The 121896-nt window shown below is 37.3% G+C and overlaps 1 protein-coding gene across 2 annotated transcripts; it reads right to left on the bottom strand.

The window, feature by feature from the left end:
• Window positions 1-2396: 2396 nt before the first annotated feature.
• LRPPRC (leucine rich pentatricopeptide repeat containing) lies at window positions 2397-90192 on the bottom strand. 2 transcript variants are annotated; one of them, XM_071577388.1, is made up of 38 exons: window positions 89999-90192; window positions 80066-80268; window positions 77812-77934; window positions 77020-77141; window positions 76871-76929; window positions 76056-76142; window positions 75464-75590; window positions 74288-74432; window positions 73407-73549; window positions 73024-73129; window positions 72836-72943; window positions 66934-67052; window positions 66229-66322; window positions 62631-62700; window positions 59075-59102; window positions 56771-56828; window positions 55565-55671; window positions 55276-55353; window positions 54898-54951; window positions 54073-54186; window positions 52760-52890; window positions 51412-51497; window positions 49604-49808; window positions 41607-41731; window positions 40925-41031; window positions 29070-29138; window positions 28710-28800; window positions 25973-26115; window positions 25774-25861; window positions 21751-21874; window positions 18020-18108; window positions 14774-14978; window positions 12406-12545; window positions 12128-12243; window positions 9224-9298; window positions 7451-7535; window positions 4117-4259; window positions 2397-2895 (listed from the first exon to the last, which is right to left on the bottom strand). In XM_071577388.1, exons 1-38 carry the CDS (start codon window positions 90175-90177, stop codon window positions 2839-2841), a joined length of 4203 nt encoding a protein of 1400 aa, XP_071433489.1. In that variant the 5' UTR covers window positions 90178-90192; the 3' UTR covers window positions 2397-2838. The 2 variants fall into 2 exon arrangements, with proteins under 2 accessions (XP_071433489.1, XP_071433499.1); XM_071577398.1 differs by having other exon boundaries at window positions 80066-80265.
• Window positions 90193-121896: the final 31704 nt, after the last annotated feature.

Here is a 121896-nt window from a genome sequence, read left to right as displayed (position 1 = left end):
TGACAAGTTCACAGGAGTGCCATTCTGCATTTTGTCATCTTACAGGTTTATCTCTTTGAATATGAAGAAATAATGAAACCGCCTACTTATTTGGTGAAGAAATGCCAACCCTCGAAGCTGCACTTTTCTTCATGCTTGAAATGGCTGAGTCTCAGCACACCAATGCACAGGAAATATTATCATTTCAAGCGTATTCATGAAGAGTCGGTACAAATGCCGATTCTGCAAAACCTTCCTGGTATAACCTTGTTTGAGACTGAGATGATTGTGTCCCTGAATGGCACAAATCCCTCACTGGCCCACATTTTAAAGACAGGAGAGAGTGCACTCCTCTGCATAATCATCCCTTAACTGTACATGAAACATTTACTCGAACAGGAAATCAGAAGTATTATCACACAACAGCAGCCCATCCTTGGAATAATCTCTGTCTTCCCATCTATGCCACAGGGCTTCATGGGTCCAGGCAATTCCAACTTGATCCCAAATGACCAGCTTGTCCTTTTGCCCATTGCCCTGTCATTGCTGCCATGAAACCCTGGTTCTGTTTGGTCTCATGCTCCTGCAGTGCCTCACTGACATTTAACCAGCTCAGCAGATAGCACATTCAGCTCATAACTTTCCATGAGGACACTCAAAAGCCAATTTTGGAGCTGAAAACAATTCCATTTATATTCTTCAGTTACAGGCTGTCAATTTACTTGCTATCAAATTTACTTTCTACTTCCACAACTTCAATGATTAAATTACAGGGCATGATTCTGGTGGAATTCAAGTGAAACCAGCCAGAAAAAATACACAGAGGTGCCAACTCACACCCATGCTGCACAGTCAGACCCCACCATGGGCAGCAGCAACACACAGCCACGCATCTGGCTTCAGCCTTGTGTGCTGCTGTTCTGTCTCAGAGGGCAGCAGCCAGCAAACCTGACCTGTCGGTGTCACAGCACAGACCACTGACGGGTGCTGTGCCTGATCCACAGCCACATGAGATTCCACCTCCTTGTCAAAAAGGGAGTTAAGATCCACAGATCTGCTGTTCGCTTCCTCTGTGATGACCTGGTGTTTGCTCCAAGTACTATTTCTCTTCCTCATCCCTTGTGCTAGCTCAGCTCCAGCAGCACACATGCCCATCCCTTGTTACTCTCAGCTGTGACTCCACTTACAGGAACACGGCTGCCGCTGTGAAACAGAGAGATTCACAAGATGACCTCTAAAAACAAGAGCTGTGGCACTAGAGAAAGGGTTGCCAACTAGTTGACACAGTCTTCAATTATGCTGCTATTACACTGAAACACATGTAATGTAGCTGCAGCTTTAGAAAAAAGAACCATCTCCATTTGTGAAATGAAATAAACTGAGTCCTCCCTAGGCTTGCTTTCACATAGGGCACACAACCATTAGACTATGAATGAAATTTCAAATGTTAATGCTTATCTTGACAACCCAGGAACAAAGGGTGCCAGACGGTTAGAGCCACGTAGCTGCCGTATGTTGTTGAGTTCTGTTTCTGAAGTGATGAAGGTCACTGTAAAACCACACCACCAATGGAGAAGGCACTGCCAGCATACATCCAGGTTGCCTGGAAAACAATCTACCACTCTCCCCACCCCTGATTACTGAAGCCTCATTTTACAAGTACAGCAGGATTTCTTCCTTGTGTGTTTTTTAATACAATAGTTCATTAAATTGTAAATTTCACTTTAAAAAAATTTGGTCCCGAATTCTTTTTAACTTTGACACATTCAGATTACTGTATGTGCCTTGCAAAATGTTGTCAAAACCTTGTGTGCACTCAAGAAGTTTTAATTACCACTATTTTGCCTATATGGGAAAACATAGGAAAGATAAGGTTAAGGTAAGGTTGAAAAGTAGAGAGCAATAAATAAAGTTATGAAATGCATAGAAAGAAGCTTTCATTTAATTAAAACCTGTTTGAAGTACTGCACAGGCAACGTGTTCCATTTGTTACACCAATGTGTAGCTATCAGAGTTTCCATCATTGTTAACAGAGATAATGGATGTATTTTCTATCTATTCTTTCATTTTTGTAATTTATATGTGTCTTGTTTTCATGGTCACACAACTCCGGACTGTAAAACATCACATCAGAGTTTGGTCCCACATTCCTACAAATGAAGTGTGCCCACCAATCTCCCAGCAAATAAAAACTGCTATCCCTGCAATAAGGGGCACTGCTTTGTTTAAAGGGCATGTTTTCAGGGATATACAGTTCCTGTATCCATAAAATTAACTGGACTACCAGTTACGAGAATGAATTGAAGATACTGTAAAATGACAACACACAAGGTAGTGCAAAAGGTTGAAATATTTTGTCTTAACAGGTAGTATCAAACATGCTAGGAGATACTTAACACAAGAAAGTACAATTAGGAGAAAACTTAAAAAATGTGTTTATTTTCTGTGTAGATACAGCTGGATCCTGAAGATGACGTTCCTTCCCCTTACATTTTCACCCCAAAGTACATTGACCAGGCAAAGAACAGCAAAGGACAGGACAGTCTGCTTCAGTTACAGTCACATACCACTCTGGCAACCTCCTGGATATACACAAATTTGGCGAATCAACACCAGCAAAATGACAGCAGAAGTTATAGTAGATCATACACCAAAACAGAAATACCTTAGAAGGCTGCATCTTGATATTTCATTAGCAATTTTAACAGCATTTCTATTAATGAATGTTCCTATCAATTGCAGAAAGTGCTGTTAGCCACAGATTTAAATTAAAAATTACACATAGCATGCTTTTTAATTTTTTTATTGAATGTAATATTTAAACAATTTCATAAACAACTAAATCACAAAACCGTCTGTTCATGATGCTTCCAATCTTCTATTCCTCCATTTTTCCACATAAAACCTGAATGTCTCCTATAAATAGAGTGGAATAAACAAGTTCAACATTGTTTCAACTGAAAAGTTCCTAATCCTGAACAAAGTCTTATGTCCTGACAAAATCTATTATTCTCTGTCATGCAAAACTAGATCTGTATTGAAGTCTGTATAATTAAGAGAAATACTAGAGAGAGTGAATAAAAGGAAAGGGAAAACCTTGCCAAAAATGCATAATGAAGCTTCTCTTACTAAATGCAATAATATAATCAATTTCATTTTTAAAATGAAAATACTTCTTAACTGCAATCTGCAATTGTGTCAAAAAAATTGAGATGCTTTTAAAGATCAAGCTGCATTAGAGAAAAATTGAGCAGGGAATCAGAAAATGAATCATCTCATTGACTTGGAAAAAACACTCTTATTTTCACTAGATACATGTAAGACATTCTAGGTTTTAAATTTACATTCCAAATAAAAATTCAGATTCTAAATTATGTCAAAGCTGCAGAAGAAAATCACATTTATCATGAAGCAATATGGAGAAACAGCATATAATCATATCTTTACAGAACTCCAGAAAAACATTTATATTAGAATAAAAAAAGTGGCAAGAAAATAATTAAAAGTTTGCTTAGAGAGGGAAAATAGAGTAAGCCTTTAAAATCTGCTTTACAAAAACAGTACTAATAGACTTTTAGTCAAAGGAACACTGACAATTATTTGCAGTCTTTACAGATTTAGCATCATGCCACTTGTCACTCTCCAAGTGACACAGACTTGCACAGTTGCACACATATATTGACAAGGCAGCTAGAAGTAAAGCTGCAACAGAAAAATAATTCCTACAGTTCTAAAATCCCGCTCTACTAGTGCAGTAACTTGTACTAGACACAAAGCAGGTAATTAATGAAAACTAAAAGCCATTAATTGCTAATGAAATACACATTCCATAAGCCTTTTCAAGTTCAATTGCTTAGATAAATGCCCTAAGGAAATTTGATAATGGTGTACCTGTAGATGAGTGCCTGATAAGAATGAGGTATTTAAATATTGTAAGCCCCAAGAGGTTTTATTTCCTGAAGTCAAATCCAATGCAAGGTTCCTATAGCTCCTACAACACTCAGAACTTCAGACATTACCTTCTTTGATGAGTCTCTGCAGAGATCTAGTCCCTATTTCATTATTCATGCAATTTGTTTTACTAACACTGAACATACACAACTCTGCAGATCTATTTCTTAATTAGGAAATACTCACAGGGGGTTCAGTGAAAGGGACGGGCTCTCCCACATTCTTCAGAAAAACTGCTAAAGACTTCAGAGACAGCTCATGCAGCTGTACATTCTTCGCTTTTGTTTTCTCATACACAGCCTTTACAGAAGCAACATCCCCATCCAGCTCTGAGGAAAGAAATAAAACCCCCAAAATCCCAGTGGTTACTTGTTTCTCTTCTCACCTGTTTGCATGATGTCATGCAATTCTAATACTTGCCAAAACACATTCCAAATATTTTAACATACAATATTCCAAATAGTCTGGACATTCTTCATACCCTACTAACAATTTACATCAGACAACAGAATACACAGCCATTCCACCTGAGGCTGGACAACCAATTCCTTCAAGCATTTGCTGGAACCACGATGGATTAGGACTTGCACAGTGAAAACACACGAATGATAAAAAATGAAAACAAACGCTAAACTATAAGCCACCCAAATTAAGCCTGAGAGAACTCTAAAACAGAATGTAATTCCTTTAAGTAACGGCAGAGTATTATTACAGTTACAGGTGGTCACTACATCAAAACTAGAACCTAAAGGAACAAACAAAAAAGTTATATGATAACTTTAGAACCCAAATTAAAAACCACTTCATCCTATTGAGCAGGAAAAAAGTTTTGCCAACCCACTAACTCATTACAAACCTTAAATACTTAGGTAACCCATAACATTTTTCTGCATATTCCATGGAAGGCACCATCCCCTACAACAGGTTCTAACTAATCCCTTCTTCATTCATTTAAAGCACTATTCACTGCTAGCTGGAGAGGAGTGTATTCTTCCTTCCTCTAAAGTGGGAGAGGGAAGAACTCCTCCTACCACATTGACTCATGCTTAGCCATCGACTTCTCTGCTGCTCAGATATTTGCTTGAGAAGCATCAGGATGAAATTGAAGTGACCCCTGACAGTTTTACTGCTGTCCTCGGGGTCCTAGAAACAGTACAACTGTTCCCAGCACCTTGTGAACAACAAGACAGCCATCATGTCCAGTTGATTTCCTTCTGTTGCTTGGGAAAATGGAAACATCTGCAGCATGGGAGCTGCCTTGGGTTTTTACTTGTTCACATTTGGAAACACCATCTTTGCAACCACAGGGGCTATAAATAAAAACAATGGTTCATAAAGAGGAAAAAAAAGCTGTAATTATGCAGAAATGGATAGCTCATGTCCCTTTCTTGTGAGAAAAATCTTCCCACTCACATCTGGCAAGTGGCTGAGCTCCTTTGTGAATGTGGGAGGCTCCCGCAAAAAACTGCAGGAAATGACGGCTTAATGAAAGTGTAATAGAAATAGTTCACTTTCTACTTCTTTAAAATAGATTTATGGTATGGGCAACACCAACAAAAAGAGCTAACACTTAGATTGTGTTTAATGGACCACACAAATGTGATTTTATGTATTTCTTTTTACTAGAAGGTTACAAAGCAAAGGAAAGCTAGCCCTGGCAGTGGATCACATCACAAGACAAGGAAAGGAGTAAACATCCTTTATTTCTTCTGTCATAGATGTCTGATAGATGATCAGACTTCTTTCAGCTGTGATCTGTACTCTATCTCTGCTAAACACACAAACAATTATAATTTTATTTGACCATTTATTTTGATAGCTAGCAACAGTAACCAGCTGTGGTGACAGTACTCTGTTATGTTTGATTCCGCTTTCTAACTCAAAATAACAAAGGCCTGAAAGGAGAATCATTTTTTCTCTTGAAAATTATGATAATACAAGGTTAGACTTGGCCCAAAATAAGAAATCATGTTTGAAAGCTTACTAATTTTAAAATGAAAATAAATACAAAAATCTTGTATTTAAAAGATTTTATTTCTGCTCCTCATGGCTAAAACACAATCTAAGCACAGCCTTCAAGTTTTCAATTGTGCTAAATATTTTGCTGATGATCACTTCAATAGTAAAATGACCAATATCTCATGCAGCTGAGATGCTTGCATAGCTGGGAACAGCTTTTAAAACTCTTCATGCTGCTACTGAATGTCTCCTCTAGAACTTGCTATGAGCCTGCTACATCTCTGCTTAAAGAGAGCACAGCAATCATCTGTTCACATACAGTGTGGTTTCACATGTTGAATACACTCTAACGACTTGTTTTAGGTAAAATAGAGCAAGAGATTGATTCTCTCTAATCTCTTTATGTAACTGCTGTACTTTAACATAGTTGTGAAGAACACTGAAAAACTTCATCAGTTCACTGACAGAAATTTTACTGAGGTAAAAGCTACAAATGGCTAATGATGGTGTAAAAGCAGCAAGTACAGTATTGGTGATAAAAGGGCAATTTTTGTTTTATAAAAGCATGTAACTTACCCTGCTCTGAAAAAAGCTACAGGGTTAAACGATTTTGGTAGTGATTGCCGTTTGGAATGTTTGTAAGCAAGCAAATTTTGTAAGTTTGTTACCACTTCACAGGAACTTGTACTACTTGATTCACACACAGTAAGTATGTATTGCTTTAGCACCATATGTGGGATTTAAGTTTGAAGAATTTTACCTAATTATTCCTGTTTATCTCCTCTCTGATAGACTGGAACTCAAGGTCTTCTGTCACTGTATTTTTTTGCTTGTAAAACACGTGTGAAAAGTTATTTACTCCCTTTAATAAAACTGGAGGATAATATCAAAATAGCAAAGGACTACACAGCACAGGGATACAAGCTTCCAAATGAGTGTTGCCATAGGGGCTGTATGTCCTGGTTTTTCAAGAGCGAGTCTTGCAAATAAAATTAAAGAACTTCGTTTTTTAGAAGTGCTCATCTCTGCCTTCAACTCTAAAGAGATGTGATGAGCACTTCAACTATTTACGTAAATTCAAATTAAGGCATCTGGAATATTTACTTTCGATAAATTACAATATGTGTAAAGAACCTACACTGAGAACATTAAGATCCTTTCATGTTAATGATGGATCACTTACAGTTTTAGAACACACACACATAAAAGGAAGCAATGTATTTACTACATGTTTTTGGGTAAAGAAGCTAGGCTCATTTTAAAAGCCATTCACTTCTACAGTACTCTTCTCCATGGGTTAGGATGGATTCCCTTTTATTCCACGAAGCTTCTACATGTCAGTTGGTTGCTCTCCCATCCTAACAGCTGGGATAGCACACAGACACAGATCCAACAGACTTACACAACAAAAACCTCAGACAACCCCTACACCTCTTTATGACTCAAACTGTAAAGCAAGTGACACAGTGTAGACCCTATTCCCCTTTCTAGGGTTTTCCATGACCTTTCTGAATGACTCAAGAGTTCTCACTAAAAAGGCATCCTAAGGAGAGTGAATTACCATAACATCTCAAGAGGTAGCGGTATGCCACTTCTGTGTCGAGGTGCTCAGGAATCAGTTCCAGAAGCCTCTCGATCATCTTGGCCTGGAAAATTTAATGCAGACAAAAAGAGCATTAACATGAAATCTTAAAAAACAAAACAGAATCACCAAAGTCAGAATAACAATTTCACATCTTTTAAGTGAAATGATGAGAGAGATGCTGAGGTTTTAACTTGATTTATATTCGTACAATGTTCTGATAACAAGGAAGGGACTGTGCAACTAAAAGGAGACATAATAATTTCCATTCCAAAATTCTGCTTGCAGATACAAAATAGGAAAAGAAATCAAGCACAAACTAATATAATATGGGACTAAAATACATACTCAAGAAGCCTAAACATTACTGTCTCTTTTTTTTTCAAGTAAGCAATTAACATATTAATGAGAGTATGTCAGGATTTCAACCAATTTAAGAAAACCGCAAAACACTCAGCAGCCTTCATTGACCTAGAGGTCAATGGGAGCTATGATCAATGCTTAAAAAGCATCAGATCACTAACTAATGTGCTTAAATTTGGAACCTCCCTCCCTCAACCTCTGATTCCAGTTTCAAAAACTCTCAGGTCTTGAATTAAAAGCAGTTTATTGAAATTATTAAAATCTTTATCATATGCCACTAACTTCAATATATTACTAAAATTTCAGCTTGACGAACTAGAAAAAGTCAAGCTTTTTAGTTCCTTCTGTAGACACCAAGTGATACCGTTCATCATAATCATATTTATCATTATCATGATCGTATTTATCATCCTCATTTCCACAGAAGAACTTTTAACCTCTGAGTACCTAATGGCAATTTCCACAAAACATAAATGTGAAATTCGCCCATTTGAAAAATATTTATTCAAGTTTGTGTGTTAGCTGCCTCCCAGTGCTGCTCATCTATGAAAGAAAAATCAGTGTGGTTTTGCATGCATGTATGTTCTCTGTTGGTTTTTTTGTGTGTGTTTTTTGTTTGCTTGTTTGTTTTTATTATTGTTGTTCAATGTTGGATTTGGGGGGTGCTTTGGAGTTTTTTTGTGGGTGGTCGTGGGGATTTTTTCTTTGTTTTTTATAGGGTTTGTCTGGTTTCTTTTGGGGGGGGGCGGGGCAGGGAGTGGGCTGGATTTGTCTTTTTTTCAGATTTTTTTGGGGTTTTTTTGTTTGTTTTTTTTTTGTTTGTTTTTTTGTGGGGGACATTTCAAGAGGGAGGAATAGGAGTAGAGCTAGCACATAAATGAGAGCATTTCAAATTACAAGGAATGAGCACAAAGCCAGGAATCTAAACAGATGCTCAAACCAGGTACCTGTCCAAACCACCATAACAAGTGATACGAAATGTGTCTTTTAACGCAAACATAAAGGCATTTTATCATTAGAGAGAGGCTGAGGTTTTAACTTGCATTTGTATTCATACAATGTAGCCAACAAAATAAGTACTTTAAGGTTGTGATACTGAACTGGATAATGCGAAACATTTAAAGCACAACCTTTGAAGGATATACAGTGTAACATCAAAAAAGTAAGACATTACTGAAACAACAATATGAAGTACACCCTCCCTTCCATCAAGCTCCATAATGTAAACTGGTCCTTTAAGTGTAACCAGCTCCGCAAATTAACCTTCCCACTCCCTGAGAAACCTGATAAAGGTGTCAGCTGTGAAGTTCAAGATCCAAAACACATGAACAAAGGTTGATAAAATTATATTCTACTACATATAAACTGATATACATGAGAAGTATGTACCTGTCCGGGTTTAGTTGCCGCTCTAGCCATAAAACTCCCTAAAGTTCTCTTCTCCCGAGCTATTGCATCACACCTCTGAAGAAAAAGACATTATTGACGTAGCAGACATGAGCATGTTAGTGATAAACAAAATGACCAAGGTGAAAATTTCCAATTACAGATGCTTGCAATAACACCTTAATATATTACCTATTTACAAGGCAAATAACTGACTATTAGTTTAAAAAAGAAAACCAAAAAAAACAAACCACAAACCAAGTTCTTTCCACACACTTCTTTGGCAAACATTTTAAAAATGGTAGGTATAAAGTTTGTTTAAAACAGTAAGGGAAAGAATTAAAAGAACACTTCAATATACCACAAAAATGAGATTTAGGACTGCAAAAGAATGAAAAAGAGAAACACTATTCCTCTCCAATTATACTGCCAAGCATTCACAAGTGAGCTAGGGATCATAAGGTTAATTATACATTTAATAAGGTGTCAGGGAGATAACTGCTCGTTTCTTTATAAAAATTAAAATGTACAAAGCAAGTTCTCTTTAAAGTATAATTACCTACACTTATGCATACAAAGGACTGATTTCAATCTCTCTTATTTTATAAAAGGCTTTAACTGCGATAGACAGTGTTTGAGAGAGAGAGAAGTTGAACTTAGAAAAGTTTGAGACAGACCAGATAAAATTCAAAAAATCTATCTTACTACAGAAACAACGTCAAAATAAAATATTCAAGACAATATTTAGTATATGTTCCTCAAAGATATCAGTCTTAAAACTCTGACAATGCACAGTGCTTTTATTTTTTTTTTAACCAGATGCAATATATCTGTACCAAAATGCACAGGGGAAAAAGAGAATATTGTACATATAAAAATACATATATCATGATTTTCCCATAATCAATTAGTGTTGTAGATGTATGCGAACAGGAAACTTTGAGTTATGTAATTATAAATGTTCTGTATGTGCTTCGACAAGGTCTTCAAGGTCCAGGTGAGAAGGTGTGAAGCCTCATGCCACCAGGCAAACAAAAATTGTAGCCCTTAGTGTTCTGACAAAAAATGCTTTGTGATGCTAAACAGAGGGAGAAACTTGCAACATTTTGATACCAATGCTACCCATTCTCATCTGCTGCCAGTAGGAGCTCTTAGAGGAGAGAGACAGTTTTGTTGGAAAAATGTTTTTTTCCTTTTCATGCTGAAATATCAAACCACTTTTGACTTCCAGCAGTACAAAAGACACTGCTACTGTTTCACAAACTTCTTTAAGTAGGTTCTTAAATGACGTTTCAAAGCAAGGAGTCTCCATGTACATACTAATATTTCAGATTATTACAAGCAAAGTAATTAATTTAGCTTGTGGTTTACTTTTCAAAAAAATAACAACGGAGATGATTATTCCTACCCTCTAGTTAGCTATTAGTAGAATACTTGATCTATATAGCAGGCAGACATGTTTAATACAGTTCAAAGTTTTTCCTGCACCATATAAAACTCTAATTTTCTCACATACACAGAAGTTCCAACTTAAGCTTATCTGTGAATATCCATTAAGCATGAAGCATTCTTATCATGAAGAAATTCTCCCCCAAGATACAGAGCATACAATGTTATTTCATGTGCTGCAGCCATGAGTTTAATTCCAACATTGGATGCTGTAGTAAGTTTTAGGAATATATGAATGGATATTATTCCAAGTTTCAAAACATTTTAAGAGCATGCAAATTTTACTTTAAAATGCAAAAACCCTTTCCTTCACAAAAACAAGAATCTGTAACCAATTTTCATTCACTCATTTAATTTCATTCATTTCAATCAAAGAACAATCAAAAAATCAGGAAGAGTAAAATAACTTGGGAATTTTTTTGCACTTTGATGTTCTCAACTGTACAGCAAGAGGGTTTTATAGCAAAATTGTAGACTGTCCTTTTAATTTAACACTCAGATGACCAGCTAGGCAAAGCAATTTACCAAGTAAGGGAACATACAAATAATACAAGCTCATGCTGTAGCAGAAGTAACTGAACACATTTGGTGGTACTCATTCTGCTCAAAAAATGGCCTTGGAATATCATAAAATACCTGATGGATGAATCAGAGCATTTTCTTCAACAGTTTAGAACACTTAGGAACTGGTAAATGAGTAGCATGAACCACCAGGAGATGAGAAGAGGCCTCAGTTTGAGGCAGGAGGCTGCACACATATTGGCATGGCTGCTGGACTGTCCCCTGCCTGGCTGAGCCTCCCTGACAGTGCCCGCTGGCAGCAGCACCTCCCAGCACCCACAGCCCATCCCACCTCTGCCTGGCTTTGCCTTCAGCTCTGCACAAATGGCATGAACACAGCTGTCCCAAGTCCTAACTCACCTGAGCATGTGACCCAGAGAACAACACTTGGTTTTTAATACATCTGTGAGACTCAAATGAATGGAAAACAAACTGAACTCTGAATAGAGTATATACAGTATTATAGCAGCAAAGTGCAGTAAGGTCCATGAAAAGCAAACAATGCCTGCTTCTGTTTCAAAAACCATAGTTTTATGATACAATGTTTACAGCACTTCAAAAAAATCCAGTGAGAGCTGCAAGGAAATGGTTTGCAAGAAAAAACTGATGTCTAGCAGATAACTTACAGAAGAGAATTTGCAATATACAAATACTTTATTTTATTCAGGTTACTGGAAGACAAAAAAACCCCTTTGACTCTGACACCCACTACCACCATCAGTACTGGAGTCACTACTGATAGTAGCTCACGGTTTGGAGTAGTCCAAACTGCTACACACGCTGTAATTCAAATGCATATGAGTACCAGCCTATGCTACACAACAACTCTTTCTGACAATTTCTCAGTTAACCTCTGAAGAGCTCTAAGCATTTCTGTACCTCTTGTTATGTCATTACCTGTATCAACGATCTGGCATCATCCACTCTGTCTGCACTGACATACTGAAGGAAAAGATCTGTGACAGGTCTGTAAATTCCAAACTGACTGGCCAGTCGTTCTGCCATTACACCAACTGCAAAATGATGGGGACATAAGGAAAATGTTTGATTGAAAAGCCACTTTTGTAAACTTCACAGTCATGATTTATGCTGACTGAGCAGGTTTTACATGTAATAGCTCTTTCATAACACCTCTGTCTACTCAGAATATTTAAATATCATTGCAAGTAACTTACATTTTTTCAAAGCTGGTTCTAATCCTTCCTCTGACACTTTTCTTAACAAATAGGAAATATTTCTGACAGCTTGATCAGGATTCTGTGCACCAGAGATAAGCAGAGGCTCAAGGTATTCCACAGCAGCATCAAGGTCATTGCTAGGAAAAGAGATTGAACTGGCTCAGTTTCTGAAATCAAGATTTCTAAACCTAAAGAATCAATTACGTTAACATTTTTGTTTTCTACATTTCTACATTTTGTTTTCTACATTCCTACATATACATTTCCCAGGAATAGTTGATGACAAAATATTAACGAAAAAATATTACTTCATTCAGATATTGTAAAAGCTAAACCAATTATGACTGAATGAAAAAATCAAGCCATACATAAAAATTTAATGGCCTTTGACCAGGACAAAGCTTAAGTATTTTGGACACATTTTTTTCCTCATTAAGAAGGAAGAGTTTGGCTTGCTGCTTTAGGAAAATGTGTCCTGCAAATCTAGAAGGCAAAATCCAAACATTAACAGAGGGTACCTGAATAATTAACACACGCAACATAAGTATTTTTTAATGCTATTCAATTAATTATTTACTTGATTTTTCCCATGCCTGCTTTTTTGGATGCAAAAGACAATACTAAATGTCATTTGGTCATTACAGTCATCTAAATGCTTTTAATTTTAAGGCTTAAGTACAGCAAATGCTAATAAAATCATTCACCAATGTGTAACCTCTACTTCCAGCATTCTACACAATTCAAATGACAACATCACTTATCAGTCCACTCTAAAAACTAATTTAATTGAAAAAGAAATCTGAGCAAAACAAATGCTTTCAGGCAAAGCAGAAATGCAGGACATTTGAAAGCTATGAAAAATGGTTTTAAAATTGTACCAGAAACATGAATCTACCAATAGATAAACATGTACTAAAAATATCTGTAAGAACCTGTTTTCCAGAGTTCTCAAGGAATAGACTGCAAGGTATTCAAGAATATACAGGGTGTGTATTATTTATGCTGCTAGTTAGTTTTCAGTATGGGAAAAACCTGATGCTGTTTAAATAACCTCTGCCTGAATACATTCATACATACATTTATTTATTTATTTATACATACATACATACATGCATACATACATACTTGTCACCAATCTACATCTTAGGAACTGCACCTGACTTTGCAACACTTTTATGACATAGAAATATGCAGCTTATAAGACAAACATTGCAGCATCTCTCCTATCCGAAGTGTTTAATTTACATCCATGTGTTAGAACTGTGTGTCAAGGACCACTCAGATCTAAAAATTTATAGGAATCAGCCCTTTATACACAGATTGCTTTTCCAGTGGTTGGAATATATTAAGCCCACTACTGGAACAGGCCTGCATGGCTCTCCTTCAGTTTAAGTCCTCTTGCTGTTCCAAACACTCCAGTGACTACTCTCTCTGTCCTGGCATTCCTGAGGCAATTGGGCATCTGTTATGTATTACAGAGTTCTAGGGCATTCCTGCAGAGTCACACTCAGGGGGTCTACCTCATGAAACTGGTTTGAAATAAAATAATAGAATATGTGGGACTCCTCAAGACTGATTCCTGCAAAGTATATCTGAGAAATTGATATTGTGGTCTTTGTCCTACAGGTGCTTCACCCTTGCAGTTTTCCACAAAGGATAAACTGGGAGAGTACCAATGTACCAACTAAACCAGAAAAGCCAGGCAGAGCACAATACTGAATTCAACAGCTGAGTCACAGGACACTCAAAGTGTGGGGATAATTATCATAATTGAAACTGTGGCCTAAAGCAGTATAGGAGCCAATTTTTTAAAAATCTTACCAAAAAAATATAAAAATAAAAAAAAATCCTGCTCCCACAGATATATGTCTGCCTTTCACATTTTGAAGGTAAACAGAAGAGTATTTTGTCATTTCAACTACTGGAAAAGGTAGTAGTAGGTTTTTGTTTCCAATCAAGTATTGTACGTGTTATCTGTGTGTGCTAAGTAAGTTTCAAGATTTTTAAAGTTTATACTGATGAAATTTTTTTATATTCAGATTACTTTATTCAGGGCTATTGATCTAACACCAAGGAAACACTTTACAGGTACATCAGAACGAAGGTATCAAAGCTAAATTACAGCACCAGAGAAGACCTTAGACTCTCCCAAATGCTTCATAATTATCCTCATATTCCATTAAATTATTTCCAACCCTAATTGTGTTTGGGAAACAGTATCAGAACTGAACCGCACACTCAACTTGACCAGAATTTTAACATCTAGGACACTGTAAGAATGGAAACAGAATAAAATGGATAATGCAAAAGATTTCCCACCACTCTGTTGAAAAGAATTACATACCCTAGTCCTAGAAATACTTACGTTTTCACATGAGCCAATGCAACAGCATTGGCCATTAGTGAGGGAGACAGATCAATTGATTTTGTGACATCTTCCAGCATGTTTTTAAGTGCTTGCAGGTTCTTTAGATCTCCTTTTTCTGCCACAGCCTGAATGAGAGCAGTAGCTGCTGGTCTAGAAGGCAGCATGCCACTATCAAGCACTCCTTTTAAAACAGCCATGGCATCTAAAAATGGTGAAGAAATAAGGAAAGCAGAGATCAGATTTTAGTGCAGAAAGCAACCATGCTGCTGGTATCATTAATCCTACCCTTTTAAAAACATGTACACAAAATATTCTTTGGGTGAACTTCAGCCCTGAAATCACTATATAGTGAATTCTAATGTGAATATACACACATACAAATAAAAACTGAACAATATCTTAGGTTAAAGTGCTGCAATATCTCATCAATAAAAAGTTGAAATAGTTTAAAAATGTAGTTCATTGTTGAAACTGCTGAAGTATAGTATTGAGATTTGTCTTTTTCAGTGTGCACCAAAACTTTTGTTTCTCAAAATTTATTTACAGTATGGCACACAAGCCTCCATACAAAAACAGAAACACAGAACTTAACAATTACCTCAAAAAATCCAAAAATCATAGCAATTACCTATGTTAAAAACACAATCTCCTGTCCATCTGCCACAAATTCTCCAAACCCAGAGCAGATGAAGTCACTCTCATTTTTCTAAGCAGAATTTTTGTCAGTTTATGTTAGACAGGAGCAAACACATAAAGACATGCCCCTCTGGTAAAAATCTCTTACTCCTTACCAGCACAGGCAGAATTAGTCACAGATGATAATTATAATACCAAGGGATAACACTTCTAACATAATATACACCCACATAAACTCCACAGCATTAACATTCCAATTCAATATGCAGGTACTGCAGAAACCAAGTATTACCTTTTACAAGACAATAAGAAAAAACATCCTGCATGCCTAGCCTTCCTTTACAGGAAATTTTCATTCTGCCACCCTCATTTTTTTAGGGAAAAAAAGCAGCAATATGTCAGGGGTAAGATTCACAACATTTAAAAAGAAATCTTAGAACACACACCAAGTTCAAATTGTCTCCTGACTGTAAGTGTGGACCTCCCTCTAGCAGGGAGCACAACCAGCCTTCTCAAGAACAGGGACAGAGCAAGATTTCAGAGCTGCACATGTGCAGGGCTACTGCCAGAAATGATGTACCAGTGCATACTGACTAGTTCTGCAGATAACCAACTATATGCTTCTGAAAACCAACCATTCATCTTTCAAAATGCTTTCTCCTATAAACTCTGCAAATTTCCTGCTGTGAATCTCAAGTTCTGACTCTTTAAAGAAACCTGATTCTTACCAAGTTCTTGCTAGAAGATATGTACAGGTTTTACTTAGACACCTATATAAAAACTTTTAACTATACCACATTATGCAGCAAATAACATGGAGAACTATATGAGGAAGCAGGTTTTACACAAGTGAAAGCCATCACAGAAAGGAGGTCAAATGGAGTTCACCAACAAAAGTCGACCAAAATACTGTGTCCAAAAATGTCTTGGGCAATCCATGAGCGTTAGAAAATGACCAGTATGGTTGAAATATTTAAGAGGCTGCATTTTAAATGCTTCATTTTGAAAAAGAGAAGCAGTCTCTTTCAAATTAAAATAGAAACAAGGATCAAGTCTGACTATTCAATGAAATTACCAGAGTAAAGTTTGCACAAAGGAAAATAAAATTTTGCCAAGTGCTGTAATTCCACAGACTTCTTGAGAAAGTTCATATTGTGCAGAACCAAAGATTTTTAGAGCATAGCAAGAAAGAGGGTTGGTGTGGCAGAGGATTTAGTATGCTAGTTAAAAAAACCTTTTAGTGCAACAAACTAGCAGAACATAGAAACACCAGTGATGTTCTGAAGAAGGGAAGCATTGTGGTGTGCAGTAGTAAGGAAAAATCGGCAAAACTTTATGGAATATTGGAGAAGAAAAAGAAGAAAATTTATTAGAATAAAATCAGACAAGAAAGTCAGGGGAAGGCCTTGAAAGCTGAAAAAAAGATCTGTCCACAGGGAGAGAAGCAATTGCATTCACCATAAACACTACAGCTGATGACACCTGGCAATGACAGAAAACTGAAGACTGAATGAGGAAGGCATTTGAAAGAAGACAAGTTTATCAGCTACAGAAAAAGAAGAGTGCAAGTGAGAAGATGTGACTCAATGTTTGCATTGAGTGTTTTAATGTAGCTGATGTTACATGGGTAAGGGCTACCACAGCTACACAAAACAGAATGAAATAAAATCTAATGATGGTAGTGGATTTTCTGGGATTCCTCGTAAAACTCAAATAATGTATTTCATTCATACATAGCTGCTTTAACTCTTAAAGGTACTAACAAAACTATGTATATCAACACTTGACTTCGAACTGCATGGGGATAAAGACATTGCCCTCCATGTAAATCTATGTGGATGGAGAGTTTTCCTCTCTCACAAGGGTTCTACAGCACAACTAAACAAGTAAAATGTAACAGTGGGGAGCTGAACTGTAGGCTGCAAAGCAACTAGTGCCAAGAACTAAACCAAAACAACTGTAAACTTTATCCACCATCTTGCTGGGTACTCTGATGTACTCTTCAGCCACCATTCTTTTTCCTATCATCATTGTTACATTAAAAAGAAAACCAAACCGAATATTTTGTGGCTGTTGGTATTGAGAACTATTAAAAAGTATTTGATTAAGTTTTTAAATCAATATTATAATCATTTAGTGCACAATCATGCACATTTAACAGTCAATTTAACTCATCTGGTATCTCACACAACCAACACAATATGCAAGAAACAACTGCTGGGAATTGTTTCAGATGCTCTAAAGTATGTTAATTTCCAAAGCAAAATGACTTGTGCTGTGAATTTTAACGCACTTGAAAGCCTGTACTTTCTCTCGTTCTGGAGCACAAATTTTGCATGTCTGAAGAGCTGTGATTCATCTTAAGAAAACCCATCTTGTGTTAAATGGAATGGAAACTGGACTAAGTGGTCAAATGACAAGTACATTCATATTCAAGCTGTATTATAAATGCATGTACAGTAATTTACGTCTCTCAGCTACCACAAAAGGCTCTTGATAAGCAGGTAATTTGCTAAATGGACTCCTTTATCCAAGTATTCGAAGGGCGTTACAAGAAAAATCTGCAGAGGCATTAATGTGACGTAAAGGTCAAGCATTGTGACATACCTTTCAAATAATCCCGCCTAACTTGCGATATGATGAGGAGGCTGCTGGCAGCACTGTTCAGTGTGAAGCCCTTGATGTGGGTCTCAGCACTAAAAGAAGCAGACATTTAGAAAGGAATTACTGACATGCTTCTGATACGATAATAAATGGTTGAGCACCAAGGTGAAATTATAAAAACTACTGTTCGTATGTTAAAAATATTGCTGCAAAATATCGACCTGGAGACAGCTTTTGTGTTATCCTGTCAATGGTTATAGAAGGATAATTTTTTTTTGCATTCTGACAGATGACAAAGTTGGAAGTGAGCAACAAAAGAAACAAAGTACAAGATTTTTTTTAAACAATCGGTTCAGATTCTTGAATGCTGACATATTAGATGACTAAAATAACTGCATGCCCTGCATTGTTCTGTTATACCCTAAGCTGGATACTTTTTTCTTCTTTTTTCAATAGTCACCATAATTATAAAATATAAAACTATTCTTTCGGCAATAAAAATGAAACATTTATTTTCAGCACTGTATATTTTAAACATAAACTAAAGCATATTATGAACTAACACCATATCATTTGGTTGATTAATTTTCAAATTTCTGTCATCTAGATGTATACAGGTTTTAAAGTGAACATACTACATTTGCTGCCTTAGCCACGTTAAAATTGTATTTCGCTCATCAATTCTTTATCTCCCGTAATACAAAACTTCACATATGTAAAAAACAAAGACAGTCTTTACTTTAATGACCTTGCTAAAGCTTTTCTAACACTGGAAATTAGTCCAGAGAGACTAACCAGCAATCACGTTGGTCTTACACTACAAAATGTTCCTGTTCCTAAATGACACATGGTCAAGACCCGTTTTTAATATATAAGGATAACTTTACAAATGTTCATTTCTAGATTACAAAATCCCTATAGAGCAAAGGGGGGCAGTGCCATTTACCATATCAGCAATCAAGATAAACCTCACTGATCATCTTGTGGCAAACAACTGAGCAGCCTACCTACTTGAACTTAGGGGCTGAGCGGATTGGGAGGTAAGCAGGGTCATTGCTAAATTGTTCTCCTCAATCCCAAGAAAATCCTTCACATTGCACACAATATGACTATCCTCTCAGTCACTTTCAGCCTCCCAGGCTCACAAATGCAGTCACTGGACTCGGGATTTTCTTACTCTCCCAACCAATCCCCTTAATCCCTGCCTAAGCACCCACTGCTCAGTTCCGCCTTTTTTTTTTCCTTTTGTCCCATCTGTCAAAGCCCTTAAGTCAACAATTCATGCATGAGACTGTAAATTACATATAACAAAGGATTTACTTTCTCCAATCTTCCAATCTTCAGTGTGATTAAATAGATGTTAGCTACTATTACAGAACTAATCCATCATTCCAATACTCCTAAATTTCTATTTAAAACTTCTTGGACTACATGCAGCAAATATTACTCAAAACAGTTCTAGACTGTGAAAGCAACTACACTTGAGTTGACCAACAGATCAGCAAGCTCCAGGGTTGTTTAGTGTTTGTTTTTTTGTTTACGTCTTCTCTCACATCATTTTCTCATGGAAATTTCTCAGTTCTGATAACAGGAAGAAGGTTTTAAAATGATTGTATTTTTTAATTAAAAATAAAAAATTGGCTTTTTGTTGCTCATGCTAATGCTCACAGTAAGACTCTGCAAATATTATTCACATTTCAAATCTGGCTTCAAACAGTAAAAAGAGTAATACGTTCCCTTATATAAATGAAGGTAGCTTTCCTGTATTTTATGAAAGTATCAGGAGCTGCACAGGTTTCAGGACACTGCACACATTAAGGCTTTGTAAGAGTAACTCTTTGTAATATGAGGTTGGAAAAACTATGAAGCGCACAGAAATGTGTGCAAAACAGAGATTTGCTATTCCCCACCCATAGGCACACACACAATCACTTTCTCCATTTCAGTGAGTAATTCAAAACTCGCAGACTTTTGAAAATATTTGATATAAGCGTGGTTTTGTTACCAGAAAAGACACAGATACACCACAAACACTGCCAATACGAAGCATTTTCTATCTTGATGCAACACTGAGCTGTTACAGGCTTCTTGGAATGTCCTCATTTGGCATTTCTATGCTATAGGGTGGAGTATGAGAGTTCTGAAAAGCACAGGGGCTATGATGATGGCTGGCTTTGACCAGTTACAAAGAACAGAACCTCTTATAAAATCCTATTTACTTTACTCCTAAATATCTCAAGGTTCAGAGGCTTAATCCTTTAAAACCCATCTCCAACATTTAGTCTTTCAAATTATTTTTTTTCATGCATTTTGAAATTATGTACTACAACACTTAGCTAAGGTGGGAATTCTGAATCACTGAAATATGACAAGCAAGAAACCACCTTCTTTCTGCTCTTCCAATGTGCAAATTGCTGTTGGTAACATGCACTATTTTATGCATCTTCCTTACAAGTGCGTTTGAGGTGTAGAGTAGCAAAGCAGTCAATCCCTGTACAAATCTTGAGTAGAATGTTTCAAACTTCTTCCCTGAAGAACCTTTCAATACGTCTTTAGATACTTGAGTATTTTCTGTGAAACAAACTACCTAAATTTTATCAACATTCTTTGTACTCCTAAAACATCTCCTCTCCATCTTCTATTTGTAAAGATTTATCAGTTGTCTCCATTACAGGGAGCTTAATTTGATAAGCTGTTTTAGTTTTCCCTTGATACAAGCCATATATTCAGCAAGCATGAACATTCCTTATCATAAAGCCCAGTTACTGTGACCTACTTGAAAAAATATTATTTGCTCTTCTGAATGCAGAACTCAAACACATTTTCCATGAAAGACATTTCCCCAGTCTAAACACTTTTAAAGAAAATATGAAATTATTAAATATCATCTTACACTACTCTGTTCCCAGATATCAAAAACTATGCTGACTCTAAAAATTATTAGGTTTTTTTATAGTGCTCTATGCATCAGATAAGTTACCTACAGGAACTTTGAAATTCACTGTATTCAGTCAGTGAGCACACGTGATGACAACTAGTTCTGTTTTAGCTGAAGAAAGACTTAAAATCCTTACATTTTTATTCTTTTTAACTCTACACTCACAAAGTCACAACACTTGTAATTTAAAGCCTGTAACCTGACCAGAACACACATTACAGACAATAATTAAAGCAAGTGGTGGTACCATACAACTCACTAAAGGTTAATTCAATTCCGTTGATTCTAATAGTACGTGACAGCAGGTTGGATTTATTTCAGAAGTGTAAGAGTTGGATCTAAGGTTTATGGTCATCTCCTAGCCACTGGCATCACAGTCAAATGTACCATTTTGCATTTGGCAGGCAGCCAGTTGCCAGAGAGTGTGGGCAGGGTAAGACAGGCATCGAGGGGAAGGCTCACGGGCAGCAGAGTGAAGGAATCTTGTCTGTTTGGATACTGCTCTAAAGAGGAAAAGGCAGACTGCCAGCAGGGTAGACTTCCAGCTCTGATGCCAAGTGCATTTGTTCACATTGTTAGCTGAAATGAGTTATTAGCAATACACACTGTCACTCTAATACCTTTTAAAAATATGGTACATCGCCCTATGAAACACTGGTGTATTTCTAACCACAGCTCCTAATCACTACTCATGGTTTTCCCATTAGAAGATAAGGACTTGCCTGAAAATGATCCAGAAATTATTTAACCGCCCTCTCTGAACCAATAAAAACCCCCAAAGAAAGAAAAGCCTTACATGCGTTTCACTTCCATGGCCTCGTCAAGAAAATTCTCCGCTAACAATGCTTTTATAAGGGCATCATAAGAATAAGCATGAAACTCCTCCTTCTCTTGCATTTTCATGAAAACATTGTAGGCCTCTAAAGAAGAAAAAGAAAGCCAAAAAGAAACGTCATACTGAAATAATGTTGATCACAGAGAGAAATCACCTATTCATTGCAAAAGGTCCATCTTAATTCTATTTATCCTTTGCTTATATCTTTAAGCCCAAAGCTGCTGATGACAGCTGGTTCAAAACTGCTTGTATGCAAACAATGGACACATATTTCCACAGAAGAAAAAGTTTGCTACTGCTCTTTCTTTATATGTGGCTGTTGCTTAAGTATCAACATAGCTGGTTAGAAGGGGAAGCCTTGGGATTTTTAAAGCAACACCTAATTCTGGGGTATATAGTTACACCATCTGGTGCACGATCACAACAGCATTTAACAAATAATATAGGAGGCGACTCCAATATGGGGAGATCAAATTATTTGGCTACGACAAGATTTATACAAAACATACAATTTACAAATATACAGATATTTAACAAGTAAACTACACTGCATTTGTTTGACTGATTAACAGTTTTATTTCATGCATTCACAATAACTGTCAGTGTATGAAAAGATGTTACCAAAAAGGGGGAAAAATGATAAGCACACTTTTCAGTCATTTATTTTTCTGAAACAAGATTATGCAGCTATAAACATGCAGCTAAATCTGCCTGCCATCCACGCTGTAATATACACTAGAAAGCTGTGTTAAGAACCATAAATGAGCTTTTACATCTGAACTGTGATTGCATGTTTCATTTAATGATTCATAAAACAATCCATTTGCTAATTCAAATCACAGCCACAATAACCTTTACTACTTATCAGAAATAGCTGGACTATCACTACAAATTTCATAGCTATGCATGAAGTTTTTTCTTATAATTTGAAAGTAAAGATGAAGACAACTCATTTGAATCTTACTGTAACAAGAAGCATAACACTAATTGCACTTATTCCACTGTTGTGAATTTTAACCAAAACTGTTGGTATGCCTTTTGGTTTGAATTTTAAACTCCTTCAATCAAAGAGCATACATAAAAAACTCCTGAAATGTAAGCACGGAAATTACTATACATAAAATTTATTATTTATATCACACAAACTATAATACCAAGTCAATAATTAGAATAAACACGGCCATTCGTTATCTACTCGGATGCTTGGAACTACATTAAAAACATATACATTAAAAATGTAAGGATAAGAATATTACAGTAAAATTAGATTCACTGCTGTGTACGTGAGTTTCCTGTACACAAGAGAGACGTAAGAGTATGACTTATAAGAATATTGACATTACAATAGTGATTGCACTGTTGACCAAAAGACCAGTGAAATAACAACAGGATCACACAGGAAAGGTCTTTAAATCCTTCACCACTTTTACTTATAGGTCTGAACTTAAGCTTGGCCTGCAGCAATGCGCTGAACTTTCTTGCCTGTTCAGATGCTGTTCATGTTTAAATTCAGAAGGAAAAACATTTTTCCTTCCACTGTTCTGAAATCTGAGGTACCAGTAGACTAGCAATCACATTCAACAACAACAATAAACCTTTGACTACTATAATCTGCGACAAATGCAACTAATAATGCACAAAAATGTAGCTGACTGGTGATAGGTTTGTTCTTTCTGCTCATAAATGCCTGCTTGAATTCTATTTTTTAAGGCCAAAAACTCCTCATGTTTAGAGACTCCTACAAAAGCTCTGCTGTCTTCAGACTGAATTAGGATTTCACCCTGTGTTTAAATACGGCTTTCCATCGGTTCAGTACAGAAATGGACCTTGCCATTAGTGGACATGATGCCAAGCATATGTTACCATCAATTATCACAGCCCATAAAATGTAAGATCTCTTACCACAAGGAAAGATATTTTTTCTTTTTTTGGTAATGACTAGTTCAATGAAGAATTTAAAATCTTTGTATTGTTATTTTTTCCTGTTCTAGGATGTTATGCTTGTGTATGTCAGTCCTAACCTCAGAATGATTACACCACTCAGATTGTTTTCTTGAATTTATTTTGCATCAGTCCAAGTAGCATGTTTGAAGTATACCTAAATGAGTCTTGAACTGAGACATATGCCTGATCAGGTATTACCAGCTTATTACTTCTTCAGATGGCATCTAAAATTACTAACATATATTAGCATTCAAAATTCAAATTTCTTGGGTTTAAAATCACATTGTGTTATACTAGCTATTTCAAGTAGAAAGATTTGTTAGGAAAAATGACAACTTGCCAAGAAACTCTCAGCTCTCAAGACAGTCAAATCTGTTTCAGCAATTGTGACTGTTTGGGGTATGTGTTACATGATCCCCTGGAGTCAAGTTCTCACACTGAGGAATCAAGATAAAAATGAAAATATGACTTTGCATAAATCAAGAACTCCAGAGAACAGATTATCAAAACATGTGTCAGAGTTGGTAAGTTCATGAAATAGTTGCATAACTAGATTGAGTTAATCTTTTTCCCATCAAAAAGCTGCTGTATTACATTCACACCAAAATTACATGATACTGTTATATAAAAAAAGCGCAACAGCTTAGTCTTTTCAGGTTTTTTTTAAGACCAAAAGAATGGTTCATCAATAAGAGAAGAGCTGTTTTCCTACATTGTCTTTTTTCCCCCCTTCATTCCCAACAGCTCTAGACCACCTCCTCTCAAATACCACATCTTCAAATAAAAAAATAGGCAGGAGTGGTTAACCGATAAATTCAGTATCCAAGGTCTGTATTTCATATACCGGTTATATTTTGTATTTTTGTTTTAAATGAGTCTCCCTGCAAAGTCCAAGGCATACTTAGTTTCTACCTGTTCTCCACTTGATCACTTATGATACCAAAGGCACAGGATGCTTTTCTAGTGATAATGTTATAAAGGGCATTCCATTAATTTTGTCTGATTTTCAGTGAAAACATTTCTGCATTTACTTACGAGTCCCAGAAGTTACCAGCACGAAGGATTTCCTGAAACCTTAACTTTATGTCTGCCAAAACACTCATGATTCTTAACATGATATGGCACTTGCTATATACAGAATGTCCAGGCTCAACTTCAGACTCCTAATCTAAATAGACTGAACATTTAGATTGAGTAACTCTATGGAGTCATTTCACTCAATATATAAGTTAAATGTGACTGATTAGTTCTTCTTTTAAAAACTCAAAGCTTAAAAATCTGTGTGTCTAACCAGTAAAATATACTGATTACACTCAGAGAAGAAAATTACTATGTGTCTTTTCCTCAGTCAGCAAAATTAATTCTTTAAACCTACTGAATTTTATTTTCTAAACCACTTTCAAGTGAGGTACCTAGTTATTATAATATAGATGAACAAAATAAGGATTTTCAGAATACTCAAATGCTTTGCTCCTTAGCAAGACTGATTTGGAGCCAGGCTTTTCTGGGTAGTGCTGAGCAATAGGACAAGAGGCAATGGGCAGAAACTGGTGCACAGGAAGTTCCACATGAACATGAGGAAGAACTTCTTTGCTGTGCAGGTGACCAAGCACTGGAACAGATTGCCCAGAGAGGCTCCGGAGTTCCTCTGACCGCGACATTCAAGAATCCTGTGCCATGTGCTCCAGGATGACCCTGCTTGAGTCGGGAAGTTGGACCAGATGACCCACTGTGGTCCCTTCCAGCGCATTTTGTGATTTCCTCCCTGCTTTGCAAGGTCCAGTAAAGCTATTTCTGACTCTGACACCCTGCTTTGGGATGAGATGGATAAGAATGGGTTTCCAGTGATTAAACACAGATTAAGCCAAAGGAACTGCACTGAAGTTCACTTCTCTCTTCTACATACAAAGTCAAACACAAATGCATACATTAATTCTGTTTTCATTGGAGACAGGGAAGTTTGCACAGAAGAGATCTGCAGTTAATTGAAACCTTAAAAGAATGTGAAAGGGGAAGAAAACTCAGTGGATTTCACTTTACCTTTTCCTTTATTTTTCTTGCAAAGCATCCTTATTTTTCTTTCTTCCTCCACAGCAGCACTTAAACTTCTGCTATCTTCCTGCCTAACCTTCAAACCATAGAAATATTTAAGTTACTGTAATGATATCTGTTAATGTTTTTTAGTGAGAAGAAATACATTCAAAAGTGATGTTAGCCAGGAAAGTCAAACTCCAGTTACCTTGGGTACCTCGAATGGAACAACCTGACCATTTTTCTGTAGTATATCAGCAAGTAAAGTCAGTGTTTTCTCACGAGGAACAATATTTTCTTCTTGAATCTTAGTCCAAACAGCTTCAGCCTTCCCCCAGTCATCATTGTTCTCTGAAACAAGATTAAAATCTTCACATAAAAGCATATTTAAAGTACATATACATATTCAAATTAATTCAAAGCTGTCTTTGGAAAATAATTTATCAACTAGTCATGTACTTCTGCTTCATATGATCATCAATTTGAAAAGTTCTGAACTATTTTAATACATAGAGGACACTAGGAGATGTAAACAGAAAAAAACCCTAAAAATTATATGAATTTTCAGATGAATGAGAAGTCAGCTCCAAAGTACTGCAGAAGTGATCCTCCCATCTCATCAGTTCTATTTTTCTTGATTGTTAATTGAAATTTATGTATGCATCACTGTACTTAACTGCAAACAAACAGAATGCTGGACCTCAAGAAAACAGTTAACTACTATCTGACTACCTAGAGCAGGTGTTCTCCTGTTGGCTTTCCATTTTCTAGCTTTGCAGTCACCAGTTGTGAAGCATTTATGACTATCAGACACAAGCAAAAATGAGCTCTCTAAAGCAGAAACAGCCTTCCCAGCAAACTGCCTTGGCATTTTATTAGAATCAGGTTTAGTTCTGCTACACAGGCAAATTTTGTAAATTCTTCACTGTTGCTTCTGTCATCAATTTGGGTTCCACAACTCTAAGACATCCCAGCAACTGGAGCAAATTCAGCCACAGCCACAGACATGATCCTTGTGGGTCCCCTACGCCTCAGGATATTCTATGCTTTTGTGGGGCTGGAGCAAATCAGAAAGAAGTGGAAGTCAAAGAAGGTGAGCTCTGAGCAGCCTGGAGAAAAGCAGATTAACAGGGGATGCAATTGCTGCCTTCAATTACCTAAGAGCTACAGAGAAGAGCGAGTCAATCTCTCGTTGCAAGTGCACAGCAAAGAATGACAGGTGATGGTTAAGAGTTACAGTAATGGAGTATCTGAGAATGATCCAACCCTGGAACAGATTGTTCAGAGAGGCTGTTTCATTTCCACCACTGGAGACACTCAAAACTTTACTAAACAAGGCCATGGTGGGATTTGACTTTGAAGCTGTCCCAGCTCCAGGAAACAGCTTTGCTTCAAACTCCTGAGGTTCTCTCCAGCATAAATTATTCTGTGATTCTTAAAAACCAAATGCCTTCTTTTCAACATTTTTGATCACTGCTTAGACTAGATGGCAGGTTCTCTTTTTATATGCCTAAAATAGATCTGAAGTTATGGCTTAGGTACACAATGACAACTCTGCTCTACTTGTGCATGGGGCAGCTTTGATAGGTTATCTCAAATGGTTGAAAGCAGGATTGTGCATGGGTTTTGTCTTCCATGGTGACAGAAACCCACAAATGTTTTCCACTCCTTTGAATAGATGGAATTGGTTCTGTCTTCTGAAAGAAGACTGAAGATTTTGCATGACAGAATTTGATAAATTGTATCTTCTTGGATTCTCTTCCTAGCAGGCACCCTGTCAGACTTAGTCACTGCCAAAGGTGAACAGGATGAGTGGAGAAATAGGAAGGCTCCCTCCCTGTTGAGACAAGATTGATTTTCAGGCCTACTTGATTTTTGATGGTGAATCAGTATGTGCAAAGCCAGAATTAGGTAATGCTACAGATTTGTTTGAAGCTTTCCAAGGCTTCAGGAAATGAACGGCAGCAAAGTTTTCAAGAGGTCGGGTTCTCTTGTCAGTTTTTTTGTGCAAGTACTCATGTCTCCTAACTGAGCTACGTGCAGTGGGGAAGAGGCCTCTTTCATTACCATATAAAAAAAAAAAGATGGTTTGAATAGTTTTTCACTTAGCATTAAAGCACTGCTAGCCCTCGTCAACCCAAATTACACATGGGGAACAGCCTAAAATTACTTCAAGCTCAAAAGAAAGTTCCCCCGTCACCAAATATATCAAATTGTTGTAATGGTCCTTTAATATATATAGACACATATATTACCAAAGTACATAGCAATCACTATAATGCTTTATGTCCCAATTTACTATTTAGTGCTTCCTATCCAATCTTAAAACAATGTATTTTCTCAAGACTTAAAAATAAATAAAGGCTTCAAAATTTGTATTATGTATAATACAGTATATACACCGAAAAACAAAACCAGCACAGACTGAAAAGTACAGGAAAAAGGAATGAAAACCACTAAAGACACATCCTACATTAAATCTGTAACAAAGAAATGCACTTTTAGTTTTAAAAACTGTTCCATTCCTATAAATGATGCAAACGTTAGGTTGTGGCTGGTGAAGAATCGGTAAGTAAAAAAAAAAATACATGCCCCTTTCCAAACCAGGTCAAATTACAGAAGACTTCACATTTTTATCATTTATGAAGAGAACAGATGAGTAGGTTTCTTCTTTAAGCATACTGAAAACCAAAACAGAATTAACTTTCAAATACAACACAAGACAATAGCATGGACTGGAAGACTTGTACTATTTAAGTCCTATGGAAGTGTTCAGGTCTGCTGGTAAAAATAAACACCCGACCTCTCCTCCCCTGGAAGGTGCCTCAGAAATGGTAGGCAGGGTAATTGCGTATCAAGACACAGCTTCTCTCCAGGGTTATTTCCTATCTCCATGCACAGAAGAAAACAGATTACAACATGAAAGAGATCTCAAGCTCACTTACCACACAGTTGAAGCAGGTAGTAGTACATCTCATCTCTATCACATTCAAATAGATTTTGAGTTAATTCTACCAACTGTTCCAAAGTTTCCATCTTTCAAAAGAAAGAAGGAAAAAAATCATTATACCTCAGTCAAACAATTATTTTTCTATCTATGTGCACCTACATGCTGTGTGCATTCAGCTAAAATAATATTCCTGTTTAAGTACACACCAGTATATTTACACCAAGCATTAGGTTCACCTCATCAGCCTGTCACATGTCCTTTCACAAACATAAAAGTCAAGCAAGGAAACACTTCCAAACAGTTTTTCCTGGAATATAATGACAGTTCCACAGAACACATCATACAAGTCACATACCTGATTATTCATTATACACCTTTTGGCGAACCACTGCAATCTTCCAGGGTGAGCTCTCAAGCCAGGAGTCTGGAAAATATTTCCACAAGCAGAAACACATTACTTCACATAGAACATTCTAAAGAAAAGTAAACATAATACATGTATTCATAATAAAAGTTCATAGCTTTTGTTTGAACTCCATCTGGTATAGACTACCACATTGTTCCTTCTAAGCACCACAGACCATAATCAAAACAGCCGTTCCTCTGCTTAAATAAATTCTTAAATAAAGATAGGAAAAGTCAAAATTCCTAAAGAAACATGTACAAGCACTGCAGTACTCAAGTCCAGTATATCTAAAATGAAAAAAAAGTGCCAAGATTCCATAATTTTTACACCTTGCCCTTCCCTCCCACAGAATACTTGGATTCACTTGCTTTATACTACCTTCTTTTAGCAGAAAGACCATTTACAGAGAGAACTCTGCTTTCATTTCAGGTGTCCAGATTCACATTAATATAGCTCAAAGTAATTCCAAGGAAATATCTGTTTGCCCCTACAGAAAAATATCTTTTGACTCTTGAAGGCTTTTAGCTGTTAATATTGTAAAAAATCTGTACTGTTCAAATGTGAAGTGCAACTTCCAAATTTTGAATGCTACTGTGCATAGAAAAGGCATTTTGAACAAAAAGCTGTGAGAAATATTAAGTGTCAGTTCCAAAACAGTGGAAACATTCCCACTGAAAAATGCAATTTACCAACACATTTAAATACAAATAATTTTCTTTTTCTACATTCCCCAACTGCAGAATTACTACCATTGCATCTTTCTGGAATAGTTTAGCATATACCAGAAAACCAGCATGCAAAACTTCAGTCAAAACTGTTGAAATTTGCCAAATACATAGGAAATTGTTCTGCAGAGTAAATGTTAGGCCATATAATCCTACCAAACACCCAAACCATTTTATGCAGTCATAGTAAGGTTTTGTAAAAAATAGGACAGCAACCCCACAGATGCTCAACATGGAGCATCTCTATGTGTTTAGCTGTATTACAAAAATAGTCTCAACCCAAGAGGTTACAGAAAAATAGTGGTTTCTCAAGTATTCAAAAATGGTATATATAAACATAGTTTTGCTTTCCAGGTACATGCTTGTTTTCCAATTAATTGTTTATTCAGGTTTTTTAATTCACCACAGTTATTTATATGGGTAGGCACCTGTTCAGTGCTTTTTTAAGAGCTACAAGCAGTTTCACATGAAATATGCTGAAAACTAAGTCAAGAATTAACATCTTACACAACAGGCTCTTGATACACAACAGGCTCTTGAAAATGAAAAAGAAAGAAGTATGTTGCCTGCATTTGTAGCTAATCCTCTTTAGGACATGGTAACATTCAAATGCTGAATTCACTTACAACTTCCAATATCATTCCTGATCCGAATGCCAATGAACTCAACAGCTCCAAACCTACAAACTTTTTATAGTAAATCCTTTCCTGTTCAGAAATGATTGATGTGTCTGTCACTACAAGGACAGCTGAGTTATACAACAGATATCCTTGTGTTTCATTTTGAAATTGAGAAGTGTTTTCACATACTGCAGGTCTCAATCATCAAAAGAACATCTAGGTCAGATTAACTAAATCTCCAGGGCTTGCCTGATAGTCCATATTTGTAGCTTATCCCTTACAATCTTAGGGAATTTTAAACACTGCATTTAGCAGCAAGCAGTCTTTCTACAATACAGCAGACTAAAATACAGAATAAAAAAATGCACAGAATAAAAAAAAAATAAGAAAAAACTGTTACTCTAATTACTCTTAAAAATTCCCATTTACAATTTGGATCTTGCTTGTTTCAAAGGACTAAAGAAAAAAAAATCTATTACTGAGTCCCTAGTGGTTTGGGGAGGGGGTTGTTTTTGTTTTTTCTCTTGAGAGTCTCAAGCAATTTCTACAGCATACAAAGTAAACGTGGAGGTTTTCTAACTTTTGCATTCCCTTGGAATATAAAACAGTTGTACTGTACCAAACCAAAGCTGGCTATCCTCTCCCTAACAGTGGCTATAGGAGAATATAGAAAATGTCAGCAAACACAGCAATACTTTCTCTTTAGTGCTCTTCCACTCTCCAACTACCTGAGGTTCAGTGGATCACAGCTTTTCTAGTAAGTGATTTCCCTTCCATAAGCTTTTCTGGATGCCCCTGGAATGCCATAAGATTTATCATTCATAAGATCTTTCGGCAGAGCGTTGCCTTCACTACTTTCTGCCAAAACCAACCATAACACTACCACTTTTTGTTTGTTTTCAGCCTAACTTCTACCAGCTTCCTTTGAAACCTCTGGATTTTGTATTAGAAGATGATGCATGATTAATTTTTCCTTATCTTCTCCATTTCAGAATTATTTAATGAGCAGCATATAAAATAATTCCTGGTTTCACTGTTTCTTCTCTAGGCTAAGCACAACTCACCAACTTCCTTGTATCTCCTACAGAAACTAGTCCATACTTTTGATTAAATTTAATACTATCTTTCTGAGGTTCAACTGAAATGTGGTGTGATTCTTGGGGTGCCCTGTGCAGGGCCAGGAGTTGGACTCAGTGATCCGACAGGTCCCTTCCAACTCGGCATATTCCATGTTTCTGCAATAATTATATTTATTCTACACTTATACCTACACCAATTTACTCACTGATTCTGTACCTTCACATACAGAAAGGAAAACTAACCATAAAGGGAAAAATAGGCTGCTGCTTTGGAAGAACTTGTCAAGCAGCACTCAAAAATCATGTAAATGCAATGATCCTAACATACTGGAAGCATTTGATTTGTTCTCCTCCTTCCTAGAACCAGTCACTTCAGACAGGTGATTGAAGGAGTCCAATCAGCAGATTATCTGTACTAACATTTTTATTTGAGCTAATTTCTACCTCTTACAGCTGACAGAAAACAGACTGTCTGGGAACACATTGACCTGTCAGAGAGGAATTTATTAGATGTTTTTCTAGATTTTTAGACAATGATAGAACTATTCAGATTCTGTTTACATTAGAGTTCTGTAACTGTTACAGCCAATGGAGCAACAGTATTGTTTTACTTTCAAGAAAACGTTTTCTAATTAAAAAGTTAAGTAATTTACAGAAGACACATGGAAATATTTATTTACTTCCCTCTACTTGCATAAATGAAACTTTTTCTCTTTAAACACTTACTTAGAGAGAAAAACCAGAAAAGACAATTTACAGACTAGAAATCCTGTGTCTTGCTCAAAGAGAAGTCTTTCAGGAAACTAAGGAGTCGAATCTGTCCCCTGCTCTACTCTGTTCCCTACTCCAGCTGGCTTAGGTTGCATTAAAAGCCAGCAGAAGCATTTTTCATTTGGCATGTATGTGACATGAGATGGAGGACTTGTGCTTTAACATTTCAACACAGCACTCTCACAAATGATTGATAAAATAATTCTTACAGATATTGATCAACTTACTCTGGCCATTTATGATATAACTTCACTGTGAATAACACATCAATTCTAACCATTCAAGTTTATCTCTGACCTCCTTAACTAGTTTATGTTTTCTTCATAATTCTTGTATTTTCTTTGCAAAGTTCATTCTTTTTCTAGGGAAACAGCTCTATTATAGATCACCAATTCAAATGTACTGGAAACAAACAGCCAAGTTAGATAACACCACCCATGTTACACTTTCTAATAGTTTTCTTTGGAAGAATAGATCCATTCATTCCCCTTCTTGCAGCTGAAAAAGTCAGTAATAGTAAGAGACAGCTAATGCTGCTAAAGGAAGAAGAACACTTCATGAAGAGTTACATCAACAGCCTAAACAGACTTATGCTACCAGTACCAGAACCAGCTACTGAGATTTAGATGCCAAAGCAATTCTTGCAAGAAAATGCCTTACTCCTCTGAACAGACAGCCTTGAACAGACAGCTATAAGAACTGATGTCTGTCATTTCTAACAGCTCTCCTTAACATAAGCGTCAGTGAAAACAGAACATGTGATGGGAAGTTCTGATTTTAAAGACAGATTTTTCCCTGATTCTCCAAAAACGTCTATGCAAATCTCACAAATTTCATGTAGCTTCAACAAAGCTGGGGATATTTTTGCATGGCAGCTCATTTGAACAAAGTTTTTTACATCATAAACAACATATGTTTTGCTTGAATCTTCCCCTATGGTACAATTTTTGACAAAAGTCCTCACTTCTACCAAGCAGTACCTGCACTTCTTAATCAGAAAAGTTAGAAGATAATACAGGTAATAAAATTTCTGTACCTTATGTAGCCATCTTAGTTTAGTTGCTACATGAGATGGTTAAAATTATGCTACACTTCTCTTATGTTTTTTCCTTTTACTAAATGCTCCTTCACCTTCAAATAGCAATACACTAGTTTTCAAGAGTACAGATTAAAACATTTACTTTTTTTTAATAATCTTACTTCTTGAGTTCATATGCATAAAAGTCTACCACTTTGCTGTATTTCTCACATTACAAACTTTGTAGTATGTAGTATCATAGTCAGATATAAAGAAAAAAAAGACTATTTTGGTTATTGGCTCTGAACACACCAAATTCTATGCAATAGTCCAGAAGTTTACCAAAGATCCAGCTTTGGAGGCTGAGGGATTTAAAAATAATCTGTGCTTCAAAAAGCAACTTTCCTGCTATGATTGTACCAGTTGTCTAAAAAAAATTTTAGTTCTCTTCTAGCTCAGTTTTCCTCTAAGTTATTGTACTACCAGTATGACATCAGAGCTGCAGTTGTATACAGCTGGGAATGGAAGTAGTACTTTTCCTACAAATTCGTTTTTCACTTTGAAAGAAGTGTAGTTCAAACAGATTTCAAAATTGGTTTCTTTGATGACAGTATGAAAACACACCCTCAACTCAACTTACTCTTTTCTATAAAAAAAATGGTGCAAACTGGTTATAACCAAGATGGGATTTCTCTAAAAAATTACTAATTCCTTCGGTTCTTTGTAAGCAATTTTGCCCAGAAATAAATATGACTAAACACACCACAATCCCCATAATACTGATTTCTTTAACAAGAAACTAATCTGAAATACTCAAGACACTTGTTCAACTTTTTGGGCAAGAGTTAACTGTATGAAAGTGAAAACAATTATAAGTGTACCTTCAATATGACTACTTTTCGTGTTTGATGAGGGCAAGTATTCTAATGCAGTACCAGAGTATTAAAATTTATGAGTCATGCCTTCAAAACCTACTCAATTATAGGTATTTGATACTTTATTTGCAGTACCAGATATTTAATGAAAGACAAGGGGACACATGTCTACATACCTATCCTCCCTAACTCTCCTGCTGTGAGTGATAAGAATTCAGGCTCATGCTCTCCATTCCACCTGTCCTACATTACCCAGGTTAACTTTTACATGAAAAGCAGCAGTAGTTCACAATAAGAAAATAACAAGCTTAGTCTCCAAAGGGAAAGCTTTTACTGTAGGTTTGTGGGTTTTTTTCTGAAGTATCTATTTGCCTCAAAGCTTTTGTCAGCCTCACAGTTCATTGACTTTACCAACACAACTAGTGTCTGTTGAGCAAATACTCATGACTTAATTTCTTGCTCTCGAAAGAGATATATATGCTGCTTTATGTTAGGCAAACATTAAGAAAAACGTATGGCAACTCGATTATTTTCCAAAAAGACCAAAAGAAAAATAGGAAAGAGTTTTACAACTTAAGACAGCTTAGACTGATGTAACATGTTTAATCACTATTGAAATACTCTACATTTACCAGTAAGATTTCTAAGATAAATTACACACTGAAGCATTATTATTAGAACAGTAAGAGATCTTCACAACAATCATCACACTGGAAGAAAAGGTGACATTAAAAAAAAAAACCCACTCAAACCAAAATCTTTAAGAATATCCTAGACTCAAAACAGAGCAAAAATTTGTGCTTGGCCTTCTGATGTGGTTTTATGTTGTATGATGACTGAAAAAAGCATTTTAAACCTCTTCCTTCTAACAGAAAGTTCCTGGAGCTAAGAAAAGATGCACAGCTCTTGCCGTGATCCCACATTCTGAACACATTACCCTCTCTCTTTTTACAAGGAATTTTTTCAGTAGTCATCTCTTTTACCAAATTTACTTATTTGAAACATACCCCCGTTTCTTTCAGAAAGCAATACTGAAGAAGAACTTCTGAATAACGTGCACTGAACTAGTAAGGCCCCTTTTTTCAATTAACACACATACACGCATGGACACAAAATCCAAGTTCACTAACGACTACTTGTATTTGAGTCCAGTTTCAGACTTTTACTGGAATATTAGGACTCAATAATAACAAAAAGAAAATTCATCTTTTCTTGTAATTACAGGGCTTGTATGCCTAAAAGCTCTTCAGCCTTTCCCCTCCCTCTCAGTTGCATACAGTTACTCTAATAAAAGCTATTACACCCCCCGCAAACTATTCCTAAATCTCAGATCACTGTTATCTAATACAATTTTGTTCACAAACATTTAAATTTGGTTTTAAATACATCCACTCTTTTCTCAACAGGACCAAAAATAAGTCTTCGTAGGTAAATTCAGACACTAGATATAACCATTAAATTACACATAAACACCCCCTCGCCTAAATCCTGCTGTCACAAATCAAGAAAGCATTTTCTCCTGATAGTTTATCTCCAGCATAAAATCAGCAAGACTCAATTTTATGATGCAGACTCTTAAAAAAAAGCAATCTGGATGAAAGAAGGTTGTAATCTCTCAATATCAAGCAGAAATATTCTCATTGTTTTATGATAGATTAAATCCAATGGTGACTGGTATCTTGAGGTCTGCTGACAGTGGATGTCACAATTCTTTGCTTAAATCTATTTACCTCCTAAATTAACTTGACATCTGTTGATAGATATATTCCTGTACACTAAACTCACCCAATACAGTCCTTTTGTCAGGTCTCAGATTTCAGTAGCAGCAAATGCCTTTTCTTGCATTTATTCAAATTAGAACACATTTCATTAAGCTATTTCACATTTGTCCCTCAATTCTTCATAAAAATGTCTTGAAATATGTAGGATACGGTATGATATATTTAACTATTAAATATAAATTACATATTTAATATGAGAGTAGAAGACTGAGACAGTGTCAATTAAAATCTGGTTAAAAGAATTCTGAAGCCATGCACTATCCATTGCCATTTTCAAAGGAGGCTCCTCTAGTAGTAACAAACTGTACAGGTTGATCTTCTGGAAAATCTTGCCATACAGTTCTGAGACCTTTCCCTATATCCCAAATACAGTAATCCTCTCAGCCTTCATTTCCAGTAAAACCAAAACCAGAGCACAAAGGAGAGCTTTTACTCTTTCACTGAAGTTACAAATTAACAGCTGTTAATTTAACAGTTGATGTGATTTGATCCAGAAAGATTTCAAGAAGTTAACTGTCAAACAACACAAAGACAGTTGAACACTGCTACCAACTCATAGTTCCTGTCGGAGGAGTCCATAAGCTCCCAACTAAAAATGCAAGTGTCCTGATACCTTTCTGAAGGGGCGTATTTTGGTTTATTTGGAGAAGTATTTCACTGTACAATAAAACTTCATTTAAGGTGCAACGATTTCAAAAATGGACTTAACACCAGTTTTAAACCTTGCATGTTCAGTCACAGGTGTGAAGTGCTCATTTCTACTTCGTGAAAACAGAGTTTAGCCTTTCCTAAGCAGATTTATAGACAGGCTTGTTTGAACCTCTGCTGCAGGACTGTTACAGAACTGAACAATGCAGAAACCTTTACCAGAAAGAGCCAAGAGTGGACATGGGCTACATTACACACAGATCCAGCAAGTATTTTAATAGATGCACTCAGCAAGAATGAAGGAAGGAAAAAGGTCAAGTCTAGAAATATTCAACCGTCTTGCATGCAACACAGCTGCAAGTACCAGATCTTGGTGGAAAATTCAGAGATAACAAAAAAATTAAAATGGAACAAAAATTACAGACATCAACTGTATTTTAACTGCCTAGCAGTGAAATCTTTAAACCTCCATACAGCACATAAAACAATATAGAAAAGTAACAGGTGATAGGGGGACTAGAGAAATTTCTCCAAGGTGGTATAACATGGCCTTTTTTGTTTCTACTCTCCTGGACAACCATCACATTAGTACTGCTCTTAAATCACAGTTCAATCAGGTTAATAAACTGGCAGTCAACAACTGAGTAAACACATGGGATTTTCAATTGTCCAGTACTGTCAACAGGTAAGATTGGAGAGATCTGGAAGACTAGGCTCTAGAAAATTCTCTGATTTATATGGCATACTTAGAAGAATACTAGGCTAAGCAATTCTTCTAAATTCTCTGATCTACTACCTGGAGCAGCAAATAATTACACAGGTCCTCTCGCCAGGAGGAAATTGAATTAAATATTTTTAAAATAAGACACCATTCAGGTAGAGAAAATATTTTCCTAGAAGGTACTTTCTCCCTATTTATTGAAAATTCATATCCTTTTATTTTAGCCTAAAATGCTTTTAGTGTAGTTTAGTTAAAGTCAAAACAAACTGACTTAATTTTCTTTTTTTTTTTGTTATGAAAAACAAAATTCAAGGACAACAGGCAATTAAGCTGCCTTTCCAAGTAAGGGCAAAAATCCTAAGTAGTCAGAGCTAGATTTGATGACATAGAAGTCATGCTGTGTCAATCCAAGGGAAGGCAAGTTAGTACGTGACCTCGTGGTTAGGGGCAAGAAGAGAGATGTGCCAACTTCGTTTTGAAAGCATCATCTTTGAAGGACTCAAGACAAAAGTTAACTTATCGGTTTGAGGTGCAATTAAGGAGGCTAAATCACGCACTGAGGTACTACAGCACCCAGTGGTAGAACTTGCAAAGCAAAATAGCATCTACCAGCACATCCATCTACAAGTACGACTTCAAGGGCTCAGGAATCTCCAGGCACAGGCAGAATAAAACAGACTTACATCTTCACAGAGCAGCCAATGCTCCCTTATGTGGGGCTATTGCCTCTGAGAGAACAGACTTTGAAAAGCTTAACAAGGCAGTCCAGCAACATTGCAAACTGTTACCTTGTACAAACTCTGATGCCTCAGCAACTGCATTTCCCCCCCCCCCAGTCTTCTCAATCACAGCTTCTCATCGCTTCAAAAAGACCGGTCCTACCAAACTACCACAGGCTTCTTTCCAGCTGTTGTAGAGTGGTCAGACGCATTCTTTGCCTCACCCCCTTTCTATTCCCCTTTCCTTCTTTTATACTGTCATTCTCTGCTTAGTTTTGCTCTTCTTCCAGGAGCCCCAGCTTTCAGCTTTCTTGCTACATCCCACAACACAAGCTTATATATATGCATTTACAATACATTTGTGGCCAGATAATAGAACATACACAGCTCTGACCTAATTTTCATAATCTCACTCAAATCTTACCCTTCTTTCTTTCTTTCTCAGTATTGTCACCCACTTGCATTTTACCAGATTTGTAATTTAAGAGTTATTTTCTTATAGCTAGGGCTTTGAGTTTCCAGTTTTTCAAAGCAGCACTTTTCACTAAACTTCACATAACCACCTACTATACCTTTGATTTCTAAAAACAGCAAGGGCAAGCAGTGGGAGTGGTCTCCAAGGAGTAATACCCACTTTAAGCAACCATATCCTCTATGGTTTTCATCTCCTCAGCTCTTAAGGAAATTTTTTCCAGCTTCTACCTTTCTATCCTTCTAGATACTCTTTATTAATTCCACATATACTTTTAAAACAAACAGTATCACTAAAATCAATTGACTGCCATAATCAGCAGTACTTGATGAAAGTACATTCTGAAAGTTAATCTGTGTTTAACATGCAACATCTAAACACCTGAACATCTAAAAGAGAAAGCGGCACCAATTTATCTCCTTCACTGAATATTATTTCACAAGCAAAGAAAATAGAAAAAATATCTGAGATGACCATCAGGAGAAGTAATTTAGTCACAAAGCCCTCTGGACTAGAGAAAAGGATACACACACACTCTGTACTCCATCTTCCACTTTAACACTGATTAAGGCTTTGACTTCCCAACGAACAAAAAAGCAAACACGAACTTGCATAAGGTTTAAAATCATACAATTTTGATTTCCAGTAAAATACTGATTTGGGGATTTCTGCCCTCCCTTTGTGAAAAAAAATTCCTTTGAAAATACTTAGCAGATTGTTACGTAACAAAACCATACTTAAAATATCATGCACCATAATAGTAACTGATTTTGTGCCACTTTATCCACTGGTAAAATACATTCATACTGTTCCTACCTAAATTCCTACACTACCAAAAATTTCCTGATTTAGAAACAGCTTTTCCTCAACAGCACATACAAAGCTGTAGTTTGCACTTCAGAGAATTTAGGTAAAAGGAAGAAGACCTACTTCAAATAGCATAAAGGGCAGGAAAACTTCCATTTAGTCTCCAGATATTTGGTGTTGAGATTTACGCTTAAGCATCTGTGGTTACTAAAAACTTATGATCAATCACCAAATACTGAATATCTACAGAGATAATTTGGTACCTATAAAAAAATGACAAAAGTTTCAAAGCCCCAATAATTTGATAACTTGTCTACTATACTATTCATGATTACTGAGGTCCAGACACCAATACAAATTTTGAGAAATTAAACTCCAGTATCAAAGAAAGAGCTGCTAAATCGCACTAAGTAACAGTTCTACTCATTTAGCTTTTACTTCCAAATCTCAGATTTCATCCTTTTACCTCCTGTATGCTTTAAATCATTGTAAAAAGAACTCAACTCCTCAGTGTCATCTGCTGTCAGATACTGATATTTCTGTTCTTCTGACTCTGAGCTCCAAAAAACTGTCTCAGAACAAAAATGCCAATACTTTCAACTGTGCTTAGCAATTTCCACACACCCCACAGCAGGACAGTATTGTTCTGCCACAGACAAACAAGGAGATCTTCAGTTAAGATTTTTTAAATCCAAGAATTCTATTAGGCAATTCAAGTAGGGATAACTGGTATTTAAAATACTCTAAGGGAATCAGGAGAAAAAGCATTCTTTGTCTAAGCAGGAACCCCCCCCCCCCCCAAATTAGGTTACAGTTGTGTGTGCAAATCACACAAAAATGCTGAGGACAAAGTATGACTTCCGCAAGGTGCCTCCTCCCATGCATTAACTGGAAAACTTATGCAGCATTTTAAAAATATACAACTGTGTTAAGAAGAAAAGTAATCATAATCTGGGCAGACTCTGCAGCTGCCCCTTTGACTTATCAATTTCAGTAAGCACAATTTCAATCAAGTCTAGATAAAATATACTAATCCTAAATAGACCAAGTTTGTCACCTACCACTTCCTATAAGCTGCTTACTATCCTGAAAAAGGGAGAGAGAGAAGAAACGCTAAATTAAATGCCAAACAGTAGCAGACAGCACTTGTTTGGCTGATTAACTTGTAGACAAGCATTACAAATAAATCTGAGCATGGTCTGCAGCAAATTAAATTCCAGTGCTTTTAAGAACAAAGACTTCCTTCGGAAAGAGGATTAGCAACTTTACACCCAGGAATGCCAGTTTAATTTAATTGTTTCACAATCCGATATTTAATATGCAAATATCATTTTGATATATAACAGCAAATTTGAAAAAGTGAGGAAATAATTTCAATATTACAAGATGACTGTCTCTCTTATGAACTGTAATTATACAAAATAAAGCTGGCCAATATTTTTTATTATTGGGATTGAATTCCATTAACATGAATCAGAACAAGTCTAATTAAAGGTTAAAAACTTTAAATGTTTCTAATTAAGAGTCTAAATAGCTGTACAACTAGAGTACTATAGTTAAAATCCCACCTCAATGACCTTCCTGGCCTCTTTGTATTTTCCTGTTTGCAAGAAGGCGAAGAAGAGATCATAAAGAGCCATCATGTCACCATATTCTCTGCTAATAAAATCTGAAACTAAAGAGAGAAGAAACCTCATTAGTTTACTAGATATATTGATGCATTTTATATATTTGCATAATATTTATGTCAGACATTCCTAATACCAGTATTTTCCAAGCCTCACAAACTCCAAGAATAAACTATAGGGAGATAAATTTCGAAACATACAGAATAATTACAACATATGACACAATTTGTTGAAGCTTTGTGGTTGAGCATATTTTAAATGTTTTTCTGTTTACCTGCACTACATTTGGAATTACATTCAACAAAACAGACAAGACTATATGTGGGCATGCTCTGCTCATAGAAAGTGAGGATATAGGTTTCTGAACTGCACAACTATTTGAAGAACAGGTGCGTTGCTTCAGTGCTGTATTTTACAAGTATTAAAATTGTTCTACATTTAAAATTATAATCCACTTCTTAATCTGAAGAACGTAGGATCATTTAAATACTTTAAAGATACACATATAAACACAAACAACTTTTTTGCTTTCAGTTCAAAGAAAAGATACATAAATCCTGAAAGAAAAGCCTCCAAAAAATACTTCATATAACCAGACAGCACTTGACTATGTGCAACTAACCCTTTTGTAGAAGTTCAGCATCTCCTTTCTCTACCAGTCTGCAGTAGATGTTATGAAGTTGAAGAATTTTACCATACTTCTTATAACAGCTGGTTAAAGCTTCCAGAGCTGCAGGCATGTCATCCCTTGTGGAAGGAAACAAAACAAGAATAAAAACAAATATTCTGAGCAGGAGCAATGCATGCTGAAGTCACTTCAACCTCAAAAATTTCACAGAAAATTCATTTAGCAAGCTACAATCCAAGTGTTTACTCCCCCCTGGACTGGATGATTTGATTGCATGACCTCTGATAGAAAGGTGTGAACGTTCCTCATCATTAGACGCACTTAGTTTTTGAAACAATATTCTTAAGTTCTGCTATGTACTGTCTTGACTACACCCAAATTACATGGAAATTTCACGTTTTGTTTCAGAGGTCTATTTTTCTTGCTTGTAAGTAATACTGTGCACACTATACTACCTCCAAATATCTCTGTTTAGACGCTTTCAATTTTTAAGCTCTCTACAATTTTTCCACAGCGTTTTTGTTTCAGTATAGATCTCCAGAGTTTACTAAGAGAACCACAGCTCTTCAGATCACTCTATACTTGTTTTATGCCTTAACAGACTGGACATAAATCATCTGTTGACTTCCATTTCAACACAATGGAAGGGACAGCATTTTTTCATTCTGTAAGAAGGTCAGAATCCATGGGATATTTTCTGCTAAAAACCCTATTTTTGCAATTAATTCAACAAAAAGTATTTTATGCTGGCCTACTTGTGTCACAGTACATATCCATGTACTAATAAATTACTGCATAAGATGCTGACTTCTTTAAATGCACTCACGCAGGAGCTTTTGAGCAGCAAGTGCAAGTAACACGCACAGTATTTCCATTTTTGATACTGCAATCCTTCGCTGAATTTTTCCCTATTTAGACATTATTAACACCTTCAGAAACATACACAGTTAAAATACAAAACTGACAAGTCATAAAAACAATCAAATCTGGAACTCTTAACAATATTAACAACAAACATAAATTAATGTTCTATACTGTGAAACTAACAGTATTTATTCATCTGCTGCAGACCTCTTTTCAAAGGATTACAACTCAGTTTAAAAGAAAAACAAAAATCAAACACAAAGCCAAAAACTCCCTAAAGCAACAGAGGACAACCACTGGTAAAACAGTTTGTGAAGTTTTCCTTTGAACGAGAAGGTTTAAACTGAAACAAACCAAGACCACACACACAAAATGCAGGCAGTAGCCAAACACTCTACAGGATTGCCTTTTAGATTTCAAGAGTTTTACCAGAAGAAAAAAATACTAACTTAAAAAAAAATCACTTTACAGCAGCAGCTGAAGGCAACAATAAAACTGACTTGAAATAATGATTTAACATTCCTGAAGCAACTTTATTATTGATCAATAGAACCTTAACGAATAAGATATTGTTAAAACAAGCCCAATTAGGATGTTCTCTCCTCATATTGCATTTCTTGTGCAGCACAGATCTTGCTTTTCCAAAGAATGAACTATCTATACTACTCTGTACTACTATCATAATCTAGGCTGCTATTTTAAATGTTTTAAAGGGTAAAACACAGATGAAGAATTAATTTTGTTCAGCAATACTGGCATTCTTAAAAAGAACATAAGATGATGGATTTCTACCTTATTCCCCTTACTGAGCCCTGTTTACAGTGCATCTTCTGGCACCCCATGGAGTCATTTGAATTTTTGTCATTTGGGGTGAAGACTAAATTACAGGTTAATTTCAAAACTGCAAGTAGATGTTGCAAGCTAGATTACTGTCATAAAAGAGAAATACTATGGTAGTTACCATAGTCAGATATAAAGATTTATATAATCAGTATTTTTCTCCTGCTTTAGTTGCAAGTTCAGTTAACATCTAAAAAAACCCAGTTTTACAGAAAACTACTCAATTTCTAAGGAGGCACAACAACATTTATACATTCAAATTAAAGTTTTCAGAGATGAATCTAGCTTTTCAGACTGATGCTCAAACAGCCCTAGTATTGTCTCAGCTGTATTCCTAAAGGATTAAAGTGACTGTTTTTAGGTCAGAGCTATCAATAAATGAATGAATAATTGTAATGTCATTCAATCAGTAACATTAACAGTTTTCTAGTCTCTGAATGTATATGACTGAAGGCATTAATACTGCACATGCAGAGAGAAAAAGCCAGTGAAGACCTGAGGCAACAGAAATGAAAATATTGTACTTGTTACTGGTACTTACTGGTCAAAGGGGCTGATACTCAGTCTGCATTTAAGGGGGTTGGTATCTGACACTCTGATTTACACACAATTGTTCTCAATCTATCAAAATCAGATATATTTGTTCCGTTGCATTTAATCAACCAACCAGTCACCTACACCTTATTAGAGAAGGGAGTTTATAAAACAGATACACGCTAAAACTGGCAGCAGACAAATAACAATAAAAGATACAGAAGTTCATACTCTACAAAAGACATTGCTTGTATTACTACTGCAAAGAAAAAATGATCAAGCTTATGCTGATACTCGAGCTTGTATGATTTGTTCAACAAACTGCAGCATTTTTTAACTGTCATGAAATGCAGTTAATTCCAAGTAAGTACCAGTAAGTACTTCTACAAGCGGTTTTTACAGTCCTGTTAGAAAACAAAAATAAGGAACTCACTGTAGGCTTAAAATTTCAAGTAGAAGTAACATTTTAATGTGTTTCTTTTTACAGTTAACTTCAAAAATAGAACTGCACATTTTAAGAAGACGCTATTTAGACATAAGAATTTTAAACTAACAAACAGCTGTACATTTGAAAATACGTGGTAGTCTTTCTGTAACAGGTTATGAATGTCAAACAACATTTTATCCTCCCAAAGCATACTTACTACACTACTGCATTAAAAGCCTGGTCCAAAATTACTATTCAATTAATATGGATCAAGTGAAAAACAGTAATAAAGCCCATATACTCATAGCCATATCAGAAAAATCTGATTTCTGGTGTCAGATTGCAATAAACAGTATTTGAAATGTGAACATACATTATTTATTGGCCAGATACTACAGCTTCAAGTCCCTCACAAATACTATCTGTTCAGGACCAATATCTGTTCCACTTAAAGATTTGGCGTATTTTTCTGGCACATTGAAACTTATTCTTTTAAAAAAGAAGATACACAATTATTTTTGAATGACAGAAGGAGCCTCAGCCATCACTGCATTATGCTTGGCCCTTATGCAGTCCCAGAAGAGTCCTATTTTGGCTATTTGTCAGCTAAACTGCTGCTCAGGTTAAGACACCAAGTTTTTTGATTCTTTTGGTTTCTGTTTAGCATGGTTAAAAAGTCCCAAGATATTATGGGTCCAATCTTCTAAAATATTCATGTGGGCATTTTTAATCACACAGAACTATCTGAGGAGTCAACTCAGATGTCAAGTTTTTGCAGAACACACAGTAGCAGGACTGGTTATAATGTACATGGGTATTTCAACCCCCTTTAATTTCAACAAGCCACACCCCTCTTGCTTCAAGAATGCAGCACTAAATCTAACCCTTTTACTTGCAATAAACAACTTTCCCAACCAGAGAGTCTGTCTGATAAAAATAAGACTCCAAATATTGATTTTAATTGGAATGAAGTGCTGCAACATTATGCATAAAGCTTTAGTGAAGTGGCAATTTACCTAAGGGGTTTACTGATTGAAAAGCTCTCAAACCTGAAATCACTAGAGAGGTAGAAAGAAAAAAGGGACTCTCTGGGGTGGGGGTGGAGGGGAGCCTGCTAAAACAAATCCCTCTCTACAAATCTGAAGCAGATGTTAGCGTAGAGGGAAGTCAATTCAGCAAGGTGCAATCAGCTTTAGAAAAATTATTCTGTTAAAAGAGAACGGGCTCTGGAAAGAGCTAAATGTGTTTCTGTTCATTTGCTATACTAAGGAATCTTCAAGGAGACTGGTGTTGCAATTACAACTAATCCTCCCAAAAAAATTAACTGTGTTGAAGGCTTTGTAATTTCCCTAGGTACAATTTAGCTGTCACTTACTTTAAAATTTACTCAAACATGCGTTCGGAACAGCACTAACTTCACATGTCAAGTGCTTTCCAGCCAATTGAGTCTAAACTGGAAGTCGGTGTTAAACAACTGAATGATTAGACAAGATAGCTCATTTCCCTGCTCTTTTGTTCAGAATAAAATGCCACATTTACATTATCAGACTCAACAGGATTTTCTGACAGAGGGAGAAAAAACCCTGGTGAACACTGTCCATAGCAGGCACATGAAGCCTGTCATTTACCAATCATCCTTCAAAAAGCAATAGCCATGAATGTAACTTAATTACGACCCAATGATCCTTGACGAAAAATCATCTTATCACTGTCCTGTCCCCATAGGGCAAATGAGACACTTTTGTCCTCTGGCAGTGATGATGCTAAATTCCTAATTGCAATAATGGAGTAAGAGAGCCAAACATCCCTAATTTCACTGCAACACGTACAGGGTTTAAATACAAATATTTGAAATAAAGCCATTAAAAATTAGAAAAAAATCTCCCCACTAGAGATATTTTTCCCCTGCTAAAAATATCACTTAATTTAAAAATATGTCTATTTTTAAAAGTGCATTTAAAAGTCAAATAACTTGTGCCACAGATTGATCTCAAACAAAATCATAAGTGAATTTAATGCCATGAAAACAACAGAAGAAAAACTGTCAAGGCACTGCATTCATGCTCTATCTATTACATAAGAAATTAATCAAAATGGGTTTATATAAGATTAATGACAAATGAGCCAACAATTCTTTACTGGACAACATTGTTTTAAAATACATTAACTATTTTTTAAAGAAAAACAATCCAATTACAGCCTTTTGATCATTTAAGATACAGATATTAACTGCTTGTGTTCTCTGACTTAAAACTACAAAATAATTTGTTCATATGATCTGTAACAATGTTTCCATATTTTACCTCCAAATTTCTTCCCTCTCTTTAAAAGCCCTTTGATATAGGCAATTAAGTAAATTTTAAACCTGAAAATGTTTTTTTCTTTTCTCAAAGTTGAGATTACTCAAGGAAAACAGAAATGAATTTATGTTAATGAAAAAACAGGGATCATATCTAGGTTTTAAGTTATGTAATTCCTATTTTTTGCTTGTACAAAAAGTTGGCCTGTGCAGTTTTCTAGGAGGAAAGGAAAAAAAACCAACAGTAGTTCATCTGTCAATTTATCCTTCTGCAAATACGTATTATCCAATATTGTGTAGGGCAGGAGCAGCTTCTCAAACCTCTTAAATCTTGTAAAATGGCTCATGTTCAAATAGGTTCTCCCTGAGGGCTAGTAGAGAAGGTGAACCAAAACTACAAACCTTAAAATCTTAAGAACTTTTACATGGTGAAGGTAACACAAGCTTTTCTATTTATCAGCACTTGGAAGTGCCAGTTCAAAAGCAAGATCTATTTTAAAAAAAGCACAAACTCTTTACATCTTTGCACATTTTAGAAACTAGGATTTTTGTCATATGGTCCAAGGGAGCTTTATCACCTTGAATGACAGACCAAGATTACACATGTGGTTTGTCTCAATTTTTAATGTGATTTTCCCATCTTGAGAAACTGTTAAGGGTCATAAACAAAAATCAAGACAATTTAAAGCAGGGCTGTGGTTTCCCTTATTCTGGGTCAAAAAAACCCCAAGGCAAGTCTGAGTTCTCTCTCTAGTTACTTCAGTTAAATATTTCTCAAAATATTAAAGATAAAATGCCCTTTCTAGGAGAATATTAGATTTTGTTGGCTTTTCTCAAGTTACGCTGTCCATCATCACGGTTTTTAATTTTCCATGTTCTGTTGCAAACTGTCACTTTTAACATGCACCAGGGACTTCAGAATTTCAGAATATTCAGGACTGGAAAAAAGGAGTAGATGAAAACATTTTACACCTACAATTGTTGATATCTTTCAAAGCGAATCACAGATTCCTTTATGAGCAATTAAAAAGTTTGAAATAAATTAAGAACACAAACCACTAGCACAACCACTGCTGTAGAACATGAAAAAATATCCCAGAGCTTATTTCAGAAGCACACTGATGACCTGCAGCTAAATGACGTCATTTCAGCATGATAACTTGAGCTGTAGAATGGCAAACTGCTGAAAAAAAATTACTGACATGTATTTCAGTCACTCATTACTTTCAAAAAACAAACAAAACAAAACGAAAGCCCAAACAAACAAAAAATCCAAAACAAAACCAGAAGCAAAACCCCAGTGAAATGCAGTTATTCTTCCTAAGCAAATCATGCAGAAAACCTTCCCACTTCTGTCTACCATTGAAGAGGAAGCAATCGCTCCACCCATAACGTGGCAAAAAACCCTCAGGAAATGAGCTTACTTTGTACTGCACTTGTACATATGAAATGTATATAGAGTTATAAAGACGAGTGCCAGTGACTTGCAGCCATACAATTCCAGAGTTTGCAACTACTTTCTCCTTTATGAATCCAGTCTCACCAAAGTCTCTTTGTTAAAAAAAAAACAACTTTTCAGAATATTTTACTGAACATTTGTAGTCCAAAAAAACGTGGCATCAAATTATAATGACTCTCATTCCTGTTCTCCTTTTCAGCCACGCATGATCACATCTTTATCTATATCATCACATACTACATCTCAAGTGCAAAGAACCCAAGTAGCACCAGGTACAACTTGCATGTCAATGCACATAAAGCAATTATATAAAATGCAGCTGCTCTTACTGCACACTGCACAGATATTATCAGGTATTTTTCCGACACATTAGTTATGTATGATTGCAGTAAAATTACTTTCATAAACATCTACCTTGCCCTGTGATGTAACAAAGGCAGAGTCGCTGACTGAAAAGATGCACACTATGTTCTTAACTGTAGACCACTACACTAAAACATTATTTTTAGAAGAGAATGCATATACATCTACCAAGAATTACATCTTTTTGACAAGAATTTTCACTACAGAAAATCTTTAACAGACCTTGCATACCCAGAATACTTACAAGAACTAAAAACCTCTGCATGGTTGACTTACATGATATTATGAAAAACTCACTTGTTTCATAGGCATTGTATTTAAGTGAACAACATTTCATTAACATGAACCAGATCTCAAGAAATTGATTAATCAACTCTTCCTGCGAATCCATGAACTACGTGACACATAAAAGAATAATAAAAGGATTGTGCATATGATAAAGAAGTGAAAGAGGACTCTTGGATTAATTTTCGTAAGAAATCGATATATAGTTCATATGCACATTAATTCAAATATTCTACACCTCATAATGAAAATTTAAGCAAAGAAACATAACATATGGAATTACAGACACTTCCTGCCAGAATGACTGTATGAAATTCCTTTTTTCTAATAAATAGTATCAAAAGTATATATAGGCAAAACCTCACCCAAACATAATGGACAAGGCACTTGGAATTTTAAATTAAGGAACACAGGAGTCTATTGGCAATAATAGCAAATGATTTGAATTAAGTGAATTAGAAATATTTCAGCGTTCACCAACTGCCCTTCAACTCACCTGAGATATATTGGAAGTCACAGCAAAATAATGCTGTTTTGATGGGAAACAGGTACCACTTAACCATGAGAGCTGAGACTACACCTATCATGCTCTCAACAGCTATCTTGTCAAACAGACTTTAGAACCAACCAATTCATAAGCATATTCCAACATGTAGGCACTTCATCTCTGATGTGCCCGTAAAACACAGCTGTTGTTCCCAGACGTGATGTCTACCCGATGCAAACAGACTTGGCTAAATAAGGGAAACACACTCGCTCCCTGGTGTTCTCAGGCCACTCAAGCGCTGCACGTGCGTGGGCGCAGCTTACGGGTGCGAGCTCTGCCAAACACCTTTGTGAGGCTGTGAACAGCATGCACTGGTCGTGTAACACAAATAAACATCCTAACTTGTTTTGTCTGAAGCCCAAACATAGCTTACTTTTCAAGGTGGACTGTAATCAGAGGGGAATGAAGGACAGGGCTTTCTGCCAAGCCCAGGTTCACAATGGTCTCGTGCAATCGATTCACTGTTTCAACGTCACCTCGCATGGCAGCGGCATTAAGAATGCGGGAAAAAGATGCAACTGTTCTGCCTGAGATAGGAACACCCTTCTCTTTCATCTCCGTTAGAATGTTAATAGCATCTACAACGAAACAACACAAAAGACCCTTAGGTAATTTCATGTAGGGAAAACAAACTGCTATTAAAACAGCATTTCAAACCCAGCAGGAATGTAAATTCTGGTGTATAATGCCGATTTCAAGTTAATTACTACTTGCATTTCTAAACGAGACTACAATTATAAATCCACAATAGCATGGTTTTATCATTTTGCTGCAACTTTGACTACAAATTATAGATAGGAACTGTGTGCCCACTCTGCACCACATAACCCTGTACAGTCTGCCCTATAGCTGCAAGATTCTACTAAATGGATGCTTTTATCGTTCAATGCTAACATCTGCTAAATCACTCCATTGTTTCTTCAGCAGATGGCTTGTCACGAGGCCAGATAATAAAGATATGTTTACACTGTATATACAGCCAGACTAATGGTCTGATACCGATAGTGCCTGTTTGCTGTGTCGATACTAATTAGCCAAGGAGAGCCAATGAAAGCTTTCTAACAGGCTGCATGTTAAAACATTAGGTTCATTAAGCTTCATTAGTAAGGCAGAAACAAACATTTTGGTATATGGAATACGTGCGTTTTCATAATGTTTTTAACTACTGAATAGACAGAATGTTTTGACCACTTTACATCTGGCTACATTTATGAACTATTTTATTTTCTGAGGGACATTTCTCTAACTGTTTAATGTAGAGATGGTCATGATCTGATTTATGGTGATTTGGAAAACATCAGCTTTGTTTATTATTCATTTAATAGTAAACTTAGTAAGAGGCCAAGACAAATTTCAAAGGAAGATCTTAAAAGAAAAAAAATCACATTAGCTTATTTATTTTATTGTATACTGTTTTATATAAACCATAACATTTTGTGTCTAGGCTTGGACCACGCTTTTATGCTGTTAAGTCTTCTAAAAATCATAGAACTCGATATTCAGAATCACCTTTTAAAGTTGATGACAGCCTGGAGTGCTTTAAAAAATCAATCAAATCATGTAAACCACAGATTTATATTAGACTAAATTACAGAAATTAAAGAGCTAACAGCTTAATGCAAACATCAAGAAATACAAAATAGGCAGTTTGCAAAAGACTCATTAAAAGCCAAAATTTCCAATCAGTTTACAGATTGAATCTAAAATCCAGCAACAAACTCATAAAAGAATAGTAAGAGAAAAATACATACTTTATAAAAAGTTAAATTATTTTTTTGCAGCACTTGGCTCTTCTAAGAAGGTTATGTTTATAGGTTTTATGTTCAGCCTTCAGACCTTCTTAAGCAAAAACAAAGCCATTAGTCTAGGCACATACGCAATTTGTGCCATAAGTCATGATCTTCAAACTCAATCCAAACAGCAATGCTAATAAAAACTAGCTGCAGAAATGCAAAAAGCACTGAGCTGTGCAAATGTAAATGACAAGCTTGCCAATCCATTAAAACTAATGGCCTGCACTGTCCAAGCATCTCTGGTTGAATTCACATGCAAATTTGTATGCAAAATGTTCAAGCACTTTTCAGGACATGATATACCATTAATATCAACTCACATTTTTATTCTTGAGGCAAGATACCTTTATTATATAGCAGAAAAACACAATGAAAGCAAATGGATTACCTTCTAGTCTACCATGCTTTTCTAAGGCTTCTACCAGTGCTATGTACTTTCCAGTGTCAAGAGCAACAGGTGAACTCTTAGGGAAGCTAGAAATTAAAACATTAAGAATTGTATCAAAAGAGGTTCACATTTTATAGATTCAGCTTAAAGATTTATTTTTAAAACTACATAACATGACAACAGCACCGAAAGCTGAAATTATAATAGAAGTTAACAGAAAAATCTGACAGCTTTTAAAAGATGCACAATTAAAACATGAGTTAAAAGTATTCCCACCCTCAAAACTCAAAGGTTGTGTTTCTGAGAGGAAAACAGAATTTTAATTAATTAATTGGAAGTTATTGCATAAAATAGGCTATTTCTCAGAAGCCTGGGAAGAAAACACAGTCCACATGCCTGGGACAGGGCTATAATTTTTTGATAAGGAAAACAAAGCTATTCACCTACAGTAACAGGTTACAAGCTCTTATTTTGAAGTTTCTGCTGTTTGTTTTCTTTTGTCTGGAAGTACTAAAAATTAATTCCTCCACTGTTGTTTCGCTGTGGGGACTGTGTGAGAGCTGTAGTGCAGGCAACACACTACTGTTATTTGCGGAGTGCCAAATTTCTCTATATTCATAGCTCAGTCATTTCACATAATTTCAAATACTAGCAAGATGTAATAGTACCTGCCTGCTAACCTACGGTAAAACCAAAGCAAATATTTTGTGGATGCATATGAGAGAGAGAACCTGAAAGTAACATATAACTTTATATTCACTTTAGCATCAGATCAAAAGGAGCCTTTCAAGGGAAAAAGGAAAGGGGCAAAAAGAAGAGTCATCTGTAAAACTTTTTTCTGGGCTAAGTCATGCATAGCATGTTTTAGCTGGGAGCTAACTTTTACACGCAAGATACAAAGCTCAGAATATAAAAATTTAAAGTAGAATGCTTGTTGACAGTCTTAAAATGGCCCTACTCAAACACTGCTATTCTGAAAACAACACAGGTGCTTTCTAACATAAAATACAGGTACCTTTTCCCCCTTTAATTAAGCCAAACTTCAATTTAGACCCTATGTATGTTTAAAATTAAAATAAAACAAATCCTATGTAGCAATCTTCCTTTTTTAAAATAACGAATAAAAAAAATTACTGACCACACCAACTAGCTGCTTCTGATGTCCAGTTATACAAAGCAAATTTTTTGTTTCAAAAAACCACACCCATGACTGTTTTAAATGCACATACATTGGTGGGGAAAACTAATTAAAAATGGATGAGGGGGTTAATACTCAACCTACTTAATTCAACAAGGTCTGTGTATCAGCATAAATCTCTGTGACATGTTTCAGTGCCGGTGTACTTACACTTTTTCTTTCAGGTTCATTGCCTCTTCTACATTATCATGTCGACAGCACAAATTTATTAAGGCTGCATAGCCACCGACAACCATGTCCGGTTCGTATTTGGCTTTCACTTCAAGGGCTTTTTGCATATTCTAAAAAAGGAACAAAGCAAAGATGTGAACTAGAGGAAAAGTCAATCTGACATTATGATTCTTACACATTCAGTGTGCAGTTACATGACTGCTTTAGTAGTATAAGATCACATATGAAAAATGTAGTGCTTTAGCGAATTTTAAGAGTGAAAATTATTTTGCAGAAATTATTTTTGTAGAACATCTTTTACATTAACTTGAGATTAGACTACATAAATTTTCTTGCTTTACCTTTATATTTCTGACATGTTTTAATGTAAGACATTTTTTCTTTTTTAATCCATAGACCCTAAATATGATTAACCCAAATTCTAAAATAGTTCTTATTTATTTGGTATTCACAATAATTTTCACCTGGTACACTGCCAAACACATAACAGAACTTCTTTATAAAGAATAAGAAACTATTTAATAATCCCATAGAAAGTTTATTTTTCTATAAATTCCTATTCATACATTTGAGCACTCTGAACTCCAATGGTGTTTGCATCTAGACTTACTTCATACGCAAAATGGTAGAGACAGCTGAGAATCCCTCTTTCTATACTGTATTCTCAGCAACACAGAATATTGTGCTATCATCTGCAATACTGTTACTGTTCCTACACATACAGCTTTATAGGCAGGATCACACTGAACAAGAAACTGAACAAAAGTGTGGTGATACCCCACAAATTACAGACACACACTAAATGAATGTAAACTACAGCTGGACGCCTGCCGAATGAAGGCAAGAGACCCTTTATCTCAGAAGAGCTTTCCTCCTGCAGGAAAATGGAATTTCAATCCCTGCATTAACAATCTAGTAATATTTGAATTGCAAATGACTAGTGCATGTATCAGTTGCTTGACAATCTAGATATAAGAGACCGGAGCCATGGCTTGAAAGGACATTTGGCATGTATGATAAACCTATCACAGCTGTTACTATCATTCACTTTGCAGATTATTGTAAACAAACTTCAGCAACCCCAAAACATGCCATTCAAGGTGTTGCTGAAATTAGTTAACCTTTTGATTTAATTGCTTTTTGCACTTATGTTTGATTTATAAGCATCAAACCATGAAACCTCAAGCACTGCACTTGTCTTTGTTTAACTATGTCTTTCCATAATACAGTCATTTATGTCCTTTAAAAATATAGCTATGTGTTTCCAATTATCTCTGCATTGCTTAAGATACCTCTTCTTCACAAAGAGCATGTATGAGTTGTTTCAAGACATCTGTAATAGGCTGGTTTTCAGCTTTTCGCTTTTCCAGTTTCTTCTCCAAAGCAGACACGTCAGATTTAGCACTCTAAATGGAGGTAACAGAAAGAACGTCAATTGCAAAAACACCCTTCCCTAAACAACTTGTCGGAGCACTTTAATAAAAGACAGACAAAATAATCCTCTTCTTTCATACTCTAAGAAATTTTTTAATCATTTAAGGATGCTTTTATCTGTTTAAATAGTACATACTAATTGAAGATTTGAGTCGGAATACAGTAAAAAAAGGCATTAAGTCACATATCTACAAAGGTCAGCATTAGTATTTCTCTCGTACTCAGTTCTTTGTGTTCAGGGAAGTAGGGAATAGAAGCCTGTTTCTTTTTCCATCTCCACTTTGCTCAGATCAGAGATGTAAAGACTTGACACTTCACCATTAGAAGCAGTATGGATTTATATGGTCCTGCCACTCAAGTGGATCACTGTAATTTACAAGCATGAATTAAGCCTCACACCACTACTGTTAACTAACTACAACTTTCAAAAAATATTTACCAGACAGGGAAACTGAGGTATGAAACCTCAGCCAACTCCAAGGTCAAGTATCAGGTCTATGTGAAAATCTGGATAGCCTTTACTCCTACTCTGGAAAGTAACCTCTGAACTTCAAATGGTAGATTTAAATAGCATTAATATACTTCCATGATGTGAAAGCTAGCGATTACACTTCATCTAAACCCAATATCCAAACAGTATTATTACAGTAAGAACAAGCACAGCTATCCGTGAATTTACTTACTTCTGGAATGTTGTCTGTAGACAGGGATTTTTTATCACACAGTAACCTTGCACCCTAAAATGCAGTACAACAAAAATATCACTAACTCCCCCCAAAATATTCAATCTCTAAGTAAGCACAGAGTACTAAAAATGTTCAAGATAATTATATAATAGCAATGTTAAAAAAAGCTGTATTCTGCAGCATTATTACACTGACTTGAAAAACATTTATTAAATGTATCCTTTTCATATATGAAATGATACCAGCTTCAACAGCGAAAAATCATGGAAAGGTTAAAAGGCTTACACATACTCACTGCATGAAGATATTTATTTTGCAAAGGAGAACATATTCACAGAAATTTAGATTCAAAGTAATTGCTATAGAACTACAGACCTTAATTAATTCAGGAACTTGAGAGGAGTCCAGCAGTCTGCAAATGCCGTTGCAGTGGCTTGCAGGGATAACTATATTCTGTACCAAGAGGTGGGGAAAAAATTATATGAGTTTTGAAACACACCAAACTGAAATTTGTCTAACAGAAATTATCTCAGACATAATTCAAGTCTCCAGCTCTTGCATGTCATTGAGAAGTGGTCTGGTTGTACTTAAAAGCAGCAATTTCAAACCTAATAGATACATGTCAGGCAGGACAGGCATTATGTAGCAAAAAATGAAATGGTACCATCTCCTTCAGCTGATGGAAGTATTGTCTCAAACGCTCCTCCTTGGCCTGTACCTCTGAGTCACTCATGCTGTCAATCAAGTGATAAAGAAAATAGCCAACAGCTTCTGTGGAAAAAAACAAGAGAAAGCATTCCACTAAAATTACCGAGACTGTCATGTTATCAAGATTAATTTATAAGAAATCATTTTGGTGTGAGATGTCACCCTGATGAGAGGCTCTGAAATGGCAACAATGATCACTGAGGCATAGAGATTATGTGGTTTGGGAGCACATATCTAACTGGTGAGTGAAAGGAATATTAATTATTTTCAGACCTAGTGACAGCTTTTCAGTACAGAATCTTACTTCAATCTATTTTTTCCACTACTGTGTGACAGAAGTGGTACTGCCCAAGGCCTTCCCCCCCTTTCCTGCCTGCTACCCCAAATAGTTGCCACAAATATTTTGTCATCGCTCAAAAGAAAAAACAGATTTCTAATACTTCGCATATTTATTCTGTACATTTTACCCATCATATTCCATTACCAAGCTACATTAAATATTGCAATATTAATATAATGCCATACAAAAATATTTCAACCATTAAATCAACTAATACTAAAGAAGCTGCCCATTAGTCAATGAAAATCCAGATGAACAGATTTCAGCAAACAGTGCTAAGTTTCTTGCCTATGCAAGTGCAAAAATATATGGGGTCCTGTAGCCAGGAATAGGAAGAGCATCAAGTACTGTCTTCTCAGATGTTAGCTGTAGCCATACCCTCTTGCCCCTCTGGCTCCAAAAGGGCAGAGGGGGGAAACCCCATCTTTTAAAAAAGAAAACACATTATACCAAGAGAAGTATATTCATTTCAGAGTAGAAGATTTGGGCTATTAGGTATCACCGTGCTTCACAAAATCAGAAGAACTACTAAAAGTAAAACAAGGTTGAAGGACTGCATTTTTTAATTTTTTTTAAGTATTTAAGCACTGATACTGTATACATTCTAAATCTCCATTTTGGTCGACACGCTTAGAAAAATAAATCTCATGGATCCCACAAAATATGCTCTGATTATTTGAATCAGGATTTTACCCAACATGTTTTCAAATTTCACTTTCAAAAAGAAGCAATCAGTGTTTACTGTTGTAATCCCTCAAACCCATCATTACACAGAAGAACGGATTTGTGGATAAGTTACAATCATAGAAATTGAAACTCTACCAGTTGGTCCTGGAGGCGTCAGGCAATAACGTTCATCCTTGTACAACAGTTCTGTTATCTGGTGAGACAGAATAATCGTACATTGCAGCCAAAAGAAGCAAGCAAGGACAAATAGTATCTGAAATTGAATTCTCAAAATAATAAAGCATTTCTCTGTTAAAGTATTATTCTTTACCGCATCATAGTCATTCCCTAAGAAATACAAAGGGGTTTTTTTGGAAATAATAGGTTTTTCTGAAAAAATATTGCAAACAGAAATGCTTTCTGTGGTATGGCATTAAGACAGAGACACTCTAGTATTCTGTTTATATATCATTCTACAGAAAGTTAGCTCTCATAAGACACTGCTTAAAGAAAATATTAACCAGTGTCACTCCTGGAGATGCTACAATTCTATTTCAATTTACCAAAAGGCTGAAAGTGGCCTAGAAAGCATTTTTCCCTTTTAATTTGAAAGAAGCAAATACATTAAAAAAAATAAACGATCAGCATTTATCAAGCTTTGCTAGAAAAAAGGGAACTAGCACAGCTGTTGTAAATAAGTGCAATTTTGAATGACAAAATATGCATCTTTAAAAATTAATTGCATTCAATTACATTTAGCACACATTTTATCCATCATACAACCTGAAGAAATACATAGATTTTACTTCCTTCGAAGGAAAAGAAGCATTTACCTAAAAGCCTCACATTCTACAAATACTTTAACCTAAACTACATCACTTTAAAAATCAATTTGATTGTTCTTAAGGAAATTAAATCATTCTTATGATTTAAATCTTCAGTTAAAAACTGAAATAGTAACTGTTTCAAGAATTTTTGTTTTATCTGCCGTTATTGCAGAATGCTATGTCAAAGAAGTTAAGAGATGCACTCTCACTGCCAAAGTGCTGTGTTTTAAGTAGTTACAAAAGAAACAGAACCCTAACCCTCATTTGTTGATGAAAATGGATAAATAAAGCCATGAAGTACCAAATGTACAACTGAATATCTCATCTATTACTTTTCATTCTACCAACGTTATTTACACTGTGTACACTTAAACTACAGTTTTCTTCTGCCCTTTTGCCCTCATCTTCCTATGATAAATCAACACACACTACAGTAAAATCCAAGGAAGTCATAGCACAGTTCTTTTAAATCAAATCTCAGAATACTAAAAGGGATGGATTACAGAAAACAATGAATGTGTGATATTATTTCTCATGCTATCCATTTATTTCCAAAGTTAGCATTTCTTATTTTAGAAGTTCAATGCACATATTTACTCCTAAATTTAGTGAAGACAACAAAATCTATCTATCTTGCATCGTTAAGAAGAGCAGAAGTAACTCTAGATATTAATTCACATGCAGACCAGCCTTACTTCAACTCTCTCTCCTTCAAAAGTATTTTCACAACAGGAGCAATAGAGATCATCTTTTTTCCTTTTCCTCCCTCCCATTTTATTGTGGGGTTTTTTTGTTTGTTTTAATGCAAAAAAGGAAGGACAGAGGCAGAGGACAAAAACATCCTCTCACCAGAATCATCGCACAAGAGCAAATGGTAGTAAAATGTAAAAAACCCTGCACTGATTTAGCAGTAAATCAGTAATCAGTGACATTCCAAATCCCAATTTCCATTTCATTCCAAGACTTCTTTGCAAAATCTAAAATATAGTTTTCTTAATCAGAAGTTACAGCACTGAAGAATAAAAGTAAAAAGCACAGTGCATCCCTTCTCAAACTCTGTAACCCAGGCAGTATTTGCCTGCTCTGTGCTAATGCTCTGCAAAATCTATTGACCAAGTTATACTGCAGTGTCCCTAATGCAGGGTCAGCAAGATAACTGGTAATATCCCCTCAACTTCATCCAGTCGATTTCTTTTATCAGGCTTTGCCTTCAGTGTTTTAAGACATATGACAGAAACTTTGAAAAACTAATTGTGCCTTACTGTTTTATTAGTAGGAAGGAATTTTAGGAGGGGCAGGAAGGTGAATTAATGTCAGATAGCACAACCACAGCACACTCTGTTTCAGAAGCTACGACCATGGCCGGCTGTAACAACATTGATCTAAAAACTGCAGAAGCATAAGCTACATGAAATGGTAACACCACACGTGATTTCTCACAATTACACGTAACTGTCCAAGTTGAAATCTCAATTTCATACACTTGTACGATCTGCCACTAACAGCAATCTTGCTCAAATTAATCAGGTCTACAATTATCAGGCTCAGAATTCAGATTTACAGTAATGCACCATAAACATGCAGTGCTTAAATAAGCTGGATTTTATTTATCATCAGTTTTATCATCACTTACCTTACTCCAAAGATGTACATCATCTGAGCTGAAGAGGGCAGCAAAGGATAAGAAATGAAAAAGCATCAAAATGATTTTACTCTTGCATTTTTCTTTAAAACAACACAGAACATTAACACTGAGTATTTTCCCATTTAGATAAAATTCAAATACAATAAATGCCACATACTGTTTGAACTAATTTTGTAAAAAGTACTGGCCTTTTTACTATACTCCATATGGTCATAATTTCTACTAAAAAGCTTTAAAAAATGCTACATTCCAAACAGATCACTTAGGACTAGAAAAAATGTGGTTTAGTCCTATTTTTAGTTAAATTTTTTGATGTAGCTTGATTGTATTTTTTCACTTTATATTTCATTCTATGTAGCATTTCCAGAAAATGAGCTTTGCTCAAACAAGTTGTACTTTCATGTAACAAGCACTCAGTAACTGGAATTTGCTAGAGCAAAAATCTGCACCCCACTGCATTAGATTTTTAACACAAAAAGATAACTACAGGCAGCTCTAAGTGCATTTATACCATGTTAAAAAAAAAAGAGTAATAAAATCTTTTAAGGTATAATGTTCACTACAGTGAGATAAACAGATAATATTTCAAAAAGTAGAAATCAAACCCATTTTTTTTCCCCTAACAGAACAGAAAAGAACTTGGTGAAGAACACTTCTTTGAACATCATGAGGTTACAACCAAAAATCATATGTCGACCAGTTCACTGAAGGATAAAACCCTGACACTTTAATGTAAACCAGTTCTCTGGAGTATAAAAATCCTGATGCATTCCTATTATTTGTAGAACAGCAAAATTCTCACTATAAGCTGTAGCTTTTCGAGAACTACAACTTTTCAACAACTATAAAACAGCATTAACACAGACAAGCGTAAGGGAACACAAACTTATGACCTGATTTTAGCTTCCTACAATTTCAGAAAAGGAAGATAAGATGTCAGTCTAAAGAGATGCACAAAAACTTGAAAGTATTCATAGAAGTTTAGGATTTTAGTTAGGAGTTTCAAACCTATGAAATGTAATATTCCTTTTGTGCAACTGCTACTTGTATTTGAAAATGAGTCAAATGGAGGTCCACACAGAGGAAGAAGCAAATGTCATCTGTGAGGTTAGTTAAGCTTTGTTGGATGAACTCACTCCACCACTGACAGCATGACAATGAACTGCAGATATCAAATGCATCAATTTCCTAAAGCACTTGACTCTGAAATAGTAATGGTACATCAGGCAAGTAGAATGGGAATACTTTGAAGCAGTTACTAGAGAAGAGCAGTTTCAACAGAAATCCATAAACTGTCTGCCACAGACATTGTTCATGTGTCTCTGGTGTCCCTACCCTGTACTTTTGTACGCCAGTCCTGAACTCTGCTCATTTGAACACTCAAGACCTGCATCTAGCCATAAAATTTTGCTGTGGTCTTTGTAAAAGGTAAAAATATTCTTCTATCCTATCACACCCTAAAGTTTCATGTTCAGGTTGTTCCAGTTTAAAAACAATAGGTTTAAAACAGAAAAGGAAACATGAGTTGACATGCTTTCAGAAACAACGTTAGGGTGAAATTTAGGAGAAGCCAACCTTGTACATCGCTTCTCCAGCCAGGCAGCAATACAGGCTCATGAAAGACTCATATTACAGAAACACACATACATAAATGGCAAGGAACATTTAAGTAAAAAGGAAATCACACCCTCCTGCCCCCCAAAAAACCCAAACACCAAAAACAAAACCCAAAAACCAAAAAACATCCAACCAATTAAAAAAAAAACCCAACAAAAACAAACACCAAAGAGCCCCCAATATTAGTTTGAATCAGAATTCTGAGTTTTTAGCCTAGATATCCGGTAACTTTTGCAATCACAACAGCAGGAACTGTGCAGATCATAAGGCGAGTAAATCTCTCAATTCAGAAGAGCATGATTTTTAGCAACTAGTTTTCCTAGCAAGATGGTAACATTTTAAAGATACTTTAAATCACATTCTGAACACCTGCAGAGTTTCCCAGTCGCAGGGGTATTTCATGCTAGCCTTGGTTGTGTGTGGTAAACACTGGCATGCTTCCTTTCCAGTGCAAGAGCTACTTCAATTGTATATCATACTTACAGTGAGAAAATGTGCTTCAAAAATCTGTTGCTTTAATTAATACAGCTGAAACAGATTCTTCTGGGGCTGACTGCTAGAAGGAGCAGCAAAATACCTCTGTTCGATTAAAACATTTTTCACTTTATCCCTTGGATATCAAGGTCAGCTAGGGCCTAGTTAACAAACCAAATTTCAGCACTGGTTTGCTTTTTACCTCCTTTTCCCATAGTAGAGCAGGATCAGCTAGATACAGAACATGAAATTTACTAGGAAATTATTTTGGTCATGTTCACCTGTTAGTTTTACTGGTATCCAACCTAGACACAGTTCTAACTCATTACAAAGATTTAGGAAATAACTTAGAGAACAAACTCAGCCTTCAAACTCTAGTCCTGAGTAATATTAAGTGACTCTCAACCCCACAGTGTAGGTACGCTGAAAAAATCCCCTCAATCACAGTCCTAAGTGTCCGACTGGGGCAAATGCCCCACTGCATAATAGAAATACTTCCTCATTCCCATGTACTAGCATGTATGTATGGCCAGACATGGCCAACGCAGATTTGGGCAGGGCTCTCCCCACGTGGGTGTGCCCTTCCAGCTTGCACAGTGGATTTTTTAGGTGAGGCACAGCGTGCACAGAACTGGCCCCACCATTTAAGTCCTGAGGTCCATCTGCCACGACCGAGCGAGCTTGGACAGTGACAGTGAAGTCCTCGGGACTGTCACAGCACCCGGTACTAACCGGGGCTGACCCTGCTGAGCATCTGAGATCTGACGAGATGGGATGGCAGAGAGGCATTGAACTGCCAGGAGACGGTCCCCACTGAGACTCGAACTCAGGACCTTGGGATTCAGAGTGCAGAGTGCTCTCCTTTACACCACGAGACCGCCCCATGTACTGGCATAAGCTTAAGATAACCCTGCAAGTTGCCAAGGAACCCTCCTTGCAAAATGGGACCATATGGCTGTGAATATGAAGCACAAGACTAGGTGTTACATGTGAGCATTCATGAGTCATAGTAAACCAAAGGGCACAGAAAACTAGCAGATGTAGCAGAATATGCCAAGCTCCTACTGGTATTTGTCTTCATTAAGCATCCCATTAATGGTTAATAGTGAAAATCTTTAGGGAAATCTTAGATTAGCATAGCTGTTTATAAACAAAAAAGTGAATAAAGATAAACCCCCAAATGTTTATATACTGGTAAATACAACAGAACAAACAAGAACAGTGAAGTTGTTTTGATCTACTATCAAATATATGCTCATATGTTGCCAAGGAGAGGAAAATGAGGAAAGCAGGGAGGAACAACAATATCCCCACCTATACCTGGAATGCTTCTTATAGTTTCAGACATGGAGTGGGGGGCAAAAACCTCAACAGGCTTATGCACAACAAAGCAAAAAAGAGAGGGAACTTTGTTACAGAGAGGAAAAAAAAGGTATTCATACAGCAACCTTACCTTTTAAAACCCCAAATGAGGCTGTTTCTAAACAGACGACAATCAATAGAAGGTGTGTTTGCTGAAGACACTGTAAATCAGAGAAATATTTCTCAATAGTCATTGTAAAATAATCCCTGAACTGCAACAACTCAGCGGGTCATGGAAACAGCCTGTCATTTTAAAAAACAAACATTTTGTAAGTTTAGTAAATGCTGACAAACATTTATAAATCAAAATTTAAAATACCAAGGTATTTGAAACTGGCCTGTTTTTATCAGCTCTAAATTTGCTGCATTTCAAAAGCAATCAAATATTCAGAGAGATACTTTTTCCCTCTTCATTGCCTTTAATGTACATAGTTAATACATTATGTTTTTTATGAATTATTAATTGGACTAAGCATCCCTATCTGTAAAAAAGTACATGGCCAATTCCAAAAAGCAAAACAAACCTCAAACAATCCTAATGAAGAAAGCTTGAGATATTAGTGCTGGAACACAAAAAGACCTACTGGAGGTAAATGGTTTGCTAATTCTTTCAGACTCAATACCTACCTTAACATAGGTTTCACAATTTAGCCTTCTATTTTTTAACTAATAATAAAAATAAAATAATCACCAAAAACCCAAAACCAAACCCAAACTACCAAATAAAAAACCATTGGCACAACACTTTCTCAGGTGTTTGCTTCTGCTAGCGTAAATGGCCCGGCAAGAAAGTAGCTCCAGCTAAAGTGAATTAAATTCAAACTAAGGGGAAAAAGCCAGAAAAATATACAGTTCTAAATGTCGATATTTAGAATAATACTTGAACACAAAGAAAATGGAAAAGCACTTAAAATTATACATCCCTGAGGGGTCATTTACAGTTATGCCTTATGTCCTCATCTTTTTATCATTTCTTGGCCAAAGATTCCAAATCATTATACCTTCTTCCTCTAGAATTGCTGCCTCTCCTTCCAGCACCGCAGACCAGCAAAATAAAGAAAACACAGTAGCAGATGCATTTACGTCCTGTATGAAGTTATTATCATCTCTCTTTGGCATCACAATGGAATGAACTGCTGTAAAAACCTGAATGCACAGGGCCCTTTCAGCAAGGGCTGCAATATGGTATATGGTAGAAGAAACCCAAAATAAAACCACCAGCTCTAAAGAAACCTGGGAAGCAAAAGGCAGCAACAACATGCTAAAACCACTTCCTTCGTCTAACTCCAGGCATGTAGAATATGGAAAGTTTTAAATGTTGGACCATTTTTTTTTTGTTTGAAAATCTCAGGTAAAGTTGATTTCAAGACACCCTCAACAGAAATTCTCCTCCAGCAGTACATTAAACTTTTTGCTCGTAAAAAGGCGAGTAGAAAAGCATCTTGGTATGCTCAGCTGCTGCTGACAATCGGCAACCTGGTTTCCTTAGCAACAAACAAGTCTGAGAAAATCAAGGGGCTGACAATGAAGTGGAATGGAATGGCATGATAAAGGGAAAAAGCGGCTCTCATGTACACTGCCTTATGCACCCAGATTCCTCAGCTGATGCTTCGTAGTTTTCTTCTTGTCAGTAGCAGAAATCTATACATTATAAGGCCTGAGCAGCTGAATCAATACACCCAGATAGCAGCCAGCATTAATAACCAACCTTCTCCTCCTCTGACTACACTGATGAGACAATCTCAAACTATTTTCCATACCGAATCTATTTCTCCCTCCCTCTTTGTATTACTGCAAAAGGAGACAAATTAAAAAAAAATCAGCTGTTTAATATCTCTGCCTTATCATCACATAGGTGCTAATTAGATTTACTAGCATTCATTTCAGCTTGGTAAACTATTTACGGAGTACGTTCCTTTAAAGCTCAAGTTCAAAGAAATTTGATATGTCTCCATGAATTATTAACCCTACTCTTTGTAAACAGAAATACCCCTACAAGATTTAAATTCAACTCACAGAAAACGGCTAAATAATATTCTATGTGATACTAATTTCATGACAGTAAGAAAGAACAGACTACTATATGTGCCACTATCATACTTTTGATATCATATACATTTACCATAACAGCTATAGACATATTTGTGTCTTGGAACACATTAAAATCTGAGTATTTCAGTTAACCAAAATCAGTGTGCAGTGGTGGGTCTACTTTTCCATTAGGGAAAAAAAAACCAACTCCTCCAGCTTCCAGAAGAAATTTCATTGCTTTTAACAAACAGTTATCCTTTAAAATATAATTCCAAGTTATTTTAGGTACTTCATTTTTTTTGTAGTCAATCGTTGGGTTTATGATTTTTTTGTAATAAAAAACCAAATAGTGGCAAAATGTAAGGTGAACGTTAAGAATCACTAATTGATAAATCTCTAATACAAAAATTAAATCACTGATTAGTAATTACTCAATTTTTTCATTTGCAACACAATGGCTTCCCAGAGTCATGGTGTACACACTACTTACTTCTATTTTTGTTAAATAAAACAGTTCATGATAACTGCAGCAAAAGACTGTTTAAGCTTTCCCCTGAGCCTTGACACACAAAATTGTTTACCGAGATCTTTCTGTGACAGATTTATCCCAAATTTAGATGTTTCATTAGCATCTCCACATACAAGGCAAATAAACACCCTATTTAAATTTTTAAGAGAATCATATATTCCTACTGAACCAAGCACATCATCCCATGTCATACATTCAGTCAATAACATAAATTAACTTTTGCAAGCACTGAGCATCATAACAGTCTTTGGAAAAAACTCTTAAACATGTTGCTGCAACGTGAATGCCTTATTAACCAGTTGCATTTAAACACATCCATTCCATGACCAGCAGATCAGCAGAACATACCGAGGTTACTGTCAGTGCCAAGCAGTTCTTTAAAGCTGGTTCTTTCTGTAACAATTCTGCAGTACTTCACAGCCATATTGTGAGACCAGCGTCCTCCTTTGGTTTGATGCTGCAAACCAAAGCAATCCCAGCACCAACCACCTAAAACTCATGGTGCAAAACAAACTGTTTCCTTAGGCTCTCCATGTACCAGTGTCATAGAATCAACTCGGTTGGAAAACACCTCTGAGATCATCAAGTCCAACCTCTGGTCCAACTCCAGTCTGTTTATCAGATCATGGCACTCAGTGCCACGTCCAATCTCAGTTTAAAAAACTCCAGGGATGGAGAATCCACCATCTCTCTGGGCAGGTCATTCCAAGGCCTGATTACTCTCTCTGTAAAGAATTTTTTTCTGATCTCCAACTTAAATTTCCCCTTGCAGAGCTTGAGCCCGTGCCCCCTTGTCCTATTGCTGAGTGCCTTGGAGAAGAGACCAACCCCCACCTGCCTATAACTTCCTCTCAGAACCACAGTAAAGATGTTATTTGCAAATAACTCACATATAAATCTTATGGCCAGGTTCAAAAAACCACAGAAGAATTTAACCATGATATATTGTTCAGAATCGGTAGTTTCACATCTCATCTGACACCTCATCATAGAAGACCCCACATAAAAAACAATTTGCACAAGTTTACTACCTATCTCTAAACCTCATATATTAATACAAGTAAACCTTTTAGCCTACAACCAATCAACACTGCAGTATGTAGAAACATGCCACATGAGAAATACTTACATATAGAAAGAACCTTGTCTAGTCTTCCATTTGCTGCTTCCCATCTTATTTCTGCTACATGGAGTTCAACACTTTCAAACAGGCAGCCATTTTTCTAAAGAAAAAGCAATCAATCATTGGAACTTCATACAGAGAAGACCTTCTGATATTCTGCATTTTTAAACACTTTCTTCCCAAAGGGCATTGGCATTCTTGTACAGATAGCTGGTGAGAACACAGAAAGTGCTCCACAGAAGTCTCATGGCTACTCAAGTAATGTGCTACTGATCAAAAATTACTGCAAGACACAAAGTTACCAAAGACAGAAAGACTCGCACAGTTAAACTTGGTCTGCAATTCTCAATCCTTCAACATACTAAAAAAAATCCACCAGAAACAACTGCAATACTTCCAATTCTCAGTTAAAAAAAAAAGGAAGCATTATTCATTTATTTAGTTGTCCACTTCAGGAAACAGAATGCTACTAGGTCTGGAGCAAAATATTTTGGTTAGTTCTAAAGAAGAAAAAGAAAAGCAGCAGGAGAAAGACACATTGAAGAACCCATCAGTGCAACGACTGTTTGAAAAGTAATCTAAATATTCTGAATAGGCTTCATCATAGCAGGTTCATGTTTGGAGCATTACTGTGATCTAAAGCCTCCACAGAGAACACAGAATAACAAGCCATGAAATAGTCATTTTTACAAATTTAAAATGTAAACTCACCTTCAGCTGGGAACGAGCAGTTTCACTATCAGCAAAATTTTTAAAAACATAGTCTGTGTATGTTTCTGCATCCAGTTCCACCCCCAACTCGTGCATCACTTTGAGGACTTCAAAGACACCTATGAAGGCAAAATTGGTAAGGCTAAGCATTTCAGAAAATGAAAATCTGAGAATCAACATTTAAAAATAAATGTTGTTTTACAAAAGGAATTGGCTTCTTAATTTCCCTCCTTGAAATTGTCATGAAAAATCCAACATTTCTGTTTTAGGTATTAATAGAATTCTTAATTGGGAAATTTAGAATAGATTTACTAAACTTGCTGTTCTGTGCTGTACTATTAAAAATGTGAAAGTTCAGTTTAGAAATTGCTAATACACAAGGTTATTTTCTAACACAGTGAATGTATAAGTTAATTATATTTATAAAACACTTTTTAGAGTTATTCATCAAAACATCCACATTACTGTGAATGAAATACATATAACAAATATGATGTAAAGTATATCATCAAATTCAAGATACAAAAACATTCTTCAATACATCATACATTGTTAGCTTTGTTCCCAACATCCAACCCTAATTAGCAAAGCAAGCATTCAAGTTGGTCTCTGGATTTGTTTAAAATCAGTAACATGTTTGTAATCAAACAGGTTGATCCCTCTATCAATACGTCAACTTCAAGCTGGAAATTCAGAAAAAGGCTGGGGGTCTCCCAAGCCCAGTGAAGCTCATGGTAACTTTTACAGGGTTCAGATCACTTCACACTAGACTGTATATCAGTTTAGACACGTATTTGAAGACAAAAGATAACTAATGTTAACAGTGCAGCAACTACAGTCTGGTTTTAAAGTATATTTCATTCTTTTTAATTGCTCACACTCTTCTGATTTGCAAAAACTTATAATAACCTCAGCTAGCAAAATCTGAACCCCTGTCAAAAACAATACAGGTACAATCACTTTTTGCTGGTCTAAAATTGATTTGTCAGTTGCTGCAGGACACCAGTACCAAACAGCATATGTTTTTTTCAACTTGCATTTCATACTTATTACTTTAAAAATGTCCAAAGTCCCTGTCTTTGCCCCGGAGTGCCACCTATGGAAAAGTGACACTTCCATGAATATTTTATGCAGTGCACTATGGTGCAAATAATCAAATGTGAATTCCCTTTGAGCACTTGAAAATACATGCAGGCAAGTCACACTAGATTAAAGTCGCATCGTCTGTTCAAGTTTGCCTTAAACAAAACTCTGATTTTGGACCAGAATCTGCAAAAACATGAATAAAGAAATAATTACACTAGGTCTTCCTTGATACCTTACAAATGTTGACAGCTAGTTTTTATTTCATGTTTTCAACTTTCCAAAAATACATTAAGTCCTCTTATGCCGAAACCTTTTCAAAAATAACTGTATCTGCATCACTAAAAAGTAGTTTGAAGACCAAGAACTGGATCCCATAGTGAATAAGGTGTGGTAAACTCAGGAGGAATGAGTTCAAACTTGTACCCAGAACAGAGTAGAAAAAAGGCTTGTAAAGCATCCCCATTCCTTAGGAGACAGGCTGGGCACAGTTCCTGAGCCAGAAAGGGAATATATGAGGAACAGAACACGAGCACAACAGCAAGAAGCAGATTAAGGAGGAGTACCATAACAATAATGCGCATAAAGCAATTGAAAACATAAAATGAAGGTATGTGTGGTAGCCTTGGTTTGGGGTTTTTTTTTAATATGGCTGATGTACAATTTTTGAGGGGACAGAAGATTAACAAAAACCAAAACAGAATCCTACAATTTTGCATACATTTTCTACCTCACCAAAACCAGAACTGCTTTATAGTCAAATAAACATCTTCCACAATACAAAGCAATGAAACCTTTATATTTCAATTAAAATACTATAAAATTGTCAAATGCATGCATGAAAAAGGATTTGAGCATTATGTGTGTGGACTTTTAGAAATTCTTTGCTTCTCATGCTGGAAAATACACTGACCTCTTCTCCCTTCAAGTCAAAGAACTGACTAAAACAGAGAGACACAAAAGTGCAGTCATGTTCTTCTAGAACCCTGGTCTCATGAACTTACTTGAGAACACCCTCAAATACATGTATATTGATTTAGAATTACATGTACTGCTGTACTGATATATTATGGGCATTATAAAACATACAGAAAAAGACAAAAAAAGGATAAAATACTTCTTTATTAACAGCCTGCTCACAGCCCAGTGGATTGTCTGGCACACCCCACTTCAAAGACCATTGATTCAGAAGACTGGGCATAACTAAAACTCACAGTCAAGTCTTCTGCTTGATCAAGACCAGGTTTTTTGAGATCTTGATCTGATATATGCAAGGACGCAGGAGCTGAGTATACAGTGACTGGAAAGACGACAGAAATAGGGAAGAAAACACAGCCTAACTTCTGTTCTTCTTTCTGCCAATACTAGAAACAGCATTCAAACACCTCAAGAGAACAGATTTCAACCTCAAATCAATTTACTGGAGAACAAATATAAGAGAGAACTACAAGATGCTCACCCTATTTCTGCGGTAGAGCTGCTTTTCAAAAACTGAAAAGTGATATTTGCATTTTAGTCCACCTTTCATTTCTCAAGTTTCTCACAGTTAAGTCATGCCTCCCCCTAAAGCACTCCCACAAGAACAGGAGGAATTTCTAAGGCAGTTATGTAGAATATCTAAGGCAGTTATGTAGAGTTCTACATATGCAAGGGCAGTAAAATTTGGCTTTAAGCATTTTTCTAAAGAAACAAAAAAACCTCATTCAGGAAAACATAGTATTTCATACATTTTTGTTGTGTTAGTACTTTCAGATGCACTCAGAATGTTCCTTGTCAGAAAAGTTTGTCTATAAAACAGTAATTCAACCAGTTCCTTTGTGTAATCACTATCCGTATTCCCCTCAGAACCCAGACTCTTATTTTCCAAAGTAAAAATGAATTACCCTTCACTAACCATGCTTTTTGTTTAGAAGAACCCAAAAGTAAAACATAACTGACTTTCAAAAAAGTTTTTTAAAAATAACATGATCATTCAATGACAAAGGGAAGGTATAGAATATTCAGTAACATGCACAAGTCCAACATTTCTGCTTATATACAGTAGGTCCTCCTGGTTTCAGTGCACAACCTGATGAAAGATCAGTCCCAGTGCCAATAAGTTTCAGATCCACCACACACTGATCTTTTAAACCCTGCAAGCACTTTTCATTTCTAAAAGCCTAATAAATATTAAAGAAACAAGTAAATGAAAAGCCTAATAAATATTAAAGGAATAAGTATTTATCAACTGATATGGATGCACAGTGAAGGCAATGCCCCACCTGAAAATATTTGCCTGTGTAAAATGACTGAAAAAAACTCTTTGCTATTTCAGAGTGGTTAGGTTCTCTAAGGTGCATTTAAAAACTAGCCCTGTTCAGTTTCATTCCTCTCAGCCACCTTTCTTTCAAACATGATTCCATAATACAGAAATTACAGAATTAAATTTGCTATCGAGTGTCAGCTTTTGCCATTATAAATATTAGAGAAGTGTTTAATTAAACATTGCTCCTTGTTATATAATTGGGTTGCACCATATATGTAATAATTCAGACATTTGTACACTACAGTTGTAGATCAGTTGCTGCTTGTATTCTGTGTTTTTCAATTATTATTTAATTCACTGTCTACATCCTATGAGATTTTTAAGTTTTTCTTCAAAATTCTTTTCCGTTTCCAGCCTTACCTATAGCAAGACACAAAATTAAACACATTAGGCTGGGCGTTACTACTTTGTTGAGAAATTACTACCTTATTTGCTGTGTGAGATGTGATACAGGGTCTATACTTCTGTTCACACAGCATTATAATTTTTTGCTGCTAGAAAGAACCATTCTGTTCATGTACTATCGGCTGTCATCTTTAGGTTCTCAATGCATTATTGTTTGCTCCATTATTTCTATGAAACAATTTCAGGGTGGATGGCTTTTTCCCCCTATTTACTTTTCTTCAAGTGTATTGATAGCATTTTCAAATAGTGGATCTCATTTATTCATTTTTTATTATTAACTTCAAAAAACTGAATTCAAGCTTATATATGGGGAAGAAGAGTTTCATAATGCAGCAAGAAGACTTACACTGATCCGTCACTGCAGAAGCAATTGATTAGGTATCTTTTTATCTAATGTATTTTAAGAATTGAAGAATTACTGACTTGTGTAAGGAATGCACCAAGCAGTTAATACTTCCACTTGGCAGTATAAACTTGGCCACTAAGGCATGCCACAAAAATGAGTTTGCAAATCTGCAGTCTCATCTTAGAGCCATACAGAAGCGTATGTATGCAATGTCTCTGCAGATAGAAAAAGGCTAAAAATGCTACAACTGAGGGTTCCTGCATCAGTTTTCTTCTCCATTTGCTTACATGACTTCCAGCAGAAACTACTAGCCAAAGCACAGTTGATTTCTATAGTAGGGAGTCCAAATTAAGGCAACCTCTGACCTTGACAGAGACCAAAAGAAATATGAAAACCTAAGTTTCTCTCTCAACACTCAAATATTGCTTCAATTTTGGGAGCCAAGTATAAATCTAAAAATACTTCCAATGGCTTTCAGAATTACATTAGTGAGGTGAAAATTTCCATGGAGTAACCGAAAGCACATTTTTTCAGTAGGCAGCATCCACAGAGAGAAGTACGGCACTGATTTCAATTTTACTTATTTTTGGCAACATTGTACTTGGAGTAAGTCACAAAGGACCCAACTAAAACAACGCTGCCAGACTTTTGAAATATCACAGAACTTTCAAGGATTTGAAAACCTGGGAGCAGATAAACTTGGGAAGTAGTCTAGCAAGAACAGAGCCTAAGGAGTTAATAAAAACTGAATATTGTTTTCACAAAGGCTTTTTGAAAAAGACTTGAGACATTTTTATAGCCAGAAACAATTAGGGAATACTTGTTTCAGCATTTCTTCCAAACTGGAATGTGACTGTATATTTAAGATAAAATTGCGATATGAAGAGTGCTAAAAGCACTTTTTTTTTGTTTGTGCATTTTGTTTGTCACCCAGTGTCACACTAACAACTCTGCATCTCATTCTAAAGCACATTATACTGTGAGATAAGATGAAAAAGACAGTTTTTTGTTTCCCCAAGGGGGAAGTACTTCTGTTAAAAGCATCTTTTTACAATACCATTCTTTCTGAATTACCAATAACGCAAACCAAAGAATTAGATACTGTACTCTAAAATTTAATATTTGTTCAATTCTTATTCATATCCTGTAGACATCCCCATGTGTAACAGGGGAAAGTATGCTAAATGCTTAAACCTACTTAAGAATCCCAAAGATTGAGCATTTTTGTCCTTCAATCAGTATGCTGTCAGGTCAGGCTTACACATTCAGCAAAGAAGGTTCTCCGGCAGTTTTTATGATTGTAACGAAGCTCACGTTTGGTTTACCAGGCAGATAATAACAAGTTGGCCTGAAAAAAAGGACTGGGTTTGCAGTATGAGAGCGCCACTATAACAAAACCTTACTTTTAAATTCCTCACTTGGATTTCAGTTTCTTCAAGAGTAAACTGTAAAAGGTAATGAGCAGCAGAAAGAACCAGTGGAAGGCAGAAAGAACATGAAGAGGTAAAAAGATAACTAAACGCTCTCCCACATCTTTCTGTGCAATGGTAGACTTGAAATTTGTAGAACTGTATCATGATCATGTAAGAAAGGAGGTTTTAAAGTAAGTCTTTTCAAAAGAAAAATTGTTTGTAACAAGGACAGAAATGCAACAAGGTCTTTGTGTACTTTCAAGAGTCTGATGAACCTCACAGCAGTGTTGTAATTAAGATTTGTGCACCAGGTTTGCAATAATGCTACTGGAGCATTATCACACAACTCACCTTGAAGATTCTTCTCTTTGTGGTACTGAACTAGCAGTGGCCAGGAATAGTGAGGTCTGAGCGGCAAGCCTTCCTCTTTCATCATTTTCATCACATCAATGGCCAAGGCTGAAAACATTCACAAATAATTAAACAGTGCAAACGTACTCTAAAGAAGCACATGTAAAAAAACTAAATAAGCAGAGTACCTGGTTTGTTGGTCTCCAAAGCACAACGCAGAATAAACGTTAATGGTGCTGAGTGCATTTTCGCTTCTTTTAACTCATTACAGTATTGCTTCAGCTTTTTCACAGGCTGCAAGGAAATTCAAAGATTAATCTAATTATATTTTTCAAACTGTTAGGAATGTCAAATTCTTCTAATGTTTAGAAAATAGATATTGCACATGCCAAACATGATTCCTTGGTGAATTTCACTTTATTATGGAAGTTGATATGAAATAACAAAATTATTCTTTTGCTCTTGAAGAATAGTGCAAAAAATCACCATTTTCAAACTTTGCAGTTGCATTAAAGTAAATAAATATACTATTATTAGTAGATTACGAAAAAAGTATTACTATTCTGCTTACCATATCTCTATTTACACAATGTTGCAAGAAGAAGCTACCCTGGTCCATATTATCACGCGGTAAATGACTGAAAGACTTCAAAATACTGAAGCTTATATCTTCAAAGCCATGAGTTATCAGAGTCAAGCACAGGTTCATTGCATCTAGCAGTGGAAAAACAGAGAAAAATAACAAAATTTAAAAAGTGCACAGGACAATTCCGCATCAAACGACTGAAATTGGTGAAAGCAAGGAAAGCAAATGTTTCACAAGTACCATTAACATACTTTTAAACATGATTAAACCATCAAATTTGAGACTACCTTTTCCAGAATTCTTTATCAGTTAAATTCACTTTTCCATTAGAAGACCACACCAAAAATTACAGAAGTATCACCACTGCAATGTGACAGACAGAAACTAAGAGAAACACATTTCTAGGCACATCAGAAAAAGAAAAAATGGATGAAGTATAATTAATAGTTATCAATCAGATTACACATACTGGGATAGAAAACTGACTTCAAATGTAGGTTAAAAAGAACTATACTCAGTATTTAGTATCCCTTTTTTATGTCAATCACAAACAGCTCTAAGAACAGGAATTTTAATAGTGGTAGTTGAAGAAAGGACTCCACACTTACTGCTTTCCTATAAAACCTTAATGAATTTTAGAAATTAAAAAACTGATTGACTAATTTTTGTGTAAATTAATAAAGCTGGTTTATATTTAAGTTTTATAAAACTTAATCTAAAACAGCACAAGTGAATCCACAAACTAATGGCAAAAAAATTCTTTTCCCTCAGTATTCAAGAGAAAAGTGCAAGATAACTCATTTTTGAACAAAAAAAAAAGACAAAAGCTTTCCCTCCCCACCTTGTAATAGGAACCAAGGAAATACCTGGAATTAATTCCCTTTCAAATCTTATGCGTTGTTTAATATCCTCGACGTACTGTGGATATCCAGCTTTGACAAGGTTAAAAATCACCTGCATCAAAATCCTATCCATAAGGTACCCTTCAGTCTTCTCAACCTCTTCTAGAGTCTGTAAACCAAAATAAATTTAACTTCAGTCAACTTCAAAGTGACTCCAAACAGAATACATTTTAAAACAGAAATAAAATTAAATTAAAAAAAAGCTGTTCTTTTAATTTTTATAACCACAGGTTTAGATAAATGCAACATGGTGTAGAGAAAGAACACACACAGTATTGAGAGAGCCTCAAACACCTTTAAACTAAAAATAAAAAGGGACAGCTAAAAGGGATATAGTACTGTCTCTCTAATAATATATGAAAACACCAGAGATATTCTCATTGTGAGATGACTTTCAAAAGAAATTAATTATAAAGGGAAGAAAAACCAATCAAACTTTTTGCTAATGTTTGAAAGAATGTTGGTTGATGAAGATTTGTTTAATTTTAAAGTGACAGAACAAAATTATGTTTCCTACATCCCCTTTCTTGATTTGGTCCTCTACATCTGATACTACTGATTAAACTGCTGATACTGCTTATGAAGATCAAACCAATTTCCTTTCCTCATTGCTTTCTGAGTATTTCTTTGACTTAAAAAAAAAGTAAGCGAGAATACTTGAAAAAAATCTGTTACACAAAGGGCTGCAAAGCAGTCTCATTTTATGAATACCTAAGTTGCTGGTTTTCTCAAAAAAAAAAAAATTTACCATAAAGATCCTGTGGCTTCAATGGCAGCCAAAGAATCGCTCAATGGGAACAGAATAATTAAGGTTCTGTTTTTATTTTCATAAATAAATACATAAATATCTCACATGCACTATTAGTCTTTAAAAAAACAAAACCGAAACTATTAAATCACTCACTGACAAATCTATCTTCTTGAAGTGCCATTATCAAAAGACAATTATTTTTCAGAAATTTTGAGATTGCTTTCAGTTAACCAGTTATTCAGATGCAATAAAAAAAATTTGTTAATTCGGACTAGGGGGAAATCAGTTATAAAATTCTTTATTATTCCTCCTGCATGGATAGAAAGCATTCAAAAGTTATATTGAACAGAAGATCAAAAAAGTTGTATTTAAACTCAAACTTGCAATACCTTTTTGATGCTATCAACATCACCCTTTTCAGCATACACATTCAGCAGTGATAAATAGGTATCTGGACCTGGTTCAACACCAGCCATCCTCATCACTGAAAGGATGTTTTCTGCACTCTTCATATCTCTAGAAGAAATCAAAGAAAGATCCTCAGTATAGTTAACCACAATACTGTAACTCCACATTTATCATTAAATTAATTAGAAATGGAAACAAAGACTGTAACAAGCTTAAAGAAATTTATTTTAACTAAGCAAATCCTGAAAGGTGAAAGTGCTAGCCTTTTAATTATTGTATTACTTTAAAAAGTCTTTTAATAGATTATAACTAAGTGCAACAATTTTTCTTCAAACACTGCAAAAGTACAGTCATTTATCTTGAAATCCAAGACTTTCAGACACAAGGAAAAAACTACTTCCTTTGTTAAACAGGTCTGTTTTGCTGCAAAAACGTATAAAGAGACAATCATCTATATATTATTATTCAAAACCATCACACTATTCTGTAGCATGTAATTTTTCTGTACAGTATCACTCTATATTTTATTAAAGCTAAAATAATGCAAAGAGAAAAAAAGGTATTAAACATTACCCTGCTCTTGCATGACCTTTCACAAGGCTACTGAATACTGCCTCGGTGATTGGGAGTTCTTTGTTCTTCATAAATCCAAGAATCTTACTGCAAAATATAAGACAATGAATGGGTATTTTTTCCTTTGAAAAGATAAACTACCGAGCTATTGCTGCTCCCTTGAACAAGTGCTGTATCACCAAAAAACCCAAATCCTGATGTTACTGAGCAATTACATTCTGGGATGCTGCATAATATGCTCATAATTGGTCATTTTAATTTTTTTTTATTATGTATTTGTATTTGCCACTTTTAAATATTCAGACAGAAATATGAGGCTGGGGGTTTTACCTTTATCTTCCTCCCTCTTACTTCTTATGCCCCACAATCACACTTAACATTGCTAAAAATAAAATATTAGACAAATATCCAGCAACCTCTCTGTAACAGACAGAATTACTACTATTTGCTCCTTAGCCCACATTGTTCTCAAATGCCTTTCCAAGTAGCCATTTTCTTACAAAGGCAATAAGCCTTTGCAGCATCAGGCTTTTTCACACTGGCTCTAGAAATGACAAAACAAGTTATTTTCTGAGCAATGTGAATACAACTTAATTTGAAGACACTGGTCTATTACTTATTTTTATTTGTTTTTTGTAGGTTTCAGCAGTCTCCAGGAAATTGCTCCTCAATGCCTGGTTAAAATATACTTAAAGCCCTTCCTCACTTCGGTCAGTTTATACGAATTACACAGAAATGAGTTTTAACACCATTGGTAGGGAATAGGGGAAACAGATTTTGTGGAAATCCTTTCAAACATAAATGCAAAAGAATACCTTGCTCCTTCAATATCACCCTCATTGCAATAAGCAGCAATCAACCTTTGGTATGTAACCTACAGAAAACAAAAAAGCGAAGTTAGTGACTCTCATCCAATAAATGGATGCTACTTCTTGGAATGAAGATGTTGTAAAAGGGTACCTACTCTATTAGGCTGCACATTCGCTTCCTCCATTCTGGCCAAGAATTCTGTCGGAGAAAATTTGTGCTCGTTCTGAAGGTAGACTTTAAGTAAGGCATTGTAATGGCTTGTATCATACACAGCACCTGAGGAAACATTTCAACCACAGTCAGTGAATGTAGGTTCTCTAAATACAACATGGTTTTATAGCTTTCTCAGGTAATTAATTTTATGTCAATTTTACTCCACATGATCTTAGCAGACTGATTCCTTTTATTCACCTTTGAAATAACAGTCAGCTATTTAACATCACACGTGTTATGGAAGGCTAAATACATAACAAGACCACTATCAATGCTCATGAGCATGCTATTCTGTAGTCTCTACAGCTGTATTTATGTCACAGATTCAGTAATACTACTATGAAAAAACAATTCACCTATGCATTATCTATAGATAAATGACTCAAAACACCATCATCTGATAAAAAAAAGATGGTAGCACTAGGAATACTCAGCTAGACAGATATCAAGGTATCACCTGACAGAAAAGGAAAATAAAATAATGAAAATCAAGCAAAAGTCTAATTTAAACATCTTAAAAAAAAAAACTTTAGATTTTTTATTAACACCCCTAGATGTCACTATAACCCCCAGAATTAGAAATAGGTGTCTCACCTGGAAAATAAAATCTATTGTTTATTCGGTATTAAATATAACCTATCCTGTTATAAACTAACATTTAAACACTACTAAAATACAGCATCTCTTATTACAAAGAAAGTCCTTGCAAGAAGAACCAACAAACCCAACGCACCCAGTTCTTTCATCTTGTCCCATATCATGTGGGCTAATTGTGTTCTTTCAGGTGACACCACCTCTGGTAAGAGAGTACCACAACTTCGCAACAAAAGCAAGGTCTGGTTACTTCCTGGAGATCCTGCAAGTGGAACAAAACCACAAACTTCACAATTATGCATTCAATATTAGAATAAAGATTTGAGATAGACACACTGCAATAGTCAAGCGTTTTCTATAGAATACAATTTTCTTCAAGACTGAAGATTTTTTACTGAACAGGATACCCAAATAATTAAACATTTACACTACTGTGCACTATAATGAAAAAGACTTGTGATAAAACATGCCACTTAGCACAGTAATGAGCTCAGCTGAGCAGAAGTTATAAAAAATATGACACAAAGCCCTAAACTCAGATTATCTAGTACTTTGAATTTCCCAATTGAAAATGGAAAATGATCCTTGGATCATTTCATCCTAATAGGGACGCAACTTTATCATAAATTTCTAGATTGTCAAAATACTTCATACCAATTCAGTATTATTTCAAAAATGGTAGTCAGAGACTTTCCACAAGTAAACTTCCATTTCCACTTCTGCCCATGCTCAATATAAAATAAATGAGATCATTTACATCTAAAGAACACCTTTTCTGACCTCTGCCCTAGTCCCAGAATGTTGAAAAAGTAACTATAAACTCTTCTCTTTTTTGGCCTTCACTATTACTCCTGAGGCAAACTAACGCAGAACCTCAGAATCTATCACAGATTATTCAATAAGCTGAAGACAAATCTTTTTCTAATCACATCTTTAGATGATAAAAATTACTTTCTTCAGAAAGCATCACATTGTAAAGTATGATCATCAAGTCATACTTGATTAAGTTTTAAATTGCTGCATACAACTACTTCCTGCAATGAAAATGCCACACAGTGTTACAGCCAGTGACTGAGTACCCTGAAAGAACACAGAAAACAGAAAAGGTCTGGCAGTGTGAGTATGGAAAGATGCAGGACAAGAGACCCAATGCAAGCACCTGCTTTAGGCATTTTTTGTGTTGTAATTAGAAATGGAAGAACCATACAAACACAGGCAGAAATCAACACTAACCTCCCACACTTCTGCTAAATTAGTTTCATTATTAATTAATAAAAAAGTGCTGAAATTTTTCATATGGAAATATTTGCCAATTATTCTAACAGCATCCCAGTTAAATCTCTTGTGAGGTTTTATGTTTCTATTTTTAAATACAGTTACAAAGCTAAAGGAAACCACTATGAGCAATTAATATTTTTGTTAATATGAGTTCCTAAAAACCACGTAACTTGACTAGATTCATGAAGAACTATTTGCAGAGAAGTTTAGAGACACAAAATCCTTGTAAACCCACAAGCGAAAATTATAAGTTTATATCTAAAAAACCCAAAGCAGTCAGGATCAGCAAGGACAGCACAAGCAAAAAGAAAACACTAACAAGTTCAACAGAAAGCATGAATTGAAGACTTGGCTTTTAAACAGTGACAAGCAAAACTTTTAAAACCACAACCCCAGCTACACAAACCAATACACTCCAGGAGCAATACACAGCAAAACATACAAAATTAAAAAAATACATGCTGTCATTGACAAATATTGACAGCAGTTCACAGTGAGCATCTTCAGCAAGTATCTCCACTGACTCACCTAACTGGTACCAAACCTCATCAATCATGGCAGCTGGTTTGTAAAACACTAATGCAGTCAGGCTATTTTAGCCAAAGGGGTATTGAATCCATCATAATGACCAATGTCTCAGCTATTTTTTTTTATTAAAAAACCACAAAATTTCTTGTCATGGATAACCACAGTTACCTGGTAATGTCAAATCACCTACACATTTCCCAGTTGTAGTTCCATTTTAAAACAAATAATGTCTTAAGGACAGCGTGGTTTGTTACAGACACTTGAAAAATATGCTGCGTAAACCAGACAGGTATGACCCCTGTTCAGAGAGCACAATTCAGTTACACGAGGAAGGTGTAATATTACCAGATTTAAAATCCACAATAAGCAAGGCAGTAGGACAACACTTATTAAAAGTACACAGCATTTTTACAAAAGAAAAAAAAGGTGGAAAAGCACACTTGCATTCAAAGCCAAATAAGAGCTCTGAAGCATTTAAAGGCTGTCCATCAACATATACAGCAGATTAAACAAAATAAAATCAGAACTCTTTCAGTTCATTTCCTTGGTTTGCTTGCTGAGCTGTTATGTAGCAGCTTCAAACATACCTGCTTTGCTCATTTCCTGGAAGATTTTTAGTAGAAGAGATTTAGGAATGCGGCCAGTCTTTCTCACAGAGTTATCCACTTTATTTAATGCCCAGTCAAACTGCCAGGTCGGTCTGGTTCGAATTTCTGAAATTGGTTCTTCTTTAACACGTCCTTCCTCTTGAGGTGCAAGTGTAAGGAATCTTATTTGGCTCGTATTTCTGCTAAATAGAAACAAACAAAAAAAGAGATTACACTTTTGTGAGTCATTTTGCAACTACACCAGTCACATAATGTCAAGAAGATAATGCACTTCTTGTGATGAACAGTGTCTGAAAAACATTCCATATTGATATAAACAAACAAACACAGGTAATTCGTATCAGTGTCCTTCTACTTAAGAAGACAGTCATTTACATTTGCTCACAGTGACAACTGTTTCTCTGGTATTTTCAGTTTGATTCACCTCATGAATTAAATGGTTCAAATACTATTCATACAAAAACTAAAATTTTCCAGTAATCCGAGCACTATAAAAGTCTGTTGTCCCATTACAGCCTCTCACAAAAGCTCCTACACAGCTTTGAAAAATCACTCCAAGAACAGTCACAGACAGAACACAGCAAATCAAGACAGCAACTATCTTTCTTTTCAATTCAGATACAAAAAAACTAATACAGAGGTCAGTATTTTAGACAATAGATTAAAGAACGACAGGATCATTCTCCATTCTGCAGAATTTACAATAACAAGCAGGAAGCATCCCTTCACTCTGCCATGTAAACAAAACATCGACACTGGATTTGTTTAAATATTTATTTTCACAAAACAACATAAGGTGAGAAGCATAATGAGAAAGCATTATTTTCAGCAATGCAAAGCAAGCTTGCCTTTTCTTTTTTCAAGAATAAGTTGATGCACATAAGAACTTGAAAATGGTATTTGTGCCACAGCAAGATTGTGAACAGCTTGTGTAGGTGAAATTATCATTTCACACAAGCATTTCTGGCAGTCTGTTCGCAACTGTCCTTACAGCTGCATAAAATAAACCAGACTGTCCTCCTTCAGAATCCCACACAAAGGAAGTAATACTTGCTGGGTGTCAAAAAGAAGATTCAGCAGCTTCTGAAATTGCCCTCTCATCTCCGGCTCTCTGGGTAGCTCTTCAGCTAAAATTCTCCAAGCTCCTTAGACCAGTTTTAAAAGAAATAGTGCTGTGACAGATGCACCAGGAGCCCTTGTAGTAACAGGTGCCCATTTTGATATAATGCCAGTCTAAAGGCAGCAGTGCTGGCATTCTCTACAAAACAATCTCCCACACCTGAGGCTTTTTCACAGGTGTATCTGCTGATTGTTTCTCACTGACCAGTGCTCATTTCAGGCCAGAGGACAGGAAGTCCAGCAGAGGAGAAAAAAGCTTACTGGTGGCAAGTCAGTGTTTTAGAAGCATTGGCAGCAAGCTGCTAAATGGCAGAAAAATCATCCCTGGGGTAGCAAAAACCAGCCTGGTGGTTTACCATGTGGTTGCCTCCTGTGAGCAGAAAGTAGCCCAAAGACAGTTTTTTCTTTGCTGTTTGAAATCCTGATTTGGTAACTGAGCAGGCTGTAAGTTCTATGAGTAGCCTGAGGCAGAACCTCTTTCCTAATGAAAGCCATGAAAACAGTTTATTGGCTATTTGACCTCTAAAGGTATTTTAAAAAATCCTTCAATAATGAGGAAGACCACTACTACTGGGTATTATCTTTTTCAAGCACGCAATTTTTACATGCCCAATCTCCTCAAGTTTCCTCCTGAAGAATATTCCAGAGACCAGCAAATTGAGACCAGCAAATTATCTTCATGGTATTCCACCAGGAAAAGCACAAGGAAGAAAAAATTGAACAAGGGAAAAAAGACTGCCAAAGAAGGACAGACCCTCTCCTTCAGTCTCTTGTACCTCCTTCTAGATACAAGTTCCCACTGACTCCTTTGGGCTAGCTCTGATGTTATTCAGATCCCTCTGTAATCTTATAAAACTCACTTCATTCACTTTTACAAAAATATTAAATTACTGTTCCATTGGGTTAGAGTGGGAAAAACTCATGAAGTCCAAAACCGACCAGAATTAATCAGAAATAAAGAAATGGAGAAGGAATAGGTGCCTAAAATCAGACAAAATAGAAAGAACTTAAAAAAAAAAAGAGGGGAAAATCAAAACTGAAACACCACTTCTGGTGGTAAGTAGCTTGACAGATTAACACCACTGAACTTTTTTTGTCATTACTAGTAATGCCTTCTCTCACTAGAAGTGTTCCCAAGGGTGTCATTTTCTTTCCTTCCTTTTCCTCTTCTACTATATGACATAACCAGACACAAGGTACTTTCCGTAAAACAGAAATCATTAGACTAATTAGAATAAAATCCAGTAGTGCAAGGCAAAAATAACAAGACACTAAATTTTAATTCTTCTTGGGCATAACAACCAAATGTGATGTCTAAAATTCAAATAACTTTTTAATAACACATGAACAGCAATACTCAACTTTGAGCTGGTCAGTGGATAGCTATAAGAATGAAATTGTAATGATTGCAAATTCTTTATTTTTTCTTAAAGATATAGATAAAAAAAAGAATGGTATCACCCACTTGTAGATCCATGAAAAAAGCTACTGCATCTTATGACATGTAGCACAATTGTAACCATGAACAAATTGATATCTGCAGTTCTTAAGTTCTGCATTTTTTAAAGAAAACTATCTTTGTAAGATTCTCCAAGAGTCAAAAGTCACAAAATACTTAAAAGCACTTGCAGAGCTCCATCAAATTAAGGGTAAAGAAGAAATCAATATCTGCATGCTCACTATATGCTGGTTTAACACTACGACAGGACTCTAAAGTTTCATTTGTTACTAAATTCTCCCGCTTAACATTTAGCATGATGCTATTTATAATGTCAGTTTAGAACATTATGGTATATCAATTGCTACTGTTGCACACTTTAAAATATTACACACTTATATGAAGTGTTGTTTTTATTCACTAAACCTTCTGAAAGATGAGCAGAACTGGGCATTTCTATTTACACACAAACACACACCCCAATATTATCACATAAACTACCAGTGCATCTGTTCATTTATACTGACTGAAGATGTTCTAAGGAATGGGAGTCCAAGTTGCAGTTTGAGAGAGACAGGTAAAAACAGTAAGAGTATAAAACAACTTGAGTAACTCAAACTTCCACTAGCACCCACCTAAATTATAATTATTGCCTGAAATAAAATGTTTAGGGTAAGGCCCAGGTTTAGCTCATCATATGTAGGCCTTCAGCATTTGAATAAATTACACTACTAGCACTATTTAAGGCAATGTGGAATGTTAAGCCAATCCCATAGTAAAACTTCGTTAAAAATAACTGTGGCTCCAAAAGCTGGATGAAGCCACAGCCATCTACTGTCATCAGTCTGGTTCTTAGCACTATGAATCAACTAAGAACACAAAACTTAAGAGGGAAATCAAACCAAAGAGTTCACTATTCTGTGAGACAAAAGATTGAGCAGACCAGAAAGTCAGATGCCAAAAAAGATACAAACTTAACAAATTAAGGGACATAGTATCAGTTTGATTTCAAGCAACAAGTGAAGGACAGAAGAATGCAGCAGATGACATAATGAAAATTTATACTAATAGTACAACCTCCTCATGAAACAAGTTAACAAAACTAAGCAGCTATCCATGCATCAGGAATCCTTAATTTTAGAAGCTGAAAAACAACACATGATTAAGATGAATAGAGAAAAAGGATAAAAATCAAGGTCATGTTAACCATTTCAGTCAGAAAGTCACCTAAAAGTGCAGCAAGAAAGGCTTCTGAGTACAAGAAAGATGTTTTAGAAATTACAGATTTCTCTTCAAAGGGAAAAAAATTACAGATCATATACTGTTTAGCTTTCAAGAAATGTTCACTGCAACCATTCTATGTAAATTTTAACTATCCTACCATTACTAATTTTCATAGGGAGATGGGGTGCAGGTGAGAATAAGGAAAAATTATTCAAGCAAGCACTTAAGTAATTTCTGAAAACGTTACGATATGTTCTGCTAAAGACACACTAATGGACCTTACTCAAACTCCATTCTTCTGGAATTACCCTGAAAAATTTACAGAAGTTGTGGGAAAAACAAACAATGAAAAATGCAGACTGATGTACAGGCGTTCGGCACCACCTAGTTACAAAATATGGGTGCAGTAGTTGTCTAAAAAAATTTTACACATTTAAACAAAACTGAAGTGTGATTTCTTGCAAAATTAGGAACATTGTGTGGGAGTCTAAATGAAGCTACCTCCTGATCCAACTGGGGAAAGACTGGTATAATCCATGCCCATTCAAAGGCTTCAGTAACAACTTGGATGACAGAAGAGTTAAACATAACATTTGCAGATGACACCACAATGGTGGCAAACTCTGAGAAGGAAAGCCTCAGACTTCAGTCATCTTGGTTACTTGATGTAATGGTCTCAAATCAACGAAAAGGAAATCCAACAGAGACCACAAAAAGTTGTATGTTTTGGACAAAGCATAAAAGCAGAAACTTCAGATGGGATACATCTGGCTAGACAACAGCACTGAAAATGAGCCATCACTAAACACAAAACATTAAGCAGCAGAACGAAAACTTCAGTTTCTCAAAACCTAAGAGAAGCAACATAGATAAAATACAGATAATGATCTGTTTGTCATGGTGTGTTTATTCAGGGAAAAAGACTCAGTTTATTCAGTTTAAAAGACTCAGAGGACTCACCTACCCCATCCCACTCTCCAAAAAGAAATACAAGTGGATACATCAAGCATCACACAGCTAAGATTAATTGCTGTAATATTAACTGTAACTAAATATTTGCATAGGATACTTCAGTCAAACATTCTCATTTGGATGCTTAGAAAGATTAGGAGGGGGAAGAAAATCTATCACGCATCACCATGACATTTCTGATCCTGCCTCAGTACTAGATGTTATATAGTCTTATGGTGTAACCACATTTTTTCAATTATTTTAATGAACTTCATTCAGAATTAAATGCCATGCTACACAGCACAACACATGATACTTCTCCAAGGCTGCAACAAGTGCTAAGCATTTACTTTCATCAATTACCTTTAAATATTCTTCCTCAACATATGTATTCCTACACTCCAGAACTGAGAGGGGCTCAAAAGGAGATACTAAGCTTTATAGAGTGATTTTCTCCTATTCCCACAATTGCTGGATTAGAAGTAGCTTTCTGATACTGGAGCCTTTACACCATCCTCAGCTTTGCCTCTCCAACTGCAGACCTCACCTCCACAGGAAAGGTTATCCAATGATGCATTTCTAATCCCAACACAAGTGGCAACTCTTCACCCACCAACTCAGCCTGCAACACGGGGAAAGCAGCTGAAGATAAACTCACAGAAAAACTTATGCAGAGATGAAGTATGCATGGAGAAATTCACACCAAGTCAGCTCACAGAATTCTGTTTGAAAGGGTTTAGTGAGAATCCCAGTGCTGCATTCATGTACTTACACATTTTCCACAGTTCTAGAGCAGACTAAAGGCAGTGCCTATAATTTCATAAAGGAAATATCTTACACAATAGCCTGAGTAAAAAAGCCTCATCTTTTCTCCCTTGCAGCAGACAGTTTACTTACTGTAAAACTTGACCAATTCCAAATATTTGAAAAATAATTACAAAGCCTCCAACCATATGGGTATTTGCCTCCTTTTATCAGAGCCACAATAAGGTGGCTGCTATGCTTTCTAAGAAAAGTAGAGAGTATTTTGTTCTTACTAAACTAAAAGCAAGGTGTATGAAACAGTTCTCAAAATAAAGCCATGCACAAAAGTAGAATAATGGTAAACTTAAGAGAGTTAAAATTCATTAGTGTATATAAAAGTACTACAGACCCAACATTTGTTAAATTTACTAAACACAATCCTGAATACAGTCTGAGATCCCAGCATGATTCACACGACTGTTAAACAGTATTTCCCCTGACTTAGCTATGACCACCTATAAAAAACACCACAATATTCAGGCCACTGTGTATTTGTTTCAGTGAGATATAGGAGAATCTTACAACAGAGAGAAATTAAGGTTCTTTCATGTAGACTGAAAAATTTCAGGTTTCTTGGAGAGGATCTAAAAACTTTGCCTAAGTGGCTCACAAGAAGCAAAATAGAAGAACTTTGCTTTGTACTACACCAAGGGTATCAGAAAAAATTTCTTCTCTGAAAGGGTGGTCAGGCATTGGTATAGGCTGCCTGGGGAAGTGGTGCTCACCATCCCTGGATGTGTTCAAAGAACATCTAGATGTGGCACCTGGGGACATGGTTTAGTGGTGAAGCTAGCAGCATTAGGTTAACAGCTGGATTTGATCTCAGAGGTCTTTTCCAACCTTAACATTTCTATGATTCCTTGGGAAGTATCCAGGCATTTTATATCCATCAGTGAAACACATACAACCACAACAGTGCAGCTCGTGAAACTTTATTACAACAGGGTATCACCAAATGTGAGTCTACTCTATGTCTCCTCTGCATTTAAAGAGTATTAATTCTATCCCTTTGCTCATGTAATTATTCCATGCATTCCATTGTACATTTTTGTTCACTAGTGATGGATTGCTGAGTGTGATCGTAAATAACCAAAGGCAATCTGTTTGAAGCTAATGTAAAAAAAAAATTAGAAAAAAATGCACTATGCATTCAATCATGAATCCCTTGGGTTTTTAACTTATGGCTTACCCCAAGCTCAAATCAAAACACTCCTCCTGCCCCAGTCTGAAACAAGACCTTTTTCAAAAGGATCTTTTCTCTCCCATCTCATCAACATGCTTTAAACACACAACATATCAAAAGGTAAGAGTCTTTACAGGGAAAACTTGAAAAGCATGGCCCACATGATCTTCTGTGCTGGTTTGGAGTTAATGTTCTTCAAAGTAGCAAGAACGGGGTGGTGTTTTGGATTTTTGCTGAGAACAGTGTTGATAAGACAGAGAAAACCTTGCGCAGGACCAGCATGCTGGCAGGACCTATGGGCCAGTACAGAGAGAGGCCCACACTGGAGTAGGTCTGTTGGCTTGATTTCTTTTTGTTATTGTATTGATTCCCCTTGATTCTTCTCCTCAGCTGTACTTTCACAATCTATACTTCAGACCTAACTGTTCTCCTTCCCTGACTTAGAGCAAGGCAAGCTGGGCAGCAACAGGAGGTTGGTCATTGTGGGAAGAATGGAACCAAAACCCTTCTCCAAGCACTAACTCCCACAGCAGCAAGCTGCAACATCAAACCATAACACCATCACCTACAGCACGTAGAACAAAGTTCCCACAAAACATCCTGATGTTAGTGCAAAATCTGCTTTAAACACTCGCCAGTGGAGCGGGTTTGTTACAGCATTGTTGACAGTCAGATACCAGCAGCAAATTTAGGCAACTCTTCACTTCAGTGAACAAAGTTCCAGTGATCAGTTTGTACCACATAAATCAGTGCAGTGCTGAAGTTTGTTGCTGTACCTCTGAGGTTTGTTGCATTGGTCTGTCAGTTTAACTTAACAAAATTGCATGGCATGAGAGTGACAACATATAGCTCAGTGTATTTCATACCAGAGGTGGTCAAGTGAAAGAGTAAATTTGCCTTAGATCTGATTTGCTCTGAAATGCTTCTGAAGCACCCAATGCAATTGATTATCCATCTGCTATCCTAACCCATCTTCAGAAAAATCTTAGACTGAAAATCAGAGCAATAATGATGCTTTGATAAAACCTCAGCTTGAATGTGATGGCTGCTCTTTCACATCTTCTAGACCAATTAAGAGATCTGCAATTTTTCTGCAACCATTAATATAATCAATCACTGACTTGCTTCTGAACTGACTTTATTATGTTCAATGCTAAAGCGACAACATCAAGCACATGTAAACAGTTATTCACACAGCTTTCTTGCAAAATGCTAGATTATTCCTTTTGATTTATTTAATCTTAAAACAGGAGTGTGTGTGTGTGTCTCTGTGTGTGTGTCTGTGTGTGTGTGTGTTTTCCTACTGCTGCAATTAGCACTTTATCAATATTCTGTGGAATTTACTGCAGTGGACTGCATTTCACTCTCAAAATCTTGAGACCTGAACAGCAAGTATACCAAGCCTAAGTGTGGTCCATGTGTCATTCTAATTCTTCAAAGGAGGTCCATTTCCAGAAATTAAGGCTTAAGTAGAAAAAGAAACAACAATGAATAATTACTTAAGGTAAAAAAACTAAATGAGATTATATGCTTAATACATGCAATTTCAGTTTATAGCCTTACCTTTGCTTTACACTTTGGGTCTAGAGCATCACTTGCACACTAGGATGCCTAAACTCCTACCACAACATGACAGTAAGACAAAGATTTTAGGTGAAAAACTTATTTTAGGAGTGAAATTACTGGACAGAAGGAATGCACAAGAAGTTTCAGAAGTTTTCTGCATGATCACTGAACTATCCCACATGACCCAATTTACACTTGAAATTAAGTATAATTTGCTGCAAGAAAAAAGTATTGGAGGGTGATGACAGCCAAAAAAACCACAAAACCCAGTTGTTAAAGACAAAATATCACTGAATAAACCACTTTTGAAGTTCTTTCCAGAAACAGAAAAATCCTTCACCAAGTCATATATGAATTTCAGTGAATATCACTTCTTGCAACAATTTAGAGAATTAAGCTTCATGTTGAAGAAAACAAAAATTAATTACTGGAATGTAGCAAGGTTTATTCATTATTTGCAGCCAACTAAATTTGTGGTTCTGCTGCCATTCTGCAGACACCCTCCCAGCTCTCTGGCCCTTCCTGAACCAGTCTACTCTATCCTTCATACCAACTTTTCTGATAGCATCTGAGACACTTCAATAATTAAAGCCAGCAAGAAACTATATTCTGTTTTAGATAAGATTTTGGTGAGCCCACAGAATAAAACCAGCCCCACAGCAAGACTGATAAGCACTAAAACTAGTGCTTAGAATAACATCCTTATTCTAGTGGTGAGACTTTTCCCCAGGAGTCCCCCATTGCTGACTCTTGTCTGTTCCCGTCTTTCCTCCTGAACCAGCTCTGGAACTCATTAAGTCCTCTACTGAACACATTTATCTATCTAGAAAGGCAGAAAGCTGTTCTGCTTTTCTACCAAGAATTAAGTTACATTGACTTAGAGGGAGCACCAGAGCTATAACAAGGCACAACAAAGACAGGACAGAACTTCCTCCCTTTGGCAACACTGAGTTATTTTATCATCTCATGAAACCTTGTGCCAATTAAGGTTTGTGTCTACAAGCTTCCTGCAGGGCACCAGCCACATATTAGCTTGGTCAGAACTGCAGCCTGGAGGCACACAGGTAGGGCAGGGTGAGTTTTCCACTCTACCTGCGCGATGGGAGCGGGAACTACGGCAAAGGCAAGAGAATGTTCCTCCTGATAACAAAGTGGAGTCAGAGAGCAAGGAGGGCAAACCCAGATTCCAACTGCGAGATTACCCACAGTCAGTCACGGAGTGATTTGGATTGGAAATGACCTCCCTTGTCATTGAGTCCAACCTGTGACCGACCAGAGCATCAAGCGCCACATCCAGTCGTTTCCTGCACCCCTCCAGGGACGGTGACCCTACTCCATCATTGCCCATCTCCCTTGGTGTCCGCTCCGCACGGTGTGTCCTGCCCCGCGGGACCAGGCGCGGGAAGCGCGGTCCGGCCTGGCGGAGCAGCCGGCGGGGAGCGGAGCAGAGCGGGGCTCTGGCACGGCCTTTGCCCCTCGCTTACGCCGAGGCCCCGCACACGCGGCGAGGCCGCCGGGCGGGGCCGCGAAGACCCCGGGGCAGCCCCGGCGGCCAGGCCGGCAGTGTCCTTGGAGAGCGGAGCGCGGCCTCAGCCGGCGCCGCGGGGCCGGGGGCGCGGGGTCTCACCTGTCGGGGCGCGGCGGGCGGAGCGGCGGGAGCAGCGGCGGCAGCAGTGGCGGGAGGCGCGGTCGCAGCGCCCGGAGGCGCCCGGCGGAGCTCAGCAGCGCGGCCATGACCGCCCGCGGCACGTGAGCGGCGCACCGGCTCTGCGCCGCCGCCGGCCCCACGTGACGGGGCCCGACCATTCCCCACGAAGGGGGACCCGCCGGCTGCGCGCTCGCAATGAGCCCGCTCGGCCAGCGGCGCGCCGCCGATCCCCACCCCGTGCCGCCGGTGGGCCGTGCCACGCGAGCCCGGGTTGGGCCGCCCGGCAGCCAATGGGAAGCGGCTCCGGCGGAAGGTGCGCGGGCGCGCGGGGAGCGCGGGATGCTGGGGCCGGGAGGGAGAGCGGGAAGCGCCGCGTTCCCGGCGGTGTCCCGGCAGTTCTGCCGTGTGGCTACCCGGGAGCCGCCGCCCTTACCCGCCTGGCTTTCCCAGCACAACCACCCGAGGGCTGCGTCCCGGGAGCGCGGCAGTGCTGTGAGCTGCCGTGCGGTGTTCCAGACCCGCCGAAAGCGTGGCCGCTGCAGCGCAGGCGCGCCATGGAAAATCCCTCGGGCTGTTCCGACCGATCAATGGGAAGAGCCGAGTCCTGAGCTCATGCGCCAGAGAAGCAGGGCTTGGGAAGCCTGGCGGACGGGAAAAGCCGCTTGTCATCCCCCGGGAACGACATGGAGAGGGAAGAATTTTAATTGACCCAAATGTCAACATTTGCTGAATTTGCTTATATTTACTGAGTTGCCACCTGCATTTGAGCTTCGGTTTGGCATCCAAGTCAAAGCTGGTTGCAGTGACATAAAGCATTAACTGACGCACTTAGAAATGGAGTGCATGTTTCCATGCAAAACTAACGTCATTATTTTTGTCATGACTTGAAAATAATTACTCTCAGGAGCAGATTGATTTTTATTAAATTGACTAGAATCAGCCATATCCAATTGCACTTTACTCAGAAAGGCTCGTAAAGTCTCATCATCAAGATGCAAAGGGCCCAGTGTTTATGAGTTGTGTACACCCATTTTTATTACTTATGAAAATTCTGAATTTTCAACAGTTCTTATTGTCAAACCCTAAGTCGAGTTCCAGCTAGTGAGGCAATATTTGTAATGTTACTGCCTACGGTGGCTTGTGCTGGATCACAGTGTTATATATTTCATGTACTAGTTCAGTCTCAAAGAGGAAGAACAAGACTTTTTACCCCAAAAGTGAATGCTAATTATTAGGCTGCATTAGGTACATGCTCACCAAACTTAATTATAGAGTAGAGCCCCTGGAAGCTCAGTCTAGTGACACAAAAAGTATCTACATTGCTTACAATAAGGACCAGAAGTGGTAAAGCAATGGACTGGAAGATAAAGAGAAAATAATTAGATTGCATTGATCAGCATAATAAATAGTAAGTTCTCACTGCTGAGACTCCACTGCTACTGAATCAATGAACAGTTTAAAAAGTATATAGAAGGAGAACAGTGGGACAGATGTTGCCCAGGAATTCCTCCAAAGGACAAAGAAAACACAAAGATATTTGTAACTGGATCTGAAAGGAAGGCTGCCCATAGAGGAGCTATCTTTTCACTGCCCAGCTGAGAAGTCACAGACAGGATCCTGATTAGAGGTAAAGACGGATTTTTGCTTGATGTGAAAAGGAAAGGAGGTCCTGGGGAATTCATTCAAAATGTCATACAGATGAGCAGTAGACTTAGGAAATTGTATTTGCTGAAGTTGTCTGGATGGGTGATAGAGTCTAGATCACATTTATCAAGATCTGAGAAAGGGAAAAATCAGTAAATTGAGAGAGCGTGATTATGGAGTATAGGTGAGAGTTTTAGTTCTTTTGATGAAGACAAGTTGTTAGATATGTTATTGGTGGCAAAAAAAGTATTAGCACTTGTATGTGAGAATCTGGAGAAAGCTCTGTATGGAAGTGTCACCAGCAGTAGTAGAGAAACAGAGGTTATTGGGTGAATAGTAAGCATTTTGGTTTAGCCATACCACACCTGAATTGAGTCATACACAAGATGTGAATGAGGCACCAGGATTTCAGTGAGGACAAAAAGCTTGATACAGAGCTGTGGGTTCTCAGCACAGCAGCTGTGCTATGTTTGTAGAAAATACAAGTGCAGAGGTAAAATATACAGATCCAGAGATACGGAAAAGGCCAAAGGCACAAAGATACTCAGGGGGGACAAAGATACTCATCCAAGCAGGAAGATGGCAAAGTATGAGCTGGGGGAAGGAAGGCCTTGTAGAAGGAAAAGCTGTGGTCAGCTACATAAGGGACAAGTATAAAGTCAGACATGAATAAGTCCAGATTAAGAGAGGTGGGAAGGAAAGATGTGGCAGACAAGACTGGATAAAGGAAACAGTCCAGGAAAATCTGGTTTGTTGGTCTTGCCACTAAAAGAAATAATTAATAGAAAGCTCCAGACGAGCAAAAGAAATTCTGTGCTTACTTCTTGGTTTTCTCCTCTCTCTAGGCAGACCACATACTCCAAAGGTCGTGGCCTGGTTCAGTCTGCTCAGAGTATTTCATTAAGAATCCCCAGGAGACTATCCCTGGGGATAATAATTAATAGTGCCAGGTTATGTTCCTGGGATCTGGAACTGTGTCTCTGATATTGAATTGCTTTCTCTACAATAGTTTCAGCCTATGTCAGACAATTGCCTGGCATAGTTTGAGGAATTAGCATCAATCAGCTTGGAATTGTAGCCAGTAAGCAGTTTGGTGATGGCCACACTATGCTAAAGAGCTGGAGAATTTGAGAGTAAGGACTCTGGCCAAACTCTTCCAGTCAGCCTGAAGGCTACAGAATGGCTCTGGTTATTAAGGTGCTACCTGCCTGAATACTACCTCTCCTGGAATTTTTAAGTTCTGATAAGGTTTCTGCTAGTTGCATTGAGAGTTTATCATAAACGCTTACTATTAACTTCTAAAATTTAATTGAAACCTGTCATGGAAATTTCCAAAGCAAGAGTTATAATAATATGCAGTAATTAGAGCTTTCTTCACTCACTCTCCTTCTTTCAAATAAACCCCCATATGTACAAAAAGGTAAAATAGCTTATGCCACAGTTGACTTTGGAAAATCAGAAAATCCAAAGTTAAAATCATGCTATAAATGCATCCCCAGGATCTCAGTGTAAAAGGTTTTGTAGTAAATTATCCAAATTGTGTCAAAATGCCTTGGCAGCAGTGAAAGAAAGATAAGAGGACATACAGAAGAAAATCAGTGTTGGCCTAGGATTATTACCTTTAGGCAGTTTGAATGGTGCTACTGGACGTCAGAGGGTAAGATGGTAGCAGGAATTTTGGCTATTTATGTCATAGGAGGTTTATGAGATGTTAACTTTTGAAAAAGTCATGGTCTGTGCTTGCAGTGGGGTCTGGGTGAATTTTGGGGGTCCTTTGGGGATCTCAGAGGTGTCCTGTACTAGCACTTGTACCATCTGATGGAGCTGTCAAGTCACAGTTGGAAAGCTGGGGCTGCTCTCTAGAGGTTTGAAGGCAGGAGGTTTTAAGATGAGCACAAAGTATGTTCTGGTGTATAGGGAAGACCTCTTGCCTATAACCTCCTAATAGCTGTGCCTCTTTTTCCCATTCCCTAGATTAACATGGCCTCATCTAGAGCCAGCTCTGTGTGGATGACACCAGTACAGTAAGACATCCATCTTCCCAGCAAGCTCATAATTCAAGGTGGTGCCTGATCTATGTTACACAGTGGGGAGAGGGAACACAGTTCCCAGCATTCATTACTGGCTGCAGTCATCTTGGGAAATGTTCTGTCAGGAAAGTTTGCAATGAAGACAGTAATTTGGGTCATTTACCTGAGTCTCTGGGGAATTGAGGAGATGGTGAGATAGTTACATGTACAGATTGTTAGTATCAATATGCTTTTTTATTTCTGATGTATGTGTGTGACCAAACTTCACGAACGCAGATTTGGGCAGGGCTCTCCCCACGTGGGTGTGCCCTTCCAGCCTGTGCAGTGGATTTTTTAGGTGAGGCACAGCGTGCACAGAACTGGCCCCACCATTTAAGTCCTGAGGTCCATCTGCCACGGCCGAGCGAGCTTGGACAGTGACAGTGAAGTCCTCGGGACTGTCACAGCACCCGGTACTGACCGGGGCTGACCCTGCTGAGCACCCGAGATGTGACGGGATGGGATGGCAGGGAGGCATTGAACTGCCAGGGGACGGTCCCCACTGAGACTCGAACTCAGGTCCTTGGGATTCAGAGTCCAGAGTGCTCTCCTGTACACGACGGGACTGCATTTCTGATGACTGAGCAAGGATAACCTTAAATTTCACACAATCTGGTACTTCAGAGGTTCTGGTATGGAGAATATCCATCCTTAATATATCTTGAGGGAACATGACAAAGGAACTAAAAAGTGACCTTTCCCTGTGGCTTATTCACTAAACCTGACTGCAAGTTTTGGCTTAGACTTCTTGCCTAATATCAGGCATGCAGTTCACCTCTGAGAGAGGTGACTCTCAAGGCAGTAAAATATCAAAAGACAATGGAGAATGTGGTTTGCTGTGGTACTCTATAAGTTTATATATAGATATGGATAGATCTGTATACAGATACTTTTGTACAGCAAAGAAAATCTAAGTCTAAATTCCTGCTTGCTAAGGTTTTTGTAGACTTTTAATATCTCATTTCCATTTTGTTCTAGGAGAAAGTGGGATCAGCTTAAAGTATTTGTACACTTGTTGCAAACTCTTGCATTTTTCTGTTGAGTCTCTAAATATTCCTCAAATCTTGTGAAAACCCATATTTCAGCTTCATTAAAAAAAATAAAAGCATAACCTGAGAATATCTGATGAATTTAGAAAAAAATATGTTAAAAGACTGGGGTTTTAAAATAAAAGTGTGATCTTTACACCTTGAGTTGCTTAATGCTAGGAATAATGTAGTTTCCATGTTTGGGACATTTTCAGATTCCCAACTACCTCCAGCTTTTGTAACCAAAGTGTCTTTCAGGTCTTCTAATTTGGCCAGCGTTTCATGTAGCAAAGCAGGTGGTCCATGAAAAATCTCTAGTTGCAAAGAAGATTGAAGTCAATGAGTTCTTTGAACCAGTCAGGTTTTATTTTGAGAGGATGAAAATGAAGTTAGATATTCAGGAGCTACAGAAGTGAGGTGGAGATGGTACAAACATATATGTTGTTCAGAAGGAGAGTGGAGAAATGTGACAGAATAGATTGACAGAAAGTAAGGAGAAATCTGAGATGGGAGTAACGGAGTAACTTGTAAAGAAGATAGTGAGAAGATTCTATTTTTTTCCCAGGAGTTTTAAGATTACACTTTGTTGCTCTGATGCCTTTGGAGGCTCTTTATCTCCTAAGTTTCAATTGTTTCCCCTCTTTCCCCCAGCAAAAAAAGTTGCCCTATCCATGCTGTTAGTTTGTTTACGTTTAAGCCAGGCTCAGATTTTATGGAAACCTGGCTGCACAGCTTTGATGATTTGGCATATTGGTTTGCTGTTCCCTGAGCCTGACAGTGTGATAAAATCACACTGAGGAACTGGAACAGGAAGTAGCAGTAGCAAGTGAAAAATCAAAGAGCCAAGTCTTAGGATTCATAGAATAATTTCTAAGTGTCTTGTTGAAATTACAAGCAAGAAGGCAAATCCAAGAACTGAAGACAGACGGATAATAGGCAATTTGAACAGAAAATTGCTGTTTGAGAGTCCTGTTGATTTGCATATAAGGAATGTTCAGTTTTCATGTAAAACAATTACTTTCAAATGGCCAGTAGTGACTTAATCCCTAATAAAATGCTACTTTTTTTCCTTATTGTATGTATCTGTTAGTTAAAATGTTTCTGCAGGCAAAACTATGCCTTTGCCCTTGTTTGATCCAACTCAAAATCTTTGATGAGCTCTTTTAGAGCTGTATTGCACTGTAAAATAGTTATTTCCACTGAAAATGCAAAAGAATTTATCTCCCTGTGCTCCTCAGTTATGTTAGTTTTGCAAGGTTAGTAGAAATTTTAATAAGTAGTAGTGCCTTTATTTTTGTAACCAAGTCAGCAGATCTTATCCTGGCTATCTATGGGGAGTAGATCTGATGAGTAAGAAGGTGCTTTTTTAATATAGTTACTTTTCAGAGGATCACAGTTTGAAAATGGTTATGACATAACTGGGTCACATCTGAAATTTTTCTATAAGCAGCAGAAAATGAGAAGTTGAGGTAGCTGCTTTTGTCAGAAGGTATATTCTTCGAGCTGCAGTGAATCACACAGCTCAGAGATTTGCATATTGTGCTGTTACTGAAAACTGCAAACCAGCCATAAATCTGTAATCAGTTGGTAGTCCTTCAGTATCTTAAATCTGTTGTATTTAAATAATAGGAAAGTAAAAGTTAAGAGATAGATAGATAGATAGATAGATAGATAGATAGATAGATAGATAGATATACATAAGCATCACACACTATATGTCTCCTGTCATTGCCTTTGTTTTACATATTTAATTCTGGATGTGCTGTACTACAAAGAATATCATGTTCCAGGGTTTGGCTTCTAGGAGTATTGGAGAGGAAATAATTGGAGAAGATAGTAAAACAAGTGTCAGGAATGGTAAACCTGTGATTCAGCTGCCTGTAGCTCCAGTATGTAATACATCATTTTCAAATTTTGATGCATTCTTTAACTTTTGGTTGAAAACAAAAGTGGAATCATTTGAAGATCATATAAAATGCTGGCTGGACTGGGAAATTTTAATAAAGCATGATTAATAAGCTTACAGATTTTACTTTAGGAAAGAATCTCCTCCTATCCCAAACAGTAAAAAATAGTAATAACTCTGGATATAAACCAGATGAAGTAAAGAGCATCTAATAAAGTAAGAAATGTCGGTTTTTTGAGCTCCCCAGGTTCCGGCGCGAGAATCACAATGTAGCCTCCATAGGAGTATGATCTGTGTTCTGATTTATTGTTTACATTACACACACACATATCGCATATTCTCTAAGTCTACGAATATCATTGGTCAATGGCTAGGGCGTGCTACCAGCTGGATTGGTACTTTTCTCAAAACTATGCCCTTCTCTATCAATATGTTTACCTGCTTCTCCTAGCAGCTGCTGCGTTCTTTCTATTGTTTACTTCTCTTCTTGAAGCAGGCTCAAGGATACAGAGGCCCTGTTTCCCTCTCCATGGCCTGGGCTGTGCACAAAAACTTCTTAGTTCAAATTTCTTCCAACAATCTAAACTCTAGGCATCTGCTTTGGTTCAAAGTATTTGAGGTTTTCTTACATATTCTGATTTATCTTAATAGTTACTGAATATTTTTTTAGGAGTTGGGCAACTAGTCATACGGGATCTAGAAGGGTTTAATTCAAAAGCCAAACCTAATCCACTAACCTTGAAACAAGGGTTAAATCTCTTTATGTGTATATACAATATCTGTATACCTCACACGTGTCTACCTGCCTGGTTTACATGCCAGGGACAGATACATCATGCTGCTTGACATTTGTACTGCTAATTTGCCTGAATAACAATTTAGTTTCAATCAGGTCCATCCAAGACCATATGGCTGCCTAAATGGTAGTTGGATTGTTACCTTTATGAACAATAATCAAGTTAGTTTTCATTGTGTTAAGAACTTTCATCTCTCTGTTTATTACTCTTCCCTCAGAGCAGGTCCACGAGCCTGACTGACCAAGAAGACAGAAGTACCCAGAGAGGTATAAACAAGTACTCTGAAGGGCAGAGACCAAGAATCTCTTAAAACAGATCAATCCCTGCTGGAAAAAATTTTAATTTTTTGACAGCTGATCTGTTTTGAGAGGTTTTTTTAATCTCTTCCTAATTTTTCCATCATCCCTGCTGAGCATTCCTACACCACTGGTTAAGTCAAATTCCAAAACAGATGTTTGTATGGTTGTGCTCTGACTTAGGAGTAATATTTCCACTTGTGAAGGCAGGGCAGAAGCAATTATGGTTTACTTTTTTTTTTAAAGTGCAAATACTGATCGTGTTACAAAACAGAACTTTGAACTCAAGTGTCAGTTAGTCATTTAGAATATTCATATTGTTTCCCTTGCTTTATTTTTTTTTTCTGAAAGTGTTTCCTTCTGAACTCCAGAGTATGAAAACTTTAAAAGCCAAACAGATATACTTACCGTAAGTAGTGTTCAGTGTTGCTTTAGGCCCTAGAATGGGTTTTATACTTTTTTCACATTTTATCATAAAAAAAATCCATTGTAGTTTTTCCCTCAAAAAGTGCACATTTATAGTGAAACATCTTTGTAGCTAAACCTCTGCCTGCACACAGTGAGTTAAGGGCAAAGTGTCAGCTCAACTGAAATAAAATTTTCAGTTAATGAAAGCAAAATCCAAGGGTGAGTTCCAAATTTACTTAACGAACAGCTTCAGTTCCTTTGTGGTTTGTGAGTACTTTATATTTTCCTAACTCCTTAGCTTTTGTACTACTCAAAATAAACATTTATCATTAATTACTGCAAACTCTATCATAAACACTTGGTTCCATAAACTTCAGTTAGGATGACTGGAAAGGGTATCATTTAACTGAAGAGAATAACCTGTTTCAGCAACATGGATTCTATTGCTGATATTTTCCTCTTGCTGCAATGTGTGAAGGCTGCAAAGCTCAGATATTTCCCTTGGGGCAGATACTGTCTGAATAAATTAAGAATAAATTAACAGTCAAATATATTGGGCTGTCCAAGGTGCAGCACCAATGGTGTTTGCAAAGGAACAAAACATCATTGACATTTTAAACAAATCTATGAAAAAATCAGTCTGACTTTTCCATAATTTGTCTAATAAATTAATTTAAATACATGACTTTGTGACATAAAAGTATTTGTGTTTTTCTGTAATCTCATGTTTTAAAGGCATTAATCAGAAACATGCAAAAGAGATGGTATTTTTAGCAGTGTGGGAAGAAATATTTCAAACATGGATTCACCCTGAAAAATCCTCTGCTTATTATTGGCAAATATATGTTCTGATGAAGCCCTGAAACATTTTTTGATTATTTTACTAAATCAGTGACTCAGACAAGAATTTCATGCTCCACTAGGTCTGATTTTGAATATTGGCTTAAAATGAAATTTAAAGAACAGCTTTGTCCCCATTCATTTTGTTTCTTGGTTGTTGCTGTTTTTTGGAAAGTATCAGTACAAGCTGCTTATTTTCAGAAGGAAGAGCATATTGCATCTTTCAAAGCGAGAATTTCTTCCCACATATTTGTAATATTTGAGCTGAAGAGATTCCCTGGCAGGCTTTGTTTGCTGCTCCTTCAGCTATCAGCAGGTGACTCAGAGGGGAGTTGGAGGCGTGGCTTGCTCGTTAGCAGGAGAGTGCGAAGGCTTTGAAAACATCTCTAGGGAGCGCAAGCGACCCGGAGCGCGGCGAACAGGAGCGGGCAAACAGAGGCAGTGAGGGCGTGGCACGGCAGTTTGCACGGCAGTTCGCACAGGCAGGGCGAACAGGCAGGGCAGAAGCCTAGGTATTTCTGCGGCCTTTTTTTTTTTTGCTGTTTGTTTCTCTTTTCTATCTTTCCCCACAGCTCAAGGCAGTCATGCCTCCCAAAAAAATGGAAACTGTTGCTCCTGTTACCAGTAGAGGGGTGTCAATACAGACAGAACCCTCTAAAAAGGATGCAGCCACTCAGGCCTCTGGCTGCATAGACTGTTTTAGCCTGGACCTACTACCAGAGGACAGTATGAGAAGCACCTGCATACGATGTGAGCAGGTGAACGATTTGCTGGGTCTGGTGGCAGAGCTAAAGGAAGAGGTTGATAGGCTCAGAAACATAAGGGAGAGTGAAAGGGAAATTGACTGGTGGAGTCACACCCTTTCCACTCCTAAGGAAGCCCAGCCCCTCCTGCCATCAGGCAGACAGAACAGACCATAGGGATGGGGACGAATGGAAACAGGTGCCTGGTCATAGAGGCAAAAAAACCCCCTCTCGACCCCTTTCACCTGCCAGGGTGCCCTTAAAAAACAGGTATATGGCCCTGGACTCGGACAGTCTGTTGGAGGACAGTCAGGAGGAGGATCTGTCTACAAGGTCTTCTGGTTACCCCCCAGTCTACCGGACGGGTTACAACTACGGGTAAGAGGAAAAAGAGAAGGGTTGTTGTAATCGGTGACTCCCTTCTGAGGGGAACTGAGGGCCCTCTATGTCGGCCAGACCCGTCCCACAGGGAAGTTTGCTGCCTTTCCGGGGCCAGGGTGAGGGATATTACCAAAAGACTTCCTAAGCTTATCCAACCCTCAGACTATTACCCGCTGTTGGTTGTCCAGGTTGGAAGTGGTGACATTAATAAAAGGAGTACCAGAGTAATTAAAAAAGATTTCAAGGCACTGACCCAATCTCTTCATGGGACAGGAGCACAGGTAGTAATTGCCTCAGTTCCTGTGCTAGCTGGGATGAATGAGGAAAGCCCAGCTTACCAATAGGTAGCTTAGGGGATGGTGCTATTGTCAAAATTTTGGGCTTTTTGATCATGGGGCAAACTCTGTGTTGCCCAGTCTCATCAAAGCAGATGGGCTTCATTTACCTAGGAAGGGCAAAAGAACTGTAGCCCGTAAGTTGGCAGGGTTGGTTAGGAGGGCTTTAAACTAGGTTTGAAGGGGGAAGGGACAGCAACTGGGCTCTCCAGAGATAGGCCTAAGGGCATAGAGCCCAAGTTGAGAATGAAATCAATGGCCCAGCTGAAGTGCTGGGAAACAAACAAGAGGAGCTGGAAGTCATAGTGCAGCAGGAAAACTATGACATAGTTGCTGTCACAGAAACGTGGTGGGATGACTCACATGACTGAAGTGCTGCTATGGGGGGCTACAAGCTCTTCAGAAAGGACAGGCAGGGAAGGAGAGGTGGAGGGGTGGCTTTATATGTTAGAGAGTCTCTTGACTCTGTTGAAGTTGAGGTCAGCAGTGACAAGGTTGAGTGCCTGTGGGCCAGAATCAGGGGCAAGGCCAACAAGGTTGACACCCTTGTGGGAGTCTGTTACAGACCACCCAACCAGGATGATGGAGGAGATGAATTATTCTACAAGCAGCTGGCGGATGTCTCAAAATCTCCAGCCCTTGTTCTTGTGGGTGACTTTAACCTGCCAGATATCTGCTGGGAGCTTCATACTGCAGAGAAGAGGCAGTCAAGGAGGTTCCTGGAGTGTATAGAGGACAATTTCCTTCATCAACTGGTAAATGAGCCTACCAGGGGTAAGGCCCTGCTAGACCTACTGTTTACAAACAGAGAGGGGCTGGTAGACGATGTAGTGGTTGGAGGCCGCCTGGGGCATAGTGACCATGAAATAACAGAATTTTCAGTCCTCAGGGATGTAAGGAGAGCCACTATTAAAACCTCTACTATGGACTTCCGGAGAACAGATTTTGGCCTTTTCAAAAAACTGATTCAGAGCATACCCTGGGAAACAACCCTTAAAGGTAAGGGGGTCCAGGAGGGATGGACATGTTAGAAGAAGGAAATTTTGAGTGCACAGCAACAGGCTGTCCCAGTGTGCCGAAAGGCCAGCCGGAGGGGAAGACGGCCAGCTTGGTCAAATAGAGAGATTCTGCAAGAAATCAGGGATAAAAAGAAAGTTTACAGACTATGGAAAAAAGGGCTGGCTACTTACGAAGAATTTACAGATAGAGCTAAGTCATGCAGGAAAAAAATTAGGGAAAGAAAAGTGGAATTTGAAGTAAATTTGTCTATTTCAGTTAGGGATAACAAAAAGTCCTTTTATAAATACATTAATAACAAAAGGAGGGGCAAGGAAAACCTCCATTCTCTGTTGGACTTGGAGGGAAATATAGTTAAGGAAGATGAGGAGAAGGCTGAGGTACTTAACACCTACTTTGCCTCAGTTTTCACCAGTAAGACAGGTGGCCCTCAAGACAACTGGCCTCTGGAGCTGGTAGACAGGGAGAGAGAGCTGAATACCCCTCCTGTATTCCAGGAGGATATAGTTACTGACTTACTGAGCCAGCTGGATCCTAACAAGTCTATGGGACAAGATGGGATCCATCCCAGGGTGATGAAGGAGCTGGCAGAAGAGCTTGCCAAACCGCTCTCCATCATCTTCCAACAGTCCTGGCTCTCTGGGGAGGTCCCAGATGATTGGAGGTTGGCCAATGTCACCCCAATCCACAAAAAGGGCTGCAAGCAGGACCCTGGCAACTACAGGCCTGTCAGCCTGACCTCCGTGCCTGGCAGGGTTATGGAGCAGTTCATCCTGAGTACAATCACACAGCACCTTCAGGGTGGACAAGGGATTAGACCCAGCCAGCATGGGTTTAGGAGGGGCAGGTCCTGTCTGACCAACCTGATCTCTTTTTATGATCAGGTGACCCACCTGGTGGATGAGGGGAAGGCTGTGGATGTGGTGGTCTATCTGGACTTCAGCAAGGCCTTTAACACTGTCTCCCATAATATACTCCTGGAAAAGCTGGTAGCCCATGGCCTGGACAAGTGTACCCTCTCCTGGATTAGGAGCTGGCTGGAGGGCCGGGCCCAGAGAGTGCTGGTGAACGGAGCTGCATCCAGCTGGCGGCCATCACCAGTGGTGTTCCCCAGGGGTCTGTATTGGGTCCAGTCCTGTTTAACATCTTTATTGATGATTTAGATGAGGAGATTGAGTCCATCATCAGCAAATTTGCTGATGACACCAAGCTGGGAGGGAGTGTCGATCTGCTGGAAGGCAGGAGGGCTCTGCAGAGGGATCTGGATAGACTTGAGAGATGGGCTGATTCCAATGGGATGAAGTTCAATAAGGCCAAGTGCCGGGTCCTGCACTTCGGCCACAACAACCCCCTGCAGCGCTACAGGCTGGGGACAGAGTGGCTGGAGAGCAACCAGGCAGAAAGGGACCTTGGAGTACTAATTGACAGGAAGCTCAACATGAGCCAACAGTGTGCCCAGGTGGCCAAGAAGGCCAATGGGATCCTGGCCTGTATCAAAAATAGCGTGGCCAGCAGGACCAGGGCAGTGATCCTTCCCCTGTACTCTGTGTTGGTGAGGCCACACCTTGAGTATTGTGTTCAGTTCTGGGCCCCTCAGTTCAGGAAACATATTGAGGGGCTGGAGCAGGTCCAGAGAAGAGCAACAAGGCTGGTGAAGGGACTGGAGCACAAGCCCTATGGGGAGAGGCTGAGGGAGCTGGGGTTGTTTAGCCTGGAGAAGAGGAGGCTCAGAGGTGACCTCATCACTGTCTAGAACTACCTGAAGGGAAGTTCTAGCCAGGTGGGGGCTGGTCTCTTCTCCCAGGCACTCAGCAATAGGACAAGGGGGCACGGGCTCAAGCTCTGCCAGGGGAAATTTAAGTTGGGGATCAGAAAAAAATTCTTTCCAGAGAGAGTAATCAGGCATTGGAATGGGCTGCCCAGAGAGGTGGTGGATTCACCATCCCTAAAGATTTTTAAACGCAGATTGGACGTGGCACTGAGTGCCATGATCTAGTAAATGGACTAGAGTTGGACCAAGGGTTGGACTCGATGATCTTGGAGGTCTTTTCCAACCCAATGGATTCTATGATTCTATGAATAAATGTTGGCAAGGAAAAAATAAAATAAGCGGTTCCTAAATGATATGCGTAGATCTAGAAGCTTGCAGGGCAAACTGTGATTGAAGGATTCTTCCTTCTCTTCTGCTTTATGCCAGAAGCTATGTCTGATTCCTGGACAATTTCACTTTCATCCAAGAGACCAGATGTCTCTCCAACATGCACTGTGCTAGGTTTGATGAAAATCATGCTATGTTGCCTTGAATCTTGTTTGAAGTTAAGGCAGTCTATATCCTGATATTCAGAATGTCTTGGTGCCCCAATACTTGATATAATAATACCTTATTGTTATGACTCTGTAGTCAATGTCTGCAAACAGAAAACAAGGAAGAAATAGATATTCAGAAGAAATTATTTAATGTTAGAGTAGCAAGGTACGGAAACAGGTTGCCCAGAGATGTGGTGAGTGCCCCATCTCTGGAAGTGCTCCAGGCCAGCTTGGAAGGGGCCTTGAGAATCATAGAACCATAGAATCATAGAATCAACTGGGTTGGAAAAGACCTCCGAGATCAAGTCCAACCCTTGGTCCAACTCCAGTCCATTTACCACATCATGGCGCTCAGTGCCACATCCAATCTCAGTTTAAAAACCTCCAGGGATGGGGAATCCACCACCTCTCTGGGCAGGCCATTGCAATGCCTGATCACTCTCTCTGGAAAGAATTTTTTTCTGATCCCCAACTTAAATTTCCCCTGGCAGAGCTTGAGCCCATGCCCCCTTGTCCTATTGCTGAGTGCCTGGGAGCCGAGTCTAGTGGAAGGTGACCCTGCCCATGGCAGGGGATCAGAGATAGGTTACCTTTAGGGCCCCTTTCAGCCCAAATCATTTTGTGATTCTATGATTTTTATGGAAGCAGGTTGAAATAAGTCATCACAAAAGATTCTTAACAAATCTGTCTGGACCAAGATGTTGACTTTAAATGAAAATCTGAGAAGTTCCAGGGAATCTGGAGTTTCATCTGCTACTGTTGTAGCACATAATACATAACTTGAGAAATGTAATATGGGACAGCTCTTTAGGCACAGAACCTCAAGAAAGTAACAGACCAATTGATAATGGTCTTCAAGAGAGAATTAAATGCTGAGAATGCAGTTAATGTTACCCAGCATGATTTCATAGGAATTAAGTCTTGTCAAATGAAAATGATATTGTACTGAAGGACTACGAGTCTGGTTGATAGAGGTGACAGCTGTGTTGGCACGCTTTTATAAAGCATTTGACTTAGTGACACTAATTAAAAAAATTGCTCTTCAACAACATAAATTCAGAATGGGTTAACTACTAAGAAACAAACTGTATTTGCTAGGAATAGTTAGCAAAATAAATTATAGCCTAGTGAGGTTATATAGAGATAGTCCTTAGCTTAGTACTTTCTTTTAAACTGAAAGAAAAAGTTGCTGTTTGAATTAATGAGAAATTAATGAGAAATGTCCTGGAGCAGGAAGTGATAAAAATGGTTCACTTACACAGAATTATCTTGGTCATGTTGTCAGCTGTTACAGGATGAGCAATAACCAAGTTATTTCAGCACATGTAAATTCAGATGTGTTGGAATGAGTGGTCACTGCTCAGGAGGACTTGAATAGAAAGGAAAGCTACCTGGAGATGCAGCATTGTCTGCCTGTGAACATCCTTTGTGTGGCTGAGGGCAGCACTAGGTGATGCAAGGAAGATGTTGCTGGTGCTGAGAACACCATCAGGTGCTGTGATGTGTTGATGTGCGTTTCTGTCAGGTTCTGTATCTCTGATTAATGTGTTAGAACAGTGCTATGCTGACCTGTTATGGGTTTGGCCAGATGGGCCTAAATTTAGGTTTTAAAGTTCAGACTAGGCCTCGAATTGTCAGCTGATTTGAGCTGGACTGAGCTAGCTAACAGCTGATTTCTTCTTGTATTCCATACCATATTGCATCATCTCAAAAGGGGTAAGAGCTGGTGTGTGGGTGTGGCTTAGGCAGTTGCTTCACAGCTGTGGTCCCAGCAAGACACTCTGCTGTCCCAGGAGGGATGGGGAGGCCCAAGCCCAGTGCACCAGCTTACCATCATGTTATCTTAGGGAAGTAAAATGTTCTTAGCTTTTCTCTCTGCTTAAGTCTGTCTCTGAAGAATTGACCTCTCTAGAATGATTTGTAGTTAAGATGGTAGAATTTGTGTTTACTGGGAAGTGGGAAATTATTCCTTGTTATATATATGTAACTTGCGTAAGTGTGTGTTATATTGTAGTTTCCTCTTAATTTTCTCCTTTCTGTATTAAATACATGTAGTTAGTTTCAGCATAATCCTGCTTTGAGGGTTTTGTTTTTCCCTCTCCCTCTTCTCTTCCCTTAGCTGGTTGGGGGGAGGAAGAACCCTCTTCACTCTGTCCTGGACAGTTGGCATTTTGCCAGCGCAACCCAGGACATGACCCATTCCCACTTCGCTGTTTAAATCCTTCCACATGCTTCTTATTTAATGAACTTTAGCACCCAGTTTTACTGGGTATCCTGAAAAGCTCACAGAAAAAAGGAAAGGGAACATGAGTCAGGGAAATTTATATATAAAAGTTTGAAAGAATTTTGATTTATCAAGTAAATAAGCTTAACCTGATGTTTAAATATATCAGAAAATAGTTCTGTTTGAAGCAATGGACTGTGTTTCAAAAGTGTGAGGCTGTTGTGTGAACACACTCTGATGTCTGCAGGGAGCTGAGAAACACCCTGAGATAGGTAGCAAGGAGGATATATTAAAAATATTTCCCTCGAACTGTATTTTGCTTGTGAGTCCTCACCTGTGCCATCCTCTTGTGCTGACACAGGTGTTTATACAGTCACTTGACAAACCAGATGGATCACATAGCAGACTATGCCAAGTTGGAAGGGTCATCAAGGATCATCAAGTTTAGCTTTTGGCCCTGCACAGGACCATCCCCCAGAGTCACACTATGTGCCCGAGTATTGTCCAAACACTTCCTGAATTCTGTCAGGTTTGGTGCTGTGACCACTTCCCTGGGAGAGTGTTCCAGTGCCCAGCCACCCTCTGGGGGAAGAACCTTATTCTAACAACCAACCTAAACCTTCCCTGACACAACTTCAGCTGCAGCTTCTCTGGGCAACCTGTGCCAGTGCCTCACCACTCTGACAGTGAAGCATTTCTTCCTTCTATCTAATCTAAACCTACTCTCTTTCAGTTTAAAGCCTCTTGTCCTCCTGTCACTGCATGCACTTCTTGAAACTTCCTCTCCAACTGTCTTACAGGCCCCTTTTAGGTACTGGAAGGCTTCTCTAGGGTCTTCCTGAAGCCTTCTCTTCCACAGGCTGAACGACCCCAACTCTCTCAGCCTGTCTGCATAGGAGGGGTGCTCCAGCCCTCTGATCATCTTTGTGTCTCTCCTCTGTGTGTGCCAACACAAGGTGTGCAGAGATGGAAAGGTAAGAGACTGGTGCTGCCTGTGTTGTTTTAGCATTGATGCTATTTTAACCTGTCAGTATCTTTTCAGTTTTTAAAATCTGATGTAGTGAGTTATTAATCCTTATTTAAGTAAAGATTTTAGTAGAATACTACTAAATTGATTCTCATACATCTGACAGGTTCTAATGCTTTATAACACTAAAGGCAGTCATCCGAGTTGCATATTTTCTTGTGTCTTAGCTAGGGAGTGGAAGTGGAACTTAAGAGAAGGATATTGGTGACAACTGTTAGCTATTAATATCCTAGCTATGATCTTCATTAATAATCTTACTTAGCTTCTTTCAGTATTGGATGCAATTCTGGAAGTAAGCTTGGTATAATTTATCAACAAATTTAAACTTTTATTGTAGCATAAGAATTTCTTGAAGTACATATAAAACTTCAACTGAGAGCAAAAACATGCCTGATTACAGAATAAGGTAGTCTCCAAAAAGTTTTAGTCAGTGATATATATAACAATGCTTTAAATTAACATTTTGCATTCCTCCCCAAAAAGTTAAATGTACAGAGAAATCTGTACAGTCACAGTCCAAAGTTGTGTTCTCATTCTTGTAGAACTTTAATGTAAGGGCTTCATCAACAGGATTTTAGGGTATGCAAGGACTTATGGCTAAGCTTTAATAACAATTATATTAGTTTAAATTACTTCACTTACTCCAATTCAGTACTACTGCATACTTTTTCTGGACAGGCTGCATTTGAATCTTCCATGATTTGCTCATTCTACCTTAAGAGCCCCCACTTTCATGTAGGTTCATTTTCATTTAACTCTCGCTATCTGGTCTCCATCTTCCCAGAGTTTTTAGTAAAGGTTGTTTGTACGTGACAAATTCAAGCTCAAACTTTCAGAAAAGATTTTTACAAGAGCAAATGGAATCTTGACTACTATAAAACCACTTCCAACACTTTACATCTAATTCTAATTTAGAGGATGCACAGTGAATAAGTTGGAATGCATTGTAACTCCAATAGGAAGAGTTTGGCCTATTCACAAGATAGGTCAAAAGAAGAATGGAAAGCATCTCTTACATTGAGGATCTTGGCAAGTTAATATCTTACATTTTTCCCACTATTAGCCTTCAAAATGTAACAGTTTTCTTCTGTTTTTCAGTTGCTTTTATTTCCTTATTTTGGGGAGGAATGTATGCAATTTAATCTGTGTTTTGTTTGAATTTCTGCCTATAAAATTCAAAATTTCACATTTACTTTCATCTTTTTAACTACTTATTTGACAACTCCAACCACTGGCTTAAATGTACCTAAGGCATATGTTTACTAAGATGTATGTGAGGATAGAGATGTGCCTAAAAAATTGTGGGGTGCAGACCCAGAAGTTCATTGAGCATATGTGTTTTCTTTACAAACATCAAATTCTGCCAAGAATATTTGATACATAGATGACCATACAAAGTTTTTCTTCTAAATCTTTTTGCATTTTCATCCCTTTTATGATACTTTCTCCCTCAACTTTAACAGAACATTTTTTTCAGATTTGTTTTATTATAAGAATTACCTTACACGTAATTTGAAAATAAAAGAAAGCCATTTTACTTTAGTTCTTTAGATTTATTATAAAATTTTGAAAAGGAGATGTTTTGTGAAATTTTTGTCGTAGCAGAAGATCCCTGAGAAAACACTGTAGCATTAGTTAGTATTTTTTTATCCTTAAGAATAAGATGTATTTTCAATTAGGGAAAGTATAAATTACTTTCTCACTTACTCAGGTTTAATCCAATTCATATAGCACAAAAATCTTATCCTGCTCATTGTTTAGCCATCCATGGAATCTGTGAAGAAAAAAGTGCATGTGGCTCACATTTCTAATGTAAGCAAATAAAACTTGGAATTCTTTTCTTTTACATGTTGAAAAGTATCAAAAAGAATGAAATATACTTTCCCCCAATCCATTTAAGTTTCTTGGGCTTGGTTCATCATTAGATTTATACTGGGGATGAATTTGGGCTCTGTATTTTTCCTATCCTACAGCCATTTTCCCACTCAAACCAGTTCTTTTTTTAATTTTTTGTTCCAAATATTTCCTTCTAAGCCTTTTCCTACCCTTCTCTTTATTGTCAGGATCTGTTTTTCTTCCTTTCCTGTTACCTTTACATTTCTTCAAGTAGAGCCCTTTAAACATTTACAGTTTCAGAAAGTTTCCAATCTGGCATTACTAGTAAGCTCTTAAAAGAACTCCTCATCTAGAAATGTCTAAGCAGAACATTGTTACTTCATCAAAAGATTAAAATATTTTTTTCTAACTATATGTTAATTTAAATTATAACCCTCTTACAGAAATCCTTGTGTTTGGTGGTCGTTTCCTTAAATAGGTTTCAGTGGGAAAGGCAAAGGTTGAGTGTCAGCAAGATATGCCTTCAGAGTGTTTAGGTTTGATTGCATTGCATTATAGAGTGCTTTATTACTAGTTTAACCTCTCAGAGGTTTTCAGCTGCTGTTTTATTCAGCTATACCGACTACACTGCCTACAGCAACTCCAGGCAATGATTCCCCCAGTGGCATGCATGAGCTGCCCTGCTCTACTGCAAAAATACATTATGGCTGAATTTGCCCTCAGAGTTTGGAAAGATCTAAAGTCTTTGGAGACTAAAAATGTGGTTTTTTCTTTGTTTTAGCTGGCAGTATGAGCCTCTGGCATTTCAAAGTGCAAGTCATTAGCGTCCACAAGGGTGATGTTAATATGTCTGTGTTTCAATCTCAGGACATTTTCCAGTTGCTTCTGCCACAACAATCTCTGCCATCTCAGTGCTTTTTAAGCCCCTTGTGAATTCAAGTAAGCTTTGCAATGCCAGTAAGAATCACTGTAGACTTCAGCTGAAACCAGTTGCTACCTGATTTATTCTTTTTGCGGTAGTTGACAGTCAGGTTGAAAGTCTTTCAGAGCCTCTTAACATGGGGGAAATTAAGAGAGAGAGGGGTGTAATGTTTAGAAATGTTAAATACAGTCAAAGAAAAGCCAGAGTATTTTGAACAACCTTATCTTTAAACTTACTTGTAATTTTAAAATTGTGGAGCTGTGATTTAGACTTACAATAATACCCAGTTGCCCGTATAAAATCCCAGCACAGTGATAACAATGGCATTCAGAAATAAAGGCAAACTAAAGGATCAATTGAAGCAGTCAAGAGCATAGCCTGAGGGACCAGATGACAGTCCTCATTGATGAGAAGGATGGAATCTGTCGACAAAGGTAATGCCTTGCGGGAAATGCAATAAAGCAACACAGAGATCAAGGGCTGACCCTTTCACCCAGTGTGTAAGTGCCGAGTGTGGATGTACAGCGTGTTTGGTCAATTGCTGCTTGCTTTCACTGGGAAGAACGTCAGAAATATTCCCCCTTCCCTTTTAGCCTGCTTTGCTGTATTCCCTCCAGTTCTCAGCTCAGGCATAATCCCAGCTCCCACAACTAAGAGGGATGTAATCTATTCAGAGGGATGGGGCAGAAGAATAAAAGAGGTCTGAATGTGAAGACAACCGAGCGAAGCTAAAAACATAAATGTTTTGGCAAGCCTTGCTATTTTTAGTCATTTCATTTGGTCTTGGGGAAAACAAAGTACTGTGGTGCCAAGCCAGTACTGCCTGGGGTCAGATCCCAAGGTTTCACAGCTCACATTGCCTCTCCCCACCACGTAAGTACATTAAAGGACTGGGAACCAAGAAATACAGTTTCTCTCCTAGTTTTCTTCCAAGCCATTGTTTGTTTCCCCCTTCATATTTTTAAATTAAGAAAGAACTCTTCAGGGGATTATTCTCTCAGCTGTAAGCAGAGAGGGGCTGTCTGGCATGGGTGGGCTCCTGCCCATTCCTGCCACCTGCACTAAACAAGGGTCTCTTAGGAAAGAGTGGGAAGAGCCATCTTTGCACGTGTGCCCACCCGCACGTCTCTGCCATCCTGCACCCAGCTGGGTGAGGGCTTAGTGGGAGAGCTTGAATGGAAGGGATAATCCTGGATCACATTATAATTACTGCTCCCCAGCGGATTTGGTGCTTTATAGAACTGAATTTCAGTTTCATGAAATATATGAAGAGTCCCAAAAGAGTTGAGGTTTGCACAAAGCCAATCCTGATCATCAGAGATACAGATAGTGAGATAGTGGTGTATCAGTAAAAAAAATCCCTAAAAAATCTAAACTAGGTTTTCTTGAAAATGGCATCACTCCTTATTTTGGTCCTGAGTAACACTTTCCCCTTTGGCTCACTAACTTTTATTCATAATATTGGAATTGTATATATTCACTCTGGCCATTTCCTTGGGTTCATGTGTTATGGTAGCAAGTAGCTCTGGTCCTGGTAACACCTCATGTGTTACTCTGAATGTTGATAGTATTTTATATTATATATTGGTCTGACCTGCTTACACATTGGCCTACAAGGAACTAAAAACTTCAATATTAATTTCAATTTTGATTAAGTTGTAGCCGTTATGGACCTGTGCAGAACTGGAAGTGGTAAAGATGGACAATGAAAGCAATTACAAAGCAGAACTCAGGTGTTGGCTAATTCACAATGACTTCAATGTCAACATCTGAGTAGAGGGGTGGACTCTTGTGTGTGTGCAAGGAGGTCAAGCTGTCTTAATGGAAACTGCAGCAGTAAATTTATGGTCATGGGAATGAAAATTCAGAATTTTGTGACTAAAGTTGCAAAGGGGATAACAGTGCTAAACACAGACTTGGTTTGACTTCCAATTCTGTATACCAGAGCACATCTTGCCTGCTTTTATTTTATTTGGACATGACTGGAATGAGCATGTTAGGCTCTCATGCTCTGGAAACTATGTTAAGATGCTCCTGTAAAAGTGTGGATTTGACAGGATTTGCAGACAAGCACCAGAAATAAAACCTAGTAAGCAGTGTCTTGTATTTCTCCTTACCTGAAAGTTGCACAGCAAAAGCAAACACACAGTTAGAAAGCTTTGTGCATGTTTTCCTGACAAGAAGAGGCAAGGATGACTGTGGGCCTGTGTTCATGTAACATGTCTGTATAACATAGATGTCCAATGCATCTGCATCTTTGCAGGTTATCTTATCAGATAAGGCTGAGTGAACTGATGTATTTTCAATTTAATTTATTATTGTTTGTTTGCAAAAAAATATTTTCATGATTAATGGCCAAGCTTTCTTTACATTGTTCAAAAAATAGTATTCCATTTTATATAAATTCAACACAAATTGTTTGAGAATAAATGTCTGAGAATAATCAGTGTTCCTTTTATATAAATGCAACAGAAATTGTCTGAGAATAATAGCTACAAGAGGTTCTGTTTTGCATATCTATCATTCTTCCAGTTGGACGCTCTAAAAGCATCTTACAAACAATATTAAATTTAACTGTACAACACCCTGCTGGTGTGAATGAATATTATGAACATTTTTTTAAAATAGGAAAACTGAGGCATAGAGATATTAAAGCAAAATGTCTCAAGGGTAGCCACTGGCATTACTTTGGGATGTTTCCATTTTCTGTCAGTGAAAGAAAATGACACTACATTATCAAACAATACATTATCAAACTGCTGAAAGTATAAGGAAAAGTTTTATGATGGTGTCATCATGTCTACACTGTTTGTCCTTGGAAGAGGAGTGGTAATCTAGGAGGATGGTCATAATTTTAAAGAAAATCACTTCAGATTAGCTGGAAAGGTCTGTTGTGAACATCACTGGACCTTTTGCATAATGCAGTGCATTAAATATTGTGACCCTTATAATTTGCAATAATGTATGGGAACATGACTTTCAGATGACTTTCTAAAATAAATTATCAACATTTTATATTTTGATGATAAGCCCATTCCAGATTTTCTAGACACGCATTTAAAAACATTTATCTTAAATGGGTAGAGAAATATTTTAAAATGTCAATATTCTTATTTTGTGTGTGTGTGGCTCGGCTTCGTGAACACAAGTTTGGGCAGGGCTGTCCCCACGTGGCTGTGCCCTTCCAGCCTGCGCAGTGGATTTTAGGAGAGGCTCAGCGTGCGCAGAACTGGCCCCACCGTTTAAGTCCTGAGGTTCATCTGCCACATTACAGTATTATAACAGAGTATTAAAACAGAAAGGTATAGAAAAATTCTTTCTAATTTTGCAGATATTCAGTTTTGCTAATGCAGTAGGAAAAGTCTTAAAAAGCCATGGGAAAGATATTGCATGAGATGTTAAAAGATATTGCAGTCTTGATGAATAATAAGCAATAAACACCACACACTGGACTCCATCATGGCTGTAACCCATAGCTCCATCCAATATTTGATCTACACTCTGTTCCACGGGTATCAGAAAGGTAATCAAAACTGATGCATCTTTACAATAATGTAAAATTCCTTTTTCTTGAGGTTTTTGGCTTCTGCTTCATTCAGCTATGGAAGAAATTCTTGATGGAATTTATTGACAGTACTACAAAACCTCTGCAATTCTTTGTACCAAGTCATCTGAGATGAGCTACAGAAGGTGTCAGAATGGTTATCAAAATCAGTCAGGGCTCAAGGCAACCCTTAGTGAAACTATCTATGGTGTAGTTACACATCGGTGTAAAATTTACACGACTGGTAAAAGGTACCCTGCCTTCTGTCCTTATTGTAGGAAACTTCAAGCTTCACTTATGTAGCATCACTTAGCAGTTATAGACTTACATCTTTAGAATTCTGCCTGTGATCCATGGGACATCATACTTTGCAGCAAAACAACAAAGAAACATTACATGTATAGGTTTTTCATAAATCATTTCAAACTTGAGAAACTGTTCTTTACAAATATATCATTCTTGTGCATAATGTGCTTATTATCGAGTAAATAATGCTGTTTCATGATTTATAATATGCTCCTTATTTCAGCTACTTCACAATCTAAGTTAGTTAAATAAATTAGTTGGCAGTAGAATGGTCACACAGCAAATTCCAAAATGGGACCCTAGCTAATACCAATTGCTATGTAGATACTTCCAAATGTAATAACCTTGGAAATCCTGGCACAGGAAGCAGGGTAACTTACAGTTCATTTTGCAGGACTTGGAGCTCCTTACTGCATGTATGTCAAAATGATCTGCCTGAAACTGAGCATTTACTTTTGAGTTGAGTGTTAGCACTGATGTGCTGTGTCTCCAGGAATTAAAACAATCAAGTAAATGAGTTAAAGAAAATAGAAAGCGGGGATCTGTGTACAACCAATTCTGATTTATTTGAATCTCATCTCTATCAGTGTTCTTTACAGTAGCTCTGTGTCAATGTAATTAGTTGCTCTGTCAGCTTTTCAGGGAAGGAAATCTTGATAACTGTAATATTGGGTCTCTAAGGACCATTTTATTCTTTTCATATTGAGACCATGCTCTAACGCTAGCAGGGCTTGCAGGACAAATGTTACTCATGAAACAGTGAAATCAGTCCCAATGAATCCTGCTTTAGGACCTCAAGATGTGGAATAACAGCTGGTTCATATTGCTGTGCAGAGAGACCACCGCAGTCCCTGGTAAATCAGAATGTCTTTTTTCACTCTTATTGTCTGTCTGGTTGGAGAGGACTGTGATTTTCTCATCTTTTCCTACTTCACTGTGGATTTTTTCCCCTTAGCTTCCTGAGTAAGCTATTGCTGAGTGTCCTCCATTCTGGCTGAGCAGGACTCAGTTTCTCTGTGCTGATGGTCTAAGAATGGGAAGGCATTAAAGTAAAAGCTGAGTAGCAGAGTTTGAGCCCATAGTAAAGTTATTTAATCAAACTGGTTTTCAGCTGTTTGCAGAAATACTTGATAGAAAAGTTTTGCTGGTTTTTTTAAAAGGCTGTTGGGTTTCTATACTTGTCCGTTAGGACTTGGTGATGGGAAGGCTTTGAGTACAATTGGAAACTTGATCAATTTTATTATAGATGCTTATTCTGAAAATTATTAAAAGTTTTTGTAGGACAACTCCCATCAAAAGATTAGTCAGGCTAATCCAGTGATACTACCTTGTGAATCTATGGAAATGCTGTGAAAGCCAGACATTGTTGCACGCCAAAGATGTAGAATTGCAAGTTTTAAAGCTTGAATATGAATTGGTTACTCATAGTTGTCAGTGTCACCTGCACTGGAAGATGCAGAACAAGCTGGCTTTCAGTTTTTATTTTTTTTTAATTTAATGTCATTAACATCACTGATTGTAAAGTTCTGCAGGTTCTAAATGCCTTTGAAAGTTCTCCCCGTGGTCCATTAATACAAGATTATTAATGTATTTACTTGTATAGTACTTTGGGCTGAAGACACTTCTCAGACACTGACCTAAATTGTACCTTTGAGCATACCACTGATAAAAGTGGAGTTAGAGAGCTTCATGCAACCCAACATAATGTAAGCAGAGGACCTGTTAGGTCTTCACACCAAACATGACCACACATACATCTTGTAACTCTCTTCCTGACCTGGTCAGAAGTCATTGTGCTGGGGAGCAGCCCTTTTGCTTTCACCACTCAGATGAGAAACTGCTTTCCAGAAGCTCCACAGGAGCTTCCTGCAGCAGCCCTTTGGCCCAAATACAGCCAGTCATTCATTTGCCAGTCATGGTGGTGAAGTGGAAATTCTTATTTCTTATCCTTCTTAAAAGAAAATTGCATCTGTCATCAGCGTGAACACATCACTCTCTTCTGATATTATTCTATGGGATAGCATCTTCTTGCAGGACCATTCCAGTCTGAGGAATTCTTTCCTAAACTAGGTAACCTGAAAGCTTCATAGTAAGGTGTCACCTGAAGGGTACATTGATATTAGTAGTTCTTCAACAGAAAAGTCTCATCTGATAACAGTTTGGTGTCACTTGCCTTTCTCACACTGTTGTCAGATTGCCATCTGCAACTCCTTCTGTCACCACTCATTACAGCAGTCTTGCTCCCTATCCAGCTCATGGATTCCCAGTGTGCAACGTAGACTTTGTTGCCAGTCTCCAAATGCACAATCTTGTGTTGTATGATAAACCATTTCTTCATAGTTTTGTTATTCCAGTCATCAGGTCTTTCTCAGATATTCTGCATCTGTATGTGCTGCTGAACATTATGGACCTATCCTGTCAGCACAATGTCATTTTTCTGTAAAGGTCACAGAACTTTTGAAAAAGTTGATTTTTAAAATTATCCTGGAATATACACACGAATAACTCTCTCAAACTTGAAATGCTTCTTTTGAACATTATTTTCTATTCCATCATCTTAGATCAGTGCCTTATGTACCACGTTCCTTTGCTAATTTCATCTTCAATTTTCACAGGTAGCAATTTGTCAAATTTTTCACTGGAGACCTGGCAGAGATTTTTATCATTTCTTATAACTAGAAATCATTATTTACTCAAGTTAAAAAACAAGGTTAGACAAGCATGAATTACTAGTGAAAAATTCCTTTTTTCTGCTGTTTTCCATTCTATTTATTGAGGACTTTCCACTATTTTCCAATCTTTCTTCCTAATTCCATCCAAGTTATTTCTTGTATGCTAGTATATTATTTATGTGTGATTAACAGGTTTTACCTCCTTTTCAACCTGCACAATTTTGTTCCTGACTTTAAAGACTGTTGTTCTTCAGTCCCCATTTAGAAAAGATGTTCAAGGACATCAGTATGGGAAGTTTGAATTGAATGACTATATAGTGAGAGAAAAACAGCTGAACAATGGATTTTCTTGTTTCAGTTGTCAACTGGAATTTTTTTAACTCAGGAAAAACAGAAGTTTAACTGATAAGACCTAACACAAATTTTGTATTTATTGCCTTTCCCTATTTTAAGCCTTCTACATGAGTTCTAATGAAGGCTTCACAAGGAAACCCAACTGGCAGTCACTTCCCTATACATTTTATCACATATCCCAATAGAGTGACATTTTTAGCATGCTTTTCCAAGTTGTTACATTAACAAATTTGCACTGATTTCTTTATCCTGTCATCTAAAGACCACCTTGTAGTAAGACAGCGAACTTTTACAGCATTCCATAGTTGATGCACTGTCTAATGTCACAAATGTCTGCTCAAATTACTTCACTAAGACTTGAGAAGAGTCTACATTGTGCCTTCCATTTGAGCTTGATTTGACAGAATCAGTCCCTGCGCTAGCTCATGGCACTTATCAGTTAGTCAGCCTTCCTCAGGGAAGAGAATTTAGAGTGCACCATATTCAGTTTTCAGATCAAGCCCTGTCCCCTTAGGAAGCTGTGCACTGCATTATTAAACAAGGTGCCATCAGCCGTAGCACCATGCTTAAACATTCAGTCAAATAAAAGACGACATCATTAGGTTAACTCTTTTTTCACCAGCTTCATTTATCTTGCAGGGATCTAAAATGCAACCCCAAGACAAAGAAAAGTTTGCTACATCTTGCTTTTAATTCCTCTTGAAAGTCTGTAAATGTGGGCACTACAAAATAGTGATTAAACTTAATGCTCTATGAGATGGGGTTTTGCAAATTATCATTTTTTAAGTTGTTCAAGACCAATGTGTTGTTTATTTTGCTAGTTTTATGTGTAGTTCTAATAAAGACGACTCTGTGTTTTGGTTCTTCTGTCATCCCTGTGCACAACCAAATTCTGATGATTGCTGTGACTTTAAATATAGGAAAGACTGAAAAGTTACATCGAGCTAATATGTCTAAATGAAGGGAGAAATTGCTCATAAATATAAAAGCTGCTTTGTAAAATATATTACCTCTTATACCATCAGTGCACTGTACAATAAGTTATAAGTAGATAGTGATCAAATTATGCGTGTATCATCAAGAATCATGAACCCTTTAAAGTATTTTATATAATTTTAATCAAACTGAAAATCACACAATCACACAAAAAGAAGGAAGACATGCTCACCCTTGAAACTGAGTAGATTCAGGATATATATTTTAAGAGTTGCATTTTAAATCTCCTTGGGTCTTCTTATATTCAAAGTGATGTTTTTACATCTTTATTTATCTTCTCAGACCAGAAATTGTCAAGATTCTCTGAGAAAAGGAAAGATATCCTTTTTAAAGCTTCATGTTGATATAAATATGAAAATGGATTAAACTCTGCTTCCAATTTTCAAACATATGTACTTCAATGAATATTAAATGGTAGACCCATATCATCATCATGACTTATTTACTTTGTAGAGTTTTTATCAAAAAAGGACTGGAGTTTGCTGTGGAGCGTGAAACTCCACTGTAATTGAGTTTAGAGTGGTAAAACCACTAAAGAGGCCATGGCCCCAGAGAGTTCCCTGAAACCCACCTGTCAGCTGGTGTTACATCACTGATCCAACAAGCCGTGCCTTCTTCTTCCCGCTAAAGATTTCTGTGGCAAAAAAATAGAAAAAAAAAAAAAAAGAAAAAACACCCGAAGTTGCTCCTAGGAAAAAAGAAACCTCTGCAACAGCTGCACGGTGTCAGCAGAAATAATGATCTGAAACTCAGCCTCCAAGGGATGCTAGTCTGGGTCCTAATTCTGTAAGGTGTCATTTCTTTCATTGCAATGCCATTAAACATGAAAGTAATGGAGATGACATGAAGTATTCTATCACCAAAGTATAACAGGAGAGAGAAAGGCTACTTCAGGATATTGACAAAAAAGGTGTCTTGTTTTGCTAGAAGGATAGTCTTAAAGAATCCATGCATTAAAAAAGCCATTTTATTCTAACTATTTTACTATTGAAATCGCCCATTTTAACCTTGTAGCTTTTGAAATGTGCATTCACATGAAAATTGAAGTTGCAGGTATGTTTAGTTTCATAGTTTCTTTGGGTTTAAAGCAATTTTTGCAGGTACATTGAATGACTAGCAAGACTAATACTAGACTATTTTATAATAATTGATGAAATCAGTCCCCAGGTCAGGTGTTCTGCTTGCAGAACTCCATTTACTTCAGTGGAATTACCCCTGTGCAGGGTGTGGTTATAAGCTGATAGTGACTGGTGATACTTAAGAAATGGTTCACCTGCATGTCTTTTGTCCAGCAGACACTTAGAGCTAAAGCAGGCCCACCCCTCCCCACTATAATTTAAGCACCTGCTCTAGCCTTTTGAGCAGAGATGAGACAAACAACATAGGAAATAGCTTCATTGTGAAACTCAAGGTGATTTCTGCAACAAAATGTCAAGGCAAGCCAGCAGAGCACTTTTCCAAAATGGCATTTCTTCTATTTTTGGCATGAAAAGAGGCTTTCGTCTTCAGGCTGTCAAGGAAGTCCCTTGACAAAAGCGAACACCTAGCTTCAAAGACAGCTAAATGCCCAAACCTTATTTAAGATCTTACTTCCACTGAAATCACTGCCATTCGGATGTTGGATCAAAGTCTATAAAAGAAAAGAGTCCAAATGTTTTCTTTTGAGAAGATGTAGCTGATCGTATTGAGTCCCTTTTTCAAGAAAGGGAAAGAATCTGCTCTGTGAGGCTTGGATTTGTTTCAAAGATTGTGGCTGACAGATGCATTGTTCTGAAAACTACTCCTGCCAGTTTTTTTATCTCTTACACCTGCATTAATATTCAGTGCAAATGAGTCTTCCGTTTGGTCTTTGAATTACTACTGTGATCATTGGTGCTGAAATTGAGAAAGGCTATGATATTTCTCCTCTATCTTTGCTGCACATCAAAGTCTGAACTAGTACTTCCTACAGGAGATGTGCTGCTCTCAGGAGCTGTCCTGCTGTAACATGCTTCAAAAATAGTTTGCTGGGAGGAACATTACAAATTGCTGTGCATTACCTACTTCACTTTGGCATCCAGACTCCCCACAAGGAGTAACTTCAAACTGGTTCACTGCTGGACAAAAAAACATAGAAACTTCCAATCTAGTCAGGGAGCAATTTGGGCTTCACCCTCTTCCTGAAGAGGAATAAGGCTGTTGTTAATGTGGGCGCTCCCCTAGCTATATGGAGGATTTTTTTTCTTTAAATCAGAGAAGTTCACTACAAATTCAGTGTCTTCCAGTGTTTCTTCTTGCTTTCAGCTTCAGACTCAGAGTCTTGAATGATTATTTATGAACAACATTGAACTGAAGATAACAAATGTGATGACTCTCACTGAAGAAATCTTCCAACTGTCCATCTTTTCAATATTCTGTGCATTTTTGCAACCAAGAAAACCTTTAGGCACATAATGAAATTAAAAAATGTGTGTTGGGAAGAAACACGCATTTTGACTTTGGCGTAATTTTTGGTGGCTAGCAACAGAAAACTTTTTCTACTCTCAGTTAGTTTTCAGTTGGATCATCTCACTGACCTGGCAAAATCTGATGCTATAGGAACACTGGACTTGACATGAGAAAAATGGTGGAAGCACAATACTGCAGGAGGGCAATCTGAGTGAGGTTTTTGGCATCAGTCTAAGTTACACAGGATAATATATATCATAAAGTCACTTTGCAGTTGTTAACAGTGCTGTTTTATTACATCGAAAAACAGGGAAAATGTGACTCAATATCTATGAATTATCCTCCTTTTTCTCCCCTTACTCTGTCTTCCATGGTAGTGCCTGCATTCACATCAGCTTTAATTTTAGCAGTACAGCAAGAAAAAGAGAGTTGCTTAAATTAAGTGTTTCCATAGATTTTCAGTCTTTTCCACATCTCTCTGACTGCAATACAACTTCTTCCCTCGAACCCAGATCCTTCACAACGTTTTCTGGCACCTCTATTTGAGAGACCTGAAATGGAGCAGCTGAAGAAACACTGACACCTTACCCCAAATAATTTACACTTTGATATTTGTGGGAATGTATAAAATTCCAGGTGTTTGTACTCATATTTATTGTGCCATGAGAGATTTTAGCAATTGCTTAGGAGAGCTCTATGGTAATGTATGTTAGAAGTCTATGCCCCTCAGTAATAACAGAGTATTTTTATTAAGAGAATTGCTGGAATGATGGTGATGCTGTGGATTGGATGGTTGATATCTGAATATGGAGTAGCTGAAAAGAACCAAAAGAACAAAAAATAGCAATCTGTATGTCTTCAACTTTCATTACCTATTTTGCTATCTTATGAGAGTGGTAATTGGGTTATATTGTGCTCTTTACTGGAGTTTCAGGAAAAGTATGTTGTTACTGTCTGTTGCATGTCCCACTGAGCTAAGTGAAATAAGTGACCATCGAAATGGCCACAGTATATTCAAGGTATTTGATGGTAATGTTGCACAGCTCTGTTTCTGCAGCAGACTCGTTGCTTTTTGAATGTGCTCCTTGTATCTTGATCAGCAGCTTTCAAATAAAAGATATTCACAAATTATTCAAACCTACCACCCAAACCTCATGAGGATGAAAAGGTATTATTATTGTTGAGCCTTACATCTAATACCCAAGCGTGGTGTCAGTAACCTGTTCAGTAAGTGATTGAAGGATATAGTAGGGATTTTGTAAACATTGTGATTTAAGTGATGCTTTCCCTTTGACAAACAATATCCAACACTAGATGGCACGCTTGGCCTCGGGATCACAGCCACCTGAGCCTGTCCTTGCGTTGCCCGAGTGCCTTACCTAGTAGAATAATTTTGAAACTTCTGTCGTGTAATCCTCCCCAAACTGCTCTTTCTGCAGATTTTGAAAGAAAAAATTGAAAATCCCTGAACACGGAAAGAAAATAGGAGAAACTGAAGTGCAAACAGTAATTCACAGGGGAAAAAAAAAGGGGGATGCAAAACTGTTTTCAGCATTTTCCTCCTCCTCCTCTATTCCATCTCCATCATCTGTTATCTGTATACTTGCAGATTTAAAATGGTTATATAAACTAAAAATAAATTGCTTCATGTCTATTGGATCCAAGTAAAAATTTTTCTTTATTTTGTTACAATTCTTTATTTGATCACTGAGAAAAAAATGCACATTTTCAATGTCCCTAATGCTTTAGAGACAATGAAAATGTGTCAGGAACTGCCTCCGCCTATGTCAGGAACTAG

Source organism: Pithys albifrons, chromosome 2, assembly GCF_047495875.1.
Source record: "Pithys albifrons albifrons isolate INPA30051 chromosome 2, PitAlb_v1, whole genome shotgun sequence".
Classification (NCBI taxonomy): domain Eukaryota; kingdom Metazoa; phylum Chordata; class Aves; order Passeriformes; family Thamnophilidae; genus Pithys; species Pithys albifrons.
Note: the sequence above shows the minus strand (reverse complement) of the source record. Positions and strands in the feature narration are given on the sequence as shown.

Bases quoted from the DNA above. Each gene is read 5' to 3' on its own strand.
- LRPPRC (XM_071577388.1), bottom strand. From the start codon at position 90,177: ATGGTCGGGCCCCGTCACGTGGGGCCGGCGGCGGCGCAGAGCCGGTGC. The intron at 72,944-73,023 runs GTACTCTGCTTA...GAATGTTTTCAG, and splicing joins TTTGGAGACCAACAAACCAG to CCTTGGCCATTGATGTGATG. The intron at 62,701-66,228 runs GTAAGTATTTCT...TCTGATTTACAG, and splicing joins AGACAAGGTTCTTTCTATAT to TGTCTTCAGCAAACACACCT.